Source organism: Lygodium microphyllum, unplaced genomic scaffold (genome assembly GCF_053477565.2).
Source record: "Lygodium microphyllum isolate KBCC unplaced genomic scaffold, Lygodium_microphyllum_v1.1.10 scaffold_92, whole genome shotgun sequence".
Lineage (NCBI taxonomy): Eukaryota > Viridiplantae > Streptophyta > Polypodiopsida > Schizaeales > Lygodiaceae > Lygodium > Lygodium microphyllum.
This window is the reverse complement of record NW_028229575.1, coordinates 271,560-414,946: the sequence shown is the minus strand read 5'-3', so window position 1 is coordinate 414,946 and position 143,387 is coordinate 271,560. Positions and strand designations below refer to the sequence as shown.

At 42.3% G+C, this 143,387-nt stretch overlaps 1 protein-coding gene across 5 annotated transcripts; it reads right to left on the bottom strand.

The window, feature by feature from the left end:
- Window positions 1-21,711: 21,711 nt before the first annotated feature.
- On the bottom strand, window positions 21,712-133,733 carry LOC148008670 (putative plastidic glucose transporter 1). 5 transcript variants are annotated; one of them, XM_087674098.1, is made up of 13 exons: window positions 133,452-133,731; window positions 132,116-132,272; window positions 104,906-105,106; window positions 104,558-104,657; window positions 94,575-94,687; window positions 93,129-93,222; window positions 92,814-92,970; window positions 65,785-65,931; window positions 65,640-65,713; window positions 63,185-63,273; window positions 22,392-22,506; window positions 21,851-22,074; window positions 21,712-21,730 (listed from the first exon to the last, which is right to left on the bottom strand). In XM_087674098.1, the coding sequence occupies exons 1-12, from the start codon at window positions 133,657-133,659 to the stop codon at window positions 21,880-21,882; spliced, it is 1,650 nt and encodes a 549-aa protein (XP_087530224.1). In that variant the 5' UTR covers window positions 133,660-133,731; the 3' UTR covers window positions 21,712-21,730; window positions 21,851-21,879. The 5 variants fall into 5 exon arrangements, with proteins under 5 accessions (XP_087530224.1, XP_087530223.1, XP_087530227.1 ...); XM_087674097.1 differs by lacking the exon at window positions 21,712-21,730 and having other exon boundaries at window positions 21,738-22,074; XM_087674099.1 differs by lacking the exon at window positions 21,712-21,730 and having other exon boundaries at window positions 21,881-22,112; window positions 133,452-133,733.
- Window positions 133,734-143,387: the final 9,654 nt, after the last annotated feature.

The window sequence follows — 143,387 nt, the reverse complement described above, 5'->3', positions numbered from 1 at the left end:
TCATGGAGTAATTCATTTCCGTATCTCTGAGTTTTCTACTAGCAAAGCTCATAGGATAATCGAGATTATGTTCACAACAAGTTGGCACAAAACAACTCCAACGGCAAACTTCGAGGCTCCAATGTGCACGTTGAATGTTATGTTCCAATCAGGGGCTCATAGAATTGGTGTGATCATGAGAGCCTTTTTCAGTTCCTCATAGGTGCGTTGGCATTCCTTGGTCCACTAGAATACGATCAACAATTTATAAAGGGGCCTAGCGATCAATGCATAGTTCAAAACCAATCGTTGATAGTACCTTGTGTGTCCTAGCAAGCACTGAACGCTCTTATAGTTCATGAGTAGTGGTAAATCGACAATGACTCTAACTTTGGAGAAGTCAGTGGCAATGCCGTCCTTAGACACTATGTGCCCTAGGATACATCCATGTTTCACCCAGAATTGGCACTTCAAGGGATTCAAGGAGAGGTTATACAACCTACACCGCTCAAAGACTACACGAAGTTTATCTAGGTGTTCCCTCCAATTGGAGTAAATGCATAGATCATCAACGAACACCTTCAATTATTGCTTAAGCATGTCCTAAAGATGGTACACATTAGGCATTGAAAGGTAGCTGTGCATTTGTCAACCTGAATGGCATGACTATATAGGCAAACACACCCCATTTCGTTGCAAACATTGTTTTATGCCTATCGTCAAGGTACACTTGCACCTGGTTATAACCTGAGAAGCCATCTAGGAAATTGTAGGCCTCTCTTCCCACTACTCTCTCAAGCATATGCTCAATGTAGAGTGGTGGATAGTTATCTCTGTCGCAACATTGACTTTTTAATAGTGTACGCATACTCGAATTTTTTTGTTCTTCAAAACAATCACTATAGGCGATATCCAGTTTGTATGCTCGATTTCGTAGATGAATCGAACCTTTAATAGCTTATCTATCTCCTCCTTGACGACGTGCGTGCTTTGGATTTATCGAGTATAGCCACAACTTAACGGGTGTTGCATTAGGAGTTATCAGGATGTTATGGGTTACAATCCTCAAATCGACTCATTTGAGTTGGACCAAGCAAATACATCTATGTACTCTTGCGAAAGAGCAACGCGATCAGCCTCCTCTTGCTCAGTCAGATCATTGACTATGAACACACGTCGAGGCTTTTCCCCTTCCCCTACCAAGTTGGCTTCCTTGACCTTAGTAGGCTCTTCTATAGGTTCATTTCCTTGTCCTTGCCTCTTAGCTCCTAACAAGATCACTATCCTATCACCCTTTTTGAACTTAGTGAAGCGTTTAGGTCCTAGAGCTTCCGTTGTTCTTTAGCTTCCAATCCCCTTGGTTGCTTCCCCTTATTCTCCTTCAACCACTTGTGCTTTAGGTGGACTGGGAGGTCCCCTTTGGTGCGTTTGGCCTTATGTGGTCGGGGCATTTCTGGGTTGCTCTCAAAGCTCACTTCCGACTCGGAGTCAAACTCACAACCTTCGCTAGAAGGAGTTTCCCTTGGCGGTTGTAACTTTGAGGCCAATTCTATTCTAAGGAGTGGTGCGGCATTTGGTTGAACAAATCCAACTCTGTCACCCCTAGGTGGTCCAACTAACGGTCGCATTCTATTCTAAAGTCTCCTCTTTTGATCCTAAAAACATTGGCTTTCCATGACTTGGATTCTACTCGTATCTATTCATTCACTTGGCCATCCATGCCATACTCTATTGTGTTGGCTTCTTCCTCACTTTCCTCATTTGTAGAGTAGTAGTCTTCATACTCATCATCTGAATAGTTAGCTTTTGACTACTCATTGTCCCCTAGGCTTCTAGCCTCAACCCTCTTCTCATCCGTGATCAGTGACCAATTGTACATCAAGTTCAAGTTGTTCACCTTGGTCCATTACCACTTTGGCTCATCCATGAGATCCTTGAGAGGTTTGAGATTAGTAGCGAGTTTACCTGCTAGCCTTCTCATCAAGTATTCAAGGGTCCCCTGGAGTTCGAGTTTGTTAGACAGAATGTGGAAAGGGACAGGTGTTAATTGTCTGCTAGGGCTCTTAGCCATCATGCAAAGTGGTGCCGATGGCAAGGTCTTACCCTTCCGCACCTAAAATGGTGGGACTCCGTGGAACTACTCACCGGTTGCCTTGGTAGCCTGCTTATAATCCTCTTCATTATTTGAGAATGGTAGGTCGATGGTGGCTAGCACATATATCCAATCCCACTCCTCCTCAGGGCCATGGGATATACTTCATTAGTGGCTCGTAAGAATTCCTAACATGTGAGTCTCCTTTCAAGATAGCGGAGATGGCGTCTAGGTTGTTTGGCATGGTTTTCCAGGTATCCATCTCAACTCTTATAGTCTCCAATTTGTTGCCCAAGAACATGAGACCACTGCTCCAATCTTCTATCACTCGTGCGTTCCGCATCCAAGGTCGACCCAACAGGATGTCATAGTCCACTCCCTTCATGATTATGAAGTTCACTAAGAACTGGACTCCCCTATCTTCAAGGGCCAATCTTTTAGCACACCAAACGGTCTAACCTTCATTTCGTTAGCTAGCATGACATGAAACCTTGTGGTCTCCATAGGTGGGTTACTCTTAAGTTTGTAGGATTGTATGACTGAGCACACTAACTCCAACTCTCATATCTACAATTCCCTTCCACATAGCATCTCCTAACGCGTTTACAGGCAAGACTACATGCATCTTTGTGCCTTCCCAAAAGGCATTTATGTGCAAAGACTTAAATACTGACTTCAAGGTTAAGCTTGTTATATGTGTTACTGCATTGTGGTCAAGCAAGTTGATCACTCCAAGCTCGTCATGTCGTTCTACCCATTGCTTCAACCCTTGCCATAGCATCACGTTTTGCTTGAGAAGCTCTCCGAGAGGTAGGGTCATAAGGGCCGATATCAATGTTGTGAGCAAGTTGCCAACCGCCTGCTTTTCATTAGGCTCTACACTCTTTTGCCAATGATTATCTACAAAAAACATGTTACAAATGTTTGTTAATCAAGAAGTGAAATCATATATACACCTAAGTGGATATAATTTTGTCTACATGTGGCTTTATCTATGTAGTGCAATGTGGGGGTGCACATGCGTCTCTTGATCTTAATCGAGTCGACAAGACTGGTGTGCTCACACTAGAGATCTCATCGATCTCATCTTCAATAATGGGTTCCGCATCCTTTAGATGCAATTGGGCTTCTCTCACCCACTCCTTGACTTTATCAACCACTTCTAATTGGTGCCTTAGAACGGAATATTCCCCAACCTTGGTACTTTCCTTTTCTGTTGTCTTAGGAGCAAATGTCTCTACTTCTACGTCCATGGCTTGCTTCCCCTTTGGTAACGTGGTGACACCGTCTGTCTTAGCATAATCTTTGTCTTGGCCCTCTTTTTTCTTCTTCTACGACTTTTCTTCCCTATTGAAGCTATGTCAAGGTTGTTAGATCTTGGTAATGAAACATCAACATGCCTTGCCTATGCTCAGGTCATGACATTTAACAAAATTGGTGTGGCTTCACCATTAAGTGTTTCAACTCCAAACAATCCCAATGGTACGAACGACACAATAGTCAAACTAGTGAAAGGTTTCCGTCCAAGGCACTATGTAAAAGTGTGTGATCCCACACTCAAGGCCATTGAGATGAGATGTGTCCTAGGTGGTCGCAAGTCCAGTATGCGATGGGTTCTAGGTTTTATCCTCCTAGACCTCCACCTCTTCCCTTGCCCAACACCATCACCAGCATTGGTCTGAAATCCATTAAGATGGGATTGCCCTCTTCATCGTATGAGACGTGAGGGTTCACCTATACTTCATCCTTGTTTGGCTCCTCTACGTAATGTATTGGAGCATTGCTCGACATATGAGTCATGATTGGTCCAGGTGGTCTAGGTATCCTTGTGGGATTGATGTCCATCCTAAGGACAACTGGCTTTAAATCATTGGGCGCTGGGAAAGCTAGTGGAGCTCCCCTTCCGTAATGTAACAGTCTATTCCCTAGGTATTAAGGATGATTGTATAGCTGTGGGTATGGCAATTGCCTTGCTAATCGGCAACGTAATGCATCATGGCAAAACCTACTACAATTGACACAGGGTCTGGATTTGGGATCCATGCACTCAGCTAAAAGGTGATTCCCTTCACAATGCACGCATTGCACGTGAGATTGTGTGGGCCTTCTCATTATCTCTTCCAGCCTAACCAACTCTAGCTTCACGTCCGCCAACTCCTGGCCCTGGTCAACACTCTTTCCCTTGTCTTAGGTGCTCTGGCTAGATCTTTCACTAACAGTTATAGCTCTTTTTGAGGTTCTAGAGGTAGTGTTGGTTATGGGTCTTCAGCTCCTCTCCTTGAGTATGTCATTCACTTGTATGGCATCTTCAAAGACCCTAGCTAGCACATCCCTTTGCAAGGTTGAGTTGCTCACCAAGGCCTTGTAAAGCTCTTCGCTTCGGATTCTGCTTATGAACATAGTGGAGACTACTCGTCCGCTGGGTCACTCTGCGGTTGGGATTCTCTAAAGAGACTATGCATGTGAGTACCATAGTCTCAGATATCCTCCTCATCCTTTTGACTGACGTTCATTAATCTAATGATGAGGTTGTTAAGAGTATCCCACCTTAGAGAATCTCTTAATGAAGAGACTCTTGAGGTTATTAAAGTGATTGCATTCGGCATTGTCTAGGCTAGTGTACCATGTCCGTCCTTTGTCTCCTAGGCAAAGTCGAAAAGCTTATGCACGTTGAGCAAGGTCCGAGAGGCCGTTAGCCTCATATACTTGCTCGAACTTCTCCATAAAGCTATACGGGTCATTATCAGGATGATACTTGTTGAGTTGCTTGGCAACAACAGGCATCTTAGTTTGGCTTCTAGAATTCGAGGTGATTCCTAGTCCTACTAGCAATGAAGTTGTCAGGGCTGCTCCACTCTGCTCTGCAACCGTATTCTCTAAGAGATGTTTCATAAGAAGCTCACTCAACGTAAGATTAGCTTCTAGTGCTCTCTCCCTCTTAGTGTTTGCTCTTGTTCTATTTCAGTTGGCGAGTGCTAAGATGCATTGGACCTCGCGTAGTTCCATGTTTTGCCTTATCTTTTGAGCTTGTTGCTCTTGATTATAAGCAGCTATGCCTTGCAGTAATCTTCTTGCCAACTTCCGCTCTGCCTTGAGATCGGCTATGCTATCTTTGGCTGGTCTACCCTGATGCTCCATTTTAGTTTGCATGTTATATTAGGTTATCATTTGTTGGATATCGACTGGTAATTCTCCCAAGTGAGGCACATCATTTTCAAGGTTGGTGCTGGCCCCTAACATGTTGCCAGTTTCTTGGACAACTAGAGTGTCAATCAGATTAATCAAGTCAGGTAGAGCTACGTCTCTAATCGTGCCTGTCGCTGTTTCTCCCTAAGCGGTTTGACGATTCGTGTCTCTCAATATTCGGTGATTGGTCCCCTTGGCCACTATTTGATGCCTGGGGGTCTCCTCCTAATAGTGGGTTCGTTTAGCTTATCTTATCTTGCATGAATTTCTTGTTATTAAAAACAATTCTCAATATTAGGAGTACTCAAATGCTAGTGGTGTACTCCTCAAAATGTGATGTGTGAAATCAGGCTTTCAACTTTTTTGATGCGCATCAAATGTTTAATTGATGCAGTTGTGCGAATTCAACGGAAAAAATACAGTGCAACACACACTTGTCCTAATCCTTTCGTGCATTTAACAGACACTCTAGCTGGTTTGTTTTGGTCTCTACAATGTCCTAGATATGTGGCCTGAGAGGTACCAAGTTCAATCAATTAGTCCAGATCTCCATTGAGACCCATGGCGGAGGATCAACACCGCAATCATTTTATGGGCCGTTAGATTGCGATTTGTGAGTTTGGTGACCTTATGAGCCATTCCATGCATTTGGAGATCTATGGGAGTGTCATTTAGATTGGGCTTAGATTTTGCTTGCCTTGGGTGGGTCCAATATGCCAGAATTTGGCTTTTGTGCAGTTTGTTTGAGTGACAGTGTCCAAGTTGCAAACTCAAACGTCTGAGTCAGGTATCCCTCTGAGCTTGACTTGTCTGAGTTCGAGTGGTGTCCGAATCTATGTGAATGGTTGTCCGAGGCTGAATATCCAAGATCTAAGTCCGAGTCTCGAAATCAGACAGCTTTTTGGTTGTTCAAGTGAACTTATGACTTGGAATGTCCAAGTTGATCGAGGCCATCCAAGGCCGCAAATGATGTTCGAGTGCGACGACACGATTACAGAACAATGAAAAATCCCTTAAATACTCTTGATACCTGTCTTAACAATGTAACTAGCATCGTGATTAGGATCAACAAGCATTAATTGACACTCAGAGCATACTTATAGGGCTCAGGGATACAGAAATACGAATCGATGAACAATTTTTTTGCTTTTTCCCTATAGCTCTCTCTCTCTCTCTCTCTCTCAAGCTCTCTCTTAACTAAATGCACACAAACGAGCTCTCTCTGCCCTCTTGGCTTCTTAAACCCTTTCTCTCTTGCCTTGTTACTTCCCACTTCTCTCTCTTTGTTGTCCTGATGCCTTAAAGCTCTCTTTTCTTTGTTTTTTTCCATGTTTTGGGCCTGCTGTTACAACAGAAACCCTACTATGTGTTTCTTTGTTTTCCTTGTTTTTCCCTCGCTTAAACGCATCCAAATTGCAAGGAACTACTTACACTACTCCAACCCACTTACCTAAATCCAAAAAATAGAAAAAATTACTTGCAAAGGAGATCAAATACCTCTTCAACTCCCTTTCTTTCTACCTATCTCAAGGGAAATCCCTACTTCAATTCTCGATTCGGAGAGCATAAGCACTCAAAGCTTGAATCCGTTGGTCCCGACAATAGAACCAAAATGTGGGAGCTTCTCGCTCGACCGCCAAGATCCACGGACTGCTTATTGCTTCAATCATTTCAAGCCAAGTGCAATGGGTGGCCACCGCTCACATAGCTGTACACACTCTCATGCCTACAAGTGTAATGAGCTTACCTCCATGCTCGATCGAGTTGCCTCCTCCCTCAAGCAAGCTTGATTCTTAAGCTCCAAGCTCATGCTCCATTGGCATGCGTGAGACAAGAGAAAAGAAGAGAAGAAGAAAAAGAGAGGAGAAGATAGGGAGCTTCTCCACCATGGTCCCTCACCCTCACATACTTCTCCCTCTCTCAAGCACAAGCTCAACAAGAAGAAGAAGAGAGCTAGTTTTGACCACATACAAGAATGAGATTCTTCATTCACTTTTTACCTTTTATACAAAACCCTAATCCCCTTCGGACACCCATCCCTTTTTTACATACCCGACCATTTTAGCCTAGGTTCTCTTTTTCTATTCCCTCCCTATTTGCATTGTGCATTCACCCATGTCCGTCTACATTTACAAATTGCACATTAGGAAGCCTTGCACTCTTTTACAAAAATTTAGAATGCGCCTTTGCATTTAAAGTGCAACTTTCCTCCTTTGAGCTTGCCTCGAACTCTTGAGGCTGTCCTTGTGCTTTTTGCCATTTTCCCTCCTATTTCTTCAGTCAGACTGCATTTTTTCACTTTGCTCTACGTCTTTTTAATTTTCTTTTTGCTTTCTTGCACTGGGGTTAATATCCCACCCCCTCCACATGAAGCAAGCTATCTATTAATCCTATCCCACCCCCTTTCGCTCTACCTTTCAAGCCTTTTACTCTCTCTCTCTCTCTCTCTCTCTCTCCACATCCAAACTTCTAACTTTTAAGCTTGAAGCCCCAACCCTCCATTTGTATCATGACTCATGAGAAGCATGAGGCCTTCAGTTTGTACGGCATCCATGTGGAGAGGTACACAAAGAAGTCCAGCTCCCACCATTGGGTGTGCAAGTATTGCGGGAAGTACTACATAAGTGGTATGACTCAACTTCTCCCATATCTTTCCAAGACGGGTGGGGGGAAGGGATTGCTCGACGCAAGGAAATTCCTCAAAGCATCTTAGACAAGATTCTCAACAAGATGAGAGAGGGATTCACTAGAGAAGGAAGTGGTGCATCGACACCGACTCCTATGGCTACTCACTCATGAGAAAGCCTCGTATGTAGGGTTATCTTTGATCAATGCCTGTACTATTGGCAATGGTGAGTTCACATCCGTGTTTGGCTCTAGCAAAAGGCAAAGAGTGGAGGCTCATGCAAGCGATGGAGAGGCAATTCTCTCCCTCTCAAGCCCCGATCATGTACGTGGGTCGGTTGCCTTTCTTAGAGAAAGGCAACACTTTTGGATATTGAGATTGCACACGGTGATTGAGTGCAATCTTGCATTGAATGTCCTAAAGCAAGAGCAATGAAAAAAGATAAAAGTCATTGCCAATGTAGATCCATGCAAAGGATGGATTGATGTCATCTACAATGACACAAGGAAAAAGTGCCTTGCTCCATTCTTATCGACGAATGGAGTAACAAATGGGGCATCATCAACATACTCATTTGATATCCAATTAGCACCTACGTTTTGTGGACTATAGACACCGGCCATAGGGGAAGGAAAACAATGGGCACATTCATCTACTACCACATTTGGCAAGCTATCATTGAGATATATATTTGTCATTGTCTTCTTTAATTTGTTGCTTTCATAATTTTGCATTTTGTGTTATAATTTAATGGTCATGATTCATGAATCCTCAATCCTCTCTCTCTCTCTCTCTCTCTCTCTCTCTCTCTCTCTCTCTCTCTCATCGAAGAAGGCAATGCATTCAAGAAAAAGATCTACTGCTGTTTTGTGGACTTTCGCAAGGCCTTTGACACAGTGCCATGTGCTAGACTCATGAAAAGAATGCAAAACATTGATGTGCCTGTAGAGATACAGTGGAGTATCTATGTCTTGTATGAGACAGTGACGGGCAGAGTACGAACACCTGAGGGCATCTCAGATACAATCAATAGCACCATTGGGGTGAAACAAGGCTGTCCACTTTCACCAACACTATTTGGGTTGTACATAGATGAAATTTCAGAATATGTGGACAGAACTGGTGGAGCTGGAGCCAGCCTAGTTGGAGTGTTGATACCATTACTGCTTTATGCCGACGATATTGTACTTATATCTGACTCACCTGAGTGACTAAATAGACACTTGGATGCATTATCAGCTTTTTGCAGAGATAGAGATCTTAAGGTGAACCTTGGGAAAACTAAAGTTATGGTATTTAACACTTCAGCTGCTTGGGTGACAAGAGCTGAGCACCAGTTTACTTTTGATGGAGAGCCAGTGGAGATGGTTAGGCAGTATGTCTATTTGGGGGTCACATTGAAGGGACCACAATTCTCTTGGAGAGAGACATCAGAGGCTCGTTTGGCAAAAGCATATGCAACCTTAGGTGCATTAGAGAGGCAATGTGCTCACATACAATTTCATGAGCCCCACACCAAATTGTGGCTTTTTGACATCCTGGTTACACCCACACCTATATGGGGCAGCTATTTGGGGTCTAAGTCTCTTTCACACGAGGAGATAGCCTTTGGGAGACCAGGATGGACCAAAGAAGGAATACTATGATGGGTGGGAGCATATGGAAAGACCACTGGTCATGATGATCTCACGTATGATACGAGCGAAGAGCTCGACCCCACATGAGATTATCAGAGCTGAGTTGGGAGCATCACCCATGGTGGCTGAGGCCTTGGTCCAAGCAGTGACTTTCATACATAGACTATGGGAGCTCCCCCAAGATAGATACCCACGGCTAGCCCTGGCCTCTTCTAGACAACTAGTAGCAGATGGTGACAGACATTGTTGGTATGCTCAGATGAGTACATGGATGAGTCTACATGGGCTGCAAATTGACAAACTACCCCCCTTTGACTATAGCCTGGATTGCCCTATAATTGACCTAAGCCGATCAAAGCTAAACCATGTGATCAGAGTAGACATATTGAAGTTAGATACAGAGAAGACTTGGATCCAACCCCCCTCCCCCCATGGCAGGAGGATGGCACACTACCAGACCCACTTCCTTCAAGTATCTGAGGATGGTTTCATCACCCGACCCAATTACATGGACACACAGCTGCCTCATGGACTACGCACAGTTATTGGCCAGATCCACATCTCATCCCACCACCTGAGGATTGAGACAGGCAGATGGGAGGGTATATAGACAGAGGAACGCATATGCCCACTATGCGACAGAGAGCCAGAGACAGGAACACAACATTTGCCGATGCACTGTATATTATGATATACGAGGTAGATACCATTGTCTGTTTCGAGAGGGTTTTGGACCCCTGAGACGGATCATGCAGTTTGAGGATCAGAGATGCTTGGGATTCTTCCTCTTGGAGCTCCAAAGGCATAGAGCAACAATTCTACGGAGTAGGAGGCCCCCACAACTCAGCTCACATAGACAGAGAGCAGTCACTGACTTTTTCACTGATACACGACAGAGTATGGCAGATACTACTGCTACTGCCACACAGCCTACAGGAGTACATCATCATTGGACCTAATCTTCTGTATAGGTGTCCCTTTGGATAGAGCAGTGGCACTTAGCCGGTCTAGGCGCCCACATCCACCCGGACGAAGGCCTAGACATCCACACCACAGACAAATTAAAGCCATCATTGAGCGCCACAGGAGACAGATGCTGAGACGCCTCAGCCATGGACCCCTCAAATGTGGTGCAAGTTGTTACTGACAATGCATCCAATTGTTGGTGCATGGGCCGTTTGCTTGAGGTCGAGTTTCCTACCATTGTGTGAACTCCATGTACAAGTCATTGTTTGGACTTGCTCATGGAAGTCGAGTAAGTGAAGAGAGTGGTCCGCAAAGCTACATTAGTTGTCACCTTCATAGTAAAGGAGAAGACGCTTGCAATATATCATGAGCATAGCACACTTAAAGGTTGAAAAAGCCTTCTTTAGGTGAGTTTGCTTACATGTGGTCATGGTTGTAGCTAGAGCGCCTTCATGTGATGAGCATGGATAGTCTAGAGCCGATAAACACTTCAGCCATAAAATTTAAATCAATGTACATTAGGAGGTTAATGAGGAGGAGGATCTTTGTGAAGCTCTATAGAGAGCTTGTAGCAACAAACACTTGTGACACTCACAAGAAACGTGCTCATGGCCAAGGAGTTCGAGTAAGTGGTAGTAGGGGAGTGGTCTTTCACCACCCTTTGACATTGAGGAGGGGTGGTTCATGTGGCTTGTAGAAATGTGAGGTGCAGCTGTAGTAGCTCTCATCCTATGCCTCATGATGACATCCTCTCCTTTACCTACACAACCGTTGCCTAGGGAGCCATAATTTGATGACGATGGTAACCTCATCAATAAGGATGAGTGATGGTTTTGATGATGATGATGATGATGATAATAGTGATGCCTCATCATAGGCCCCTCTTTTTTTTGTATTATTGTATCCATTGTGACCCGTGTATGAACTAATTGTATCACTTGTTGTGCATGTGATTGCGAGGGCCTAGTGTATGCAAATTCTGGCTTTTAACCTCACGTATTCATCTTATTTTGTAATTGCATTGTTGTTTTCACTTTAAACATGTGTTCTATTATTTAAAGTCTTTTTAAAAATCAAGTTAATTTCTTTTTCATATGAATATCATATTGTACCTTATAGAATCTGAAGGTACCGTTTAGTACCGTATTTTATCGAACTATACGGTATCGCACCTTTCGTATTTGGCAACTATGATAGACATGTTGCTACTATCATCAAAGTATCAAAAGGCCATAGTTCTGCATGTAGCCCTTGGAGCTGTACATATGCAAGTTCTCTTAGAGTGTTGTGAATCCTTATGCCGACCTGAATCTTTCATGAAGAATAGTGGTCCTTCGACAGTCATATTTACATGTATTCTAGTCTCTACAAGTTTCTACCAAAGGTGAACTACTACTCTGATCTGGTTATCCATGCATGTGTAGCATTGAAAACAATGTAGATTCATTGAGAGCTCATTGTCCATGCAAATATGTTTCCAAAGCATCTAAATGCTGTTGTAAGTCCTTAGGAGAGTCTAAGATGAGCAGCACATCATTAACATAAACATGATGGGTGTCAACAATCCATGGAGGTTTGCACCAGCAATCTTCTCAATGTAAAGACTGAAAAAGGTAGGTAATTGTACTCCTACTTCACCCTAATAGTGCTAGTCATTTCATCTCCTTTTGATGCAAGCACTGATAGATGACGGAGAGACAGATTCATGAAAAAATGATGGAAGCACGAGTATCCTTCACCTCCCAACCACGCCTAGATAAGTGCTGGCCCTGTACCCGGATGCCTTTGCCAGCCGTCAACTTCCTGAAGTCCTACTATTCTTGGACTCCCTTACTCTCTAGGCTCCCCTTAACCCCGTTCGGGCGCCCAAGAGCCCGGACAGTCATTCTCGTGCATGTTCCCCTAGATTTACCTTAATGTGACATTAAATATCACTTTTAATGTCACATTCCATATTTATGACCTTAATGTAACATTAAATATCACTTTTAATGTCACATTTCCTTTCCCTTAAGAATCGGTTTCGTCCTCGAAAACGATACTTGGAAGGTCTAAGTGTAAATCGGGAAACCTTTTCTTTAAAGTACTTACTCGCTCCCATGTTGAGCTTTCTTCTGAACAATCTTTCCACTTAACCAAATATTCTTGATAAATAGTATTCCTGGTTCGTCTATTACGAACATTTAATATTTTTTCTGGTTCATGTGGATTAGATTGGTCATAGAATAACTCCTCAATATTATCATTTAAGATTAGATTATCCAAATCACCCAGCTTCTTCCTTAATTTGCTTACATGAAAAACTGGATGTATTTTACTACCAGCAGGTAGTTGGAGCTTGTAAGCCAATTCTCCCACCCTTTTAAGTATTATGAAAGGACCACAATACCTTGGTGAAAGCTTTGGACAGTGTCCCTTTTTCATAGTTTTAGTTTGTTCAGGCACCTTAAGATAGACTAATTCTCCTTCTTCAAAGGAGATGTCTCTTCGATGAGGATCTGCATATGCTCTCTAGCTCGATTTTGAGCTTTTTTAATATTTTCTTGAGCAAATTTTAACATACTATTCATATCCTCCAAAAAATCTTTAGCTGCCTGAACCTTTTCCTTATGCAGTCCTACTGCAAAAGGAGCTCTGGGCTGAAACCCATACATTAACATAAATGGACTATATCCAGTGAAAGAGTGCTTGGCACTGTTATATGCAAACTCTACTATCGGTAAATACTCTTCCCAATTAGTTTGCCTTTTACTTACATATGCCCTAAGCATATCTTCAAGAATTTGGTTAACCCTTTCAGTTTGTCCATCTGTTTGCGGGTGATCCGCCGTACTCATGCTAAGTTTAGTATCCAATTTCCTAAATACCGCATGCCAAAAATGGCTATCAAATTTTCTATCCCGATCAGAAACTATATTTGCCGGAAGGCCATACAATCGGTATATGTTCTCTACGAACAATCTAGCCAATTCTGGTGTTTTAACATCAGTTGAAGTTGAAATAAACCTAGCCATTTTGGTTAACCTATCCACAATCACCCACACAGAGTCGTGCCCCCTCTATGTTCTAGGTAGAGCAACAATAAAGTCCATGGAGATACTCTCCCATTTTCCCGAAGGAATTTCTAATGGATGGAGAAGTCCTCCCATTTTTAATTTTTCAGCTTTATTAACCTGACATTTATTACATTTGACCACATAGTCAAGGACGTCCTTATTCATTCCAGGCCAATAGAACTGCCTTTTAATAAGACTATAAGTCTTATTAACTCCTGGATGTCCCGCACTAGGGGTGTCATGACACTCAAAGAGTATCTGGCGCCTTATTTCTATATCTTTCGGGACACATACCCTACCCTTGTAGAGTAAATAACCATTATCAATGGTAAAATTCTTCCACTTGAATCCAGTTTGAGCAACCCCTGATGCTCCATTTCCTTGTTGAACATCCTCAGATATTCCTCCCTCAGTAGAAGCACTTTCAGTTGGATCCCCATTTTTTATTGCTTCCCATATGTTGGAATATGCCGGATCAACCTGGCATTTCTCTTTTAAAGATTCAAGCAAGTTGGAAGTGAACTGAGTAAAACTCAATTCATTAATGATGGGCATTCTGCTGAGTGCATCAGCTACTATATTATACTTTCCTTTTCTATATCTTATCTCATAGTCGAACTCTTGGAGGAGTTCGGCCCATCTGGCTTTACGCCCGTGTAAATCTGGTTGATCATTAAGCCACTTAATGCTTTCATGATCCGATAAAATCAAAAGTTTGACACCATACAAATAGTGCCTCCATTTCTTCATTGCATGTACTATTGCATACAGCTCCCTCTCATAAACAGAGTAGTTCTGTTTTGCACGATCTAATTTCTTGCTTTCAAAAGCAACTGGTCGACCTTCTTGTAATAAGACCGCGCCTATTGCCTTATCACTGGCATCAGCTTCAACCACAAATGGTTTATTGGGATCCACTATTAATAATACTGGAGCTGTAGCAATAGCTACCTTAAGTTTTTGAAAACTTTCATTTTGATCTGTTCCCCAATTAAAACTTTTCCCTTTCCCTTTAAGTTGGTCTGTCATTGGAACAGCTATTTTGGCATAATCTCGAATGAATCTACGATAAAATCCAGATAAACCTAGGAAGATCTGCAGCTCTTCCAGGTTCCTTGGAGGTGGCCATTCAATAATTGCCCTTACTTTTTCTGGATCCATGTTGATTCCCTCTTTCGAGATTATATGCCCTAGATATTTGACCTCTTGTGCAAAGAATTCACATTTAGTTTTCTTCGCATAAAGGGAATGTGTTCTTAACAGTTGGAATACTAATTGTAAGTGTTCCAAATGTTCTTCTCTTGATTTACTAAAGATCAAGATATCATCCAAAAAGACTACTACAAAATGTCCTAGATAGGGCCGTAAAACACTATTCATTAGCTTCATAAAGGTAGCTGGTGCATTAGTGAGGCCAAAAGGCATCACCAAAAAATCATAATGCCCATATCTAGTACGAAATGCCGACTTGCAAACATCTTGTACCTTAATTCTTATTTGGTGATAGCCTGATCTTAAATCTATCTTTGTGAAGAATTTTGCCCCTTGCAATTGATCAAAAATATCTTCCATTCTGGGCATAGGAAATTTATTCTTCACCGTTATTTTATTAAGTGCTCTATAGTCAACACAAAGTCGTATAGAACCATCTTTTTTCTTTACCAATAAAATTGGTGAAGCCCAAGGTAAATTACTGGGTTGAATAAACCCTTTATCCAGGTAATCCTTAATTTGTCTTTCAACTTCTTGATGCTGTGTTTCACTTAACCTATACGGTGGTTTTGAAATTGGGTGTGTATCCTTATTTATGTCAATTGGGTGATTTATATCACCCCTATCTGGTGAAAGGCCACTTGGTAAATCAGAAGGAAACACATCTTTAAAATCATCTAACAAATTGTTCAATTCATTATTAACATTCAACTCACAAACATAAGAAAATTGTTGCTTAATATTACAGAAAGTAAAAGTATTATGTACAGGAAGAGACCATAACATATATACCTCACAAACTTCCTTCTTTATCAGCTACTGAACTTCAGTAGAACACAGTAAAGGATTATCAGATACTTCACGTTCACCTTGAATGACAAAAATCTTACCATCCCTTTCAAATTCCAGTGTATTATGGTGATAGCTACGTTTTAAGAATGGTTCCAATCCCCATAGCCACTCCCTCCCTAGAGCAATATCAACTCTTTCCATGTTCATTATTTGGAAATCAAGCTTATATTTATATCCTTGAATCTCGATTTCCAAATTAGATACCATTGTATCCCATATTTTATTGTCTTGGCCTTGCATCATACGAACAACATATTGATGCTCATTGTTTTGTTGGGGAAGTTTCAATTTTTTGACAAGTGCATAATTTATAAAATTATGTGTGGCAGAGTCATCAATCATGACTCTAACCCTTTTTCCAGCTATTAATCAATGTACTCTAAGTAAATCATGTGGCCCAAAAGTAGGCTGCCACATAGAAGTTGACATACAACACTTATGTTGTACATCCATGTGCAAGACCTCTAAAGATTTATACTTTTCATGGCCCTTTAATTCTAAGGTCTGCACTACATGGATTTGTTTTTCTTTTCCCTTGCCCTTGTCCTTTCCTTTGTCTTCCCCCTTTTTCTTTTGAGGGCAATTCCAAGCAGCATGGTTAGGGGATAGGCAATTAAAACACAATTTTTCTTTTTTGGCCTTATCAAAGTCATCAGGACTTAACTTTGGCCTCATATATGGTTTCTTTTCAAAAGGTTGTTTTTTACCCTTGAAAAATTGCATTTTCCTTTTAAATTTGCCCACAAATTTTGAGGTTTCCAATTCCTTAGACTTGGGCTCCGTATCAGTGAGACTAGTGAGTGTACCTGGACGCGTACTATCTTCATAGATTAATGCAAATTTAATTGCCTCTTCCAGCGTCTTAGGTAAACTCCGTTTTACTTCCTTTTTACAGGCTTTATCCAATCCCCTAATGAATCCTCTTGTTTTTTGGAATTCATCAATTCCTTCTAGTTTGAGGATTATCTCACGATATTCCTCCAGATATGTCAGCAGGGGTCTTCCCTTTTGTCTGACATAATCCCAATCTTCCCAATTTCGTTCCATTTCATTTTCAGGAAGAAATTCTTTTAAAAAGACGGATTCAAATTGAGCCCAAGTTTCAGGTATTTTATTCGCCTCCTTTAAAGTTCGTCACCACTTATATGCTTTGGGCCTCAAAGTTAAACTAGCCTCCAGTGCTTGGAGATGTGGTGGGGTATTTTTTAATTTATGTAAATCTTTCCATTTTTGGAGGAAATTAAAGATTGTGTCTTTATTCCTATCTTTTTCCTCCCCGTAAAATTGAGGTGGTTTCATATCCTTTAAAACTGGATTATCCCTCAATTTATGGTAAGTTTGGGGTTCCTTAGGATCTCGCATAGTCACATCTAAATCTTTCGATGAAGATGGGACATCCGAGGTTTCTATCTTATTTTTATCTCTTTCCAACAATAAAGTTAATTGAGATTTTATTTCAGTAAAGTGTTTGGGTTAAAAATTCCATTTGAACCCCCTGAGTTTGCACACGAGCAGTAAGATCATCGAATTGCTCTCGCGTGGCAAAAAATTCTTCCCATTGTTCTTCTTGTATGTCTGGTTCATGGGGATCTACCATAGGTTGATCCCCGGAACTAGAACTTTCCATTACCCTTTCTTTCCCTTTTTCTGCCATTAATACACTGGAATTGAAAAGCAAAAATAAGAAATTTGCATACAAGATAAAGTACTTCCCTGATTTTTAATGGCAGGTTGTGGCTTCAGTTGTGTATGATATTTTCTGTCTATCTCACAACAGTTGTCTCACGCACAACAATCGTGACACATTTTGCCTCCGTTGAGCAACATCGGATCACGTTTTGCCTCACGACTGATGCAGCTGACGCCTCATCTTTTGTTGACCAGAAACGAAATCGTGTTGTCTCGCGCTGGTTCGTTATGTAGGCGTTGACCAGAAACGGAATCCCCTTTTCGCCTTTCGCCAGTCGACGGACCAGAAACGAGTCCCCGTTTCTTTTTCTTTTTCTGCCCGTAACGTAGGATGTCACATTAATGTGACGTGACGCTGCGCTTCTCTTTTATTTTCCTTCACGGCCCGTCCCGTCGCGTTTTCGCGGCGCCTGGTACTCACGCGATATGACGTGGCGCTTCTGGCTTTCGTTTTTCTTCACGACCCGTCGATTATTATCGACGTCTCTTATGACCAACGACTCCAGCAATTACTTTTCGTGAGGAGTCACGTCACGTCTGGTCCATCAAACTTTCGCCTGAACAGATTGCGGGCAAATTCGTCACTGCCCTTCCGTTGAAGACCTCCAGGAATCCTCACGGCTCTGATACCAATGATAGATGACGGAGAGACAGATTCATGAAAAAATGATGGAAGCACGAGTATCCTTCACCTCCCAACCACGCCTAGATAAGTGCTGGCCCTGTACCCGGATGCCTTTGCCAGCCGTCAACTTCCTGAAGTCCTACTATTCTTGGACTCCCTTACTCTCTAGGCTCCCCTTAACCCCGTTCGGGCGCCCAAGAGCCCGGACGGTCATTCTCGTGCATCTTCCCCTAGATTTACCTTAATGTGACATTAAATATCACTTTTAATGTCACATTCCATATTTATGACCTTAATGTAACATTAAATATCACTTTTAATGTCACATTAATGTCACACGCACCCTTCCTGTCACTGATTCCTAGATTGGATATATATGTCCTTGTATATCATTTGGCATCCTGATGTCCTTCTCATAAAGCTAACCTGTGGTACCATGTCAAAGGCTTTGCAGAAATCTACAAAATAAGAATAAATCCCCTTCCCATGTGCTCGTCCCTTAATGATCACTGTGAGTGTAAGTAGACGATTTAGCATGGTAAACCCTTTCCTGAAACCAGTCTGCCCTGTATCTCTTTGTCAGTTTCTGCCTGTGTTCAATGCCTCACTCATGCTCAATGACAGAACCATAAATTTTTGTCAAAAAATGGCGAGTCATATAGTCTGCTAATTGCTGGGAATCATGGGGTCTCCATCCTTGAAAACAGCTACAGGTATGTGATCAACCCAACTGCCTGGAAAACCCTTGCAAATAGTCCTATCAAATGTGTACCAAGACTAGATCAAACGTATCAGGGGTGTGCAGGAAATGCTCTGCCACTAAGCCATCATGATCTTGGGCTCTCGCTGTCTATGGTCCAATGGCATCTATGACCATTTTCTATATAAGGGTGCTATTGACTGGCCTGGGTATCACAGGGGTTGCACAAGGAGAAGATGCCTATAAGGGCTGTTGGAAAAAGGAATCCAACATAAAGGGGCTGAGGTATGTGTCTCATATGGCACATGGCAACAGCTCTTATCTATCAGTGGTGGTGAGGTCATGGGCACAATCCTGGTGGGCATAGACATCTCAGCTGACACAATGCTACAGATTTATCCAAGGTAACTGACTGGCCTGGGTATCACAGGGGATCTATCAGTGGTGGTGAGGTCATGGGCACAATCCTGGTGGGCATAGTCATCTCAGCTGACACAATGCTACAGATTTATCCAAGGTAACTGACTGGCCCACCAAACACCCACCCAGAAAACACACTTAAACACAAACAGAGTAAGCAAGCCATATTAATGTTTACACAAGGAGAAGATGCCTGTGAGGGCTGTTGCAAAAAGGAATCCAACATAAAAGGGCTGAGGTATCTTGGCAGGTGTCTCATATGGCACGTGACAATAGCTCTTATCTATCAGTGGTGATGAGGTCATGGGCACAATCCTGATGGGCATGGTCATCTCAGCTGACACAATACTATAGCTTTATCCAAGGTAACTCCTCTTGATGATGACTTGCTACATGCTGAGCCTAGCATGTGGGGAGGGGGAGGGGGAGGGGAGAGTGCTATGGGGCTTGGGAGTCTGACTGAATGACTGTAAAGAAGCCTATGAGGGCTCTCTGTTTAGGTGGGTCTAGCTGTGCTGCTCTTCTACTCATGAGTATCTTTGTGGCATTTGAGCTCAAACAAGAAGAGGCCCAAACATCTCTGGTTCTGAAGTTCTGTGACCCAATGTACATGTCGAACGCCTTCCGAGAAGAGGCAATGGAATCTTCTGCAGATCTCACAACACATGTGCAATAGCATATATAATGCTCCTTTCTGACTGAACCTGCTGAGAGCATAATGAATGTCCAGTCCTCTTGGGTTATCCCCTTGTATTTGTGGAAGTGTATCTATCCAAATGGCATTCTGGATATGGTGTGAGAGATGTGGCCATATAAGACAGGCATGTGATAAAAGCCTCTCAGAAAAGATGCACAACATCATTCTGGGAACAAGCCAACTTCATGCCTTAAGATTGAGTGTCCCATCCACGTCCTTTCTGCATCCAACTTCACAATGTCCATTCTGATCACCCTGTTCCATTGCAAATGCTGAGATCAAGACTGGGGCAATCAATGTCATAATCAAAGGGCGAGTGCATCATTTCTCACACCATGTAGGCCATTTTCACACCTGGGTGTACCAACATTGGGCATCATCCTCATATCTGCTAAACTGCTGAGATGATGCGGGTACAGAGAGACTTTCATGATGGTTGGCAGCCTATGGAGAGTGCTAGTCATGATGATATCATGAACAAATTGGAGCAAGCTGTTTGTCAGACGTGATATTCAAAGCAGAGATGGGTGCTGCCCTTGTAGTTAGTAAGGCTTTTTTCCATGCAATGACTTGTCTTCAGTGAACATGGGAGCTCCCCGAGCAGAGATATCCACGTTTTTGTCAAGCCCCTGGCTTCCTCGTATGGTAAGGGTCCATTGGAGCATCATATAGTAGTGTTGGTGTGAGCGATGTGTCAAAGAGTGACAATTTGGTCTGGAATTCCCGAAAAATGCGTGCACACACTCTCAGGTGCACCTACGCCTGCAAACCCCCTGTTAACTGAGCTTCAGTTGCTTCTTTGATAGTGAGCTGTGATCCTCTCGGAAGGCAACCCCATGTATACATAGGATCTATGTAGCTCCAATGGCCCCCCTTTGCATGTGAATTGATTCTCAGATCTAGTAACCCATACTTCTGTCATGTTGACGTCAACTATCTTAGTTTTCTGACGATTCACTGTGATTTCTAATCCATATAGAATGATTTTAAGGTATCTACGCGGTTCTGTAACCCCTCAGGAAAATTTGAAGTGAGCTCAATATTGTCCACATACAACAGAATGGGTATATAATCTCATCAAAGCTCACCCCTAGTCTGCCTAATCTGTCTGTGTAATCTGAAACATCCTAAATGTATATCCTAAGCATCCCAGCATGCAATTTGTCAACGACATCTAATACCATCCACAGGGTGAAAAAGCTACTATGATCTGGCAGAGTTGCTTGCGGGTGAGGTAGATGGTGATGCTTTGGTATACCATGTCTTTGTCTTGCATAATCATACTGTGCCTCAAGTTTTCTGCTAGACATACGGTTGTGCCTGCATTCGCATTTTGCATGGATCCCACATGAGGTGCATTCATACATGGTGGTCCACATGTAAATGGTGTATTCACTCATCAATATGGTTTGTGCAGTATTCTTTATTTCTTGAACATGAAAATAACCACTGTTTGGGAAATTTGGGATGTTTTTGGTGTTGCCACATAGGCTTGACATGATTGTAATGCTTTGGTAATTATAGAGTATACTTCTTGGTGTTGCCACATAGGCATGGCATGATTGTAATGGCTCGGTGATTACTGAAATAATATGAAAGCATACTTTCTGCCATAACAATATTACATTGTGGTAGAGACTATTAAACATCCCTTGAACTCTAATGATTATTGGGTCCAAATTTTTAAGAAAATCTGGAAAGTTCAAAATTTTCAGATAAGGCCTTCCATGGGCAGGCCAAAAACAGAATCTGAATACATAGAGCACACACTGAAACTTTTACAATGCAAGCCATAATTTTTCTTTTTCCCATGAAGAGAAAATTCCATTAATGGCACCTCAGCAATAATCATCATGAAAGAAAATATACACAAATTGAATACATGAAATGAAAAGAAGCATAGGGGTCAACAACCTGAGCCATGGTTTGTGGTCAAGTCCAATCACAAATGAATGCAAATTCTACAAATATAGCAAGCCAAGACACAAATGGCCTATTTCAAGGAACGAAAAAATATTTGAAACAAGTTAGATCAAAATGGCACAATTACAAAGGTTCTGTACGAATTTAAAACTTGTTCAATATTAAAGGAAGGTCGGAAAGGTAACTTGACCTTTCTTTAATATCATCTTTGCAACATGATCAATCCCTTGGACCCTCTGGCTGATTCAAAAGTACTTCTATTTCTTCAAGGGAACGACCCTTCGTCTCAATAATAAAGGTGTTACTGAATAAAATTGCCAAGAGAGAGACGACTCCAAAACTCTTGTACACAGTTGAAAGTCCTAGATGCTCGACAACATCCAGAAAAAAGAGACCAATTGCGAAATTGCAGACCTGTACATCCAAATACTAGTCAACGCTCTCTTGCTTTCCTGCAGGAAGATTACGTTCTAACAAAACCATTGTATTCACAACAGAACAGTGTCCTCTTCAACAAATTAGACCATAAGCATTTTTCTTTAGAAGGATTTGATCTACACTAAGTTAAGCGTGACCAGTTTACCACAAGACCATGAACTTCTTGGAAAAACTGAGACCCATTCAGAATGTACAATAGTGTCAGGCCAACGTTTTCCTTCTGCTATTAACTATTAACTTCAGCTATGCAACACTCCAAGCAAAAAAATAGAGAGGGAAATAGAGCCTTTTACCCAATGCATACAAAGGCTTACAGCCATTGTCTTTGCTCGTGCTTGTGTGCTAGTTAACTCTGGAATGATCAGTGCTGTAACTGGACCTGCACCTAGAGCAAATGTGTAAACATACCTGCAACACCAGTTTCCGTGAGGTTGCAACACAGGAATGTTCCCAAGTGTGAAACCAGAGATATGTAAAAAATAAATTGGGACACACTGGAGTGAAGATATTGTGTGTAAGACCTGACTTGTTGGGCAGTTTCAAAACTGAGCAAAACATTTCAATCACTTGTCTTTGTTTCAAAAACGTGCAGACTGACCTTGCCATACAGTAAGGTGAACGATCTCTAGTGAAAGAAAATAAGTTGTTTGTAGGAGAAATATTTCAACAAAAGTAACTCACTACATTGTCAACCAGAATTAGAAAGGAGTACAATTATCTTGACTAACAAATTCACAATCAATGAAAATGATAACAGGGATGAAAGAATTGGACTAATATTGCTGTCCAAATCATTAATGATAGCAATAGTCTACCAACTAGCAAGGGCCCAACATAAGAGGAGTTGGGATCATCTGCAGACATCTTCAGACTTTGCAATTGATAAACCAGACAAGCTATATTGCTTTCTTCAATGTGGGCTCTAGTAGAGGACTTCCCAGACGAGTGGACCATGCATACCATCATACCCATCCACAAGTCTGGAGACCCCCTAGATCCAGGTAACTACAGAACCATCATGGTGGGCCACACATTGGCCAAAATACATGGAGTGGTGATAGAGGCAGAGCCGAGTGCATATGCAGAGAGTTGAGAGTAGTAGGACAGGCTGGGGGTTCTCTACACTTGACCACATCTTCACCTTGAGGAGAATGATTGAGCAGGGAAAAATGAGAAAGAAGAGATTTTATTGCTGCTTTGTGGATTTCTGGAAAGCCTTTGATACAGTTCCATGAGATAGACTATTACAGAGGCTGTAGACATTGGGATCCCATCAGACATGATTTGGGGCATCTATGCACTATATGAGAGGGTGGTAGGTCGAGTGAGATGCTTAGGAGAACTTTCAGACATGGTCTGTATCACCATTGGAGTGAATTAGGGATGTCCCCTCTCCCCCACACTCTTCGGTCTCTACATAAATAGAAGATCACATCACATAAGGAGGCGGCGATGGGGTGGAGATAGCAGGTATACTTTCTCCATTATGCTTTTTGCAGATGATATTGTTCTAGTCTCTGAATCATAGTAGGGTCTACAGCAACATCACCACACCCTTCATGACTTTTGTACATAGTGTGGATTTATGGTTAATCTTGGGCAAACCAAGATCCCGATTTTCACACATCAGCTCTAGTGAGGAGGAGATTAGTCTTCACTCTAGGAGCCCAATAGGTGAGGTTGTGGACTTACATGTCTACTTAGGGATCACTTTCACTACATCTTCTGGGAGATTCACCATAGCACATGTAGCCACAGACGGACTCGCACGAGGATATGCAGCATCCGCCATGATGAAGAGATAGTACCATCATGCACACTTCCAAGAGCCTCACCATGGAGATGGCTATTTGACACAATGGTCACACCAACCATGATGTATGATGCACCTATTTGGATCTCTAGCTATGGACACAGATCGGGAGACCACAGATCTATGGACACATCTATGGACACAGATTGGGAGACCATAGATCATTATGCTTTCATGGATGATCTGCAGCAAACCATCATCACCACATGAGATAATTAGAGACGAGTTTGTTGCACCCCCCATGATGATGGAGGCCCTTTTTCAGACCATAAGATTCATACACAATGTATGTGACATGCATTCGGATAGACTACCTAAGAGGGCCTTCAAGGCCTCTAGGCGGCTAGCTCAAAAAGGACAAGAGACTTCATGCCCCAAATTCATTGATTTGCTTGTCCCTCCACTTGAATTTGACTAAAACTAGCTTCAACCTTGTTGAATCCAAGTCTTGGAGCTTCCAATTTCTGGCACAATTCTTGATACTGTTGCTAAACCCTAATTTTTGCTGCATATTAGGGTTTATGGCAAAGAAATCTGAAAATTTTCAGCCTCTGGTGATCTCAATGTTGTAATCTTTGGAGCAAGGCTGTAGAAAGGCTAAGAGATGAGAGAGAATGCTGAAGAGAGAGAAAATTCAAACTTTTTTCATGAAGAACTAAAGGAAATCTATCATTTACTGCTACTGCCATGTCTCAATAGTTTGTAGATGCAAATAACTAAAGAAAATCAGTCATTTGTTGCTGTTGCCCTGTCTCAACAACCTAAAAATGTTGTCACTTGCTGTTGATTGGTCTTCTCCTACCCTTGGCTGCCTCAGAAAGTCCTCTAATGACTGTAAATCAAACCATCAACATCTCCTCCCCCTCTCTTGCAGGCTGAATACACTAAAATGCCTCTCTCCAACCTCTAAAGACGTTTTTTAGTCTTGCATGGGTATTTTTGAAAAGTGGCAACCTTCCCAAATGGTTTTCCCAACATTATCCATAATTAAATATTAATTTTCAATCTTTAAATACTGAAAATTAATATGATAATTATTTTGGTGCCTAGAAAAATAGTCTGACTAGCCAATAATTAAATTGGCTAGCCAACTTGCATTCTTGAGTGTCTCTGCGCCATCTTTGACCATCAAATTGACATTAGCTACCATTAAACGCGACTTCTCTAGTGTCACCAACTGACACTTATGACCAAATGAATGACCTAGGCCAACAACTGGCACTAGATACCACCAAATACCTGTGTGGCATAACTTATAGTAACTTTTGCCTTTGACATCTCGTGATTTCCTCAGGTCCTGGGCTCGTAAATTTTCTCTAACCCTAGTTATACCTCACATGTGCAATATTTACTTAACCATGTGATTAAAAATTAATCCGCATGTTAAGTGAGGTTTCAAAAATACATGTCCTCATGATAGCACACCTGAAGACCTTCCATAACCCGTAGACCTGTGTAATCTGCAAACTTTTAAGCTGCACTCCAATCGGTGTGCAAACAGCCCTACTCCAACTAATGTAGTAGACTCCGAGTGCTCCATTACGTGTAGATAGGCAGGTAGGTAAGGGCCCTAAAAACAAGGTGACTAGCAAGGTGTGATCTTTGTCATGTGAGGGCAATGGCTGATCTCAATATGTCATTTATTGATGAAGCAGTCAAAGGAAGAAGAAATGGTGCCATGTATGGACTTGGATCTAGTAGGTAAGTGCAGCAAGCATACTGTAGATGATCATATGCAGGGTGTTGATGGTCCCAACATGTCATTTATTGATGAAGCGGTGTCGGCTATGGGTCCGGATTCAGAGGAAGAAGAAATAGTGCCATGTACAGACTTAGAGCTAGAAGATAAGAGTAATGATCATGATATAAATGATCATATGCAGGGTATTGATGGTTTGCCTTCTAATGCATCTTACATACTTAAAATGCATTCATATGCTCAAGTTGCCAGTTAGCTGAATGACTCTTAAGATTTGGATTGGGAGCATTTATTGAGCTTTGCAAACTTTGTGTTGGGAGAATTTGTGGAACACAAGCAACATAATCTTACGGGTTTTGATGAAGGGGATGTTTTGGATATGCATGTGGATACCAAGGTGTTACAGTCTTTTTCTACCTTTCACTAACGAGGTGTTATTTTGTTCTTTATTGCTAGCATCCCATGCTCTCTTGGATTCATCAATGGTTGCAGACTATTTTTCAAGAAGATTGCATCATAGTCGTTAGGTACAAAATGTACGATACCATACAGTACGATAAAATATGGTACTAAATGGTACTTTAAGATTTTTAATGGTACAGTACGATATTAGTACAAAAAGAAAAATCATCTTGGGTATTTCAAACTAAAGATGATAGAATAAATGTGTAAAGTCTAAATAGCAATGCTATTAGAGTATACAAGATGGTTACTTGAGGGTAACATGCCAACACCTTTATGGTATATGTCTCACATGCAATATGCACTACAACAAACAAGTTACAAGTACATAGATGGGACTAGATATATCACGAGGACGTGAAATTTTGAGATGCTTTAATCTTGTTCATAACAGTTGATTAAGTTATTAATCGAACATGCAAGGTTATTTAAGCACATACGATACACATGGCAAATATTCCATAGTAACAAGCTAAGGACCCCGAGGATACAGTGGGTGTCAGAGGCCAAAGTATTGAGCTAAAAATGCATTAGCTTGACTTAAAAAACCCCAAAACATGCTTAATTAATGAAGAAGACCTCTTGTTTTAAAAAGAAACGCAATTCTAGAGCGTTTTTTTTTTTTGCAAATAAAGTGTGACTAATTATATTACTTTAGAACAAACTTAAATACAAAGAAGTGTTCATGCTCAACAAACTAGCTAGAGCTAATGATGAGTTACTGATATATCAAGTGTACAAGCCTCTCAAGGTGGTCTAGGGGGAATGGGGGCAAGAAGCCATGGAGGGGGGGTGTATCACCATCTGGGACTGCCTGTCTGCATCATGAAGAACAGGCCCTAGCCGCCCCAAGTGCACATGAAGTGAGAACGGAGCTCCTGACGAGCTCAAGACTCGCCCTGCACCTGGTACCATCGACCACGGAGGGAATGGATGATGGAGATCCAGAGCTCTGCCAAAGTTGCATGTGCTGAAAGTCTCTCTCCGCCAAAAACCTCCTAACACCGCGCCTTCCAGATGTGCCATCCAGTAAGACTCCCTACGATCTCCCATACCTTACAGTAGTCTGCTGTGGGCTCCAGTACCTGGCGGAAGGGTAGAGCCTCCAAGCCGACCACTACGTATGACCCAACCTCAATGATGAAGATCGTGTCCTGCATCCCACTCTCATACAAAAGGTGACGGCCATGGCTAACTGCCTGCCAGTAAAAAAGCACCCCAAGAGATACATCCAAGGCTGGGTGCTATACGACGGAGAATGCGGCATGCTCCTCGCCACACGAGTTGCGCCACCTCACGATCAAAGGCAATGCTTGGAGTTTCCAGAGACTACTGCGGGCAGCGTTTACAATCTCCATCCTTTTGCATTTGGGCTAACCAGCTCCCCACCACTAGGCCTCCATGTGCCAACAGTCATAAGAAATACGATACCCTTCTCGGCCTCCACCTATCCCATAGACGGCGCCAGAAAATCCATCGGAAAGCATCCGTGATGCTGTGCTCCACCCAGTACCTGCTACGCGAGGGCGCCCAGTCCATGTCCTGCATCAGGACACGTCTGCCAATCCTGGCTGTGTATTCCAAGAACCTCAGTGGCTTCTTGGCGACCGCAGTGACCGGCCATAGCCACTCTCCAAGGTGCCACTCCAGCTCATTAAGTGGCCTGCTCTCCAATATCCAAAGGTGCCACTCCCGGAACTCCTCCTAGAACACATAAGGGTCCAGATGCTACGTCTTCCCCTGAAGGCCAACCACCCGAATCCTCCTCCATAGAAGACCAACTATCCCCTCATCCTGCTACCCTCTGTCAAGAACCAAATGCCCCTCCTGTACAGTGAAGAAGGTCCCCTGTGGAACACTGCCCACTCTACGTGCCACCAGTAGGGGGGTACCTACCTCACCAAGCTCTACCGGCTCTCGTAACAGGGGGTCAAGCCACTCTTGGGGTATCACAACGTCAATCCCCCTCCTCAACTCCGCTCCTCTCTAGCAACCTAATGCCTGCTGCAACCCCTACTGGTCCACCATCCTGTACACCTCCCGCCAAGTCTTGATGGTATGAGCCAGGCCAACCTCCAAACCAGCCCACTGGATATGGGGGCGCTCGCCAATCTGTACCCCCTCCTAATCTCTGATCTAGGGGTTCCATATCACCGATTGGTGGTCTATCTCCTCCTGGCACCCTGGGGGGCTCTAAATAAGGACCTTACGGGGCCCTGCCACACACGAAGTAGGTTGCAGAGGAAAGAGGATTTGGGGGACGTGATCTGAGCCGTCGTGAAGATCCATCTCAAGGACGGCCTCCAATTACCATCAAGCCTCGGTCTGCACTCCTGGAGGCCCTCCTGCAATAGAACCTTCCATGTCTGCCCTCCTGATGTGAGACCGTGGACTACTAGCTTACCTCGAAGGGCCAGACTCTAATATTCTAGGTCTATGATCCCAAGCCCTCCCTCTGACCGATGTCGGATGATGATCGCCCACGCCACCTTGGCCCTAGAGTCCCTAGATCCGTCTGACCCAGCCCAGAGTAAGTTCCGCACTAGGCGGCAAAGCTGAACTACACAGGACGATGAGAAACACCAACACAAGGCGATGTACCATCCCATGGCTAGAAGGACCTAGTTGACCACTAGTGCTCAGCCTACTAGGGAAAGGCGAGCAATACTCCAATAGGTTAGCTTCCTCTGAATAGAGTCGAGGACTGGAAGAAACTGCTGGGCGGAGTGATGTCGAGTCCCACCTGGAACCCTAGGTAACGGATGGTCTGCCCTCTGCACACCCATCTAAATCCCAAGCAAATGCTCCACTCTGTGCTAGAGTCCGGGTCTATAAGGAAACCGACCGACTTTCGCCAGTTGATTTTCGCTCTTGGTGTAGTGCAAAACACCTCGAGAGCTAGTCTCACTCTCTCCAGCATCAACTCATCGTTCTCTATGTAGAGTGCTGTGTCATCTGCATACTCTAAGTCTAACAGCTCCGTCTCTCCTCTCACTGGAAGTTGGAGACCGCGTAACCCACTCACACGTAACCTGAGGAAATGGGACATCGCCTTTGCAAAGAGTAGGAACAGATACGGGATTAGAGGGCACACCTGCCAAATAGATCTCTCTAGCTGAAACTCCTCCCCTCACCTGCTACCTATAAGAACCCTGCTGGTAGCCGATTTGTAAAGTGTGGAGACCCCACGGATCCATGCCTGGAGGAAGCCCAACCTCACCATGGTGCCCTCTAAAAAGTCCCAGTCCACCCTATCATAGGCTTTCTCGAAGTCCAAGAGTAGTACCGCCAGTCCCTGACCACTGTGCTAGGCCCACTCTGTCGCTTCAAAGAAGGTGAAGACATTGTCTAGGATGCTCCTATCCTAGACAAAGCTTGTCTATGTGTCATGAATAATGTCTGGAAGCACAGGGCGGAGATGCCTACCAATCATCTTTGCCAGTGCCTTGTAGGCCACTGACAACAAAGTAATCGGTCTCTACTGGGATAGCTCCAAACGATCAACCCCTCTGAGAAAGAGACTGATAAGACCTGCCGATAGACTCCCTGGCATCCGTCCTGAGCTGAAAATCTCCTAGAAGGCCAACAATAGGGGGTGTCCTTTACCACCTCCCAGTAGGTAGTGAAGAAGGCTTTTAGAAAGGCTGTCCTCGCCCGGACATTTCTGCCCGTCTTGTGTATGGAAAGCCTCCTCTAGTTCCTTCTCTGTAAAGGGGGCTAGGCTCTATGAGGAGGGATAGGATGTGATCCCAAACCTACTGTCTACATCGCTGTCCTTTGGCTAAGGCTGTCTCCTGCTGGAAAAGACATCTATAGTAGTCGGTGGCAATCTCCATCACCTCGTCTAGGCTAGAGCAAATGCTCCCATACTGATCCCGAAGACTCGTATCTACTCTGCTGAGGTGCAGGGCTAGTGCACCTCGAAAAACTCGCACATCGTCTCCCTCTTCCACGCCCAGAAGGTTGTTGAGGTGCGGAATGAGAACTCCGAGCGTCTGTCCTCTAGGCCGGCGATGGCTGCTCGACGCACACCTCCTGTGCGTGGAGGATGAGATCCCCTAGTGCCTCCTATAGTAATCTCTATGTTGCTGCTAGGTCCCGCCGGAGTGCTCTCTTCTCCTCCCCGCTCTATTGCCTAACCTTTAGGACTGCCTCCTGGCAAATACTACTCGACTCGACTAGGACCTCTGCAACTTTCTTTGTGATCTAGTCCCTCCTGCCCCACTCCCTAGTCCAAATCTGCTCAATTTGACTCTTTATCTCCTCCCTCCTGTAGGCCAAATCACAGATCCGACACGATCGTGTGTCTAGGAAAGTTGCTAGGGGGTCAAGTGTCAGGAGAACCGGGCAGTGATCGGACACAGTGGTGCCAGCCAACTACCCTGCCTGGCCTGCGCGAGAGCATCCCCACTCTCCCACATAGAACCTGTCCAGCCACTCCAACAGGACTCCTCCTAGCCACCTATATCCCCAAGAGAAATCCAACGACCTCTCCCTCCTGTGGAAAGTTGGGTCTCTCCAAGCATCGCGTGCTCCTACTGCTAGTAGGAAGACCTCCCATGCCTCCTGCTCCTCCCCAACCATGCCCTGGTAGTTTCTACCCCTGCCCTGCTGGTCCTCTAAGGCTTCCCAATTGTTGAAGTCTTCTCCAACAATCCAAGAGTCCACCTCTAGGAGTCCTACTGTGATCTCCACCCAGAACCTGTTGCATGCCCTAGCCTCAATAGGGGCATAAACATTGAGGACTCCAAGGCACGAGTCCCCAATTTCCAATCTGATCCAAAGCACTCTTCCTGCCACAATCGTCCCATGTTCCCATACACGGGCAATGAGGCTTGGGCCAATAGAGGTGCACACGCCTCCACTCCTGTCGTGGACACCAATGGCGTGCTCCCAGTAAGTGTGTGAGCTACCTGGGAGTATCTTCCCTACCCGCTGGGCCTGGGCAAGAGTGAGATTGTGCTCCTATAAAAGTAGGATGTCGATCCGTTTGGCAAGGTATTTATAATTTATTTAAAGTGAGTTAATATAATTAAGTGATAAAAATATTAATTATGAGTTTTTAAAAGATTTTTTTTCACTATTATCAATTAAGTTGAAATTATGGTATATATGGCTCATCAAAAATTATTAAATCAAATATGTAATTATTTTTAAACCTATTATATTCAGACCAATTCATTTTGCCAATACAACAAAGGGAAATGCGAGTCCTAGATTTGAGAGAGAACAAAAAATGATGATATAATTCTCCTTGGTGATTTCAAGATCCGATTAATTACTATAAATTAGGATAAATTCTAGATTTGTAATGAGGTCAAGCGACCAACCTTTGACAAGGGTTACAAGCCAGAATTATGTATAACTATGGGAGCTTTCGCTTGACTGCCAAGACCCATGGACCACTTATTGCGCAAGCATTTCGAGTCGAATGCTAATAGCTAACTCTCACATTGTCATGCACACCCTCTACTCTACGAGTGTAGTGAGCTTACCTCCATGCCCGATTGAGTACCCTTTCCTCTTGAACCTTTTGGTAGCTCCACGATCCGAGATGTGAGCTCAAACAATCTCAATCCTCCACCTTCAAGGGCCATGCTCCATAGCCATGTGAAATCAATTTCCTAGAACCATGTGCTCCACTATAGTGGAGACTGTTCACATTCCAGGATGCAAGATGTATACTCATGGAGAAACCTACAATTGACCGAACAAACATCTGTTCGGTGTGGAAGCTGCTAACGAAGAAGAAGAGCTATGGGGCATGAGGGTTTGCTTTGCTATAGGCCTAGACGGTGAACTCCATTCCCCCATGGTGGACCTCGGGCACGTGGACCATGGGGGCATAGAAATAGGGAATGCCCGTTCTGGGCCTTAGGAATGGATTAGCGCATTCCGGCATGTGTCTACCAGCGAAACGCCCTGGAACGTTCCTGTCTGTTCCCAGCCCCGTTCCTGCCCACATTCCGGGCTGTTCTAGTGGCCGTTTCCTGTTTGGAACGGTTGTTCCCTGGAATCAGACTGCACTATCCCCAAATTTGGGGCATTTCAGATCAGGGATTGCCCCAAATTTAGGGCTTTCTCAGCAAGGATTTGGGGCATTGGTCTTGAATGCAATATTCCCAATTTTAGGGCATTTTAGATCAAGCATGGCCCCAATTTTGGGGCTTTTTGAGCAAGGATTTGGGGCATGGAATTGGCTGCAATGTCTCCAAAAGGATTGCCCAAAATTTGGGGCTTTTTCAGCAAAGATGTGGGGCATTGGACTTGGCTGCAATGTCCCCAATTTTGGGGGTATTTCAGATCAAGCATTGCCTCAAATTTGGGGTTATGTCAGCAAGGATTTGGGGCATGGCATTGGCTGCAATGTCCCCAAATTTGGGGCATTTCCAATGTGTTGACTGAATATTTTATATATATATATACATATATATATATATATATATATATATATGCCATTCCCCCCCATTCCCATTCCCCAATCCTAAGCATTCCCCCCGTTCCAAGGGGTCCCGTTCCCCGTTCCTGGTAACTATGCATGGGGGTGATGGATGCACCTGGTGGTATCGCCACGGCATCTATCAACCAGGCTGAAAGGTGGGACTCTATACACTGATAGAACTGGGCCGCCTGTGCCAGAGGCCACTCGATCACATCTATTGGAGCTCTCCATTGTGGAGGGGCTCGAAAGATAATGCTTAAATGTGGGACCTCGACCCCAACCCACCAATTAATGTCCATCATGCATCTTGGCCACTGCTAGGAAAAAAGTGCCAGTCCTCCTCCTCCCATCTGCTGGGAGATGTGGTTGCCACCTGGCTCTTCACCTCCTCTATCTGTGTCATCGTCAAGCCTCCTGTATGAGCGGTCTGAAAGAAGAAAGTGTAGTGGTGCTAGTAGATGGATCTTGCCACTCCTCAACTTGCATACCACGAAGATTTCCACCTCTAGAGGTAGTGGGAACTCTCTGTGCTCCACAACTCTTAGGTAAGACCACGGCCCACTACGAAAGAACTCCTGTGGTAGCAACTGTGCCTGCCTCTGGAAAGTGGGTCGGGCAGCCTTGCCGGATGAGCTGGTAGCGGTATGGGGAGGGCTAGGCTACCGATGAGAGGAGGATGTCGACATGTGGGGCTCCTCACCTCCTGTGGTGGGGGGAAGGATGGGTGGGAGGGGGGTCCCTTGTATTGGGTGGGGATCAAGGGGGCTGGTCGGCGGGGGAGATGGTGGGGAGGGGGAGGATCAAGGGATGGTGGGGTGATTGGAGACACCAGGCAGGTGTTGGGGGGGGTGGCCCTAGACGAGGGGGCTATGGGCTAGGATCGGGGGGGAGCTGTGGGGAGGAGGGGGGGAGGGTGAGGGGAATGTGGTCCCTCGAGTGAGAAGGTCTATGACGCCTCCGTGGGAGGTGGATGTGTAGGCCTATGGTCCTGCCGAGTGGGTCGAGGAGAGGGGGGCCATGTGGTGTTCTGCCAAGGGGGTGATGCTCGCCCTCCTGCACCCTGCTGCCATGGCTGTGTCTGCGGGGCTGACTGCGGCTCCCCCTGCTATCTCTCTCTCTCACGTCTCTCGACCCATGTAAATACATTTATGTCCACCTGTGGGCCTGCCAACGAAGCCGCCTTGGCTCCGAAGCGCGTGCAATCTGCTGCCTGATGCCCAAAGTCATGGCAACGCAAGCACTGCCTTGGCTACCCAGTCACAATAACCTGCTGCTTGAAGGAGTGTCCTCTTGCCTCAATCTCTAGAAACTGTGGTATATTCTTTCTCTTTCACTCCCACCCGTACCTTTGGGACACCTGCAGCTATCACTGCGTCCGTGAAAGAAGCAGAAGGGATAGTACCAAAGAGTCGTTCAAAGTCTTCCACTAACTGGCGATACTCTATCACCATTCCGGGGAAGAGTAGAGTGACCGGGTGTCTAAGGAAATTGTTGTGGAGCGCGAATGCCTCCACTGTGAAGCCATTGTACTAGGGGACCATGTAGATGACCCCCTTCGTGGAAGCATAGGGTGAACTAGCTAGTAGCTTACGGGCCGCGTCTATTGAGGTGAGTCGTACCATGAAGATCCCTCGACCCATGAGAACCGCCTCTACGATCTGCAATGTGCCGATGCGCAAAGTGAAATGAAGCCAGTCCCGAAACTGGGCCCTGGATGGAAAATGTCCTACTACTTGACCAAAGATCGCTATTTCTTTTAGCTCCAGCTCTGTGGCACAAACGGCTAAGAGCTATTCCTCAGAGAAAATGACGCGCAAGGTGTTTGACTGGGGTGCACTCACAAAATGCACCGACGTCTGACCAGAGGTTTCCATTGCGCGTCCCCATTGAGAACCTACCAAACACTTTGTTGTGATGCCGGAGAGGGGAGTATTGCTGCAGATGGAGGGAGCAACAGGGGAGGGATGCTGTTTTGGGTGGTGGAGGGGTGCTGGACTCCACGTATTGCTGGCTCCCTACGGGGACACGTGGGTGGCCTACCGGGCGGGGCTGCCAGGCGAGGGAGGCTAGGACAGCATTGAGGGGGAGCTCGGCAAGGGGGGGGGGGGGGGGGGGGGGGGAAGGGGCAGCGCATCTGGAGAAGTTGGGGCGTAGCGCGACGTCGGCCAAGCTGGAGGAGGAGGGCGCGACGTCAAGCATGCTGGAGGAGGGGGGCGAGAAGATAGGCAGGCGGGGGGGAGGCTATGGCGGCCATAAGGGGGGGCGTGATAGCATGTTGGGCAGGGGGAGGGTAGACGCGAATGGCGAGCAAAAGCGTTGGGGGAGGGCCGCAATGGCAGGTAGGTTGGGGGGGAGGGGAGGCAACGCGACGGCGTGATAGGAGGGGGGGAGAGGAGGTGCGATGGCGGGCAGCAGCGTATTGATAGGAAGCTTCTGGAGATAAAACATGTGCGATCCTAGAGAGTTAATAAGTCCCACATGAAAAATCCTAACTTGGGTGCCTCAAACTTTCTATAAATATGCATGCAGCCCACCACTCTTCATCAATCTCGTTTTTGCAGGTTTTAGGAGCCATAACTTCGCTGCCCGCACCCCATTCGCAAAGTACATTGCGGTCAGAGCTTCCACCAGCCACCTACCCATCTGGCGCCCGATCCCAACCTTCTTCGTGAGTTTGTTGCTGTTGCCAGGTCCTAGGAGCTATTGCCTATAGTTGGGTGTTGTCACCTACAATTGCATGCTGTCACCACCTATTGGCAACTATCACCATCATCTTCTCTCTCCTTTGAATGCTGCGTTTTGGTTTTCTCATAGTTGCACTCGTACATAGTACGAACTGGTTCGTACTATTTCGTACCGTACCGTACGAATTCATACCAAAAAACAAGCTCTTTTTTTTTTGTTTTTGTTTGTGTGTGGTTGTTGTTGTTGGTGGTGGTTTGGGTTGTTGACTGTTGTTGTTTTGGTGGTGGTGGTGATTTTGTAGCCTTGATCGATCAACCAAGAAAGGGGGTGGAAGCTTGATTAGACTCCTCATACATGTTTTGTTATGATTTATCCTAGAGCCAAAGGCCATACATAAGGTATTCAAGCAATTCCAAATGTTTCTAATTGATGTCCCATCATTTTTCACAATATGTTAGTGTCATCAATAAATAAATTCAGCACCATTTGAGAATCATCAAGTAGCTTAATCCTATTGATTTTACCTTTGTTCACAGCTCATTTTGCACCACCCAATCCAAAACATTAGTACACATTGCTAATAAAACTAGGCCAGAGGATAGCTTGGCCTAATGTACCTTCTGAGAGTGCACGAATTAGTGAATGTACCATCGGTAGCTACTTTAGCCTTAGCAATGCCAAACAAAACCATAACAAAATTCATAAATCTTTTACCAAAACCTTTGGTGGTTTGTTTGGTAACTGTTGGTCTCACAGGTCATTTTGGCCTCTTGTAGACGTTAATAAAGCATCTCATGTCATTTCATCTCTCTCTATCTCTCTCTCTCTCTCTCTCTCTCTCTCTCTCTCAAGCATACATGCCTCTTATTTGTATGATCATTCATGTATGATGTATCCACTCCAATGTATGTATTTGTAAGTTGTAGCGCATGTTGCGCATGCAACATATGCCATAGAGGTTTTGGCATGTTACCCTCAAGTATTCATCTTATATACTCCAATAGCATTGCTATTTAGACTTTAAACATCTGTTCTATCATCTATAGTTCAAAATAATGAAGTTAATTTTTTCTTTCGTACTAATATCGTACCGTACCTTATAAAATCTTAAGGTACCATTGAGTACCGTATTTTATCGTACCGTACTGTACCGTACTTTTCGTACCTGACAACTATGGGTTTTCTGGCTGCTACCTTGAGATTCTCTCACCACTATCTGTTGCGTTTACACCTAGCAAGCTATTGTGCATATTTTCTCTCTCCTCAAGTACCTACGTTTCTCATCTTTCTCTCTTCTACAGTACTGTCTGCATCAGATTCAGCCTACCTTGGCAGCACTTGCTAGTGTTTAATACTCAAAGATTGCCTTTTGCTACAATTCAAGATCCGTTCGGAGTACAATACACTCTACAACACATAACATCTGCCTTGATTCCAGAGATACGAGAGTTCGAGATTTAGTATTCACTGCATATTGTGTTTGCTGCATGTGCATTGTATATTCATTATTCATTTACTTCATTATTCATTGTGTTCACTGTCTTTGAGTTATCCTAATCCTAAAACTAACTGTGTTCTGAGTTTATTAGTCTGTGCTTTATCGTACGATTGGTTTTATGCTTTTTGCGTTTAGAGCATTTCTTCACATGGTATTAGAGCTAGATACTCTTTGAGAAACCTTGGCCTTTGATTGATAAAGTTTAATTGTGAAAGCAAGAACAGAAGGGTCAAATGACTTCGAACACATTCACAACACCGCTTTAATCTCCATAGCCAAACATGGATAGAAACGATCAGGAGTGGACCTCCCAACTTGCTATTGCCCGATTTGACATGGGTAGAGAACCATTGAAGCACCATGGAGTCCATGACTATATCAAATTTCTCCCACTAAGTGTAATCTCATCCTTATGCGTAGGGCTCAACAAGAGGTTGAAGGTAAACCTTAGTTTTCTTCTTTAGATTTAGTGCAAAGAACTAATGATCTTGCAGGACCTTCAAAATCTCCACTATGGACTAGACATCTGCAAGTGGAACCTGGCTCGGATTACACATCACTTCCACAATACCACTTTTCTCCAAAGCTAGGTATAAACCTTACTATTTCAAATTCTATGCAACTGATTTTGTATTTTCTATTGGATTAGGAGATGCTCATCAAGAAGGGACTCTTCAGAACAAGATTTGGTTTGTGAGTAATGAGGAAGACAGGTGTTTCTTCGTGAACTCAAAACTAGGTAAGAAGCTAAAAGAAGAACTTGTAAGTATTCTTACCCTTCCTTTTCCTTCAAATGATTTTATTTCTCATGGTCAATATGGAGTAGGTGCTATTGAGCTAAAAATGCATTAGCTTTACTTAAACAATCCCAAAACTTGCTTAATTAATGAAGAAACCTAGTTTATTTAAAAGAAACGCCATCCTAGAGAGTTTCTGTGTCCCATAAGCACAAACCCACTTGGGAGGGCCGAAACTTTCTATAAATACGTATGCTGCCCTTCATTCAATTCACAATCTCGTTTTTGCAAATTTCAAGTGTTTCAGCTTGTTGCCCACACCCCGTTCGCGGAGGACATCTCAGCCAAAACTGTCCATTGCTGTCTACATCAGTTGGAGCCTGATTTCCAGCCCTCTTCACGCAGTTTGGAGCTGATTCCAACCAGGCGATTGCTGTTCCTACACAGACCTGCTGCCGTACAGCCTGCCACATCATCAGAGCCCTGCGTTTGCTTCCTACAGGCTGTCGCCCAGCTGTCGTGCCTGTCGACTGGCAATTTTCTCTCTCCTACAGGCTGTCCTGCCTACGTATTTAGTCTTTCTCTCTCTTGCAGACTGTCCTACCTGCGTTTTTAGTTTTTCTCTCTCCTGCAACCTGCATTTTTTCGTCTTTCTCTCTCCTCACTGCCGTCTGCATCACATCCAACTTCTCAATGCTGCGTTTGCTGATGTTCAACATCCGGAGGCTACCTTGCTGTGATTCGCGATCCGTTCAGAGTACGACACACTCTCCAGCTCATTACCCCTACCCTGATCCTTGAGATATAGGAGTTCGGAGTTCGATGTTTAGTATTCATTCACTCCATAGTGTGTTTGCTGCATGAGCATTGTATATTCAGCAATTATATCACTTCAATTATTTTCTGTGTTCATTGTCTCTGAGTTACCCTAACCCTAACGGTGTTTTTTTATCAGTCTGTGCTTTGTCGTACGATTGTTATTTGCGTTTTTGTGTCAGAGTTTTCTTTACATGGTATCAGAGCCTAGTACTCTCTAAGAAACCTAGGCCTTTGATCTGAAAGCTCTCCGCAAGAAGCAAGAACAACAATAGGTTCAAATGACTTCGAACACATCAACACCAATTCAATCTCTAGAACAACCTATATTGAGAACCGAGCGAGAGTGGACAGAACAACTTGCTCTACAAAGTTCCGACATGGTGGAAGACACTTCTGACAACACGGAAGAAAGGCTATACGAGCTTTCCACTAAAGAATATCATGTGATCATGGACTATAGACGAAAGAAGATTGAGGAGCTCAATCAAAGGATTGCCCTTCAGGAGAAGCTACTCAATGAAGGTACGCATGAATTTCTCTCTTCACATGTTGCCATAAATCTGATGATATTGTAGGACCGTCGAGACCTCCCTCAAGGATGGACCCCCTTGTTGGAGAAAGAGATCCGGAGTATGTTCCGTTCCTTCATCCTCTTCCGTCCACTCCGATGCAAGGTACTTTAGATATGTCTTTTGTTCCTGCGTCTTTTACCTCTTCTGATTTGCAATATACTTGTAGAAATCATGAGGAAGATAGAGTACAATCCGTTGACTACGGAAAAAGTTCTCTTGAGAACCAATTCTTGTATGCTAACACACGTCGTGAGGATTATAAGAAAAAGTCAAGTACCTCTTCTTCTAACCTTCTTTTTAGAATCAGAATGAATTTGGTGTTCTTATTTCTACAGTGCATAGTGCATCATCATCATCATTTCATTTTCAATCATTAAATGGTAAAAATGAACAAAATGCATTTGCATCTTTCACAGCACAAATTCAAAGCCCACCCATTCCACCACATTCTTACACTGCTTCCCCACTTCCCTTTACACCATTTGCATTCCCCTATCAAACACCTCATGTTGCACATCACACCGCACCAGGGGTTTATGGAAACATAGACACCGCCTTTAGGACCTCATCCTTTTCCTCAGTCGGGTGGTGTTCTACCTTCTTCTCACACACTTTCAGGATCATTGCAGCCTGGGTATCCTCCCCAGTCTCTCCCAAGGTCCCAAATGTGGATCAGTTGGTATCACAAATTGCCTCTATAGCATTACTTACTGGACCTCCTGGTCATTCTGTTATGCCCCAGCCAAGCTTTGGATAGGGCTTTCATGTCCCAGTGCCTCCACCTCCATCGGCACCTTATGGAAACATTCATGTTCCAATGCCTCCGCATCAATTGGCACTCACTGGACACTCCCAACCTATTTCTGCCTACCCACCTTTTTCTTCCTATTAGACACACCCACCACCATCTTACCCTCCACCTCTATCTTATCCCACTTTCCCGACACCTTATGGTTCCACCTCATCTTTTGCCAAGCATGCTTTCAATGATAAGACTCGTTTTAACGGGTCAAACTTTACTACTTGGTCGAACTTGATGAGACATGTCCTCCACTCCCAGAACCTATGGGATCTTGTGCAGGGGTTGGAACCCCAACCCGATCCCACACTTGTTCCATACGAGGTTGTCCGCTCATGGAAGGCTAGGAATGCCTCCGCTATTGTCGAGCTAATGCAACGCTTATTGCATGAGTTTCATTCTCAGCTTCAACATTTTGACTAAGCGTCAAAGCGATGGGCACACTTGACTAACCACTATGCCACTCGGGATAGAATCCGTCGTATAATCTTGACCATGAGTCACTAAACGGGATAACTTGACTTTCAGTCAAGTTGGCTGAGTATCGGCGACTTCTTGCCGAATTCTCCACTACAAGGTCTCCGAAGTCCTCTAGCAATCAAGTCACATTGTTTCTGAACAAACTCCCCAAGAGATACTTCAACTTTTTGGAAGGTATAGTTTCAAAGCCTACCATGCCTACTTTCTATGAATTTGAGTGTCAGCTATTGCATTATGCACGGTTGTTTGATCAATTTCATGTGAACTCTTCCTCAAAGGGCGCTCTTGTTGCTCATTCTCAAAAGGGGCAACAAGGGAAGGGCAAACAAAATCAAACCTCCACTCAAAATCAATCTTGGAAATCCCAAGGAAACTCCCAGTCACAACTCAAATAAGGGTGGCAAAATGTACCTAAAAAGAATAAGTATTGTCAACATTGTCAAAAGACTGGTCATTTAGACGATGAGTGTTGATCAAAGGCCAAAGGCACAACACCCAAATCTAAGTCTCAGACCTCCGCCCCTCAGTCGGGCAACCCCCAACAAGGGAGGCAAGGTGATGGCAAGGGACAATTTAAAGATCAGACTCATACTGCCACCGCTCAGACATCTCAGTCGACAACATTCTCAACTCCAGAGGGATTGTCTGACTGGTCTGCAGAGGCCCACATCATCTCCATAAAGACATCAAATGCGAGTCTCGTCCACATCTGTGAGTTGCCTCCCGATGAGGTTACCACAGAGACCCACTCGTCACAGCCAAGCACTTCAGCTTCTATTTGGAATGTGGACAATGGAGCTACACATCATATGATTCTTATAGAGGACATTTTCCGTACCTGAGCCCTTGCAACCGGCGGATCTGCGTAGGAAACAACTCCTTGGTCAAAATTCAAGCTCAAGGTAGCGTCAGTTTGGCCTTCGGCAAGGGCCCACATCTGACTTCGCTAGATGATGTATACCATGTCCCCCAGCTTGGGGTGAACTTGTTATCTATTCAACAACTTTGTTGGTTGGGGCGAGCAGTTTTCTTTACAACGACAATAGTCGAGATCCTTGACTCTCAAACTCGTTTAGTTATTGCTCGCGGTGAGGCACAAACTAATGGCCTTTACCACATGACACACTTTCTGACCGAGCCGACAGCCGAGGGCTCCATGTTCCATAGCTTCTAGGCATTAGCCACATCTCGGGAGCCTACGAACAATGAGCATCTTTGGCACTTTCGCTTAGGGCATCTTGGTTATGACTCTCTTTATTATGAGTTATCCTGCTATCAACTGGTTGAGGGCCTTCCCCACCTAAAACTAGCTTGCAATGTCTGTAAAGCTTGTCAACTCGGAAAGCAATACCATATCCCATTCCCTCAGGAGTCCATACATCGTGCTGAGGAGCCTCTTATATCGATTCATGTTGATCTTTGTGGGCCGACATCCACTACTGCCAACTTGAATGGCGTGCTGTACTTTTTTTTAAGTGGATGATCATTCTAAATACATGTGGGTATACTTCCTCAAGCATAAGTCTGATGCTTTTACCTATTTTTCTGCTTGGGTGCTACTGGTTCATAACCAAACTGGTCATCGTGTTGGTTGCATGAGGAGTGATAGCGGTGGTGAGTTTATCTCCCACAAGTTTTCCGAGTTTCTACTGAAGCATGGCATCTCTCGCCAACTCACCTCTACTAACTACCCCTCTCAGAATGTAGTCATAGAGCGTAGGAAGTGGACAGTCATGGAAATGGCACGCTCTATGTTGTTCGCAGCAAAGCTTCCTGAGCACCTTTGGGTTGAGGCTGTTAATACTTCAGTATACATCCTCAACCGATGCCCAACTGCGGCTCTTCCTCAGAAGACCCCGTATGAGGCATTCTTTGGCTCTCGGTCTATCATTTCCCACTTCAGTGTCTTTGGGTGTCGTGCCTACACACACGCGCACGCGCACACACACACACACAAACACACACACACACCCCTCCCCCTCCTGATGATAAGATAGGAAAGCTCACTCCCCAAGCTGATCTCCTTACTTTTGTCCGATATTCCTCTGAAGCGAAAGCCGATCGTTTGTTCGATCCTCGGAAAAACAAGGTGATCGTTAGAAGGGACGTCGTTTTTTACAAGAGGGATATTGTGCAATCCTTTGCACATGATGCTGATCCTATTCCTCCTTGCACATCATTGGAGATCGTGCCTACTGAGTCTAGTCTACTTCCCGCTCCTAACATTCCTGCAAATTCTTCATCTCCCAGGTCCCCCCCCCCCCGCGAGACCCGTTACCTCGCAGTTACCAGACCATGCGGGATTCGCGGATCCTACCACCGGATTCTACTCGGAAGGAACCTAGAAGATCTGCCCGGTTTGCTCCTCAGGCTTCATTTGCGTCACTGTTTACAACCAATTATATAGCGCATTCTGAGCCGGATACATGGCAGGAGGCTCTTTAGCACCCTCAATGGCAAGAGGCTTTGGAGAAGGAGCTAGAGAGTATTGACCTTGAGACTTGGAAATTGGTGGATCGTCCAAGCCACAAGAAAGTCATCAAGACAAAATGGATTTTCAAGACCAAGCTAAAAGCTGATGGGACTTTAGATAAGTACAAGGCTCGCCTTGTTATGCAAGGGTTTCGACAGAAGTATGGCATTGATTATGAAGAGATCTTTGCTCCTACTACGCGGTTGACGTCTTTCCAGTTGCTTCTCGTGCTAGCCGCTCATCACGGTTGGCCGATATATCAGATGGATGTCAAGAGTGCCTTCCTGAATGGTTATTTGGAGGAAGTCTATGTGGAGCAGCCACTGGGCTTTTCCTCACAGAACCCGAGGGACAAGGTATTCTGCTTGCAAGAAGCTCTTTATAGGTTAAAGCAAGCACCGCAATCTTGGTTCCATAGGATGGATGAGTTCTTACGGACTCATGGATACCATTCTATCCCTTATGACTCGAACTTATATGTTCCATCTACTGCAGAGGGGGTCAACTATATCCTGCTATACGTTGATGACTTACTCGTCACATGCTCAAATTCTACTACCCTAGCAGACACCAAGGCAAAGCTTAGTGCTACTTTTGAGATGACAGACCTTAGTTTGTTGTCTTATTTTTTGGGGATGGAGGTAGTTCGTTCTGGAGGATGCATTTTTGTGTCGCAGCAAAAGTAAGCACTTCAGCTAGTGAAACAGAACACTTCGGATCAAACATGGCCAGTGGCCACACCTCTTGATCCTGTTGTCCACTTGTCGAAGGATACCCTAGGACAGCCCTTCAATGCACATACCTATCACTTTGTTGTAGAAAAAATTCTTTGGTTAATTCATACTAGGCCCGATTTAGCTTACTCAATCAACATACTCAGTCAGTATTTCACAACACCTAAAATATCACATTGGATTGCATGTCTTCGTGTGTTGCATTATTTACGGCATACTTATTCTTATGGCCTGACATATGGTTTTGGTTTACGTTTGTAGAGATACACTGATTCTGATTGGGCAGGAGATCGTGACACCCGACGTTCTCATAGCGGCTACCTCTTTACCTTAGGCATGGATCCCATTTCTTGGTCAAGCCGTAAGCAAGAGACGCTGGCGGCTTCCACGGCCGAGGTTGAGTACCGAGCTCTCTTCGATGGCACCACCGAGGCCATCTACCTGAGGAGTTTACTGGCGGCACTTCATTTCCCATGCGACTCTCCCACCGTTGTCCATTGCAACAACCAAAGTGCCATTGCCCTTACAAGCAATCCGATCATTACACCACAGACGTAGCATGTGGGAGTCCACTTCCATTTTTCCATAGAGCAAGTTGAGCAAGGTACCATCCGCCTAGAGTTTGTGCCTACATCCGACAATTTTGCAAATATTTTGACCAAAGCAGTCAACCACCTGGTTCTTCAGTACATGTTACCCAAGATCGGTTTGGGTACAAGCTCCCCTACTTCTTTAGCTTGACAGGAAGAGGGTGCTTCCCTCTTGCTTTCCCTTCCAGTTTGAGAGAGGGCGACTTCTACTCTTGCTAGTGACAGTGATGATACTTACAATTTTTTTAGATATTCATTCATTTATTGTATTATGGACATTTGTAACTTCATCCACACTGTCAGGATGATCTGATTGTAAAAGGGCACTTAGACAAGTTAGCAATTCCCTTGCGAGGGCACTATCCAAGTGCCACCGTTGCATTGCATCTTGCGTGAGCATGACATCTTGCATCACCCTTTGCATTACTCCATGCATTGGCATTCTATTCATGTGAACATGCATCTGTGCGCATTTATCCCTTTTCGATCTTTTGGAGTGGTTGACTCTGGATCAACTATTTCGTAGCATTCCCCATGGCAGTCTCCAAGGCAGTTTTTCCTTAGCTTGCTTGCCTGCTTTACTTGTCTTACTTGCTTCACATATTAACTATACCCTCAGCCTTTTTTCTTCTTCACTGACACCCAGTAATGGTAGGGATAGTGTGCTTCTTTTGTGAAGGTCTTGGGTTTGACCATCCTTTATCATTCTCCCGTTTGGGGCATGGATACTCAATAGGACGAAAACTGATTTGAACCTCCACTAAATACTAACCTATCAAATTCCAAAACAAACAAAAAAAAACCCCAAAAGACGAAAAACAGTCCATAGCTGATTCCATCCGCCTTTGCAGGGCTTGGTAGGCCACTGGGCAGCCGACGTGCACCCTTTGTTCGATGCCCTGTCCTCTCTGGGGTGATCACTTGGGTTCCCTTGGTGAGATTACCATCGCCTCTATAGTCTTAGTAGGCCACTGGGCAGCCGACACACACCCTTTGTCCAATGCTTTGGCTGCTTTGGGGTGGGATGCCTTGGACTAAAATATCTTTCTCGTGGCACCGCTATTGGGCCTGAGAGGGGGTGTTGAGCTAAAAATGCATTAGCTTTACTTAAACAGCCCCAAAACTTGCTTAATTAATGAAAAAACCTAGTTTATTTAAAAGAAACGCGATCCTAGAGAGTTTCTGTGTCTCATAAGCACAAACCCACTTGGGAGGGCCCAAACTTTCTATAAATACGTATTGTGCCCTCCATTCAATCCACAATCTCGTTTTTGCACATTTTAGGTGTTTCAACTTGCTACCCACACCCCGTTCGCGGAGGACATCTCAGCCAAAGCTGTGCATTGCTATCTACATCAGTTGGCGCCTGATTTCCAACCCTCTTCACGCAATTTGGAGCTGATCCCAGCCAGGCAATTGCTGTTCATGCACAAACCTGCTGTCGTGCAGCCTGCCACATCATCACAGCCCTGCGTTTGCTTCCTACACGCTGTCACCCAGCTTTCCTGCCTGTCAACTGGCAGTTTTTTCTCTCCTACAGGCTGTCCTGCCTGCGTTTTTAGTCTTTCTCTCTCCTACAAGTTGTCCTGCTTGCGTTTCTAGTTTTTCTCTCTTGCAGCCTGCGTTTTTAGTCTTTCTCTCTCCTGCAACCTGCATTTTTTAGTATTTCTCTCTCCTCACTGCCGTCTGCATTAGATCCAACTTCTCACTGCTACATTTGCTGGTGTTTGACATTCGGAGGCTGCCTTGTTGCGATTTGGGATCCGTTCAAAGTATGACACACTCGTCAGCTCATTACCCCTGCCCTGATCCTTGAGATACAGGAGTTCAAGGTTCAGGATTCATTCACTGCATAGTGTGTTTGCTGCATGAGCATTGTATATTCAGCAGTTATATCACTTCAGTTATTTTCTGTGTTCATTGTCTCTGAGTTACCCTAACCCTAACTGTGTTCTTTTATCAGTCTATGCTTTGTCGTATGATTGTTATTTGTGTTTCTGTGTCAAAGTATTTCTTTACAGGTGCATCTTCATCTAGTGCATTTAATGAACAAAAGGAACCTACAATATTTCCCACAACAACATTTATCATATCCATTTTGGCTTCCACCCATCCCTCCCTCGTGTTCCACTACACGTTTCTTTCAGCCTCCATTAAGTGCACTATGTTTCCACAACACACCACACCGAGGGGTCCATTAGGCACAACCTTTAGGAATCCTTTCTCTCATTCGGGTGATGTCCCTTTGATGGGAGTTCATTCTCCCACACACACTTTCGAGTTTTCCCCCTCCAAGGCATTCTTCAAGTGTAGATCATTTGGTATCACAGTTTGCCTCTATGGCATTACCCAATGGACCATCTGATCATTTTGTAGTGCCCCATCCAACATTTGGACAAGGCTATCGTGTCCTAGTGCCTCCACCTATACATGTGGTATCATATAGACCTATGTCCATTTCAGTACCTCCGCAATAATCGGCATTCATTGGACATTAGCAGTCTATTTCATCATATCAATTTGGATCATGAGCTCCAAATTTCAAAATCATAGACAAGGATGACTTGAAAGTCAAGTTGACTGAGTATCACCGAGTTCTCAACCACTGGGGCTCCTAAGTCCCCGGACAACCAGCTTACCCTGTTTCTTAACAAGCTACCAAGAAAATATTTCCATTTTGTCTAGCAGGTGATTTCACAGTCTCAAATGCCCACATTTTATGAGTTTGAGTGTCAGCTATTGCATTACATATGGTTGTTTGATCAAATTCATAACACGTCCTCTATAGAGGGAACTCTTGTTGCATCTTCTCAGAGGGGGCAACAAGACAATGATACCCAAAACTCAAATCAAAATCAAAATCAAAATAGGGCTAAGTAAATCCTAAGGAAACAATCAATCCACACTTAAACTGGGATGGCATAATGTACCTAAAAAGAATAGGCATTGTCAACATTGTCAAAAGGTTGGCCAATATTAAGAGGAGTGTCACTCTACGGCAAGAGACACATAGCCCAAATCCAAGAATCAAATCCCCGCACCCCACTTGGGTAACCCCTAACAAGGAAAGCAAGGTGGTGGTAACCCTAAGCAGGGGCTGTGGAGTGGCTAGAGCCACACCGCCACCGATCCGTCATCACAGTGCGGTGAAGTAATCAACTCCAAAGGGTTTGTCTGATTGGTCTGCACAGGTCCACATCATTTCCTTAGAGACATCGGATGCGAGTCTCGTTCACATTGTGAGTTGGCTCCTGATGAGATGCCTACAAAGGCCCACTCATCACAGCCAATCACGTTGGTACCTATTTGGCTTGTGGACAATGGAGCTGCCTATCACATGACCCCTAGAGTGGACATTTTTATTTCCCGAGTCCCTACAACAGCTAGGAGTGTTCACGTAGGAAATAACTCCTCCGTCAGAATTCACACCCAGGGTCACATCAGTTTTCCCATTGACCAAGGTCCAAATCTCACTTCACAAGATGAAATCTATCATGTCCCCCAACTTGGGGTGAGCTTGTTGTCCGCTCAGCAACTTTGCCGATTGGGGCTAGTAGTTTCCTTCACAACGACCATAGTCGAGGTCCTAGACTCTCCAAATGTTTTATTGATTGCTCGCGGCAAGGCATAGCCTAATGGCCTTTATCACATGACCCACTTTCTTACTGAGAATGATTCGAAGTTCCATCGCTTCCAGGATTTGGCCACCATACGAGGACGTATGGACTTTGAGTGTCTTTGGCATTTTCGCTTAGGACATCTTGGCTGCGACTCTCTTTATGAGCTGTCATGTCAAGGGATGGTTGAGGGTCTTCCATGCCTCAAACTATCTCGAGAGGGTCTGTAAAGCATGTTAACTAGATAAGCAGCATCGTACATCCTTTCCTCAACAATCTATTACTCATGTTGCAAAACCCCTTAGACTCATTCATGTAGGTCTTTGTGGTCTCATATCCATTGCCACCTTAAATGCCACATTGTACTTCTTTTTGACAGTGAATGATTTCTCTAGATACATGTGGGTGTACTTCCTCAAGCACAAGTTTGATGCTTTCACTTATTTTAGTGCTTGAGTGCTGCTGGTCCACAACCAGATTGGTCATTGTGTGAGTACTATGAGGAGTGATTCTAGTGGTGAGTTTACCTCCCACGAGTTTTCTAAGTTTCCATAGGAGCATAGCATTGCACGCTAGCTCACCTCTACCAACTCCCCTACACACAATGGAGTCATAAAGCATAGGAACCAGACTATCCTCAATATGGCATGCTCTATGATGTTCACAATAGAGCTCCATGTGCGCCTTTGGATCAAGGCTGTTAACACTTTAATGTACATCCTCAACCGATGCTCGACTACGACGGTCCCTAAAAGGACTCCATATGAGGCATTCTTTGGCTCTCGGCTTGTTATTTCACACTTCAGAGTTTTCGGTAGTCATGCTTACCTGATGACATGATAGGAAAACTCACCCCTTAAGCAAATCTCTTGATTTTTATGGGCTATTCTTTTGAAGCGAAAGACTATCGTTTGTTTAATCCTCGAACGAACAAGGTCGTCTTTGATGAGAGGGACATCGTGCAATCCTTTGCACTAGACTCTTCATCCTCCCCTTCGCTCACATCATTGAAGATCATGCCTACTCAGTTGGATCTACTGCCCACTCCTAACCTTCATGCAGATACTTAAGCTCCCTGGCCTCCTCTGCAAGACCCATTACCTCGTTGGTACCAATAGACCATGCCGGATTCAAGGATCCTTCTAGAGGATCTCACTCCGAAGAGCCCTAGAAGATCTGCTCTGCTCACCCCTCATCCTTTAACTTAGTCCCAAAGATCCACTTTGTCTCAATGACCTTATTGTGACTAGGATGATCCACCAAGGTCTAAGTCTCATTCCGGTCAATACTGCCTAGTTCCTGTTCCATAGCCTCACACCATAGAGGGTCCTAAAGATCCTCCTACCAACTGTCAGCTTAGAATGTGTAATGTATTGACTATAAAGAAACATTCACATCTATTGCTCAACTAACATTACTTTGTCTGTTGGTTGTGCTCGCCACTCACCACAGTTGACCAATCTATCAGATGAACATCAAAAGTGCTTTTCTGAATGGTTATTTGGAGAAGAAAGTCCATGTGGATCAGCCTCCCATCTTTTCTTCCGCTGACCGAATTAACAAGGTATTTCGCTTGTAGAAAGCTCTTTATGGGCTAAAGTAAGGGCTGAGGTCTTGGTACCACAGGATGGACAAGTTCTTATGGAATCACGCATACCATTCTATCCCCTAAGATCCAAATCTATACGTGTATACCACCAGCGCGGGGGTTAGCTATATCTTGCCATATGTTGATGATATACTACTCACTGGCTCAGATTCTTGGCTCTAGCAAACATTAAGGCATAGCTTTGCACTACCTTTGAGATAATAGATTTAGGATTGTTGTCTTATTTCTTGGGGATGGAAATTCTTAGATCCGAGAGAAATATCTTTCTATCCCAGTAGAAGTAGGCCATATAGCTGGTGGAACAATATTGCACTGATCAGACAGGCCAATAGCCAAAAGTACGCCATATAGCTAGTGGAACAATATTGCATTGATCAGACATGGACAATAGCCATGCCTCTAGATCCCATTGTCCATCTGCACAAGGATATCTCAAATTTGCCTTTTGATGATCATACTTATCGTTCAACTATATAAAAATTACTTTAGTTAATTCATACTAAGCTAGATCTTGCATTCGCAATTCGTTTGCTTAGTCAGTATTTTAATGCACCTAGAATGTCTCATTAGACTGCGTGTCTTCGTGTATTAAGATATTTAAGGTTTCTATAATTTTGGACTAACTTATGGTCATGGTTTATGTTTACAAGGATACTCTGATTCCAACTAGGCGGGAGATCTTAACACTAGATATTCTCATGGAGGCTCTACACCTTGGACACGGCACCCATCTCCTAGGCCAGCCGTAAGTAAGAGACGGTGGTGGCTTCCACAGCCAAGACAGAGTATCGGGCTCTCTTTGATGGCACTATGGAGACCATCTATTTGAGGAACTTGCTAGCTGCACTTCAGTTCCCTTGCAAGTCACCTACAGTTGTCTATTGCGACAACTAGACTGTCATTACCCGCGGGCAATCCTTTCATCTCCCCTTAGACACAACACGTAACGGTTCACTACCATTTCATCAAAGAGCAGGTTGAGCTAGGCACCATTCTCCTAGAGTTTGCCCGTCAGGTGACAATTTTACAGACATTTTAACCAAGTCGGATAGTCAACTGGCCCGTTCTACAGTATCTTCTACTACGGATCAGCTTGGGTACACCTCTATTTCTTCAAATTGATGGAGAGAGGGTGCTTCCCTCTTATTTCTTCTTCCAATTTGAGAAGGCACGGTTTCTTTCTCTTGATAGTGACAATGACAATGTTTATAGCTTTTTACTTTTAGACATTCTTTTATTATGTATTATCTATTATGGACATTTATAACTTCATCCACACTATCAGGATGACATGATTACAAAAGGGTGCTTGGACAAATGAACAATTTCCCTGAGAGGATTGTCCAAGTGGCACCGTTGCATCACATTCTACATGAGTATGAATATTTGCATTCCCCTTAGCATTACCCTATGCATTGGCATTATATTCATGTAAATATACATCTATGTGTATTTATCCCTTTTCGGTTATCCTTGGAGTGGTCGACTCTTGATCCACCATATTTGTGGCATTGCATATGGTAGTCTCTGAAGGCACTCTTTCTCTATGCTTACATGCTAGCTTTGCTTGTCTTGCTTGCTTCCTCATCTTACCTTTCTCTCTATATACTCTCCATATGATTGGCGCATATACACACACAGAGGAATCCCTAGACAATTATCCTAGTAGTGTGTGGGATTGTTTTTTGTATGAAGATATTAGAGCTATCCATCGTTACTTTCCCGTACTTCGGGGTACAATGACTCAATAGGACGAAAACTTATTTGAAACCATTACTTAATGCTAAATCTTTTAAACAGATCACACCAACTACCCTCCACAAAAAAAAATTAAAAATAAAAAATAAAAATAAAAAAGTCCATTGTTGATTCCATCCACCTTTGCAAGACTTGATAGACCCCTAGGCAACCGATGAGCATCCTTGGTCCGATGCCCCGGCCTCGCTAGGGTCAACACTTGGGCTCCCTTGGTAAGATAACCATCGCCTCTATAGTCTTGGTAGGTCATTGGGCAGCCGACGTGCACCCTTTGGCTGATGCTGTGACTGCTTTGGGGTGGGACGCCTTGGAATAAAAGAAAATATATATCAAGGGCTTATTTCTCATAGCTCAGCTTTGGGCCTGAGAGGGGGTGTGCAGAGTGCGATCAACTGCCAAGACCCACGGACCACTTATTGTTCAAGTGTTCCAAGCCGAGCACTAATGGCTACCTCTCACACAGCTGACGCGCCATCCACCTCTCTCGTGTAGTGAGCTTACCTCCACGCCCAATCGAGTTGCCTCCTCTCCCAAGCACTCGGTAGCTCCACGATCCAAGTGCAAGCTTCAAGAAAGCTCCAGCCTCAAGCTCCATGCTCCAATCTCCATCGCCGCGAGCAAGAGAAAAGAAGAGAAAAGAAGAGAAGAAAAGAGGAGAAGATGGAGAGCTTCTCCACCACAGTTTCTCACCCTCACACACTCACTCCCTCACACTCTCCCACTCCCTCTCTCAAGCACAAGCTCAAGCAAGCAAGAACAAGAAGAAGAAGAAGAGGAGAGCTACTTTTAGCCACACACAAGAATGAGCTTCTCATTTACTTTTCAACTTTATATACAAAACCCTAAATCCCTTTTGGGCGGTCATCCCCTTATCCCCTTTTTTACATGGGCGGCCGTAGCCTAGGCCATTTTTCCCATTGTCCTCCTATCTTCCTAGCTTCCTTCCTACCTTCCTTCTACCTTTACAAATTGCACGGGTGAGAGCTCGACACTCTTAAAATAAATCATGGTGCGCCTTGTGCTCTTTTACAAAAGTGTTGACACACACTTTTTCTTGTACACCTTTCTCCTTGATTTAGGACTGTTTTGTTGGGTATTTCACTCATGCCTCACTTATGCCTACGCTCACATCGGAGTGTCGGTGATCAGTAGAACACTGGGGCACTTTTTACTCTCGGTAGGAGAGGTTTTTTCCCCCAGACTTATGGTATTATTTCGTATGTGCTTATGACACACACTTACGGGCACTTACCGTGTTCGGGTGTGAATACCCCCCTACAACCCTAACGTTTAAGGGTTGTACCTTGTACTTTCAGCTAACACTCTTTCAGTCTATTGCATTGGGTGTCATGCTTCACTCTCTACTGTCTACTGTTTTCTGTGCTGAGCTTCGATCCTACCTCCACTCGCACATTTGGTATCAGAGCAGCATTGGCTCTGTTTAGCTCAGCTCCGTTCAGCATTTGGGACTCTCTGCTCAGGTCCAGCCTCAACCCTCAGGAGTACCCTGCTCTTCTGCCTGCATCGTCAGTACCCTGCTCGTCACGCGTGCCCTGCCAGTCTTCAATTACTTGCGTCTGTGGTCAGTCCAAACTGTCCCACCAGACAGCCCGTCAATCGTCAGGGCGTGCCGCCAGACAGCCCATCAGCCGTTAGTCATCAGGGCATGCCGCCAAACAGCCCGTCAGCCGTCAGTGTCAGACGCGTGCTGCCAAACAGCCTGTTTGTCGCCAGAACACTTCACCGTGTGCTGTTCGTCACGCCAACAGGCCGTGCACTGTTCGTCACGCTAGCAGGGCGCCTCTTTTCAGCGCCGTGTTTGACGCCTCATGTCTGCTGTGTGCTGTTGCGCCACGTCAACACCATCAGGTTTTTTTTTTTTAATTTCATTATCCTTTCATTCCAGATAAATTTCTGGAAGAGGGGATTCCTACGCAGCAGCAGGCACAGCATTCAGCAACGTGTCTGGGACACATTGAATGCAAATTTCTGGCCAAACTTATCAGGCATTTTGGGGCTTTTATGTTTCTTGAGGACATTGGCATATGAACTGCAGCTACAATCACAGAAAGACTGTTTTGAACACATTTGAGGCAAGAAATTTTGGGGATTTTGCTAGTACAGTGTTGCTGAACACTGATTGCACATTGGACTACGTGCATAACAGACAGTTTTGACAGAGTGCACCTATGTACACTAACTGCAGAAAGTTATTTCCTGCAATTTCTGAAAATTTTCAGATTTCCAGTGAAGTTCTGCTTCGACATTGCTCTTTTGCATTTTCGGTAATTGAAAAATCATGGAAAATCAGGGAGGATATGTTTTTACCTATGTATCCAAAGAGGACAGATTGGATGGAAATAACTATTCACTTCGGTCCTTCATGATGAAGAATGTACCTATGGCCAAAAATCTTTGGGATTATGTCAGTGGAGAAGATGCCCGACCTGGAGTTGTGGTTCCAACTACTCCTCCTCCAGGCGGATGTGCACCACGGGCACCTCAGCCTGCTCCACTTCAGCCACTTCCCCAAAGAAAAGCAGCTCAAAAAGCATGGGATACACGGGATGCACAGGCTTTGTCACTGATTGCATTGGCAGTTCAACTGTCAATCATCCCCCACATTCGTTCAACAGCTTCTTCACGAGAAGCTTGGCTAACCTTGGAGCAGATGTTTGCAGGCAAGAATGAGACTCACATCTCTTTCTTAAAGAAAGAGCTAGAGACATTGAAAATGGATGAAGGTGGTTCTATTCAGGATCACTTGAACAAAATTCAAGATTTGCGAGAGCAACTCATGAATGTTGATGAGTACTATTCGGATGCACAGATGATATCCACCACTTTGAACTCATTATCCCCTTCTTACTTGGCTTTTCATACTCCCTTAAACCTCACAATGAGGATTGCCGCGCAGCCAATCACTTTTCTTCAATTAGTCAGTTTGCTTGATGGGATGGGAAAAATTGTCGATGTTGAGGAGAAGTACACTTGAAGGCTTCTTGAGACATCATTTGTGCTTTTGACAACACGATGTAGCATAATTGAGCTCATTGATGCCTTAGCTTTGATGGGCTGGTAGCTACGTGTAGTGGGTGATGAGTACAATGTACTTTCCATGGTCTTTTATGCGTTGCTTACCAAGATCAATTGCAATGGTACTAAGGTGGGGTGCAAAAAAGGAATCGTGCAAATGGTCAAGGTGGCAGGTCTAACCATAGGCGAGACAAGCTCCCTAGGTATGTCCTACCCTTGATATGCCCTGAACAATTGTGGCGGATGTGTAAAGGACTAGGGGACTAGGGACAGACCAACGGACCAAGGTCACTGGGCGTACCTAATTTGACGACCCCTAGGTGTTGCATTGTGATTGTCAGTGCTTTTTTTTTTTGACATGAATACAACCATTGCAATATGTTGAGGCTATCAACCTTTCATTTGGATTGGGAAATGTCGAGATTCAAAGGCTGTGAAAATGAATAGTACAACGATGATTGTGTTACTAGCCTCGTTGCTTAGGAAACAGTTGTTGAGATGGGGAGATACACTTGAGATTTTGCAAAACCTCTTTGTAACGTGTGATGTCGGTACAATTAAGGTAACAACTACCGTGAGCCAAATGTAGAGTTTGACCCAGAGGGAGAGAGTAGTCAATGACTGATTTGGGCCATGCAATGTGGGCAGGCTGCAAGGGTGATTTTCGCTTTCGGTAGTGAGGTTTCCGTCATGGCTCTTTGTGGGGTTGGTGGTCTTGTGGTACCTTGGATATTGAACGCTTTCATATAGAGACCTGTGTCGTCCTATATCCACTTGACAACTCGCGAGGATACATGCAAGTCATACGTTTAAACTATAATGAACAAATGTAACGCAAAGAGACATCACTTATCTGAATCCCATGGTGTTGACTTAGATGCATATCACCTATCTTGATTATCTTTTTTGTTAAAGGCATGAAATATATTAAAAGTAGATATGGAAAGTTTGCACAATTGGAGAATCTGCCCCTTTTAACCATCTAACGACAAAAAGTCATGGCCAGATAGCACTTGGTAAGCATCTTATACAAAATAGGGACTATTCTATTTGTATGAGGTGGGGTGAGTTCGGGTGACCAGGCAACTGGGGCGTTGCTGGTAGGGGACTCCTATCAGGCCGGGCAAGGGAGATATCGGCTCGGACGCAAATGGTGTAGTCCCTAGCCGCTGCCGTATCAAGAATACTCTCAAACAGTTCAGCAAATTCCTTCTTGTTTTTAGCTTCCTTCTCCTCTTTCGAGCATCTGGTGCCCGAGTGTCTGGGGAGGGCCTGCACGTCAATGGTCACTACCCCCCGAGCGTTCCCTTGAGCCTTCCTCTTCCGCGCTTGGGAAGTGTTCAGCCTGCATCTTGGAAGATATCGCTTTGGGCCTCGTCTTAGCGCATACCTATTTAGGGCGGGCAGGTAGCGTTTTGGTGGCAAAGCTTGTGCCGTGTGCTACCTTCTACGGAGGAGAGCTTCTTTGCAGGCTAGATGCATGGGATACTCCATCTCGGGATACTGTGGAGGAACCTACAAAATTTGAACCAAGGGTTAGACCTTGAGACAGGGCAGAGCTATTCGCATGAAAGGAATTAAACAGTGGATTATCAAGCGCCTATGACGAGAAGGGGTGAGATGAGGCATGTAGTGTTTGCTGCAGAGGGACGGGCCCCATGATGATGTTCGTTCTGCCTCAAATATGGGGCGGATTCCAGCCGGTAGCAAATCTTTGCTCATGCCAAGTTGCACAGACTGGTTGTGATGGAATGGGGCATGGCTCGTCCCCAGAAGAATAGATCGAAAAGGAGGAAATCCTATAGAAGGGTACGATGCCCCGTCTACACCCTCAGAGGTGTTGGCCAAGGCTTCCAATGGTGGCAATGAGAGTTGCATGCCCTCCACCTAGAGGCAGAAACGGTCACGACTTCTAGACACGTGGTGAGGGGAGGACCTGAGGAGCTCAGCTTGTCAAACCCAAACTTTTCCACCTGCGCTTGACTATCATTGCTTATGTGTGTTGGTATTATTTATACATAGTCACAAAATTCATTGTTTATTTATGTACAATTTATGTATCCATGTCACTTTGTGAGGATAAAAACAAATTGTAAAACTCAGGATTATATTGGAATGTGGCACACGCATGCAATACTCGTAGCAGCTTACTCAATAACAATGGATATTTTGCAACATCGACTAGCATGGTACCTTGTCTGAGTCTATTCGCAACATGTAGGTCCTCCTCAGTGAGAATCTTATCAACCATAGAGCTTTCTTGGCTAGTTCCCGCTAAGTCCATACCCTGAATGGCTGTCAGTACTCTAAAGGAAGTTGGCACCACATAGGTTGGGTCTCTTTGAGACCGCCATTTAGCCAATCACTCCTTTGGGACTGTGTCATAATCCGGGCTCCAAGTTCGGCCATTGTAGCACGGTTTTCAAACCAACATTTTTCAAAATGACTTAGACCTTCTGATTGTCACTTTAGTTACTCTATCTCTAAGAGATTTGGTTGGCAAAGCACATTGTTGAATGTTGCAGTTAAGAGTAAGTCATCAGCTTCCTCGTCAGAGATGAGTTGCATGCATTTATATAGAAGCTTGTTATAGTGCTCATCAAGATATTCTTGCTCTTTCTAGGATAGAGGATATGGCAAGTATTCCTCAAGCTGCTCCTTGGGGAATGTGCCCATCTCTACAAGGACGTAGACACGTGTGAATATTTTGAGTTTAGCATCCAACTCAGCCAAGCACTCTGTGACACTTCTATGTTCTATGAAGACTTGCTTGGTTACTATCTCATACAAGGCTCTGGGGGTTTCCCTAGGCTTTAGCGTAGTTGGAGGCTTAGGCCTAGATAAGCAAGATTGGTCAATGCTAGGATTGCTTATGTCCTTGGGGTTTTTATGTTTCTCCTGAGGCTTTATTGCTATTGCGTCATGGTTCTCCCTGAATGTGACTGGTATAGTTTTGTCACCCTGTTGTGACAGTGTTGTATCCACTCTTGATTGGTCAATGCGAATTCTGTTGTCGGTGGATTGAGTATTGCAAGCAACCGTTGATGGTAATTGTTGCTTTGACTTATCAAAACACATGGATGCGTCTGAGGTTTCACCACTATTAGGAGAGATGGCAATGGATTCATTGGTGGATGGACTTGATGTTTTATTCCTCAGCTCTTTAGTGCTCTTGGTCTCGATCCTCTTGGCATCTACCGCCACTTGCAACTGCCGTTGTTTTCATTGTTTTCTCCTCTTTTTCTTGGGAAATTGAGGTATATCCTTTAAATACTTAGAACCCTGAACTAGGTCAACCGTTGATGTGCTTCGTTGGGCCTCGGCATTCTCTTTTTCTAGTGTGTCCTCATGGGACATAGCCGCAGCCTGCTGGACAACCTCGTTAGGTTGCGAGGCTAAAGCTACCTCTCTTTTTGGAGAGTCTAGCTCGTCCACTAATTCTCCTGCTTTTAGCCCCTCATCCAATTGCATTGGCAATTACTCTTGGTCGAGGAAGTACCTTGTCCTTTCCCTTTTCATTTACTTGCTTCAAGCCTTTCCTTGTTTGTCTCACATTGAGTAATATAATGTGAGGGTATCAAGCGCAATTCTCTAGCCATGGCCTTTGGGATGTCCTCTATGACATCCTCAACAACAACTACATAGCGGGAGCAAACATGTTGTTGCTCATCCCAAGTCAAGGGTTCGGCTATGAGCTCTGTGTGCTCTGGTGTTGGCCTTCCAATGTCCCCATGGACGTACACACGTGTGATGGCTGTTAGCTTGTGATCAAGCTTCATCAGGCACTTCATCTCTAATTCATTGGCCAAATGAGCCATCTCCTTGGCCAAATCTTCAAGAGATTTCTCCTCAAGCCTAGGCTTTAGGTGCTTCGACAGTGCTGGAGGTATCAAGGATGTTGGTTGTGACACCTCTTCCACAAGTGAATTACTAAGGACACATTCTGCAAGAGGCATTGTCACGGCCAAAGGTTGTGACTACTCCAATTCCTGATTGGAAGGAGCAACGGCTAGTTCGGTGGACTAACTACTATTGGTAGACTGCGGTGTTAAGTCCTCAAGCAGATCAGAAGTGATCGTGTCTTTTGTTGCCCTTTGAGCATTCACTTATGTAAATCGAGCATCAGTTGAGCTAGTCATAGTGGATTGCACAGGCATATCCTTAGGCTGAGAGCTAAGGGCGGTGTCATGTCCCATCTCTTGGACATTTGAAAGCTTAGATGGAGATAGAGATCGGGATTGAGCAACTGCACTTGGCGACTATTATTGTGCTTCTTGTGTCCGTTTAGGAAAAGAGGATATAGGAGATTTGGGACTCCTAGGTGGACTTGGCACTAGCTGGAAGATTTGCTCATGGTTGTTAGATGATTCTACCATTTGCTTTGTTGAGCAATCAACCTTACCATGAGCAATGTTGCGCCTATGATGCTCATTATCCTCTTGGGAAATCAAAGGCTCCTTGGGCACTAGTGGCTTTTGTGTACCCTCAACGATTACATCTGATATCTGCTTGTTAAGCACACTAGGCTGAGGATCTACCTTTTGAATGGTCCTGTTTGGTTTCTTGATTTCAATCGTGAGGGGCTCAGTCACTCCAACGTTATTGACCCGAGACTTGGATTTCCATTTAGATTTTCTCCTTTGCTTCTTTGCTTTTGATACAATCTGGCCTTCAGCTAATAGAGGTGGTTTAGCAGGGGGCTTTGGTACCCAAATCCATTGTTTACCTGCATAATACCCTTGAGCACATAACAACACTTTGGATATCCATCGTTGCGTTGTGTTGGCTCTCCACCATCAATACCTTCGTCTATAAGGCTTGGACTTCTTTTGCGGTCTTCTATGATATTTATAAGTCCAAAGCCTATCCTTGGCATTGTGTCCTGACCTTCTTGTTTCAAGCATGGCCTCAGTCACTAGTTCTCTCTGTTCAACATGTGCTTGTATCAACTCTTTCAACAAGTCCTTGCTCTTGTTACTAGGCTTGCCTGGTATGTCAGAACATTCCTTGTCTTTCCCTCGAGGTTTAATGAGGTCACCCTTACTAAAGGTTGTGATTATCCTCACACCTAGTAGTGTCAAGTGTATCCTCTGCTCTACATAATGAACCTCACACTTCGTCGCCCTTTCGAAGGGTCGTTCTAAGAGGGTTTCCTTTCCACAATTTGCACTATTTGGAGAAACATGGAATATGATAGGCAAGCTTTCAGTTCCAATAGTTACAAGGATTTTGCACTTTCCTATAAGTGCTTGTGGTTGTCCCCCATAAGGACTAAGAGTTGCATTAGTCGGTGTGAGCTCTAGTTGGCCTAGTAGAGTCCATGCTTCATAGGTTAAGATATTAAAATCAGCTCCTTCATCAATGAGAGCATCGACACTATACACTCTTTTTGCAGTGAGTTTGACCCTAAGATAAGCAAGAGGTACTATGTCTTCATCTTCTGGGTCTTGGCTTGTAAATTCAAGCCTTCTGATACATGCCTTGGAGTCCCCAACTGCACAACCAGATGTGGATTCACTACCAATGTCTTGGGTTATCTGTGCAGTGTCGTTCAGGTGCATCTATCGTCAGGACTGTCATGTCTAGTCATCCTCGCAGTTGTAGCTTAATGTTGTTGCATTCTGTTTTGACTAGATACAATCCGAATGCAACCTATACATGTTTTTGTGGTATGGCCTTTTTGCCCTTGTTGGCTAGATCGGCCCATTGAGGTTTTAGGGTTTCTGTTCCGGTGTGGGCTTTTGGTTGCTGTTTTGCAAGTAAGAATCTATGCTTGTACAAAGCTCTTAATACACTAGGATCTAATTTGGAGGACCCGTCCCGGCACACGTTTTCTCTCCAATCTACTTGGGGAAGGTGCGGAGGGGGCAGAGCTCCCTCTGCGGAGGTTTGGGGAGGGCAGTTCCCCCCCGGCCCGTAGGGCCATTATGTTAAATACCATGCATGATCTAAAGGACTGCTCGTAGTCAAGTTTTGAACTACTTGCTCTAGATTTCAGCCCAGTCATAGATCTATGATGTGCTTTTGGCTCTATATGGTCTCTGGGTCTGTATTTTTTTGTTCTACTTTGTTGGTCGGGTTCCCAGAATCGAACTTCTGGGTGGTCCAACTTTCAGAGTTGGACGGTCTGACTGGACTAGGTCTGATTCCGAAGAGTGGTCCGATTGGTAGTTGGGTCCGAGTCCTATGGTTGATCCGACTATAGAGTGATCCGATTGTTGTGCACGTCCGACTGGACTAATGGGGTGTCCTACCGGATGGCGGGCAATGGTCCGATTGGGGACGGTTGTCCAATTGGACGGTTGGGTATCCTCGATTCTGGAATGTCCGATTCTCGATAGTCCGACTTCGAGTGTTCGATTCGGAAATGGTCCAATTTTAAAAATCGGAGCGGGTATGTCCGATTGGACAAGGCTACTGGTCTGATTCTGTAGTTTGAGTGTTGCAATTGGATGGGTCAAGCGTTCAATCGGACGAGTTGTGTGTTTGATTATGGGTTGTCCGATTTTCAAAATCAGATAGGGTGTCCGATCGGCCCAGGTAGATTTGTCCGAGTGGTTCGACTGTGAGAGTCGAACAGGTCGCTCGGTCCGATTCTAGGAATCGGACATTGTGAGGGGCGTCCGATACCGCTAGCCGAAACGCGTGTTGATCACTTATTTGCCCAAAAAAAATCCAAGACATGTCGCTAGTGGCTACCACAACTTCCACGAATCAAAGAGGGGTGTGGGCCAAGGGCATTCCATACCTGAATCTCATTGGAAGTCCCGATTGATCTGATGTAGGCCTGGACCTACGAGCTCTCTCTCTCTCGCTCTCTCTCAAGCTCTCCTTAACCTTTCAAATGCAAAATAAGGTCTTCCTTGCCACTCCTGGCCTCTTATTACCCTGCCCAAGTCTGCATTTACCTTAGTCTTACTCCTCTCACCAGCATTTAACCCAAATTTTCGTTTTTTTGTCCTTCTTTTCCCTGTTTCAGCCTGTTATATAGCAGCAGAAACCCTGCTGTGTGCTCACACTATTTTGCTCCTATCCTACCTAAATGTAAATAAAAATCATAAAGAGAACATCTACACTACTCCAACCTGCTTTTCTAAATCTGAAAAACCAAAAACCTGCTTGCTAAGGAGATCGAATACCTCTTCAAACTCCCTCGCTTCCTACCTATCTACCTCAAATACCAGTTCGGGGAAACCCTTGCTTCAATGCTCGATTCGAAGTGCGCAAGCGCTCAAGACTTGAATCCGTTGGTCCTAACAACGAAACCAAAATGTAGAGGCGATCAACCGCCAAGACCCACTGACCACTTATTGTTCACGTGTTCCAAGCCGAGCACTAATGGCTACCTCTCACATAGCCGATGCGCCATCTATCTCTACGAGTGTAGTGAGCTTACCTCCACGCCCGATCGAGTTGCCTCCTCTTCCGAGCACTCCGGTAACTCCACGATCCAAGTGCAAGCTTCAAGCAAGCTCCATCCTCAAGCTCCATGCTCCAAGCTCCATCGCCGCGAGAAAGACAATAGAGGAAAATAGAAGAGAAGAAGAGAGGAGAAGATGGAGAGTTTCTCCACCACGGTCCCTCACCCTCACACACTCACTCCCTCATACTCACACTCCCTCTCTCAAGCACAAGCTCAAGCAAGCAAGAACAAGCAGAAGAAGAAGAGGAGAGCTACTTTTGGCCACACACAAAAAATAGCTTCTCATTCACTTTTCAACTTTATATACAAATCCTAAATCCCTTTTCGGCGGTCATCCCCTAATCCCCTTTTTTACGTGGCCGGTCGTAGCCAAGACTCTTTTTTCCATTGTCCTCCTATCTTCCTAGCTTCCTTCCAACCGCCCTTCTACCTTTACAAATTGCACACGTGAGAGCCCAACACTCTTAAAATAAATCATGGTGCGCCTTGCGCTCTTTTACAAAAGTATTGACGTGCGCTTTTTCTTGTGCACCTTTCTCCTTGATTTAGGACTATTTTGCACTTCTTGTGTTTCCAAATTCTTCATTGGCACGCCTTCACCTTCCATTTCACTTTCACCTTAGCCTTGTCTTCTGCTTTAGATTTTCTGGATTTTCCACCTTGTTCGTTTGAGGGTTAACATGGTGTTGAGCTAAAAATGCATTAGCCTGACTTAAATAACCCCAAAACATACTTCATTAATGAAGGAAACCTCTTACTTTAAAAAGAAGCACGATCCTAGAGAGTTACTGTGCCCCACATGCAAAACCCTAATTTAAGTGCTCCAAACTTTCTATAAATATGCATGCAGCCCACCACTCTCCATCAATCTCCGCCAACATGCAACTAAGTCTAAACAAGTTGTTTTCTTGGCCATCTTCCAATCTCTAATCAAGAAAGAAAGGGGTCCTTACAAGCTATTTAAGGCTGGGGAATTGATATATTTCAAAAGCTCCTTCAATGTCCATCTAAGGATCCACTACTTTCACCCATTATCAAAAAGGGTGCTTTGGATTGCTTTTTTAAATCGATGGCCTTCTGGTCATTTCAAGCTAATGCTAAATTTTCACACAACAATATCTCTGCCTACCATCTCTACTACTAAAAGTTCAAGTAAGAGTTGAGAGGATGCTTCAAAGAGTAGATGACATTAAGTCATCCACAAATACTGTAGTCTGCTATCATAAAAGGCTAGAACCTATCAAGCCATCCAAAATATTACCACATCATGAAACTAGGAATCATCTAATGTTAGCTAACTTAAATCAAAGCATTTATCGCAACAAACTACTTCTGGAGTTTTTGATTTACAAATAAACTACTACAGAGTTGCTGTGGCGAGAACCAACTTACATTCATCTTGGGTGATACTAAGAGAGATGATCATAAACAGGGATGCAAGACAAATACTTGCACTTGTGTGAAGGGTTGCACTGCTCATGTCCTCCTGATTATTGATCCTAAAAGCCCTTATGCTTAGACATACTAAATCCACTATCAAGGCCAGAAAAAAAAAAAAAAAAAAAAGAGAGAGATTTAACCAGGTGCCTCAATACTTTGTAATAATATAATTATCATTGGTTTGTACATCCTCTAGGAGAGTATTGTAATCTGGCCACGTCATCCTCTAGAAGACTTTAAATTCAGGAGGCTTCATCATTCTGATAAATGCAACAATCTTATTTCATGCAAGGAACAAATTTATGAATGCCAGTTCTGATCTTTTAAGAATCAATGCTACTGTTAGTCGGTTCATAAATTTATATGTCAAAGAAACTGAAAATATCAGCTTGTAACTTACAACAAGGTCCCTGCAATAGCAAGTATATGAGACATTGATTCATCTACTTTTCCATCCAGTGAAAATACCAAGATTGCCATCGAGATTGCCTACAATAATACAAACAACAACATTCTTACATTAAAAAAGCCACTGAAGAAGTGACAGATGTTCAATATATTTGATAATTTTACTTCCAAGCACTTCGATCTGTTGAGAAAAGCCATATTTTACAGACTAACGTCATAGCTATCACCCTACGTGCATATAAGGTCAGATATTTGTGTCATATTAGTATTTATTATGGTGCAAATAGAGCTGAAATATTGTTTAATAGCATTGCATGGGTTTTGCAGGCACCTTATTAACATGTATCCTGCTTTAAGATTCATCTTGCAAATCATGTCAAGGTGCAATGTCTTAATGTGATTGAGAATTTGGAAGTAACAGTGTATGGGGTAAGAGCCAATCTGCAAAACTAAATGCCTGTTGGGATGGGTGCTTTCCATCTTATATTAGAAGGATGGCTTATGCTAGTGGGAGTTAAACAGAGAGCCCACATTTCAATTGAATTGTTCTAGGAGAAAAGAGCTCATTGGCGGAAATTAAGGAGTTTCTTGAACCTAAAAAGCACTTGAGTCCTATAACCTGCCTACATTGTGCTTCCAAATATGCCATGTAAAGATACTACAGACTAGAACTTATTGGTAATCAAGGACTACATTGACGTTATACAACTTTCGTAGCTCATGCATGTAACGTCCCTATTGCCACAGCCCATAATAAGCAGCTCTGCACCTAATCCTAGTTTGTTAGTTTTAAAGTTGGGGAGAAACAAGATCTGTCTATTAGTTATTATGCTATCAATGAAAGGGCCAAAGGGTATAGAGCCAAAACACTAGACTACATAGGGTGCTAATAATTATTGGACCATATGAAGAGATTTAAGGGAGTACTCACCAGGATTTGAAAGGGATGGCTGCCAACAGTCAAGACCCAAGGCCTGGACATGATCTCTCAGTAAGATTACCACTTGTTCAGTAGAGTGTTGCCGGTTTTATTATGTGCTAACTGCTTGTGTGGTCTACCAAGTGTTACTGTAGCTGACATGTTTCCCACTTGGTTGCTTTGGAAACACCAATACCTTATAATGGGTTTTGACATATGCCTGTAAAGTTAGCCTAGTAAAGAGTACAAAGATTGAGTGAGGTGACATGAGCCCCCACAGCTCCCACGGCTGATACTATCCCAGATCAAACATCTAGGACAGCGCTTCACTTATAAGATGGTGGGCCACCTTGCAGCAGATTGCCCCAGGATGCAGCAAAGGAGGACTACTAGGCCTCGCCAAGACTCCTTTAACCCATGCCTTGTAGGAGCGGCAGAGGAGATGAGCTGCTAGACAGAGAAGATGACAAAGACACAGACAAGGAGAGAGAGAGAGGGGCAGGAGCAACAGTCTAAGGGATGAATCACAACGGAGAGTTGTTAGGCACCCCAGGCCTGTTGCATATAGGGACCTGACTGTGCCACCCCAGGTGACACATGAAACTGCCTGAACCCCTTTCTCCGATGCTACAAGTGACAGAGGAGCAGCCCATTCAGTCACCTGTGATGCCACCACCCCCAGCTCCTATAGTTGAGGCCTCCACTGAGTAGCTTGTATCTTAGGTCCCTGATACTCAGCAGGAGGGAGAGATTTCACCAGTGCCAAGAGAGGTGATACCATCTACTCATGAGAGGGAGGGAGGGAGCAAGGAAGAGTTTCACACATATTCAGATGCTTCCTTAGACTCCATTGAGTTTCCCTCTCTTCATGAGGCTGCAGAGATTGCAGCAATGAGACACAACAGAGTATACACCCAGGCAGCAGAAGAGACAGGCATGGGCCATGGAGCCATACTGGTATGAGAGACTAAGATGGTCTCCTTGAGGATCCTATCATGGAAGCTCCAAGGCTTTGGTGGAAGACTGTTCCGCCAAGGTCATGGTCAAGGGTATTGATGACTTGGATGAGGTACATCTTAAGACTGCTTAATTCCCACTTGTTAAATTGACTTTGGACCTGTGCACACCAAACCATAGGTCTATGATGGAGGGTCCTCTGTGGGAGGGATTCAACTGGCCTCTAGGGAAGAAAAGATATGATATGGGAAAGGGGCTTGAACTATGAACATGGTACATATCATGTCATCTGAAAAACCAAACACAATCACAGTACTTACCTTCAAACAATAAAGATCAACTGCAAAAACAACCATCTACAAGCTACTGCAAAAACAACCATCTAAAAGCTACTTGAAGAGGTAATCTTTATCAACAAAGATGTAAAGAAGAAGAGGTGAAACCTTTCTTTTCCATTTCAGAAAAAGGCAGGACGGCAAAAGGATCCTTCTAATAAAGAGAAGCAAGCATGAAAGGAAGCATAAAACTACCTGTTCCAAATTTATTGCATATTTGATCATGTATAGCTTACCATGCCTAGATAACTCCCCATGAGACACTTTCGACGCCCTTGCTTGTCCATCAAATATAATGCACTCAGCGCCCCTAAAAAATAAGCCATGTAGTTTTCAGAACACATGAAAAGAAACATCTTGAAGCACTGGTAAACCACTTACCAAGAGAATTTGCAACTGCCACAGTTGCACTTGCAGCCATGCTGTTTGTGATACCAGCATCTCGGAAAGTCAGGGAAGAAAAATACAGTACACCATTAATGCCTGCAAACTGCTGCAGTGCAAAAAGTGCACTACCTATAGCAGGAGCTGCATTAAACAGAGCATACAGAGCATAAGGGACTGTTGATAAAAGAATCCTGAAATTTCAGGGGAGAAAGTACAATATGCTGTTAATCTATACATACTGCTGTACTGCACTACTTCATAGCAGAAACAGCACTATACACAGCACAAACTATGTCTATGCGCATGCGATAAGATTGAGTGGACACTCCACTGTTTCATAAAATAAATAAAAATTTCATTAGCCTTGTACTCAACATGTCCTTTGTGCATAGATAGGGGATGCTATTTGCCATGATTTACTGTATTACTGTGACCTTTGATATAAAACATTGTGCTTTGTAACTTGGTGATAATTTTTATGAGGAACTGGTAGTTTTAATAGAATTTATCTACTTGGAACAAAAGGGAGATAAACTGAAGTGCATCATACAATACAACTCTGCAACCATGTCATGTTGAACCTAATATTTGTCTAAGAATTTCCTTGAGTGATAGGCGTCTAATTTCACCAAGAGAGGCACTTTTAAAATGTCCTTTGTTATGACGCAGAGTCTACTTTCGCAATGCAAATGCATTTTCAAGTTGTCATGACTTACAATGTCAAAATTCACATCTAGCAAAGGTAGATGACTGCTCAAGGAAATTGGTGCTGTAGCAGATATAATGTGACAAAAAGATTGCAAAAATGACTAGAAAGTTAGGTGAATGATAAGCATTATTTATTAGATTTTTAATTTGTTTGTCTGAGCAAAAGATCCTTGATCAAGATTGGCAAGTATTTACCCAAGTTCCAGATCAAAAACATATGGAGAAAATTCCATAATCTCTGGAAAAAAAACCAGGTCCTATGTGCTTCTATACCCAAAAAAAAGGCTTGTCTGTCTACAAGCAAAAACACCTACAGCAACTAGAGTTACCCTAACATATAAATCCATTTTTATTCTTTGTGTACCGTGCAACACACTTGTACACTCTTACACAATTCTCTAAGATCTCTGCTCTATCTCTGCTCACTCTGAGCTTGCATTCTGGTCAGGACACAAGGGCAACAAACGCAGAAAATTGTAGCACTGAGTACTACAAAGGCTGAATATATTTCAGCCACAGAAGCTTCTAAGGAAGCTATTTGGTTTGGCCGTTTGGTCAAGGATTTTGGTCTTTCTTCTCGTACTCCAATGCTTGGCTATGAATCATAAGTATCAAGACAAAACAATCATGATGTGAGAGTGCCAATCAATACAATAGAAGAAGGTAGGAAACCATCATAAATCGCACACCAAGGGCCATCAAAGAGGACAAGAAAGCCTAAAGTAGCAATGGCTAAGATGGAAAGAAGGTTCTTCTTAATGCCTGGGATATAGAGGACATTCTATAACTTCATGGAAGTGACAGAAATCGTATTAAATTGCAAGTACCAATGCTTTCAATTGCATAAGAGGCATTGTTTGCACACATGATTATGCCCCCCCTTAGGTATATGAGAAATGGGTGAGAATAATTCTCAACAAGAAGTGATGTACTTAGAAGCACCACTATCAAAATAACTAAGTAGAAGCCACATCAATGATAAGAGAACAAGCATCATGAATAGAAGGGTTATACTAGCATTCAATGAAGAAAATATATTCCTTGTGCTTGGTGAGGTTGGTGGTTTCATTGGTTACAACAAGATTGGATTCCTTCTTTTTCTTCTGTGATGCAATGCGCTCAAGTGATGTTGTGCCCCGTAATGGTAATCGCACCTCTTTGTTTTGTTGGATGTACCTTTGGAAGGGTTGGAAGATAATGCACCAAGATGGGAAGATATCTTGGAGGAATGATTTGATGAAGAAGATGAATGACTGGCATGGATATTTGCTAGTTTTTGACTATTGTGCTTGTACTTCACTTAATGTTGACCTTTTCCACAATGATTTGTAGAAAAGGATTATTCGGATGCCATGGTAGCATTGTAGTTGAGACAGCTTTGTTCCCCCTACAAGAAAAGAGACACAAGCTAGTCAAAACTATATGTAACTTGGTTACCCATAGTTACCAACCACAAGGTGGTAGCAAAACCTTGATATGACTTCAGAAGACCATTAAGAGTGATAGAAACAAGCTGATTATCTAGGACCTCTTCATCAATATTTAATACTTGTTTAATAAAATATTTGATACTAGTGAGATAGGCATCCATATTACCTCCTCTTTCCATGCATACGTCTTTCAAATGCTTACATAGGTAAGAACACGCGCTTCATTGCACACTAGGTAAGCTTATAACATGCATCCTTGGTTGTCTTGCATGATTGCATGTGTGGAATGATGGCTGTCTTCACGGAGAAAGCAATTAGGGTATGTGCTTGGGCGTCACAAACATCCCATCGAATTTGGTCTCGAGTGGGAGGCATTGAGGAAGAGAAAGATGATTCAGTATCGTGAGAGCCATCTCACAATCTGAGATAGAAATTATGGTTTGACAACCAGCTCAAGAAGAGTGCTCAAAATTTAGGGCCTAATGCTTGAAAGTCAGCAGCTAAAATTGTTAGAATTTGACAATTCTATGGGAAGTGCCCAATGTTTTAGTTAGTTGGTTTGTAAGGTGGACACAACTACATTAATAAGTTGTCACTACTTCTAGAGTAAGTTCTAGAGTTAGCTAGCTTGAGTTAAGTTAGTGTTTTAGTGTACCTTAGGCCTAAGGTTGTACTTTCACTATCATTTTTCAATTCAGCAAGTATAATCTATCGTTTTCAACTCACGTTGTCTACTCTCTCTCTCTTTTTTTCCTTAAAAGGTAATTGTATTAATTATGAAAAAAAGGTACAAGTTTACATGATTACAAGATACACAATGGCTCATGGCAAAGACGCAGATGAAATTGCCATATGCCAGGGAAGTAAGTCCTCCCGAGGGAGTAAGTCAGGGCGTTGAATTAGATCTAACTGCCAATGTAGGAGACCTCTAAACCTCGCAATATATCCCGGAACATTAGAGGCCGAATCAAAAAGAAAGGCATTCCGAGTGGTCCAATTGTGCCAAGAGCCCCAGTATCTAAGAAAGTGAAACAAGATCTTCATATGCGACTGTGCCTACTCTCTCTCTCTGTGACATTAATGTGACATTTAAAGTAATACTTAATGTTACATTAATGTCATAAGTGTGGAATGTAACATTAAAAGGGATATTTAATGTTACATTAAGGTAAATTTAGGGGAACATGCACGAGAATGACCGTCCGGGCTCTTGGGCGCCCGAACGGGGTCAAGGGGAGCCTAGAGAGTAAGGGAGTCCAGAAATAGTAGGACTCCAGCAAGTTGACGGCTGGCAAAGAGATAAGCTTGAAGGCCAGCACTTATCTAGGCGTGGTTGGGAGGGGAAGAAGACTCGTGCTTCCATCAGTTTTCAGAAAATCTGTGCCCGTAATCTAACATTGGTATCAGAGCCTATGTTTCTGATCAAACAAGAATCTGTCAGGCCATCAGTCAAGAAGCGGGCCATCAGTCAGAAGTGCCTGTCCCGTCGCGTGTCGTCTACCCTGTCCCGTTGCGTGCCGTCATTTCTACCCTGTCCCGTCGCGTGAAAATTGACGAAGCCGTGAAGAAAACGGAGAAGATTCGTCACATTGGAAGGGCAGCGCCACGTCACGTAAGTGACATTTAGTATTGGTCTAATGTTACGGGACCCGTGGCAGAAAACGTAACGGGCAGAATTAAAAAAAAACGTAAGGATTATGGTCACGAAGACCAACCAGACCAGCGCGAAGACCAACCAGACCAGGCGAGCAGCCATCAGCATCCGCGAGGACCAGGAGTGGAGTCGCCAGCATTCGCGAGGACGAACCAGCTCAGATGTGAAGCTGCCAGCAACCGCGAGAAATAGATCAAAGGGGAGCCGCCAGTATCAGATTGCTGAGTCGGATTGGACTGCGACTGCTGTGAGACAGGCAGAAAACTTCATACATAACTGAAGCCACAGTCTGCCATAAAAATCAGGGAAGTATTTTATCTTGTATGAAAATTTCTTATTTTTGCTTTCCAATTCCAGTGTATTAATGGCAGAAAAAGGGAAAAAAAGGGTAATGGAAAGTCCTAGTTCTGGGGATCAAACTATGGCAGATCCCCATGAACCAGACATACAAGAAGAACAATGGGAAGAATTTTTTGCCACGAGAGAGCAATTTGATGATCTTTCTGCTCGTGTGCAAACTCAGGGTGTTCAAATGGAGTTTTTAACTCAAACACTAACTGAAATAAAATCTCAGTTAACTTTATTGTTGGAAAAAGACAAAAATAAGACAGAAATCTCGGATGTCCCATCTTCATCGAAAGATTTAGATGTAACTATGCGAGATCCTAAGGAACCCCAAACCTACCATAAATTGAGGGATAATCCGGTTTTAAAGGATATGAAACCACCTCAATTTTACGGGGAGGAAAAAGATAGGAATAAAGATACAATCTTTAATTTCCTCCAAAAATGGGAAGATTTACATAAATTAAAAAATACACCACCACATCTCCAAGCACTGGAGGCCAGTTTAACTTTGGGCCCCAAAGCATATAAGTGGTGGCGAACTTTAAAGGAGGCGAATAAAATACCTGAAACTTGGGCTCAATTTGAATCCGTATTTTTAAAAGAATTTCTTCCTGAAAATGAAATGGAAAGAAATTGGGAAGATTGGGATTATGTCAGACAAAAGGGACGACCCCTACTGACATATTTGGAGGAATATCGTGAGATAATCCTCAAACTAGAAGGAATTGATGAATTCCAAAAAACAAGAGGATTCATGAGGAATATCGTGAGATAATCCTCAAACTAGAAGGAATTGATGAATTCCAAAAAACAAGAGGATTCATTAGGGGACTGGACAAAGCCTGTAAAAAGGAAGTAAAACGGAGTTTACCTAAGACGCTTGAAAAGGCAATTAAATTTGCATTAATTTATGAAGATAGTATGCGTCCAGGTACACTCACCAGTCTCACTGATATGGAGCCCAAGTCTAAGGAATTAGAAACCTCAAAATTTGTGGGCAAATTTAAAAGAAAAATGCCATTTTTCAAAGGTAAAAAACAACATTTTGAAAAGAAACCATATATGAGGCCAAAGCTAAGTCCTGATGACTTTGATAAGGCCAAAAAACAAAAATTGTGTTTTAATTGCCTATCCCCTAACCATGCTGCTTGGAATTGCCCTCAAAAGAAAAAGGGGGAAGACAAAGAAAAGGACAAGGGCAAGGGAAAAGAAAAACAAATCCATGTAGTGCAGACCTTAGAATTAAAGGGCCATGAAAAGTATAAATCTTTAGAGGTCTTGCACATGGATGTACAACATAAGTGTTGTATGTCAACTTCTTTGTGGCAGCTGGAAAACGGGTTAAAGTCATGATTGATGACTCTGCCACACATAATTTTATAAATTATACACTTGTCAAAAAATTGAAACTTCCCCAACAAAACAGTGAGCATCAATACGTTGTGCGTATGATGCAAGGCCAAGACAATAAAATATGGGATACAATGGTATCCAATTTGGAAATCGAGATTCAAGGATATAAAGATAAGCTTGATTTCCAAATAATGAATATGGAAAGAGCTGATATTGCTCTAGGGAGGGAGTGGCTATGGGGATTGGAACCATCCTTAAAACGTAGCTATCACCATAATACACTGGAATTTGAAAGGGATGGTAAGACTTTTGTCATTCAAGGTGAACATGAAGTATCTGATAATCCTTTATTGTGTTCTACTGAAGTTCAGAAGCTGATAAAGAAGGAAGTTTGTGAGGTATATATGCTATGGTCTTTTCCTGTACAAAATACTTTTACTTCCTGTAATATAAAGCAACAATTTTCTTATGTTTGCGAATTGAATGTAAATAATGAATTGAACAGTTTGTTAGATGATTTTAAAGATGTGTTTCCTTCTGATTTACCTAGTGGCCTTCCACCAGATAGGGGTGAAATAAATCACCCAATTGATATAAATAAGGATATACACCCAATTTCAAAACCACCATATAGGTTAAGTGAAACACAGCATCAAGAAGTTGAGAGACAAATTAAGGATTACCTGGATAAAGGGTTTATTCAACCCAGTAATTCACCTTGGGCTTCACCAATTTTATTGGTAAAGAAAAAAGATGGTTCTATGCGACTTTGTGTTGACTATAGAGCACTTAATAAAATAACGATGAAGAATAAATTTCCTATGCCCAGAATGGAAGATCTTTTTGATCAATTGCAAGGGGCAAAATTCTTCACAAAGATAGACTTAAGATCAGGTTATCACCAAATAAGAATTAAGGCATAAGATATTTCCAAAACGGCATTTCGTACTAGATACGGGCATTATGATTTTCTGGTGATGCCTTTTGGTCTCACTAATGCACCAGCTACTTTTATGAAGCTGATGAATAGTGTTTTACGGCCCTATCTAGGACATTTTGTGGTAGTCTTTTTGGATGATATCTTGATCTTTAGTAAATCAAGAGAAGAACATTTGGAACACTTATTATTAGTATTCCAACTGTTAAGAACACATTCCCTTTATGCGAAGAAAACTAAATGTGAATTCTTTGCACAAGAGGTCAAATATTTAGGGCATATAATCTCGAAAGAGGGAATCAACATGGATCCAGAAAAAGTAAGGGCAATTATTGAATGGCCACCTCCACGGAACCTGGAAGAGCTGCAGATCTTCCTAGGTTTATCTGGATTTTATCGTAGATTCATTCGAGATTATGCCAAAATAGCTGTTCCAATGACAGACCAACTTAAAGGGAAAGGGAAAAGTTTTAATTGGGGAACAGACCAAAATGAAAGTTTTCAAAAACTTAAGGTAGCTATTGCCACAGCTCCAGTATTATTAATAGTGGATCCCAATAAACCATTTGTGGTTGAAGCTGATGCCAGTGACAAGGCAATAGGCGCGGTCTTATTACAAGAAGGTCGACCAGTTGCTTTTGAAAGCAAGAAATTAAATCGTGCAAAAAAGAATTATTCTGTTTATGAGAGGGAGCTGTATGCAATAGTACATGCAATGAAGAAATGGAGGCATTATTTGTATGGTGCCAAACTTTTGATCTTATCGGATCATGAAAGCATTAAGTGGCTTAATGATCGACCAGATTTACATGGGCGTAAAGCCAGATGGGCCGAACTCCTCCAAGAGTTCGACTATGAAATAAGATATAGAAAAGGAAAGTATAATACAGTAGCTGATGCACTCAGCAGAATGCCCATCATTAATGAATTGAGTTTTACTCAGTTCACTTCCAGTTTGCTTGAATCTTTAAAAGGGAAATGCCAGGTTGATCCGGCATATTCCAACATATGGGAAGCAATAAAAAATGGGGATCCAAATGAAAGTGCTTCTACTGAGGAAGGAATATCTGAAGATGTTCGACTAGGAAATGGAGCATCAGGGGTTGCTCAAACTGGATTCAAGTGGAAGAATTTTACCATTGATAATGGTTATTTACTCTACAAGGGTAGGGTATGTGTCCCGAAAGATATAGAAATAAGGTGCCAGATACTCTTTGAGTGTCATGATACCCCTAGTGCGGGACATCCAGGAGTTAATAAGACTTATAGCCTTATTAAAAGGCAGTTCTATTGGCCTGGAATAAATAAGGACGTCCTTGACTATGTGGTCAAATGTAATAAATGCCAGGTTAATAAAGCTGAAAAATTAAAAATGGGAGGACTTCTCCATCCATTAGAAATTCCTTCGGGAAAATGGGAGAGTATCTCCATGGATTTTATTGTTGCTTTACCTAGAACACAGAGGGGGCACGACTCTGTGTGGGTAATTATGGATAGGTTAACCAAAATGGCTAGGTTTATTCCAACTTCAACTGATGTTAAAACACCAGAATTGGCTAGATTGTTCGTAGAGAACATATACCGATTGTATGGCCTTCCGGCAAATATAGTTTCTGATCGGGATAGAAAATTTGATAGCCATTTTTGGCGTGCGGTATTTAGGAAATTGGATACTAAACTTAGCATGAGTACGGCGGATCATCCGCAAACAGATGGGCAAACTGAAAGGGTTAACCAAATTCTTGAAGATATGCTTAGGGCATATGTAAGCAAAAGGCAAACTAATTGGGAAGAGTATTTACCAATAGCAGAGTTTGCATATAACAGTGCCAAACACTCTTCCACTGGATATAGTCCATTTATGTTGATGTATGGGTTTCAGCCCAGAGCTCCTTTTGCAGTAGGACTGCATAAGGAAAAGGTTCAGGCAGCTAAAGACTTTTTGGAGGATATGAATAATATGTTAAAATTTGCTCAAGAAAATATTAAAAAGGCTCAAAGTCGAGCTAGAGCATATGCCGATCCTCACCGAAGAGACATCTCCTTTGAAGAAGGAGAATTGGTCTATCTTAAGGTGCCTGAACAAACTAAAACTATGAAAAAGGGACATTGTCCAAAGCTTTCACCAAGGTATTGTGGTCCTTTCATAATACTTAAAAGGGTGGGAGAATTGGCTTACAAGCTCCAACTACCTATTGGTAGTAAAATACATCCAGTTTTTCATGTAAGCAAACTAAGGAAAAAGCTGGGTGATTTGGATAATCTAATCTTAAATGATGATATTGAGGAGTTATTCTATGACCAATCTAATCCACATGAACCAGAAAAAATATTAAATGTTCGTAATAGACGAACGAGGAATACTATTTATCAAGAATGTTTGGTTAAGTGGAAAGATTCTTCAGAAGAAAGCTCAACATGGGAGCGAGTAAGTACTTTAAAGAAAAGGTTTCCCGATTTACAGTTAGACCTTCCAAATATCGTTTTCAAGGACGAAACCGATTCTTAAGGGGAAGGAAATGTGACATTAATGTGACATTTAAAGTAATACTTAATGTTACATTAATGTCATAAGTGTGGAATGTAACATTAAAAGGGATATTTAATGTTACATTAAGGTAAATTTAGGGGAACATGCACGAGAATGACCATCCGGGCTCTTGGGCGCCCGAACGGGGTCAAGGGGAGCCTAGAGAGTAAGGGAGTCCAGAAATAGTAGGACTCCAGCAAGTTGACGGCTGGCAAAGAGATAAGCTTGAAGGCCAGCACTTATCTAGGCGTGGTTGGGAGGTGAAGAAGACTCGTGCTTCCATCAGTTTTCAGAAAATCTATGCCCGTAATCTAACACTCTCTCTCTCTCTCTCTCTCTCTCTCTCTCTCTCTCCACATCCATTCGACATGTGGGTTCTGTCTCTCCACCACTCAGTCGGTGCCACCCATGGAAAGTCCACTAAACAAACAAAGGAAGAGAAGCTACTATTTTGGAGAGAGGAGTTGTTGTTTAGAAGAGAAGTTGCTATTTTGGAAGAGGTGCTACTATTGTTTTCCATCTGTGTGTAGTCCTCTATGCAATCTTACATACAGTCATGGACACACAGCCTCTCTCAACACGGCTCATCATATTCTCAGCCCTGCTTGCCTTACTTGCCATTTCCTCAACCTTCCCTGCCATTTTTTGCAAATATGGAAAAAAAAACACAAAAACCCTAATTTTCTAATTTGGGGTTTTTTTTTAATTTTTGCAATTTCTCATCCGTCTTTCTCGTCTCATTTTCAATTTCAAAGAAATTTTTAAATTTTCACACACCATGCCAAGAAATTTGGGGATTTTCGAACTGACTTTTCGAATTTCTTAAAATTTCTTCAAGAAATGTTGGGGCTTTTGCCCGATTCGAGCTCTTGTGAGTGAAGCTCCACTGAAATCGCCAACATTGTGCAATTTCTTTAACATTGGTGTGAAAATTTGGGACTTTTCTAATTTTCCGATCTAACACATATCCTGAGGTGAAATCCAATGGTTGGTTGCTGTTTGTATGCATTCCAAGCCAACATTACACTAAATTCTAAGGTTGTAAGTATAAAATCTATTTTATTTCTCAAAATTTTATCAAGAAAACTTGGGGCTTTTGTGATTCCTGCATACTACACACATCCCAAGGTGCCCTAGAGTTGCTGGTTGTTGTCAACATGCATCTTGAGACAAAATTTTCAAACTGAGAGTATAAATCTCTGAAATTTTCAGAATTTCTTCACCCAGATTTGGGACTTTTGCATGGCATGCATCCCGAAGCAATGGACAAGTGCGGAAATAGCATTACTTCATCGTTTATGTGACATTGGACAGAGAAATTGCTGTAAATCTCTAAACTGCAGTGAAAATTTGAGGATTTTCACCATTAAGTCGCTACATTTAATGTTGGGCACACATACCAAGGCATGCGCAATTGTACAGCACAGAATTGTTGTAAATTGCAATTTGGGTGTTGTTTATATAGTTTGGGAACATTTTTCAAGAAGAGAGGCAATTTTGACAATTTTGCACTTGCTTTAGTATCCCATTTTGGGACTTTGGTACTCCCTCAAGTATATTTCACACTTCAATTTTGAAAGTGTTCGGCTACTCAATTTGTGCACAAATTACAGCAATGTCAAATCACAAAACCCGAGATCAAAGCAACATTTTGAGAGAGAGAGAGAGAGAGGAAGCAAAAGATGAAGGAAGAATACTGCATTGACTGAAGAAGAATGCTGATACAATGATGATGGACTAATCAGCCCCTACACGCAACCTAAAGTGTCAGTGAGAGCACTAGACTAGGCTGATGACGATGGCAACACCAAGCAAAGAGAGTCTGAGTGTGCACCTACAAAGGGAAGACTGAAGACTAAAGAGTGTGTGCTTGCCAAGTGGGGGGGGCTAGCTATAAATAGTCATAAATACCCAAATCTGGCCGACCTACATCAAGAAAGGCCATAAATGCTGCCCTGCCCAACCAGTAATAAGTGCTGGTCACTGAAGAAAAAAATGCCAGAAAAAAAGGGGTGACCCCGGAAAAATTCCAGATGACAGTGACAATGTCCGGCAGGTGTAGCTAGATTGTGGAAAGCAGTAATTGGCCTAGGAATGCACACAAAAAGCCGACAAATAAAGAAGATATACCTAAACTGCTAGAGCTCCTATGTCTCCGTCAAACTTTAACAGGAGCTCACAACCAAGAGATGACAGACTAACATAACTAACATAGGCAAGCTAACGCCCTCTCTCAAACCTTGGGAGTGTTTGAAGACCCAACAACCTCATGTGATGAAGCATAGAAGCCTTGGGCAAAGGCTTCATGTAGAAATTTACTACATTGTCCTCCGTGGGACAATAGACCACCGCTAGCTCCAAATCCACGATCCACTCTTGAATGTAGTGATACTGAACCTTGATGTGCTTCATGCGAGCATGAAACACAAGGTTCTTTGCCAAAGCTAGAGCACTCTAGTTATCCACATGCAACTCTGTAGGTCCAAGCTGAGGAAAGCCAATCTCCGCCAACATGCGACAAAGCCAAATTGCCTCCATAGCTATAGAATATAAGGTACAAATACTCTGCCTCTGTAGAAGAAAGGGAAACAGTAGGCCGTTTCTTGCTGTTCCACGAGGTAATGCCTGATCCAAGGTAAAAGGCATAACCAATAGTGGACTGTAGTCTGTCGTGAATCCATATCACCTGCCCAATCAGAATCACTCCAAGTACAGAGAGTAGCCCCCTCTCCATACATGATCCCCTAGGATCAAGTCCCTTGTAAAATAATGATGAACAAGCAAGGCCGCTCAGCCAAATGAGGTAGCCAACAAGACACCTATAACGGATGGCATTTATAAGGGGAGCTCCAACTGCCAAAAGCTTGACTTTAGGTCCATGGGGCAAGAAATAGAACCGACAATCAGCCATACCAAACTTCGAGAAAAGCTCGGAAATGTACTTGTGCTATGAAATAAAAATGCCTTGTACCATCTGATAGATCTCCAATCTAAGGAAGAAATGTAGGATCCCAAGATCCATCATGTCAAACTCCTATCGCAAAATCTCCGGAGTATGATCAACCTCCGAAGTATAGCTCCATGTAATAATAAAATCGTCCACATATAAGATGAGCAAAACACACCTCTCACCCTCAACCTGGTAGTATAGGTTAGGCTCATGATCTGAGCAATGGAAGCCACTCTATAGGAATAATCAATCAATCCTTTGGTACCAAGTACGAGGAGCTTGCTTCTAGCCATAAGAGGACCTTTCGCAATCTATAGATATGTCCTTCTTCCCCTACACAAGAAAACCTAGAGGCTATGAAACATAAATCTTCTCCTCAAGGACACCATTCAAGAAGGTAAACTTTATGTCCATCTGATAAATAGGCCAATAGTGGTGGGTTGCAAGAGCCAAAATAAGCCGAATAGTAGACATCCTAGCTGTAGGTGCAAAAGTCTTAAAATAGTCTAAACCTACCCATTGAGCAAAACCCTTGGCAACAAGCCTAGCTTTGTGCTTGTCCAAGGAACCATTGGCAAGGCACTTGGTCTTATAGACCCAATTCACACCTATGACCTTCCGCTTTGGGGGACGTGGAACCAATTCCCAAGTCTAACTACACTCAATAGAATCGAGCTTCTTCTACATGGCCTGATACTAAATATCCTGTGCAAGAGCCTCCTTACTTGTAGTAGGCTCATTGACATGAAGAATCTATGACATAAGAGCATAGTTCACACAAAGTGAACTATTCTGCTAGGCTTGTAAGAGAGTTGATCTGCATGGACCTATAGGAGAATCAGGAAAGTGAGAAACACTTGATCCTGCATGAGTAGTCGGTACCAATGAGGGACTCAAGTCGGCTCATCTTGTTGCAAGGGAGACTGCGCAATGCGTAGCCTCTGGCACCTGTAATGCACCTATCTAGGGTAGAAATTTCCCCTAACCAAGGAAAGGCAAATCCTCCTCATCTAAAGAAGGCTCCCCCTCTGACGGCTAAGCAGCCCTAGAGGACTCTAGAGGGGAGTCTAAAGGGGCAGAAGTATGCGACAAAGTAGTAGTCACATCCATCGAAGGTGGTAGGGAAGCCGGAGTAGTGGACGGAGGGAAAGGAGCCCAAGATGATGAAGGGGTGCTAAGAGGCAACTTAGAAGGAAGGAGAGGAACTAAGGGTGGGGAAGGGTCAATCAATGTGACGAAGAATCACTTGAAATAGATATGACACGCATGGGTGAGCCTTTGGCTCTTGTTAATTCGGATGTATGTAGTCCCATGCCCTGCAAGTTGTTAGGTGGCATGAAGTATTTTGTTACTTTCATTGATGACTATACGCATAAGGTCTCGGCATATCCTATTAAGTAAAAATTAAAAGTCTTGGCTACATTTCAGTGTTGGCTTACTTTGGTTGAAAACCAGTCTAGGTATAGACTGAAATGCCTAAGGTCAAACAATAAGGGTGAATATGTCTCTAAATCGCTTGAGAATTTTTGTGATGATAGGGGTATTAGGTATCAGTTGACTATCCCGTATACCCACCCTAGAATGGTATGGCTGAGCACATGAATAGAACGATTTAGGAGCGAGTCCGCAATATACTTAGTCGGATAGGCTTACCACAACATTTTTGGGCTGAGGTAGTTACTACTGTCATACACTTGATAAATCGGTCCCCATGTACTGGTCTTGACCATAAGGTTTGTTGCAAAGGAGATATGGTCTGGAAAACCTCCCTCGTATGCTCATTTGCCTAGCATTGGCTGTGAGGCTTTTTGCCATGTACCCAAGGACAAGTGCAATAAGCTGGATTCTAAGTCTAGGAAATGCATCTTTCTTGGTTAAGGGGATGCAAGTGAAATGGGCTATCACCTATGGGATCCACAAGCTTGGAAGGTCATCCGCGACCATGATATTGTTTTCCATGAGAAGAAAATACATAAGCGGCCTAAGTATGACATTGAGGTACACAGGGTGATATTTCAAGAGGAGCCTCCTGCTACTATACAGTCAGCTAGACAGGCTATCACAGTAATTGATGCCCCAATGGCCTAGGTCCTTGATGCTTCACAAGATGTACAGGCCCCACAACCAGCTTTGAGATGGTCTACTAGAGATAGACGACAGCTTGTGTAGTTTAAGCCCTCTATGGATTATGTTATAGTAACATATGTTGGTGAGCCTCTTACTTGCCATGCGCAAAAGTGATGTCACTCTTAGGAGAGAGCTCTCTATGCAATCAGAATATGACTCACTGCAAAAAATCATACGTGGGATTTGGTTCCTTTGCCTAGTTGCAAGCGTGCTTTGCCATGCAAGTGGGTGTACAAGTTCAAAAGTATCCTTGGACGCCCCAAGTTGGGATACAAGACCAGATTAGTTACTAAGGGCTTCAAGCAGGAACATGGTGTGGACTTTGATGAAGTCTTTTCTCCTATTGTGAAGATGACTACCCTACGCTTGGTACTAGCTTTGATTGCTCAGCTTGACTTGGATCTTTATCAGATGGATGTCAAGATAGGTTTTCTTTGTGAGGACTGTTGAGCTAAAACATGCATTACTTGCTGATTAGCCTCTTAAACAGCCCTAAAACACACTAAAAAATGCTCTTTTAGAGTAAAAACCCTAAAACGGGGAGCGGTTCAAGAGAGTTTAGTGGAAACCCTAATTTTTGGGGCACCCTTCCACATCTATAAATAGACAGGCTGCCCCATTCAGCCTTAATTCCGTCTGTGCACGTTTCTCACTCCACGTGCAGCTTTTAGCCATCAACCTCCTTCCACGTGGCTGTCCAACCCTCAAGACTGCTGCCACTCCATCCATGTTTGCTCCTGTTGTTGGCGCCTTCATCCATGCTGACGTCAGCTGGTGACATCATCATCTACTGCGATTTAATTATCCAATCATCGCCACCCACATTAGACACTATTTCAGCTTGCTGTTTATAGCAGACTGTGCGCAGTTTCTAGCCTCCGATCGGTGGTACACTTCTGCGTTTACCAGTTTCCAGCCTCCAGACTGCTGAGTTTTGGTGACCGGCCCCTGCTGCCATTCACTATTCAGCACTCCTACACTCCGACTGGTGGTCACAAACTTGGGATCCATCTCTGGTGGACGTCACACTCTGACATTGCTCTGCCCTTGAGCACACTGTACACTCTTACATTCATTTACAGCATTCATTCTCTTCAGAGTTGTGATCTCTCTCCTCTCCCTTCTTCTGTTTGTGTTTGAGTTTCTATGTTTGAGTTTTGAGTTTTGGGTTTTGCGTTTAGGGTTTGAGTTTTACCCTCTGTGTCTGTGTCTATGTCTGTCTCTTCATGTTTTTGTCCTGGTCGTACACTCTGTGTGTCCTCAGTGCAAACCCTAGCAGTTTTCTTCACACCGACTTACATGATGAGATTTACATGGAGTAGCCTAAGGGCTTTGCAAACCCTAGCAGGTAACACCTAGTGTGCAAATTGCAAAAGAGTCTTTATGGCTTTAAGCAAGCACCTAGGGAATGGTATCACAAGTTTGATACCTTTATGCATTCACAAGGATATTCCCGTAGTGGTATGGATCCAAGTTTATATACAAGGAAGGTTCGTGATGGCAGCCCTATGATTTTGATCCTCTATGTGGATGATATGTTGATTGCTGGGAATGCTCATACTAAGTTGGATGCCTTGAAAGGTTAGCTCAAAAAGAGCTTTGAGATGAAGGACATGGGACATGCCTCACATTCTTGGGATACGCATTACGCGCAATTGCTCTACTGGAGTCCTCTTCTTGTCACAAGAATACATCCAAAAGGTCCTTGAGCAATTTTATTTGCACGATATTAAGCCTATTGGCTGTCTTTACCTTCTCATATAAAGGTTAGTCACGCCGATTGCCTGCATTTTGATGAGTAGGAAGCCGAGATGGCCAAAATCCCTTATACATCAGCACTGGACAGTTTGATGTATGTCACTATGGCCACTCATCCTGACATAGCATTTGCAGTGGGAGTTGTGGCACACTATATGGCTACACCTGACAGATGGCATTGGGATGTTGTCAAGGCTATCATGAGGCACCTGAAGAGCATAGGAACTATGTGCATATGTTATGGTAGCCAAGATACAGGAGTCATGGGATATACTAATTCTAATTATGTAGAATATACAAGCAATAGGAAGTCCATCTTTGGCTATGTTTTCACTTTTGCTGGAGGTGTTGCTTCTTGGATGTCCAAGGTGTAGAAATGCACGGCCCTATCTACTATAGAGGCAAAGTATGTTGCGGGCACTGAGGCTTGCAACAAGGAGGCTCTCTATTTAGGCCGTCTTGTGGCAGACCTTAGCATTATTAATGTGGTCCCTACACTGCATTTGGATTCTATGAGTGCTATTCAATTGGCTAAGAATCTAGTCTTCCATGCCCACTGTGGATGCATTCCGCCTTTAAGTATATTTGTACTTTGTCACTTTTGTCTTGTTTTCTCCTCACTAGGGGCACATTCACCTTTAAGTGGGAGGTTTTTGGGGGTAAAGACGCCTGTGCCTAGCCGCCCATGTATTAGTTACAATGATAGTACCCGCATAACCACACACATGTACACTGCAAGTGGTGAGAACCCATCACTATCACTCCATTTTTTCTTCTTTCAGTAACATTTGCATAAAGGGAAGGACAGTCACACATTGTGACTATTGGAGTTCCCACATCTCTCTCTCTCTCTCTCTCTCTCTCTCTCTCTCTCTCTCTCTCTCTCATTTCAGCAACATTTGCATAAAGGGAATGACAGTCACACATTGTGACCAAGGAGGAGGAGCTGGAGCCAGCCCGGCAAGGGTGCTAATACCAATATTACTGTATGCAGATGATATTGTTCTCATTTCAGATTTGGGGAAGACATATTGGAGCATGTGAGGGAATATGTCTATTTGGGAGTCACCTTCTCTGGCCCACGTTTTTCGTTGAGAGGGGCATCAGAGACACGTCTAGCACATGGATACACAACACTAGGGGCACTCGAGAGTCAATGTGCTCACATACAGTTCTAGGAGCCCTGCACCAAACTCTGGTTATTTGACACCCTAGTCACACCTACATTACTATATGGAGCAGATTTATGGTGTTGCAGCTTGTACCACAGGCGTCTTAGCCCACTCATTGATCAGATTGGAGTAGAGAAGGATTATTATGATGATTGGGATAGCATGGAAAGGCCATGGATCATGATGATAGCACACATGATTAGGAGTAAGCCCTCCAACCCACATCCCATTGTCGGAGCAAAGCTAGGGGCAACACCTATAGTTACGGAGGCACTCTTCAGGGCAGTGACCTTTTTGTCAGATGGGAGAGGATCGAGGTGCAGCTGAAGTGCAGTAGACAGTGTGAGAGTGAGAGACAGAGTTGAGCACGACACCCAATGCAATAGTACTGAATAGAGTGTTAGATGAAAGTACAAATGATAACCCTTATACCTTAGGGTTATAAGGGGCTGTTCACACCCGAACGCAGTAAGTGCCCGTAAGTGTGCACCACAAGCACATACAAAATAGTACACATAATCTGGGGGAAAAAACCTCTCCTACCGAGAGTAAAAAGTGCCCCAGTGTCCTAGTGATCACCCGCACACTCCCATATGAGCGTAGGCGTAAGTAAGGCGTGTGAGATACCCAACAAACCCCCCTGGAGTGAAGAGTGATCAAATGTACAAGGATCATCCGCCACCAAAGGGCGTCAAATTCAAAGCATCGCGAAATGCTTCAAATTTGTCTCGTGGAAGAGCTTTGGTGAAGATGTCTGCCACATTGCTGGTGGTAGGACAGTAGACAAGGCTGATATCACCTGCATGTAGCCTCTCTCTTACAAAGTGGTAGTGAATCTCTATGTGTTTCGTGCGAGCATGAAACACAGGGTTCCGTGCCACTGCAATGGCACTCTGACTGTCAGTATATAAAGGAGTAGGCTCCGTAACAGATACATCCAAATCAGCAAGTAAGCGTCTAAGCCATACGCACTCAACTGCAGTAGTGAAGGCTGCCTTGTACTCAGCTTCACATGACGACGTGGCAACAGTGGATTGTTTCTTGCTAAGCCAAGAAATGCATGACGAGCCAAGAAAGAAACAATTGCCACTAGTGGAGTGACGAGTATCAAAATCACCAGCCCAATCAGAGTCACTGTAAGCATGTAACTGCAGTGGTCCCCCCTTGGCATAAAGCAATCCAAGAGCTCTAGTACCCTGCAAGTAACGAAACACACGCTTCACAGCTTGCCAATGCGACATACGAGGCTGATGCATGTACCTGCTCAAAACTGAAACGGCAAACTGTATGTCTGGCCGAGTGTGGCATAGATAGATGAGACATCCCACTGCTGGAGCATAAGTATGGATATCAAACAAATCACTGTCATCATGTAATGACAGTTTGAGCCCAGGTTCCATGGGTGTACAAACTGGCTTGCAATCCTGTAAGCCAAACTTCTCAAGAAGTTGCCCAATGTACCTTGACTGACATAATCCAATGCCTCTAGCATCATGTACAAACTGGATGCCCAAGTAATAGTGCAAAATACCCAAGTCAGACATGTCAAAAGTTTGCTGTAAATTATTTTTGAATGCTGAAATCTGATCAGCACGTGTTCCAGTGAGCAAAAGGTCGTCTACATATAGACACAAAATCAGCATGGATCCCCCCTCTTTATGTACATAAAGGGTAGACTCAGATGGGCTGTTTACAAACCCCTGACTAAGCAAGAAGGCATCTATCTTTGCGTACCAAGCTCGTGGAGCTTGTTTCAAACCATATAGAGCTTTTTTCAGCTTGCATACTAAATTTTCTGAGCCTTCAACTGCAAAACCAATGGGCTGCTGTACATACACTTCTTCCTGAAGTTCCCCATGTAAGAATGCAGTCTTTATATCCAGCTGATGCACTTTCCAACCAAAATGTGCAGCCAAGGCAATCATAGACCGAATGGTCGTCATACGGGAGGTAGGAGCAAAGGTCTCCTCATAGTCAATGCCCTTTTTCTGTGCGTAGCCTTTAGCTACCAGCCGTGCCTTGTACTTATCTATGGATCCATCTGCATTCCTTTTCAATTTGTAGACCCATTTCGTACCAATGGCACGCTTGCCAACTGGCAAAGACACCAAATCCCAAGTATGATTCTTATGAATAGAATCCAATTCAGCTTGCATGGCTGCCATCCAATGCACACTATGTCGTGCATCCTCAAAACATTCAGGCTCCTCATTATCATGAGTACATGCTGCCATAACAAACTCCATGGAATGTGCTGAATCATGCAGTCGAGTTTGCCTTCGAGTACGACCAGCCAAGGGTGTTTCCAAATGACTATCTCTCATAGTCTGCGTGTACCATCTAGGCACCTGTCTTGCTTCCTGACTGTGTACAAGTTCCTGCTGAATTTCAGTTTCAGCAATGTGCTGATTTACTGCATGTTCCATAGGAGCAGCTGGCTGAACATTAGGTTCATTTGCTGAAGTACCAGCTGAATCACCAAATGTGATGGGCAGCAGCCCTTCAAAGACATCACGGGCAGCCTGATATGTATCAAAACCAGCCAAGGATAATTCTGATTTTTCATCAAATACAACATCCCTGCTGACAAAAACCTTCTTGGTCACGGGATCATAGAGTCTGTAGCCTTTGCTTTCGCTGCTATATCCCATAAAGATGCATTTTACAGCCTTGTTGTCCAACTTCTTTCGAAGTACCTGTGGAATATGGGCATATGCAAGACACCCAAAAGTACGGAAGTGGCCAACAGAAGGTTTGCGGCTGTGCCAAGCCTCAAAAGGTGTGACGGTTTTCAAGGCCTTGGTAGGGCATCTGTTCAAAATGTGGCAAGCGCACATGACGGCTTCCATCCAAAAACTATGAGGCAAACTCTTTGCCTTCAGCATACATCTGGCCATCTCCATGAGTGACCGATTTTTCCTCTCTGCTACCCCATTCTGCTGTGGAGTATATGCAGTAGTGTACTGATGGATAATGCCCTTCTGCTGCAAATAAGAATTCAGCATAGAGGACATGTATTCCCCCCCTCGGTCCGAACGGAGAGTCTTAATCTTGCAACCAGACTGAGTTTCCACAAGTGCACTGAAAGCCAAAAATGCATCATACACTTCTGACTTCTTTTTCAAGCAGTAGACCCAGCAAAAACGTGTAAAGTCATCAATAAATGTTACAAAATAGTAACAACCACCCAATGACTGTGTCTGCATGGGCCCACAAACATCCGAATGCACAAGCTGCAATCTGGCTGTTGCTCTAAAAGCAACATCACGGGGAAAAGAGAAACGATGCATTTTCCCCAAAATGCAACCCTCGCATAAATGCTCAGGAGGTCTCTCCAAGAGAGGTAATCCATCCAACATCTGAGTACGCTGTAATAGCATCAAGCTGCCATAGTTTACATGCCCCAAACGAGCATGCCATAACTCTGCCTCTAACATAGCAGGAGTAAGAGTGGATGTCAAATATGCAGACTGATCTACCGAAAGAGCATCCAACTCATATAACCCATGACACAGAGAACCTGTCAACACCAATGTCATGTGTTCCTTGTCACGGACCATGCAACGGTCATCATCAAAGGTGACCTGCAAACCACAACGTGCCATAGAAGAAATGGAAAGCAGATTCTTCTTAATGCCAGGCACATACAAAGCATCCTGTAGGCGGAGAATAGAGCCATCAATGGCTGTAAGCTGAATCTCCCCAATACCACGAACAGGGTATGATGCATTATTAGCACACTGAACAGACTTCCCAACGGGAGGTGCACCAAGAGAAGCAAACAAATCTCTACGAGATGTGATATGCCGTGAAGCACCACTGTCAAAGAACCAAGTGTCAGCATCTTCTGTAGAGCTAAATGCTCTATCAGCCCAAGAGACATCATAACTGCAAGTGTAAAAACAATAGTCCCTGTCTGCAACAAAGGACGCGGACTCACTAGCAGTGGAAGGAGCTGCAGAAACAGACATCCCTGACTCCTTCTTCTCTTTGGCGATGCGCTTCCTGCACTCAGTGATGTAGTGGCCAGGCTTCTTGCAGTAATGGCATTTTCCTTTCTTGGCTTGCGTGCCCCCCTGTTTCTGACTTGTCTGTGAAGTGTTACTACTACCAGAACTCTGCGAAGCATTTTTCCCTTGGCTGTTTTTACCCTTCTGCCTTGACATAAAAGCCTGCTCAGAGGCTATACCATCCACACCACTGTTCCGTCTAGTTTGTTCCTCCTCTAGAAGCAAACTGACAAGCTGAATGAAAGTGATGGGCTCTTTCGAAATCCTCATAGTGAGGTTCAAGGCAGTATGAAAAGCCAAGTAAGAGGGAGGCAGTGAATTCAATGTCGTAGAAATCAGCTGCGCATCTGAGTAGTACTCATCCACATTCATGAGTTGCTCCCGCAAGTCCTGAATTTTGTTGAGATGATCCTGCATAGAATCACCCTCATTCATCTTTAGAGTCTCTAGCTCTTTCTTCAAGAAAGAGATGCGAGTCTCATTCTTTCCTGCAAACATCTGCTCCAATATCAACCAAGCTTCTTGTGAAGAAGCTGCTGAACGAATATGAGGAATGATAGAACGCTGAACTGCCAATGCAATCAGCGACATAGCCTGTGCATCCCGTGTATCCCAAGTTTTCTGAGCTGCAGTTCTTGGGGGAAGTGGCTGAGCGGGGTGAGGTGGAGGGGGCTGAGGTTGCCCTCTTGCACGTCCTCCTGGAGGAGGAGTAGCGGGAGCCACAACTCCCGGTCGTGCTTCCTCTCCACTGACATAATCCCACAAATTTTTGGCCACTAATACATTCTTCATCATGAAAGACCAAAGGGAATAATTGTTCCCATCCAATCGGTCTTCCTTGGACACATAGGTGAATACATCTCCTCCCTGATTTGCCATTATTTCCCAAAAGGTAATAGAGCAATGTCAATGCAGTACGGGCTGGAAATCTGCAAATTTCCAGAAATTGCAGCAAACACAAGTCTGCAATTAATGTGCAAAGGGTACTCTGTCAAAAAAACTGTCACTGATGCACGCTTCCCAAGGTGCAATTAGTGCTCAGCAGCACTAAAACATCAAAAGCCCCAAAATTTTCTGCCCAAAATTTCTGTCACAAATGTCTGTTACAAAAGCCCCAAAATGTGCATTCAATGTGTCACAGACTGACACAGCACGTTTCCCAATGCTGAAAACTGAACCTGCTGTTCAGCACGTTTCCCAATGCTGAAAACTGAACCTGCTGTTCAGCACGTTTCCCAATGCTGAACCTGAACCTGTTGCACGAACTCCTGTGTAAAAGAAAAGTGCAGAATGTTACCTCTGCGTGTTGACGACGGGCACAATTCCCGAGGTAATGACTGCTGGGTACAGTCGGACTGACGCACAGGTACAGGCGTGCAGGTCCAGTGACACGCGCAGGCAGGACTGGGCGCGCGCTGGGCAGAGGAGGCAGCACCCAGGACTGGGTGGTGGAGACAGGTGGCGCGCTGGCAGCTGGAGCTGACGGCACAGGCTAGCTCAGCGCAGGGAGGCTGCGCAGGCAGACTGACAGGCGAAGGGGCACTCTGGGCAGACACAGGGCAGAGGACTCGCTGGGCAGAGGTGGCAGCACGCAGGTACAGGTGGCGCGCTGGTTGTTGGAGCTGCACGCTGGGCAGAGGAGTCGTCTGGTGCTGCGCGCTGACGGACTGACAGGCGCAGGCAGGACTGGGCAGGAACAGGCGGCTGGGGCAGAACTGGCGGGGGCTGCAGACTGCAGACTGAAGACTGCTCTGAGCTGAGCTCTGATACCAAATGTCAGATGGGAGAGGATCGAGGTGCAGCTGAAGTGCAGTAGACAGTGTGAGAGTGAGAGACAGAGTTGAGCACGACACCCAATGCAATAGTACTGAATAGAGTGTTAGATGAAAGTACAAATGATAACCCTTATACCTTAGGGTTATAAGGGGCTGTTCACACCCGAACGCAGTAAGTGCCCGTAAGTGTGCACCACAAGCACATACAAAATAGTACACATAATCTGGGGGAAAAAACCTCTCCTACCGAGAGTAAAAAGTGCCCCAGTGTCCTAGTGATCACCCGCACACTCCCATATGAGCGTAGGCGTAAGTAAGGCGTGTGAGATACCCAACACTTTTGACATAGACTATGGGAACTTCCACGCCATAGATACTCTAGATTGGCACTAACCTCATCTAGACAACTAGCAGCAGGAGGCGAGAAGAACTGTTGGTTTTCACATATGGCTATTTGGATGAGCCTACATGGTTTGGATATTGACCGTCTTCCACCTTTGAATTATAGCATTGACTGCCCTACACTTTCTCTCAGCCGATCAGAGCTGAACCAAGTGATCAGAGTTGATATCTTGAGGATTGAGACAACAAGGACATGGATCCATCCACCACTCCCTCTAGGATCAAGGATGGAGTTCTACAAGAGTCATTTCTTGTGTCTCTCTAATGATGGTTTCACTATTCGGCCAGCATATATGGACACCCATCTCTCCCATAGTGTACGGGTTGCTATCGGACAGATTCGCACCTCCTCACATAGGCTTCAGATGGAGACAGGCAGATGAACAAATACCCTAGTAGAGGATAGAACTTGCCAGCTTTATGGTCGCGAGCCTGAGATAGAGGAGCACTACTTATGCAGATGCACAATATACTATGACATACGAGGACGGTACCACTGCCTCTTCCGTGATGGATTTGGACCTCTTCGTCACGTCATGGAGTATGAGGACCAGAGATGCCTAGGTCTTTTCCTCCTAGAGCTTGAGAGGCACCAAACTGCACTACTGCAAGACAGGAGGCCAGCTCATCCAGAAGGACACACAGAGAGCAGTGACAGACTTTTTCTACAGAGCCGACCCTACTGACACTATCAGCCTAGCAGAGACAGAGCCACTCCGCCAGACACCTTACAGGCCACGCCGTGGAGTTACATTGGACAGGGCCATTTCCCTTCGTCGAGCACGACGACCCTGTCTACCAGGACCACGTCCGAGGAGGCCACACCACAGTTGGATTAGAGCCATTATCACAAGACACCGAAGACTCACCACCAAGCATATCGGTGAAGCAGCTAGGGACCACATCATAGCTGAGATCATGTGCAGATCTTGAGATCAGCTACAGCCCATAGTCTCCACCACACTTTTGTACATGGCTCTATCAGATCTGGTTCTCCTTTCCTTTCCTTTTCTTTTCTATCGATGAAACAACACTACACATAGTTCAACCCTAGTATAGTCCCATCGTATAGTTATTTTCAATATATTTTCACTATTGTTTCATAGGCCACCCACTTATTTATAATGTTATCTTTACCTTACTGATAAGATGACATTAGACATGGATGTACTCTGGATTTTGTCTCATAGGCCAAATTGGACTTATGTAGACATTAATCTCTCTCTCTCTCTCTCTCTCTCTCTCTCTCTCTCTCTCTCTCTCTCCCTCCCCTTCCACCATAGCTCTTGCTTCCGCTCCATGCTTCCACTTCAAGGCTCACTCTCTTCATTTCGAAAGTTCTTGAACTTGCCACCCTTTGGTGATTGATCTTTTTGTACTCCTACCACATTGGCATTGCAAGGGGGTATTAGAATTTGTCAATTCTATGGGCAATGCCCAATGTGTTAGTTAGTTGATTTGTAGTGTGAACACAACTATATCAATAAATCGTGTCACCACTTCTAGAGTTAGTTCTAGAGTTAAACGAACTCTAGTTGAGTTAGAAATAGGTCTAACTTACTTAAGACCTATTGTACTTTCATTCTATAATTCTAGCACTTGCATCTTTGAGTATAGGACTGTTGCCCATTCCTGCTCATTGTCTTGTGTTTACACTCTCTTTCTTCCTCGATTTCCAACAGTTATAAGCATCTACAAAGTATAGAAGGAGAACTACAACCCTTTGGCCACTATGTTCCGCCCACTCTATAGCCTTGAAAAATGTGAAAACAGTGTCCAAAATACTCCAATCCTAGACAAGCCTATCTATGTCATGAATGATGTCTAGAAGGATGGTTCAAAGCATGCTTCCAATCATCTTTGCAAGTGCCTTATCAGCCACTAACAATAAGGTGATTGGACACCACTGACTAAGCTCTAGGTGATCCTCTATTGACCCACTAATATTAGGGTTTGCGCTTAGTCATAATTATCATGCATCAACCCCTAATTTAATCTCCTTGAAACAGCCTCAAGAAGCAACTAATGCAAAATTACTAGAAATAAATGGCTTATCTTTTTAAGTAGGGAAAATGCATCCACAAATAAATAGGAGTCTTCTGTTTGTGCATCCTTAATCCCCTAATCCTAGCTAGCTACTCTCTAGCACTCTCATCTTCCATGGCCAAACTCTACCTCAAAGAGAAATCAAAAAGAGAGGGTTGGTATAAGCTTGAGCACATGGCCAAGCTATGAGTGAAAGAGATTTCAAACAGAGAGGGATGATATTAGCTTGAGCACATAACCAAGCTCTGCCTCAAAGAGATCTCAAGAGAGTTTAATCTATCTTGTCCATAAGCCAAGCTCTCCTACCTCAAATAGATCTCAAAGAGAGGTTGTTATAAGCTTGAGCACATGGACAACCTCCACCTCAAAGTAATCTCAAACAAAGTGTCAATATAAGCTTGAGCAAATGGCCAATTCTCCATGTTGTCATACATTTTGCATTTCTGTGTTTGCTATACTATGTCTTACTTGGTATCACAATAGAGGTGTTCTAAGAGCTAAAGATCGTCACTCTTCATGAAGAATGAAGTTTGGCTTGCCAAAGCAAAAGCACACCTTCTAAAATGTCTTCCACATTTTCACCAAAGCACCCTTAGAGCCTGTGACATCGGCTCCAAGGGATTGGTACTCTCAGTTTACTCTCAAGAACGAAAAGACTGATCTTCCTCCAGCAGAGATTCGACTTGGAGTTAGCCCCTATGCTAGTAATCCCACATCACCTTCGCAGACCAATCCACTGACCGAGTCTATGACCTGGAGGATGTTGCACATTGGCCAGAGATCTATGCCAATGTGGATCATGAACTCCCAACTGAAAGAGGACACATCAATCTGGGAAACATGAGATATCCAATATCAACCATTCCACCAAATATAGTGCAAGATATGTATGATACAACTTTTGCAAGTTCTTCCTTTCATTGCTTCTCCTCAAATGCAGGTAATGGGTGTAAGTTATCATGAAGACCCAAGTCCATACAAGTATCAGATAAAGCATCCGGAACATTCTCTACTTGTGGCACATCACATCTATCATCCTCTATAGGCATATCCTCGAGATCATGAATTGTCTTAGAGACTGCAACTGTAGCCTGCAAATCATGTGCATCAAGCAAGTCGACAATCTCCCTGTGAATCCCTGCATCAAGTAAAACATGAGCTTCATAAGCCTCTCCATATGCACTAAGAAAATCTGCATATGCAATGGCTGACTCCTCCATCACAAGCTTTTCAAAGGCATCCATGGTATGACTAGTCAATACATCAATAGCTTCTATTAAATCCAATGGTACATGAGCCTCATAGGCTCCCTCATAAGCACTCAGAAAAGCTAAATATACCTTTGTGTCACATGCTTATTCTGATGAATTAGCTTGCAGTGCTTCATCTTCATTTAATAAAAATCGCTCTTCACAACTTCAATCCCACCATCCCACGCATTACCAAATCCCTTCTGCTTTCACTACATTCACAAACTCATCCATTCCACAATTCACCACACTGGAATTAGGCACATATCCTATAGGTCACATTCCTATCCCTCAACTGGGTGATGTGGGTGCAATGGTGGTGGGAGTTCCACCCCTAAACCAAGCACCAATGGGGACCTACACACCAGGATATCCCACCCATGCATCTGTTCTCCTAACTTGGGACAAACAGACAAGTAGACTCCAAGTAACAATATCACTGTGTAAATGATGTACTAACTTTCTTAAATATCAGGCATACCATAATTATTCTATCTGGTGCCTTTTTACGTTACATCTGTCTTTTGAATGGAAAGGCTTGAAGGAAAAGTACGTTACACAATAGGTGTGCACCTTTATAATATCGTTTTGAAAGAAGCTCAGGCCATGATATCTCCATATTAGGATTTGCAGAGTCTGAAGACCTCCTAAGTTCTTCTATTGCATTGTCTACTTGAGATTCTCCCCATAGCCTTGAGATTATCTGTGCTGCTTCATCCCACCTGCCAGTCTATAAGTAAATAAGCTGTGTAAAAACTTTCAAATATGCTCTGATTCTTAGAAAACATTGCTATTGCTATTTGCTATTTTAATCGTTCAAATTTCCTCCCAGATCTAAAAAGCACAAACATGCCTCTCCCCCTTTGAAAAATCATAGAAACTACCAACCTTACTGAGCCATCGAGGACTCTCCACTGCAAACTGCATGCCAACTATGATAAGCACTGCCGGTATGATTGCTAACCAAAAGAGTGTTCTCCACCTGTATTTCAACAACTGATACGATCTGACTCATTTTTTTCCTACAAATCAGGTTCCCTCAAAAGTCAACTGCACATTAAAATCCATTACCACAAAACTTTACGCATGCAGGAGTTAATCGTATTATGTCCAATTGTGACAAGCACTGCTGTCATGATTGCTGACCAAAAGAGCATTCTTCAACTATCATACAACATACGGTACAAACTAACTTATTTTTTCCTACAAATGGGGTTAAATCAAATTTTCAACTACACTTCAAAATCCATAGTCATATGACATCACACATCCAGGATTAGTAAAACTTAATTCAAGCTTGAAATAATCCTATTGCATTTTATCAAATGAATACAGAGAGGGGGATGTTTTTTCACCTTTTATGAATAGAATTTTGCTAGAGGACAAGAACATTGTTCATCAGGGAATTGGTAGAAAGTTTCATAGCAAGCACTACTTTATTACAGAACAGGACAACAGAAACATATATTTCCATCCTCAAAAAATCATGAAGCAGCATAGAAATTGTGGAAACTCATTGCAAAAGGACTATGACAAGAACAAACCATACTCATATGCTTGTAGATGGTAGCCTCTCACATGACTTCATATATTTTAGTGAACACCTCAAAAAAAGCTCATCCCGCCTTTCTCCCCCTAAAAAGTAAAATTCCACACATGTACTGGTTTTATGCTATTTGGAAACCTTAACATGTAGAAAAACGTCATGGCAAGAAGTCTCTGGGCTGCACGGCAGTTTCATACCATCAAGAAAGAAGGCCAGAACAGCAAGAATAATAGGAAAACATGCAAACTAAAGTCAGTACACAATAAAACCCTCTTCTTGTTTGCAATGCTAGGATCAGTATAATTTAAAACCATGAGAATACAGAAGCTGAAAAATCTAGTTAATGCCTGTTTAGAATGGCAAATACTGACTTTCAGCCTTTTAAGTAAGCAAGTGTAGGTAGCTTTCATCCCAGCCTGAATATAAGTTAATAAGTAAAAAGAAGTCGTCGGTAGACAGCTAGAGGAGCTGGAAATTCTTGTTAATATCTGTCTAGAATAGCAAATACTGATTTCTAGGCTAAGCAAGTGTAGATAACTTTCATCCCAGCTGGAACACTTGTTAGCAAATAAAAAGAGTGGCTGGTAGACAGCTGGAGGAGCTGATAGTAAAGTTGCTAGGACAAATGCATGTACAGAGACCAGTTGGATAGTGAAGATCTTGTGTTCACTAAAAACAATTGAAGCATTTGTTTGAGACAGCAACAACATCTGTTATGTTTTTTAATGTTTATTTAAGAGATTAAGCACAAAACCATAAATGTGGAACTTACTCAAAAGAGGACTTACCAATGTGGATCAGTCTCTGATGGGATTCCTAGCAGTAAAACTGCTACCATGCCTAAGCATGTACCAAGCTGACATATACTTCCAAGTGCACCTCGAAATTTGGTTGGAGCGATCTGTGAAAGCCATTATGATTCTCTAAGTCAAATTGTGATGGCAAAATGTGAACATTCCAATAAAAATGGCTTCATAGAAAAAACTTAATGGCAGTGGTAAAAATGGAGCAAAGATGTTATGAATGTATTGAGGCCTTCCTCTATTGAACCACTTCTAAACAAGGACAAAATATGAGCTACATCTCAAAGTTGCAACTTTATTTGGAGGCACCAAGATGCATTCTTTGTCTAGAATACAAGATCGGCAAATACATCAGTAGCTATATGTATGTCCATATGTTGGTATTAAAGGACATCAACTACATATTCAGTAATGAAGAAAATGAGAGTGGAGTAAAGGGACTTGACCATGACATCTCGCCATTGAACATTCCCTCTGATTGGCTGTCACTATTTCTGGTTCGTTACACATTTTCAACCATGGCCATTCATGCTCCACCATCTTCACCACAAATTTTTGCTGCTCCCTTAGTCAATGGCATTTAATAGATTCGGAGTTACTTTTGGGGTGTATGACTAAGCCTGTTTGCACTGATTAGAGGTGCTAGAGCAAGTCGTTTGGACAGGCCATGTGAAATTTGTGTATATTGGAGTAGGGTGATCCCCTCACCTGGGGCTCTTGTCAAGAAAAGTAATCCTTATTTCTCCTTTTACAAGGTATTCAGATTTTTGGGAATATGGCAAGTAACACTGGCTATAATCTCTCTTCCTCGACCAAGGCATAGATGGGGTTTTTGTATGCAATGATACACAACCATGTGCTTGAGCCTTGCATCTTGTACAGCATCTTCAGCCATACTTGCCTTGTCCTCCAATACAAAACTGGAATTGCTGTCCCAAAAGTGACGGCCTAGCAGTTAACACTTGGCCCATAATCATGAGGTTGTGGGTTCAAGGTTTGCCGGGTGCATGATGCATCACTTAGTTTGACACCTTACATTCACATGGTCGTCCAAACCATTGCCCACTAGAACACTTTGTTGGTTCTCCTCCTTTGTAGGGGTCCCAGTGCAATCAAGCTCCACTGTTGGCTTCCCAGCTATTCTGTTTGTGCATAGGAAAAACACCAATGTGGCTCTTGCCCACTCTCTCAACTAGTATTTGGAGGAGAGTCCTAGTTGATCAAGCTCCATTCTTCATTCAGCTTCCTAGCTATCCTATCTACACATAGGGAAAAATGCCAGCATGGCTCTTGCCTAGCCTGCTGCTCATTTACCTTTGAAGAAAATGGATTTTCTTTGAAGTTGTCTCATAGGGTTCTACCTAATGGTATTGAATTGGCAGCTCAGTCAATTCCTCTAATGGTATGTTTAAGATATTCAAATACCAAGTAGATAATTTCTCACTTCTCGTGGTGGTGCCTTAAAAGCCTTCATTTTAACTGGAGGAAATGCTGGAACTCTCGCTATGTAGCTCATTAAGATAATTCTTTTCCATGAGCCCCTTCTTACCTGCTATCCTTCTCAAATTTTTCTTTAAAGCAACCTATCTATGACTCTACATTTGAAATTACTTTAAAAGAGGAATTGTTTTTGTACCATTGTTGTTTGCATTGAATTTCATGGGTGCTTTACCCCATATATTGGGGACCTCTCATTGTAATATAATCTGTTGGTTCCACAAAAGAATGAGGACATGAAAATCTATGTGATTTGTGCACGCATGTTTGTGCATTTGTAACAATCTTGGGAAGTTGACCTATAAATTGGGGAGCTCCTAATGTAATTATATACAACCTCGTACTATTTTTAGGCCAACTATGTGTTGATGCCCTTTGATCCATGATCTAGGCTTCCTAGGCATTTAAACTGTCATTAAATGTAGTTGTTGCCCCTAGAATCCTAGGCACTAAGTGACACTAGGGTTAGGGTTTCCTACGACGGTTAAGCCGTTTAGGGTTTCATTTTAATATAAAAAGACACTTTGTGCATCATTAGCACATAAGTGTGGCATTTTCATCGTGATCACCTTGAGGGTCATACTCTCTCTCATTCATTAATACATTGCTTCTCATTTGCAATCGAGTGTTATTGTGCATTGATTGTATCTTTCATGCTCGCTCATTCTTTATTAAATTAATTGCACAATTACTCCACACTTGGGCCAACAGTGGTATCAGAGCAACTTACCTCCATTGCCCATCGCTTGCAACCTCAGCCAGCTGCAAACCAAAGCCATTGCCATTGCACCAAACTTTCATCGCCCCAACCAAGTGGTCCTAACAATCGCACATCAACATGCCACCACTGTCACCTCCACTTGGTCTTTTCAGCAGATGAACACCATCAATATCAAGATTCAACAACCCTCTGCCGCAGCTGTAGCTTGTGCACCTTTATCACCTACAACAATTGCGAGTAGTCAGTCAAGTGCTTTATTGGCTATCCTACAAGTTTGTAGCCACTGTTGTTGCCGCCTGCACCCAACAGCTCCTCAAAAGTCGCCTTGTGCACCTCTACCTTGTGCCCATAAGCCTATCATCTTGTCTCAGTTTGCAAGGACAACAACCTACCACCTTCCACATCGCTGGCCCTTGGACCTACTTGCAATGTCACCTCCCTACTTTCACATATAACGTGCCTGTACACAAGCGGCAGTGATCGACAACCTGCCTGCCTCAGTCCCAAGTTGTCGCCACCTGCAGGTGGCTTACTTGGACCTACCAAGTACTTGACATCTACTTCACATCACCCGTGCCACCTCAACCAATTGACACACTAGGCTTCTACCTTTTGCATTACGTCAAATCATGAATTTCCATCTTTCTCTTTTCAACTAACAAATTCAATTTCCACATTTCATTCAAAATAATGTGTATTATCTTTTCTCTTATACCATCAAGTCCCTATTCCCATTTGAGCCCCTTCACAAGCACAAATTTAGGGCTTTTCTCAATTTGCATTCAATTTGTGCCCAATATGAAAATTTGGGGCTTTCCATCAATTTTCTCAAATTCATCATTGAATTGAATAAATTTATCCCTGATCGTCATCAATTTGGGGATTTTTGTCACACATCTTCAATTTCACTTCAATTTTATCGCCAATTTTGCAGCTTTTCCAAAATTTGACATCTTCATCGAATTGAGCCCCGATTCATCAATAAGCACAATGTTTTGCATCATCCAAGTAAAAATTTCACAAAAAATTTCAAATTTCTCTTCAATTTCCTAATAAAATTTGCAGCTTTTTTTTTATTCGAGCTCAGTTTCACCCAAATTTCTTTGGAAATTTGGGGCTTTTCTGAAATGCATCAAAATCAAGGCTTCATGTGGCTTCAAATGCACCATTCAACATCAATTGGGTAATGATTTCATCCAATTTCTTCAATTTCTCTTCAATGTTTCGGTAGAATTTGGGGATTTTGCCCAAACTCACCTCTGAGAAACATGAAATTCGGGACTTTTGCCTCAACTATCTTTGGCCTCTCAACATGCTTAAAAATCATATTATTCCACTATTGCTCGTGTTTTTTCCAACATCTCTTCTATCGACGGTCTATCATTATTTGGGTATTTATTTTATCTTTCTCCACTTGGAAATTGTTATTTTGTTGCTGATTTCCACTCATGGCTAGCAATAATAATGATTTATTGGGCATGCTTGGTGCCGACGACAAGCTTGATGGCACCAATTATCCTACGTGGGCATATATGATGTGGCACGTTCTTGTAGCAAAGAATCTATGGCATATTGTAAATGGCACTGAGCAAAGGTTGGCTTCTCCAACATCGGCACACATGAGCTTTGAAAGGAAAAAAGATCCATAGAGGCTCAATTAGAGCCCTTAAAGGAGACATGGGTAAAATATGGATGCACAATATTACGCGATGGATGGTCGGATATGCACCGAAGAAATGTCTACAATATTTCGATGTCTTCATGCAAAGGCGCCATGTTCATTAAGCCCATCAATGCCTCTATCTCAAGTCTTACCATCACAAGACTTTTTATCTGGAAGCACATATGACAGGTCATCATGGATGTAACAATCCAAAATATAGTGCAAGTAGTGATAAATATTGGAAGCAATTGTGTGTCTATAGGACGTATGCTTGAGGAGGAGTTTCCTAACATAGTATGGACTCCATGTGCATCCCATTGCCTTGACTTGCTTATTGAAGATTGTGGGAACATATCTTGGGTGGATGACATTTTCAAGACAGCAACAAGTATGGTAAGATTTGTGAAGAAGAGGCCATCTGTCACAAGCATATTTCAATCCAATAGCACACTTGAGCTATTGAAGCCCTCTACCACTAGATTTGCTTATATATTTATTGTATTAGAGAAGTTGATACGGGTCCGTCCAAATTTGATGCGGACCATTGCATGCCAAGAATGGCTCATATGGAGTAAGAGAGTCTCTCCAAAGGCTCTTGCTTTTAGGTGTAATATTTTAAATTAAAGTTGGTGGGTTGAGGCAAAGGCATTTGTGAAAAGTTCCACTCCTATTTACACTATATTGCGCATCACTGATATGGAGAGGAGTACTTACGGCCTTCTATATGAGTATATGGATAAAATTGGCGAGGCCTTGCTTCGCAACAGCTTTTTGCCCCAAGACAAGTAAGTTATTGTTTAACTTTTACGCATGTAACTATTTAGTGTTAACAACTCATTGATGATTGATCATTATACTAACTTCTAAGTTTTTAACTTATTTTATATATGATCCATCATCCTTCACTCTCAAGGATTGATGAGATTCATGCAGTGTGAAATACGCGATGGGATTGGTTCCATAAACCAATCCATGCTATCGCACATATCTTGCATCTCCTTTAGCGTAGCGAGGAGCAGTACACTAGCGAGGAGTTAGAGGAGGGCTTCATGGAGTACATGAGGCACATCACAAGGGATGATATAGATATGATGAGGAGAGTAGAGAATCATAGTAACTAAGAAACATGTTTCAATTTAAAACTTATAAAACGTTTCTTAAAGTACGAAACATTTCTGAGAGTAAAAAATATAGGTTTTTTTTGTGAGTTGGAACCCAAAACATGGTTTTTTTGACAAAAACTATTGGACAATGTCAAACATGATGATGATGATATGTAATGACTTATGAGAGCTTAAGATTTTGAATGAGAGACTGATTTTCTTGTGATTTTGTTTAGCTATTGGACATTGTCAATCTAGTATCTATTCTTGACTTGAAAGTTGATTATTATACGACTTTAGTCTCATTTATGAGTTATTTATAATGTATTATGATTCATTTTCGATTTTGACATTTTGTCAATTTGTTTTGAAATGAGAATCATGATGTTGCAACTTGACTCAGTCCATATTGTAGATAGGCCATTTACATGTTTATTTCAATTTTCTTTATATGATATATATGAATCATAATGTTTAAGTTCTAATCCATAGTATGGCTTGTCCAAAGGCTAACTTTGACAAGTGACAAGTCAATAACGGATCATAGATATATAGCATATTATTCTTAATCGACTATATAATCACTAAAGCTCAATTGATCATTCTTTGTTTAAGAGAGAGTTCCATAGAAATTTAGAATCTCTTTCCCTAGTCAAAACTATTAAAAATCCCTATATAAAAATACCCGCGTTTCTTATTTTACCCCCTCTTAAAAGAAACTTATGAGAAATGTTTCTGAGGTCTCGTTTCTGACTTCTATGTAGAGGATGATTTGCTAGCATTCTGCAATTATTCTCTTCATTTTGGCCGACACACAGCTAGGCTTTGAGAGACACAACTTCAACCTATCTCTTAGTAGGAGAAATACGACAATTGTGCTCCTACTTTGGTGTGTGACTGGTGATTTTTATATTTTGAATCTTGATAATATAATGCATTATGTAACCTAGGTAACAAGTTCTATAATCTATTGCTCACTAAAATGTTGATTTTGTGGCTTGCTGCCAATTACTTAACCTCAATCTCTTAAATTTAAATAGAAATGCATTGTCATTTGTGTTCTCTCGCAAGATTATAGTTCAAGGCCTGCTGAGAGGAACTGAAGCACATGGACCCTTTTCCATACCAAAAAGAAAAACAAGCTCACAACTACCCAGCTGGAGCATTTAGTGTTTTGCCATTGCAATCTCTAGCTTCTTGAGAGAACTGCTCTATTCCCTAGGCCTTTACAAGTAAATTGGTAATTATTAGTATTATGTATAATTAACATTTTATCCTTGACACTTGACATTGCTTGGAAGTTTGATTGTAAATTGTAATATGTATAAAATCTTCTCTTATATCTTTGTCTCGTTCACCTTTACACGTGAATGTTAACAAGATTGATGCAAAGAAGGTGTATAACATCCCAGAGATATCATAGGAGGAGCAAGATATCTACTTCATGCTCTAAAAGGCTAGAGCCACTAGAGCGAGGGCTACACATGGTCGTGCATCACTAGCAAAGTTAGAGCCTGAGGCTGAGACTAAGGCTAAGGCTGCTTCATCAACTTCTCGATCAGGGCCCTCAAAGTCGGACGAGAAGATGGTGCACGAATCCTCAAAGTCTAGATGAGTCGTGACTCATGATACACAGGAGTCAATTTAGCATTGCAAACTGCAGTTTCCATATGTTCATTGATGTTGATACTTATTACCCACTAGTTACTAGAGTCTAGAGACTAGTACACAGTGCTCAGTGCTCACTGGACTTTGGAGTTTTGACAGATTATTCACATGACATAGTTACATGTATCATTGTATCTTGATTTCACTTATTATGCATCTTGTTCCACTGTTCTTGATGTCAGTCTCCACTATACCTGCTCTTCAAATCATAGATGATTCATGAAACCTAAATTATAATTTATTTTGTTGCCTTAAGTTTTGAAAACTGAGTCTTAATTGTATTAAGCTATCTTAAGTTTCAGCCATTGAGTCTCAACTCCTGAATCTTCACTAGTAAGTCGTGACATGTGTAATGAATCATGATTTCAATCATATGACATAAAGACCCAAAGTTTTCTATAAAATTTTGATATATGTTGTAGGTATGATATATTTATATACCCACATAATATTGTATTTATTTTAGTGTACAATCCGAAATGTCATTTCCCTGTTTTTAAAATTTGGCAGAAACTTTAGTTTTTCTTGTTTCCGAAACTCCCCTGTACTATGTTACGCACCATCGCTCTTATGATGGCATGGACTAGCTCCAAGTCTGCTCTCTCAAATATGAGGACTTTTGATCCCCCCATTGGCTGCTAGACAATCTTCAAGACAGCAACTTCTTCCTTTAGCAGCCCGCACACGAGACTCTACTCACAAGAAACACTGTAATCTTCTTGCATGTGCATTGGTGGCTACAGCATGCAATGAAGAACCCTTATGCTATAAATATGCTTTTTCATATGATCGTTGGGTGGAAGCAATGAAGGCAAAGATTGATTCCATCCATTAGAATGACACTTGGAAGCTATGTGATTTACCTCATGGCAAGTATGCAATAGGTATCAAATGGGTAGTAAACATGTAATCCTTTCTTCAAGCCTTTCACAATTCGAGAAGCTTTTGCTAATTGAACTTTAGGTTTGTGTAGACTTAGGAACTTGGAATAGTACCCTTCCAAGGTTAGCCTTTCACAGCTTCCTTGATCTAGTCCCAAGTTCAGGAAGCTTCTGTCGCCCCTTTATCTCCTCAGAAAAACTATTTCTACCAAAGCGTAGCTTCACTAGTGAGATGAAGGCATGCAATCATGGATTGATTTGCAGTAGTAGTTTTGGCAGCTAAAAAATGATCGTCCAATGTCAGATGGTTCTATTGACAAGTACAAAGCTCCACTCATTGCTAAGGGCTATGGCCAGTGGCAAGGAATCGACTTTGAGGAGATCTATACCCCTACCTCTCGCATCACTACCATGAGAAGTATCATTGCCTTTGCCACCCACTTTCATTGGGAGGTGCTTCCAGCTAGACATCAAACCACAAAGTTTGTCATCTCAAGAGGGCTTTGTATGGTTTAAAGCAAGATCCACGGGCTTGGTATGCCCACATACATTCTCATCTATTGCATCTTGGATTTTAGAATAGCCCTACTAAGGCTACTCTTTACATATGACATCAAGATTCTGATTTTATTCTTCTATTACTTTATATTGATGACATGTTTATCATGGGGATCAATATTGGTCAAATTGCAGCATTGAAGACCGATTTACTGCAGACATTTGCCATGACAATTCTTGGTCTACTTCACTATTACTTGGGTATCTAATTTGCCACCATTATGAAGGTCATCATCACAACACAATCCAAATATATAGGACAGCATTTTCAGCACTTTCAGTTTGAGGACTACAAGCCCATGTCTACTCCCTTAAAGCCTTGTTTCAAATTCACTTCTGATGATGATAGTGGATCCTTTGACACTAGTTTATATCAAAAAGCTATTAGATGCTTGATTTATCTACATCACACGAGACCCGATCTTCAATTTTCTCTCTCCCAATTAAGCAAGTTTATACACAGCCCTTCAATATTTCATTGATAGGCAATGAAGGATATCTTAAAGGCAACCAAGATCTTGGCCTTTTCTACAAGGCCGATTCTTCACTCTCTTTGCATGGATATTCTAATAGTGATTGGGCTAGATGTTCAAATTCTCATGTCTCTCATAGTGGCACTTGCTTCTTCTTGGATACATCTCTTGTTTCTTGGTTCAGCAAGAAACAAACTACAGTCGCTACTTCCAGTTGTAAGGCCAAGTACAAAGTAGCGTTCACAACCACAGTGGAGTGTGTTTGACTTCGCAAGTTACTTGTAGATCTTTATGTGCACCAGACAGCTTCAACACTTAACTACACTGGCAACTAGAGTGCTTTGGCCAATTACGTGGACCCTAGACCCCATTGTTCCATGCCCACACAAGGCATATAGAAGTTCATTACCATTATATTTGCGAGATAAAGAGTTTTCTTACATACCACTCGAAGACAACTTGGTAGATCTTTTCACAAAGGCTCTTCCTTGGCCAAGGTTCTAGGCTTTTCGGAAAGCCTTAAACTTGATTCCATTTGTTCCATGATACTCTCTTAGGTTGCTATATCCACTTGGATGAACTCGTGCAACCATGGCCTTATATTTTCTTTTATTTTCCAGGATTTTGTCATTGTTTCTAGACCACTCTCTATCCAATTCATGGAGGAGCATTTGTAGGCCATCTCATGGGCTACACATTGATGCCCTTTAATCCACGATCCATGCTCCCTAGGCATTTAAACTATCAATAATGCAATTGTTCCCCTAGTGTGACACTAGGGTTATGGTGTCCGATGACAATTAAGCCATTTAGGGTTTCATTTTATTATAAAAATACATTTTGTGCATCATTAGTACATAAGTGTGGCATTTTCATTGTGATCGCCTTGGGCATTGTACAATGTACTCTCTCTCATTCATTAATACATCACGTCTCATTTATGGCAGAGTGTTGTTGTGCATCGATTAATTCTTTCATTCCCGTTCATTCTTTATTAAATTAATCATGCAATTACTCCACACCTGGGCCAACATTAATCTGGTTCTTAGACAGAAGGCTCCCAAAGATTGCATCCATGTCTTTACATACAATTGTTTTAGCAACCATCGCAGCCACCCACACGTTGTTCTTATCCAAGAACAAACAAATCATTTCAGTATATTGACCAAACATTTCTCATTAATTGTAATGGTTCAAACTATGGGATCAATGGTGCATCACTGCATTAAGGACAACTAGTATTAGCAAAAATGGTCACCAATGTGGCATGCTCTACTAAAGTTTAAAGCAAAGCAAGGGAAATTCAAAACACAGCTCCTTGGCCTTAGTTTGATGCCTTAGGTAGAATTTTAGCATAAAACCTGCAAGATGTTTAAACATGCCATGCAACAGCTCAAGTTTTACCTCAGATATATAAACAGGTACTAGGCCAGTATTGACCCCAATGCCTATGCCCACCAAAAAACGGCCCACAATCATTGGATAAATGGATTCGGCACTGGCACTGCATCCAAATCAAATTATTTTCTCAACCACTTTCAGTTCCTGCTTCTGACTTCTAATTCTTGTGAGATTTTCAAGTTTGAAAGATAAATATGTATTGGTTAGAATGTGCTAGCTTTATACCCTAACATTCCAAGAGGACACAAAATCTGTTTCTTTCATCATTTTGGAATTTTAATTAAAGAAAACACAGCACTCAGTGAAGATGCTTTAAAAAGGGCATTGAAGACTAAACCAGGAACTCCATACCTTAAAGCAGCTCCCATTATAAGAGGCAGCATATCAACTTGGAATGTCCTCCTACGCCCAATCTTGTCTGCAAGCACACCGCCACTTATGCTGCCAAGAAATGCACCGAGTAGAAACGTACTTACTACAAAGCCCTCCATGATGGTGTCGCCTTCAAAATGTAAATCATGAGCTATAGATGTCAAAGGACCATTCATAATCCTGTATCATAACATGGAGAAAACCAATATCACATTCGTAAACATTTCTGGGTTATATGCAATCTTAGCTCACTCACAAAACAGAACTTGCAGCAACTTTTAATACTGAAAGACAATTCCAAGTGTGGTACTGTTTGACCCACACTAAATTGGTTACTCACATTAGTAATCACAAAAGTGAAGAGAATCTTCAAAACTGCACAGTAAAGGCAGCATTGTTAAGAATTACCCTGTAGCCAAAAGTCTTTCTTTATAACATGAATAATAAAACAGCTGATCAGAACAACTAGAATAACTGCTGACCATTATTAAGAAATCATTTCATCTTAAGAACAGTCTTGAGAATGTTGTAGTTCACTTGCTTGTGCTTGAACTTACACTAAGAGATCTTGTAGGTGTACAGGATGCTATATGTATACAAGAAAGAAGAATGACTTTTAGATACTAGGTTCCTAAACAAGTTTCCATAACACATATTCTTCTTATATGAAGAGTTTCAAACATAGTAAGTCCAAAAAATAAAGTTCTATTCAAACCACCTTACTGATTGGATCTGGTTCAATACCACAGTGAGTTACAACCTAAACCTTTTGATGGAGGCAGCCTGGATATGTTATCAGTCATGTTATTCCCTGTCTTTCTCCCATCTCTCCCCATGTCCATTCTCTTGGTTGCAAGCATCAGCTTGAGTCAGATGAGGCATTTGGTGCTCTAACACCGATCGTATCGATCAGATCTTTCACCTAGGCATGCCCCTTTCGGGCAGCCTCTTAGGTACCTTCCCTAGATTTTCCACCAAGCATGTATGCTACCCTTTTTCTTTTTGTGGCCGATCTGCCCTGCTTTGTCCCTTCGGACAGCCACATGGCCTTTTCCTTGCTAGTTAGATGGTCCATGAGTAGGTGGCAGCATGTTTGAGCCTCCATTAGGCTAAGCAACACCTTTCTGAGACGTCCAACTTGTTTTGCATTAAATGGACCATCCTTGGTTGCAGGTCAGCTATATTGGCTGCTGGTTGGCCAGTTTTAGACTGCACCATCTCTTCTATACCCTACTTGTTATGCCCTTGGACATCGTGGATGGGGCCCCATAGCATTGGCCACTAGGGATCACTGAGTGTGAATATTGTTAGGTTAGGATTCAGCAGCATGCGTGCACACGCGCACTTGCAGTGAACAAGAGAACAGCAAGTGAGGAGAGTTGTTGGAAGGTCACATCCACATGAGAATGATAATGGAAGTACAATCCCTAAGGCACTAAAGTACCACACCCATTGGCGGGTGTTCACACCTGTCTTCTACCATCAACCGCCTACTTCTCAGCCATCCATCACAGATTTGGACTGTTTCTAGCCATCTCTACACTGCTGCTCAACTAGGCAGCTGCTGTCATCATCAAAATTCTGCATTTACTGCTGCATGCTTCCCAAGAACTTGCGTTTCAGCCAGATCTACTGCCGCCTGCAGCTAGCAACAGCCTGGACAGCTGCATTTTACTCATACCGCTGCCACTCAGCTTGTTTTGGACCTCCAGGAGCTGCATTTGCTGCATACTGCTGCCACCCTTCATCCTGTCCATGAACGCATTTTTAAAAAATGGAACAGGGAACGGAATGGAATAAGAATTACCATTCCTTGTCTACATGAGAGGGAACTGAAACAAGGGAACAGAATAGGAACAGTTGGGAAACCAACATGAATGGAAAAACGGCCATTCCCTGTCACTATGTCATGAGCTGCCATGCCATCATTTTCCTGCTGTGTTTGCAATTTACAGCCTGTTTTAGGCCCATGACACTAATTCAGCATGCTACCGCTATGTTTGCTGCTACCAAACACATTCGGAGGCTGCCCTAGTGCATTTCGGGATCCATCAAAGTACAACAGTCTCTCCAGCTCATACTCTCTCTGCCCCAGTCCTAAAGGTACAGGAGTTCGGGGGTGAGTATTCTTCACTGCCATTGTATTCTATTCAGTATTCATTCATTATCTTTCATTGTGTTCATTGTCTCTATTTTACTCTAACCCTAACTATGTTTCTTTATCAGTCTGTGCATTTGCCGAACGATCGTGTTGTGTTTTTTGTGGTAGAGCATTTCTTTACAATGTGTGCAAGATGGATCCTAGTGGGGTGGAACATCGGTATCAAAGCCTCTTCTTGCTCTCCAACATAGGTCATGATGACATGCACAAAAATAAAGCTCATGGGACTGTGATGATCCAACCTGATATGGCCTCTCCACTCCTTGATAGGCTGGTATATCATGTGTGGAAATGGTTTGATGGTTGTTAGTTAAGTTTGCTCTCCGCTACCATCAAGTGTTTCGAGGGTGTCCTTCAGAGTTTTCGCCTAAGGACATGGTAGTACCCTCCATTGGGCACAATGGTGAGAGTTCTTTTTCAAATAATCTTTGGAATTTATTACGCAAGTTACAAAGAATAAGGAAGAGAGAATGGCAGTCCTTCATGTCAAGCTAGACAAGATGCATTACACACTAAATCTTTATTAGCTCATTAAAACAGCCTCAAAACTAAATTTTACCAAAGTTTATGTGTTACATAAGCAAACACCTGAACTTTGGAAGGATCCACATCTATAAATAGGAGGCTACCTTGCCACTCAATTCATCCCTTGTTTTGCAGGTTACCCAAGTCCTTCCCAGCCTCCATCCATCAAGCACCTCATTCAGCCTGCTGTCATGGTCATCTCCACCTATATTGCCCTTCAGCCTGGCAACTCCTCTCAGCCATCATCATCTACAGCATGCCATTTTTGTGTTTTCAGCACTTCTCTTTGTTAGTCTCTACTCTAATTGGTGTTACTCAACTCGGGATCCATCTCCAATGGACGATACACAATGACACCTCCCTCAGTCCCCCTCCCAGAAGAGCCATATGTTGTTGGATAACTCTACTTCTCAGCATCTTGTAGACTCTTTTATTCATTTACAACATTCATTTATTCACTTGAGTGTTCTCTTTCTTCTCTGCTTGTATTTTTGCATTTTGCGTTTGTGTTTAAGTTCTGTATGTTTCACTCATAGCCCTGCACTCAATGTTTTCTTTTGCAAACCCTAGCATATCTCCACATGGTATCAAAGTTGGTGCTCTTCTAAAGAGTTACCTGAGGCTATAGTAGATTGCTTGATTTGATCTTGATTACATTGTACACCACGTGTTGATTCACAATAGCTCAGTGAAACCAACCTTCCTTCTCAAAGAGGTTGGTAATGACCTAATTAATCAACAATTATAGCAAGTAATTAATCTAATAAAAATGAAATACACAATTTACCACTTAATCTTGGACAATGGATAGCCGGTTGGCCCCAAAATTGGTGCCCCTTGTGGTATTTCTTTAACTTATATTGAAATCTGGATGGAATACATTGAGATTCCTTGAATCTCCTTCGCTCTCCAATTGCCTCTTGCTATCAAGAATGACCAACAAGCCTTCAAACCAATGTTCCCCTTGGTTTCCTTGAGGATTGGCCTTCAATTGTGCTGCTTGGTAACAAATTTAGTCTCAAATGTCTGCTGGCTCAATGGCCACTTGAATCTCCTAAAATTAGCCCAATGTCAATTATTTAAAATCAATTATTTGGGCCTTATTTCTGAGTGCACTTCCCAAGGTGGCTGTTAAACCCTAATTTCTGCTGTAAATTAGGATTTACAGCAGAGATTAGTCAATATCTCCACCTCCAATGGCTGATTTTGCTAGAAATGCTAAGCAAGAATGGGAATACTCTAAAGGATGACAGAAATGCTAAGGAGAGAGAAAATTCTGATTTTTACCACAAGAAACTGGAGAAAATCAGCTGTTGCCCTGTTTAGACAGCCATGGAAATTGTCGCAGACTACCAACACCTCCCAAAACTGTTGTCGCCTTGCAACAATAGAGCCTTGGAAGTTGGACTGCAATCACCTTGTCTAGAGGCCTCCCCTATGGCTACAAATGGTCTCCAACAACAAGTGACCTAATCACATAGCCTTCTCCAACTAACACATTGCAAAATGATCCTCTGTGTGTGTGTGTGTGTGTGCGCGCGCGCGCGCACGCTAGCCTCCAAAAATGTGATGTAATAACTATTATGGCCTAGAAAAATACTGACTGGCCAACAATTGAATTGCCTAGGCCAATTTATCACCCAAGTGATCCTGAGCACTCGTTAACCCAAAACTGGCATTAATTAATTAATTAACGCCAATTCTCTAGTGTCACCACTAATATTTATGGCTAATTAATTGTTCTACGCCAAATTTTGACACCAAGTATCACTATAGGGGAGGTACCATACTCGAGGCTTGGCTCTCCTTGTGGCGACTCGGCACGGGGCTGTTGCGCATCACACTTGGGCATGGTTAAGTGGCTCGGGGCTTCCCCCGGGAAAATATAGGAGGGAAGGTGAGTGACTTGAGTGAAAAAGTGAGGGGGGGGATTAGTTTCTTCTTGGGTTGAGAGGTGAGGGGGTTATAGGAAGGGCCCGGGGTTTTCCCCCTTGGCTCTTGCGTGAGCACCAAAAACTTTCGTGCTACCTTCAAAAAGGCTCCCTGCACGTTTGGGGGAGTTAGAAAAGCTTGTCTTTTGGCCCGAACTTGAGTTGAGAGCTTGACCCATCATAACACGGTGTGTATAGGGGAGGTACCATACTCGAGGCTTGGCTCTCCTTGGTGGCGACTCGGCACGGGGCTGTTGCGCGTCATGCTTGGGCATGGTTAAGTGGCTCGGGGCTTCCCCCAGGAAAATATAGGAGGGAAGGTGAGTGACTTGAGTGAAAAAGTGAGGGGGGGGATTAGTTTCTTCTTGGGTTGAGAGGTGAGGGGGTTATAGGAAGGGCCCGGGGTTTTCCCCCTTGGCTCTTGCGTGAGCACCAAAAACTTTCGTGCTACCTTCAAAAAGGCTCCCTGCACGTTTGGGGGAGTTAGAAAAGCTTGTCTTTTGGCCCGAACTTGAGTTGAGAGCTTGACCCATCATAACAACCACCTAGTACCTATCCAGTATAACTTGTTACAACTCTTACCTTTGGCATTGACTAGAGGTCCTAGGTCCCACATTGTGAAATAACTGACCTCCACATGTGTATGTCACATTTGCACATTTGATTAACTTTCAATTAGATGCTAAGAAAAGCATAAAAATTTCACGTCCTCATGATACTCAGACTATTCCGTCTTCAAATCCTCTAATGTTTTCTTAGGCTACTCTTACAATGGAGGCTCTGTTGAGACACTATGATTTGAACTTGGAGAACAACACTCCATCTATTAGCCTTTCTTTTAGAGATCATTAACCGAGGCCTAACTCTTTTCCATCTCACATTCTTTCACAAGGTGCATCTTAGTTGGAGCACTTTGTTGACAAGACTAATCAACTCACTTGAGGAAAGACTATCTGCTTGGGACAACCAAAAGTCCAAGATCTTCACAATCAAGCCTAGTGCGCAGGTTCATATAATCAATTTTTGTGGGAATCTGATTACATCTATACTGCACCTTCAGTTATGCAGTGACCAACTATAAGTCACCATGGAGACCCAAATTGGTACCAATATGGAGTAGAAAGAAACTCTATGATCAAAGATGTTCCACAAAGTAATCCTTTATATTCTATTTCATTTGTGTTTGAGTTTGGTGCTTCACATTCACCTTCACATTTCCCTCCATTCCCTCCTCCCACTTTCACTTCACATTTAGATTCCTCTACATTCAATCTAGACCTCTATTTTAGACATACCATAGGTTATCATATCTTAGCTCACATTGTCTTTGATATACATTTTGATTTTAGGCCATCCCTAGACACTCAAAGTGTACCACTTTGCACCTTAGTGCTTTGTTGCCAAGAATGCCATATGTGCACTATGCATCTCTTCCAAGATCATCCTGGCATTACATGCCTGAAAGAATAGACTTTGTACATTTTGCTAGAAACCCCGGCCATGAGATGACAATTGTCACTCAAAGGCCAAGGGTATTAGACCCACACCCCAAATCACTCCATCCACAACTAATGATATTCTACCCATACCAAAGTTGAATCCAATACCCATCCCCAAACCAATCTCAACCCCTTTCGATAGTGGTAGCACCACTTCATGGCAATTGAGAGGGGGTCTTCCCCAAGGAGATAGCATAGTTCCTCCACCCCCTGGTGCCTATGTTCACCATGCTTGCCATTGGTGAGGTGGATCTTGGATCTCCCCCTCAGTCTCAATGCCATATGGCATCTCTAACTAGTTTAATCATTACCTCTTGTTACATAAATAAGGTAAATTACGGAAAACAAGCACGAGGGATGACTGTCCGGGGGCCTTGGTCACCCGAACGGGATTTAGGGGAGCCTAGAATTAAAGAGAGTCCAAGAATAGTAGGACTCACCAAGAATTAACGGCTAGCAATCGGATCACGATGGGAGTTGCCAGCAATTAACTAGGCAAGGCTGGGAGGTGAAACGTATCTCGTGCCTCTGTCTTGAATCGAACTGTGTGGTATTCCTTTTGGCCTCATCATATTAGTTATCAGACTGAACCGCCCATCACGACTCCAACACTGGTATCAGAGCAGGCGTTGGATCCTCCTTCTTCAAAGCCGTCGGGTCATTCTGTCTTCAGAGCCGCCGGGTCCCGCTTCCGTTTACGCGTGAAGTTTTTTTTTCCTCGGCGCCCATATGACACGTCATATGAAATTTGACGTGAAGTTCTTTCACGACACGTCACTCGTCATCCGGCGTGAAGACGCTGCCCCACACGCTTAACGCCCGTATTCTAGACATCATTTACTTCGTGAGGCGCAACCAAATAAAAAACGGCTCTACTGTCTGGCGTCTTTGTGACCAGTCCCAACTGCACGTTACTCTCTACCGTCTGGTGTCTCTGTCACCAGCTCCAACTGCACTTGTATGACAAGTACAGGTTGGACAGAGAACAAATTCAGGGAAGGCATATTGATGGTTCACGTGGCCATTAAGAAGGGGACTAAATACTAGCTGTTTCTACCAATAAGCTTCATTTCCAGCGTGACCAGCTCAATTCGGAAAAGATAAATTATCCCTCACTCTTCGGGGTTGTTATTAAAACCAGCAACAGTTGCCCTGTCACTATAACCAGGGAAGTACTTTACTTTGTACGCAAATTTCTTATATTTGCTTTCCAATTCCAGTGTATTAATGAAAGAAAAAGGGAAAGAGGGAGTAATTGAGGGTTCTAGTTCTGGGGACCACCCTATGGTAGATCCCCATGAAACGGAGATACAAGAAGAACAGTGGGAAGAATTTTTTGCCACACGAGAACAATTTGATGATCTAACTGCTCGTGTACAAGCACAGGGGATTCAAATGGAATTTTAAACTCAAACACTCACCGAAATAAAATCTCAATTAACTTTATTACTAGAAAGAGATAAAAATAAGATAGAAACCTCGGATATCCCATCTTCATCGAAAGATTTGGATGTGACTATGCGAGATCCTAAGGAGCTCCACCACAAGTTGAGGGATAATCCAGTTTTAAAAGATATGAAACCCCCTCAGTTTCACGGGGAGGGAAAAGATAGAAATAAAGACACTATCTTTAATTTTCTCCCAAAATGGAAAGATTTGCACAAACTTAAAAATACTCCACCACATCTCCAAGCGCTGGAGGCCAGTTTAACTTTGGGGCCAAAGGCGTATAAATGGTGGCGAACTTTAAAGGAGGCAAATAAAATACCTAAAACTTGGGCTCAATTTGAATCGGTCTTTTTGAAATAATTCCTTTCTGAAAATGAAGTGGAAAGAAATTGGGAAGATTGGGATTATGTCAGACAAAAGAGAAAACCCCTGCTGACATATCTGGAGGAATATCGTGAGATAATCCTCAAATTGGAAGGAATAGATGAATTTCAAAAGACAAGATGATTCATTAGGGGACTAGATAAGGCCTGTAAAAAGGAAGTAAAAAGGAGTTCACCTAAGACGCTTGAAGAGGCAATTAAATTTGTATTAATCAATGAAGATAGTACGCCTCCACGTACACTCACTAGTCTCACTGATACAGAGCCCAAGACTAAGGAATTGGAAACCTCAAAATTTGTAGGCAAATTTAAAAGAAAAATGCCATTTTTAAAGGGCAAGAAACAACCTTTTGAAAAGAAACAATATGTAAGGCCAAAGTTAAGTCCAGGTGACTTTGATAAGGCCCAAAAAAGAAAAGCTGTGTTTCAATTATCTATCCCCTAGCCATGCTGCCTGGAATTGCCCTCAAAGGAAAAAGGGGGAAGATAAAGGAAAAGATAAGGACAAGAGCAAGGGAAAAGAAAAACAAATCCATGTAGTGCAAACTCTAGAATTAAAGGGGCATGAAAGGTATAAATCTTTAGAGGTTTTGCACAAGGATGTACAACACAGGTGTTGTATGTCAACTTCTATGTCGCAGCCTACCTTTGGGCCACATGATTTAGTTAGAGTGCATGGATTGATAGCTGGAAAGAGGGTTAGAGTCATGATTGATGACTCCGCTACCCACAATTTCATAAATTATGCACTTGTCAAAAAATTGAAACTTCCCCAACAAAAGAGTAGGCATCAATATGTTGTTCCTATGATGCAAGGTCAAGATAATAAAATATGGGATACAATGGTATCCAATTTGGAAATTGAGATCCAAGGATATAAAGATAAACTTGATTTCCAAATTATGAATATGGAAAGAGCCGATATTGCTTTAGGGAGGAGTGGCTATGGGGATTGGAATCATCCTTAAAACGTAGTTATCATCATAATACGCTGGAATTTGAAAGGAATTGTAAGAATTTTGTGATTCAAGGTGAACATGAAGTATCTGATAATCCTTTGTTGTGTTCCACTGAGGTTCAGAAGCTGATAAAGAAGGAAGCTTGTGAGGTATATATGTTATGGTCTCTTCCTATACAAAGCACTTTTACTTTCTATAATATAAAGCAACAATTTTCTTATGTTTGTGAGTTGAATGTAAATAATGAATTAAGTGGTTTGTTAGATGAATTTAAAGATGTGTTTCCTTCTGATTTACTAAGTGGCCTTCCACCAGATAGGGGTGATATAAATCACCCAATTGACACAAATAAGGATACACATCCTATTTCTAAGCCACCTTATAAGTTAAGTGAAACACAGCACCAAGAAGTTGAAAGACAAATTAAGGATTACCTTGATAAAGGGTTTATACAACCCAGTAATTCACCTTGGGCTTCGCCAATTTTATTAGTAAAGAAAAAAAATGGTTCTATGCGACTTTGTGTTGATTATAGAGCACTTAATAAAATAATGGTGAAGAATAAATTTCCTATGCCCAGAATGGAAGATCTTTTTTATCAATTACAAGGGGCAAAATTCTTCACAAAGATAGATTTAAGATCAGGCTATCACCAAGTAAGAATTAAGGCACAAGATGTTCCTAAGACAGCATTTCTTACTAGATACGAGCATTATGATTTTTTGGTGATGCCTTTTGGCCTCACTAATGCACCAACTACCTTTATGAAGCTGATGAATAGTGTGTTATGGCCTATCTAGGACATTTTGTAGTAGTCTTCTTGGATGATATCTTGATCTTTAGTAAATCAAGAGAAGAACATTTGGAACACTTACAATTGGTATTTCAACTGTTAAGAACACATTCCCTTTATGCGAAGAAAACTAAATGTGAATTCTTCGCACAAGAGGTCAAATATTTGGGGCATATTATCTCGAAAGAGGAAATCAAGATGGATCCAGAAAAAGTAAGGGCAATTATTAAATGGCCATCTCCAAGGAACCTGGAAAAGCTGCAGATCTTCCTAGGTTTATCTGGATTTTATCGTAGATTCATTCGAGATAATGCCAAAATAGTTGTTTCAATGACAGGCCAACTTAAAGGGAAAGAAAAGAGCTTTAATTGGGGAACAGACCAAAATGAAAGTTTTCAAAAACTTAAGGTAGCTATTGCTACAGCTCCAGTACTATTAATTGTGGATCCCAATAAACCATTTGTGGTTGAAGCCGATGCCGTCCTATTACAAGAAGGTCGACCAATTGCTTTTGAAAGCAAGAAATTAGACCGTGCAAAACAAAATTATTCTGTTTATGAGAGGGAGCTGTATGCAATAGTACATGCAATGAAGAAATGGAGGCACTATCTGTACGGTGCCAAACTTTTGATATTGTCGGATCATGAAAGCATTAAGTGGCTTAATGACCAACCGGATCTACAAGGGCGTAAAGCCAGATGGGCCGAACTCCTCCAAGAGTTCGACTATGAAATAAGATATAGAAAAGGAAAGTATAATATAGTGGCTGATGCACTCAGCAGAATGCCCATCATAAATGAATTAAGTTTTACTCAGTTCACTTCCGATTTGCTTGAATCTTTAAAAGGGAAATGCCAGGTTGATCCGGCATATTCCAACATATGGGAAGCAATAGAAAATGGGGATCCAAATAGAAGAGCCACCACTGAGGAAGGAATATCTGAGGATGTTCAACAAGAAAATGGAGCATCAGGGGTTGCTCAAACCGGATTCAAGTGGAAGAATTTTACCATTGATAATGGTTATTTACTCTACAAGGGTAGGGTATGTGTCCCGAAAGATAAAGAAATAAGGCGCCAGATACTCTTTGAGTGTCATGATATCCCTAGCGCGGGACATCCAGGAGTTAATAAGACTTATAGTCTTATTAAAAGGCAGTTCTATTGGCCTGGAATGAATAAGGATGTCCTTGACTATGTGGTCAAATGTAATAAATGCCAGGTTAATAAAGCTGAAAGATTGAAAATGGGAGGACTTCTCCATCCATTAGAGATTCCTTCGAGAAAATGGGAGAGTATCTCCATGGATTTTATTGTTGCATTATCCAGAACACGGAGGGGGCACGACTCTGTGTGGGTAATTGTGGATAGGTTAACCAAAATGGCTAGGTTCATTCCAACTTCAACTGATGTTAAAACACCAGAATTGGCTAGATTGTTCGTAGAGAACATATACCGATTGTATGGCCTTCCAGCAAATATAGTTTCTAATCGGGATAGAAAATTTGATAGTCAATTTTGGCATACGGTATTTAGGAAGTTGGATACTAAACTTAGCATGAGTATGGCGGACCACCCGCAAACTGATGGGCAAACTAAAAGTAGAGATATAGTTTCTGATCGGGATAGAAAATTTGATAGTCAATTTTGGCATGCGGTATTTAGGAAGTTGGATACTAAACTTAGCATGAGTACGGCGGACCACCCGCAAACTGATGGGCAAACTGAAAGGGTTAACCAAATCCTTGAAGATGTGCTCAGGGCATATGTAAGTAAAAGGCAAACTAATTGGGAAGAGTATCTATCGATAGCAGAGTTTGCATATAATAGTGCCAAGCACTCTTCCACTAGGTATAGTCCATTTATGTTAATGTCTGGGTTTCAGCCCAGAGCTCCTCATGCAGTAGGACTACATAAGGAAAAGGTTCAAGCAGCCAAGGATTTTTTGGAGGATATGAACAGTATGTTAAAATGTGCTCAAGAAAATATTAAGAAAGCTCAAAATCGAGCTAGAGCTTATGCGGATCCTCACCGAAGAGACATCTCCTTTGAAGAAGGAGAATTGGTCTATCTTAAACTGCCTGAACAAACTAAAACCATGAAAACAGGACAATGTCCAAAACTTTCACCCAGATATTGTGTTCATTTCACAATACTTAAAAAAGTAGGAGAACAGGCTTACAAGCTCCAACTACCTTCTGGTAGTAAAATACATCCAGTTTTTCGTGTAAGTAAGTTAAGGAAGAAGCTGGGTGATTTGGATAATCTAATCCTAAATGATAACATTGAGGAGTTATTAGATGACCAATCGAATCCACATGAACCAGAAAGAATATTAAATGTTCGTAACAGACGAACAAGGAATACTATTTATCAAGAATGTTTGGTCAAAAAGAAAGATTGTTCAGAAGAAAGCTCAACATGGGAGCGAGTAAGTACCTTAAGCAAAAGGTTTCCCAATTTACAGTTAGACCTTCCAAGTATCATTTTCGAGGACGAAACCAATTCTTAAGGGGAAGGAAATGTTACATAAATAAGGTAAATTACGGGAAACAAGCACGAGGAATGACCGTCCGGGGGCCTTGGGCACCCAAACGGGGTTTAGGGGAGCCTAGAATTAAAGAGAGTCCAAGAATAGTAGGACTCACCAAGAATTGACGGCTGGCAATCGGATCATGATGGGAGTTGCCAGCAATTAACTAGGCAAGGCTGGGAGGTGAAACGTATCTCGTGCCTCTGTCTTGAATCGAACTGTGTGGTATTCGTTTTGGCCTCATCATATTAGTTATCGGACTGAATCGCCCATCACGACTCCAACACCTCTCATTAGGCTAGCCGCTTAGAAGTCCTAGGTCATCCTTAGGAACCTTAGGCTTGTGAGACTCATTTACTTTAGGCTTAGCCATAATTTTTCACAGCATCCAAAGCACCTCAATATGAGACATCTAATATATAAGTTTCTTTCTTGATTCTTTCATGTTGGATTTTGTATTTCAATTTAGGACTAACATTACAAGTATTTACTAGTCCTAACTGGGCTGAAGGTTCGGGCTTCCCTATGCTACTTAGTCAATATAAGAGCTCTCTACCGAGATCTAGTACTAGCATGTTCCATATACTAGATGAATAATTCTCCTTTGGCTCTTCTAGCAAGGAGTGTCAAATCTACCTTCATTATTTGCCTACATCATTTTGGTTCTTGACACCACACACAGTCCGATATTAGATCCTCCTCTATCTTCGGCATCACCATCCAATGGTTGAGAACGGGTTTCTACCCTTTCATTGGTAATTACACATTTCATATGTCTTCGACATCCAACTCCCTTCCTAGTTGTACCTATCCTTTGCATTGCATGATCATCATCATCTTTATAAAAGGGTGCTTGAGCAAGTGAATCTTTATAAAAGGATGCTTGAGCAAGTGAATAATTTTCCCATGGGGGACACTGTCCAAGTGGCACCTTGCTACTTGTGCATTCTCATCATGTAGCATTCATCTATGCATCTCATTTAGCAAAGCATCCTTGGGCAGATCCTAAGTTGTTTCCACTAGTGGTTCTACTATCACCCCACCTCCATACCTCTTCATCATTTCCTCTCAATGATAGCTTGGACCCATTGTTGGGATAGTGTTCTATTTTGTGATGCAGGATGTAACCATCCCTTAATTTTCCCCATGAGCACACTTATTCCCCAGAAAAAATAATAATAATAATAATAAAGTTCAAAGTGGCTCCATCACCCTTCAGCCTGGCAACTCCTATTGGCTGCATTTTGCCCCAGCATGCTAATGCCATCATCATCTACAGGTCATTTTTGTATTTTCAGCACTTTCCTTCATTAATCATTGCTCCAATCGACCGATGGTTACTACACTCGAGATGTATCTCCAGTGGACAACACAGATCAACACCTCCATCAACTTGCTCCCACAAGAGCCATCAGCTATTGGACAACTCTGCTTCAAAGCATCTTGTACACTCTTTCATTCATTTAATACATTCAGTTATTCACTTTAGAGTTCTAACTTCTCTTTCTTCTGTGTTTGTGTTTTTTGCATTTTGCACTTTTGCATTTGTATTTGCGTTCTCTATGTTTCAATTGTGGTCGTACACTTAGTGTTTTCTTTTGCAAACCCTAGCATACCTCCACACTTCATGCTCGGTGGTGGTGATTGGGTCGTTCTCTTTGTTGGCCAACATGTTTAGACTGGTGGCCAATATCTTTCCCATGGCAGTACACTCTAGTTGAGAGCCCATGGCCGATGATGTTGAGGCTGATATAAACTAAGGTGGTACCTTTTGGAAAGGAAGGTAATCTTTTATCCAATTAAAAGGGCGTGCCCTTTGGCTAGGTGGTCATGATTTTACCGTCCCAAACAAACTAAGCCTTGTTTTGACCTACTAGTCCCATAAATGTTATGCGTTGTTTTTAGGCCTCCTGAGACCCATCTACCATTACGTGCATGTAAACACACCATCCGAATGGCCACGCTAAGTTGGTTGGTCCCGTTTAGGACTAGATGCATGTTTTGTTTGGGAGATGGCCATTTTAGATTGCCTACGCTCATTAAACACTCATTTAGGCCTAGTATACCTCAATGATTGCCTATGTCCTATTTTGGGGTAGGCATGCCCTTTTAGGGTAGATCAATGCCCTTTTGCATGTGGCAACCATGTCCCATTTTTTATGTTTATGGACTACCCACAAGGGTTGGAAAAACCTTATTCACAGACTTTAGCAAAATGGCAATGGCATCTTCATCATGGATGGGTGCTTGAACGGAGGCAAGCTATGCCATAAGCCCCTTCATATGTGAAATAAACTTGCTTAAATCTTCTCCCCGTTTGTATTCCAAGTTGAAAAACTCAATCTTGAGAAATATCTTGGAGTTTTTCCCTGTAGCAACGTAGAGCCTTTCAAGCTCATCCCACTTTTCCTTAGTAGTGGAGAGTTGGTCAATATGATGAATTAAACTGAGAGTGAAACTCAAGCAACAAGCCCTACATAAGCTCGGCAATAGCAGAGACCTTATGAGCCTTCCATGAGCGGATGATCTCGTATGGAACAAGGGCAGGGGATCAGGTTGGGGTTCCAACCCCTACACTAAATCCCATAAGTTCTGAGAGTCTTAAGGCATGCCTCATCAAAGTTGACCAAGTGATGTAGTTTGACCTATTGAAACAAGTCTTGTCATTAAATGCATGCTTGGCAGATGAGATACTAAAACCATGAGGTGTCTGTAAAGATGGATAGATGGGATGAGATGGAGGTGGTGGTGGTGGTGGTGGTGGTGGTGGTGGAGGAGGAGGAGGATAAGGAAGAGGGGGTAAAGATAGATAGGCAAAAAGCCCTCAATGCTCAAGCATGGACTAGGCCATCTTCAACATGGTCCAATTTTGTCACTCTACTACAACATACTGTGATTGTATGTCGATGTGGGCAAAATTTGTACGAACACCATATTGCATATAAAACCCATCAAGTATGTGAGAGGTGAGCTCTCCACCAAGATCGGCTCAAACTCCTCAAACCTTGAATGTAGATTGATTTCTACAAATGTCTTCTACTCACAAAATTGAGAATAAGTCTCTAGTTTGAGCTCCAAGAAATAGGGCCAAACATACCTTGAAAATCATCATCTAGAAGCATAAGATATTCGGTCTTGTCCAAGGATGGCGTGCACATGGGGCCCCACAAGTTTGTGTGGACAAGCTTCAAAGGTATAGGAGCCATACGAATAGACACCTTGCGCTCGATATTGTTTTTCCCTCAAACAACTAAGGCAAATAGATGGGATTTTAAAAGGGAAGTCTGGCAAAACCATGCCCTTCCTGTTGGCCTATCAAATTGAGTCAAAGTTGAGGTATCTGTAGTGGGCATGCCATAAAAGCCTTAACTACAAAAAAAAAAAAGGGCAGATAGGATAGTGAGCTTGTAAAGCCCACCTCCAAAGAACTAGACCACAGAACATATGTAGAAGTATCCTCCACCATGACCACCTCTTGCCTAAACACCATGCAAATACCTAACTCCATGAGACCATGAATAAAGAGAAGATCGAAGCCCCAGCTCTGCCACATAAAGGACTTTAGCTATTGAATCCTATCTATCAAGAAATAGAGGAATGGTATCCATGCCTCACCAAGCACAGATAAATGGTCATCAATGCTAATGAAGCCTATTCTATAATGCAAATCTTGGATCTAACTATGTTGATATATCATGTGACTATGTTCTATTGTCCACTAGCCAAGTCTTCCTTGAAAAAGAAGCAAGGGCAATGTCATCCACCTTAGAAAGATGTAAAAAAAACGACCTTCATTGGCCTAGCCAATGTAGCCTTGAAATCCTTTGCTCCATCCTTGCCCCAAGTCGAAGATGGGAAAATTTCTTCCAGTATTTTTCCTCCAAATGTGTCGTCTTTCCAAGATGCAGACACTTGGGATAACTCTTAGACTTTTTGTCCTTCTCCTTCTCTGGCTGCTCCTTTTTTTCTTGCCCTTCTATTTTTGACCACTACTTGAAGATGTGCTTACTACAAAAGCACAATTAGTTGTCCTTGTACCAGTGGGTCATGTCTCCTTGTGCAAGCCTCCTACTTCAATATCATAGGCATAAGCTCGTCCCACATAATGGTATACCAAACCCTAGGGGTGAGACTACCACAGCAAACATCATACTTTGGTGACAAAAGATGTGATTAAAGGTCACAGTCATGTCCTCCGAAGAAATCTTCTTCCCTATGGATACAACCTTGAGGGTTATGCAACGTACAAGAACGGAGTCATGATAGCTGATGATGTCACAAGGACGTGAAAATTTGATGCTTTGCTTATGTTTAATTGACATTTGATTAAAGGATTAATCAAATGTGCAATTAAAAGATGCACATGTGAGGTGCAAGCTACTTTTTTTTACAGTTGAAGGCCCAAGGACCCTGTGAAAAAGATGGGTGTCAAAGGCAAAAGTTGTAACAAGTTACACTTGTTAGATTCTAGGTGAATTTTGGTGTCAGTTTGCCCCTAGGACCATTAATTGGCCATTAAGTGTCAATGGTGACACTAGGGACTAGGCATTAATTAATGGATTAATGCTTGTCCAAGGGTCAATTAATACATGGGACCACTTTGGGTTGCAAATAGCCTAGCCAATTAATTTTTGGATGGGCAAAGGTCAATTTTTTGGGCATGGATTAAGAACTAAATTAATTTTCAGAATTAATGAAAATTAATTAAATGGTTGGAAATTGCTGAAAATGGATTAAGAAAGCTACCACTTGGCAAAACTTTCCCATGCAAGTGGGGGAAAGGCTAAATAGGGCTGAAGGGAGAGGGAAATCTCGTTTTTTCATTTTGGAGCTGTTGGAAAGAGGTATTGGACTGTTGCTGCCAGCTTTTGGGGCCAATTCCCAGCCATTGGAAACCATTTTGGTGATGGAGATTGCATAATCTTGACCTTGGGAAGCTGACAATTGCTGCTGATGCACTTTCTCCTGAAGATCACAATCTCTGATGCTTCTATTGTTATTGGTGCATCCGTTGGGGGCTGGTACAATAGGGCAGCAACTGATTTTGATCAGTTCTTCGTGACAAATCTCAAAATTTTCTCTCTCTACAGCAATCTCTCATCTCCTTCAGCCTATGCTCACGCATTCTCAGCAATTCTTAGCCATTTGGAGGAGATTTCGTCCATTTTTGGTAGGCTGATCTATAATTTCTGCAGTAGACCCTAATTTACAACAGAAATTAGGGTTTAGCAGTCACCTTGGGATCTGTGCCGGAGATTGAAGGCTCAAGGGACTAAAATCAACAGCTGATAATTCAAGATTATCAAGGGATTTCAAGAGCCAGCCCATCCCGAATTGATTTGGGGCAGCATTTAGCCAGCCAAGGGTCAAATTGGAGAAGAAGTCCTAGGTGAATCAAGGGGCAAATGACCCAACAGGCTTGCTGGTCATTTATGTCAGCAAGAGCAATTGGTTAGCAGGAGGAGATTGAAGAATCTCGAGTTGTACTCCTTCCAATTGAATGAAAGCTAAAGAAATACCGCAAGGGGCACCAATTTTGGGGCCAACAGGGTGTCTAAAGAATATTATGGTAAAGTGTGTATTTCATTTTATGTGCATTTATTTATTGCTGTAATTAACTCTTAAATCAGGTTATCACCACCCATTCCAAGAAGGAAGGCTGGTTTCGGATGAAGAGAAATGACTGGCTTGGAAGTTGAGTCTATCCCAAAGGGCTGCCTAATCAAGAGTGGATCCAATCTAGGGGGTTCCAATGTGGGGTGGGAAACAGGTAGGGTGACAAAATCCCATACATTGAAGGTGTCTCGGATGCATTTCACGTTGCATGACCACAAGGCATAGTTCGTGCCATTTAGTTTCTCCTTCTCAAAAAGATACAGCAAAGCAGGCACTTGCACAAATGCTACCACAATGGCAAGACAAGGACCCTCAATCCCATAAAGGATAGGAGGGATAGAACCTCAAAGAGATGGTGGGAAGAAGAAGGATGCTGGTCATAGTTTGCACCATAGTCCACATCACAATGTTGTCAAACTTCACGATAATCCTCTCAATCTACATAATCAAGTTGGCCTTTGCATCAATCCTCTTGATCTCAGCAGTCACGTTGATCTTCATTACCTCAGCAATCGTAACACTAGTGTTCACAATCACAGACGTCACTTCAGCAGCCCTCATGGTCTCCATCAAACTAACATTCCACCTATTCCTGCCAATCATACCAATCTGCCACTGATATCCTTCAAAAACTTGCTCCCACCCACCCTCCCAAAAAAACAAAAAAAAAAACTCAAAGCAAAAGCTGCATGTTTTCGATGTCAAGGGGCTCCAAGAGGTTGAGAATCTGCTACAAGGGCTGAGAAAAGCTCCAGTTCCACTCCTTTGCAGCGATGGTACCATGTGAGAGTGAGCAATGGAAGTAGATCAAAAACCCAAAGAGAGAAGAGAAGAGAGAGACAGAGTGAACACATAGAAAGAACGAACAAAACTGATCTGATGTGAAAATGAATACAAGGCTGTTGTAATATCTCCGCACAATAAAAGTTAGTTGGTTGGTTCGAAAGTTAGCTAGTCAGTTAATAAATTAGTAATATTACTAACTAAAGACTAACTAAGATAAAAACTAACTAGCATTAATTATTAATAATTTTTATTTAATTTAAAATATTTTATTTTAAAAAATCAAGAGTCGTAAATTCAATATTTTTCTCGGATTGGCAAGGACAGTAGCCACCCTTCACGTAAATTACAACGTGAACGAGACTTATGAGTTATATTCATCACTAGGTTAATGTGTATAGTTTGGATGGTCCAAAAATATTAGATTTTGAGCAAAACTAGTATATTTTAAATACTTTAGATATTATCCTTAAAAAAATAAAGATATGGAGATTTTTAGAACTAGATGTCATTTAAAAGAAAAGACAAGTGATATTTTAGTTAGTTTGGAGATTTTATAAAAAGAAAAAAATAAAGAGAGGATTTGCAAAATTGCGCACTCCGCGATCGCAGTACATAGGCAGTGAACAACACTTTGAACAAAGAAAAGAAGAAGGAGTGAACTAAGAGCTTTCTAACCAAACGTCTTAGGGTTTTACCCCCCTTTCGGAGCTAATGGAACCATCAGATTTATGATCTGAGCATCAGATCACTGATCTTTCCAAGATCCCCCTCCACAAAGAGCTCCACTTCTCAACCACAAGCTCTCTTCTCTAATTCAATATAAATATAAGGCATGGGAGAGGCATAAGGAAGCATAAGGAGACCTTGAAAGGCTGCAAGAGAGAGGGAGAGAGAGAGTATACCCCTCCAAGAGATTGTGAGTGAGAGCTTGAGAAAGAGAGAGAGAGAGAGAGAGAGAGAGAAGAGTCACCCCGAGAGGCTGCAAGGAAGAGAATTAGCTCAATTCCCTCTATCTCGATCCTCGACTTAACCATATTCTCTTACGCTCTCCCATCTTGAATCTATTCTACCTTCTTAATCTCTTGAGTCTACCTGCGGACGATAGCCTCCAAGCGAAGAATGTCGCATGCGGATGACAATCCTGCAACCAGCAACAAGGCTTCAAGCAAAGGCATCACTGTCAATCCAACTGCGGTTCCGGTCGTAAGTAATGTATTTTCAAATTGATAGATGCTTGCTTTGATTCTCGTATGAGATACGTTAGGCCCCATACTACGATGCACGAGTATAGGTCACGGGAAACGATAAATTTCATCTCACCTACTCGAAAGAGGGGGTTTGTGAAGTACATATATCAAGGGAAGATAATTGCACCTAGTTACATATGACTTATTTGCTAGTAGAGCAATTACAAGGAAGAATTAGTCAAGCGTTATGAATGCCATAGTCATCAAAAGAACGACATTAAAAGATTGTGCATACAAGTGCTAGATTAAAGTATAGTCAAAGGTTACAAATAGCATAATTACTAAAAGAATATGACATTGATAATCATGAATAGAAAGTACTAGTTTAAAGTTTAGATACTTCAAAAGTACTTAGCCTAAGAGCCCAAATATTAAGAAAAACTAGATTCTAGCTCAATGCATGGCCTATTGGAGTTTAATTACTTGAGATCATCACGCACTTATCTTATCAAGTATTTACACGATATGCCTATAACATGTTTGATATATGAGGATAATTTTCTAGTTGCCTCATGACTTGACTAAGAGCTAGTACAAGAAATTAATCATAAGGGTTAAAACTAAGATGTCTTGAGTTCCGTTCGATAACGATGACTTTTTCCAATCCAAATCCAGGGTTGGGTTATCAATCAAGGTAAGTGACCTATAGAACTTACATCATGAATAGTGTTTGAACCCTTAACATATGCCCTAGCCGAAGGAAGGAAGTGTTAAGAAACATTTTTGCATAGTATTGCTCTTAGATCCCAAGGGGGAGAGCAAATATGCAATGGGTAATATTATATCATCTACTCTTGCATTGTTTTGAAAAGAATGCAATTGGTTTTGTTGGTTGATCGAACAATATCCTACATGCTTTTACATTCAACTGGTTGTTAGTTGTTATTTGGATGATTATTCCCAATGCTTGTGATTTATGGTAAATGCATGGCAAGGATCTGTAATGACAAGTCGCCATGGAAATAAAGGAATGTTTTCTTGGAAAATGATATTAGGACTGAATGCCTTGTTTGTGCTTGATTCTTAAAGGATTTAATTAAGGAATGATATATTGCACGGGTGGATCACCTCCATGATCGCACCACGTATTAACCCGAGAGGGCACTGCTCGATTCATGGACCGAAGGTCAAGTGGTGAAAAGGCCAACCACGGGAATGATGTTTCACTCCTAGACAGCTTGCGGGTCAGTTAGAGCTTTGGACACCCCTTGCTAGGTCTAGAATGGAGTTGAAGACCTCCGTGGCTCCCAACGTCTAGGCATGTTGGGAGATCCTATTCTAGATAAAGGATTGAGTTTGTGGTGCCATGTGAATTGGACCAATTACTTCTGCAGGGCAGAAGGGATACTTCTGTTGGACAGAAGTGATACATAATTTCTCCTGTATGGGCGGGAGACAAAGATTAACTTGAAGATAAGTTAAGGAACTTGTTTGAACTTGTTTGTCAATAGATTGCTTTGCTCAGTTTTTGTGTCTGTGCTATAAGTTATGTGAACGAACTCTGTTCCCTAAAAGACTTAATTGATGAAGTTGACTTTAAGTGTCACACATAAATGTGGTAGGACCTAATTAGAAACTAAAGCTATGAAGGAAAGCGGGTGGGCGGAACCCCCAACGGGTCCGTCCTATGGCAGGGTGGTCCCAGAAAGATGGGAGGCTTCTCACAAGGTTTACCATCTTCGACCTTAGAAATTGTTAGGATAGAACCTCGATTCCTGCCATTTTAGGGGACCGGAATGGGACTATGCTCTATGGGTAGAGAGGTTGAGCAGCGCATCCCTCTCGTTTCCCATTCTCTTTGAACAAAGTGCGGCATGGGTCTGCTTCGGATTGGGTATCTCTGCGTAAAGTAGAATGTCCCAAAACCCGACGCTAGAATGCTATCAGGAGACCTTGACAACTAGGAACCCGAATTTCAGGTCGATCCTAGTGGGTTCGGTCGTGAACATTCCGTTGCGAGGCGGATTCGGAAAACCCTAGGCGACAAAACTCGAAACATTCCCTGGGAGTGCCGAGCAGCGACGCTTAGATTCATTTCTCGATAGACCGCTAAAAGAGTGCCTGGAAAGCCGATGAGCGGACACCTTACAGTTGGTATCAAAGCAAAACTTTGTAATGATACGTGATTGATTAATGTATAGTTTGTAGACATATCCTAAACAAAATAATCTAAGCAGTATGGCTTGATTGTTAGGCACCTTCTGCACCCACGAATGTTGACATGCAAGAGAAGAAATTCCTTCTCAAGCAAATTAAGGTACCCGAGTTTGTTGGAGAAGGGATAGACATCGCAGCAGAGGCAGAGATATGGATTGAGTCGATGGATGACTATTTCTTTGCTTCGAGAATTGCCTCTACCAATCAAGCAATGATAGCCAAACTTGAGTTAGTTAGCCAGGCTCGATTATGGTGGAAGCAATGGTGCAAAGATGAAGGTGTTTCTAAAGCCGCTGTTACTTGGGTTCAGCTGAAAGATGCTGTACGCAGACGATACCTTCCGCCAACCTACCAGACTTTGAAGATGAATGAATTCTTCAAGCTAAAGCAACTAGAATTAACTTTGGAAGCTTACTACTCAAAGTTTGTAACCCTACTAGAATACGCACCACCTATGGATATTGCGCAACAAGTATCCAAGTTTTGCCATGGCCTAAACACTCCTCTGAACCACCGTCTTGAAGCAATGCGTCCAACGGACTTGCAAGACGCATAACTCCGAGCAAATCCAATCGTCCAAGAATTTAAATCGGAAAATTGTAGTAAAGATGACTCTTGAGATCTGGGTAAGAGATGCCATACATGTGGAGAGATAGGACACATCCGTAGGAGATGTCCCTACCGTCAATGTTTCCATTGCAATGAACTAGGACATGTCCAAGCAGACTGCCCTGACTTAAATACGGAGCCTCCAAGAAAACGAAGCTACACAAGTGCAGTCTTCGGATATATAGAGGAATCAGATGAAGACGAAGACTTAGAACCTACTACACCACTTCAGGATTATTAGAAATCCTAGAAATTTTATCGACATGAAATACAACTTGTATCGGAATAAACTTTACTCTTATAACTACAGTTAACTTGAGTATTATGAGTTACATCTATTTTGAGCCTAGAACTTGCAAATGATTAGAGATACTCTGGCAAGGAATGATAGTTATAATGTGCAATGAATTTCTCTTAAGTCATTTCTTCTCAACTAATATAGATTAGGTCTTACCAGAATGTCGAAGCTTGGAAGTATTCTTTAGTATTACAAGCAAAGCCAATTGTCCATGGAGCTCAATCCCGAACTAAGGGTAGGACAATTTGGAAATGTAGTTTCCAAGATAAATGACCACTCCAATCTGCTAAAAGAATCCTAGAACACTTTGTTCTAAAGAAGAAAATCCTGCCGAGGAGAACCAAGAACCTTGTGACCGCAAGTGATAAATCTCCGCACTGTTTCTATTGCAGGGAATTAGGTCATTTCAAAAGGGAATATCCAAAGCACCCTAAACATCGATGCTCCGAGTGCCACAACATTGAACATAACTATATCAATTGTCCCAACAGAACTCGAAGAGAACTTGAGCTTACAGGAAAAGAAGTTGTAGGAAGCATAAGGAGACCCTGAAAGGCTGCAAGAGAGAGGGAGAGAGAGAGTATACCCCTCCAAGAGATTGTGAGTGAGAGCTTGAGAGAGAGAGAGAGAGAGAGAGAGGAGGAGTCACCCCGAGAGGCTGCAAGGAAGAGAATTAGCTTAATTCCCTCTATCTCGATCCTTGACTTAACCATCTTCTCTTACGCTCTCCCATCTTGAATCTATTTTACCTTCTTAATCTCTTGAGTCTACGTGCGGGGACGATGGCCTCCAAGCGAATAATGTCGCGTGCGGATAACAATCCTGTAACTAGCAACAAGGCTTCGGGCAAAGGCATCACTATCAATCCAACTGCGGTTCCGATCGTAAGTAATGTATTTTCAAATTGATAGATGCTTGCTTTGATTCTCGTATGAGATACGTTAGGCCCCATACTACGATGCACGAGTATAGGTCATGAGAAAGGATAAATTTCATCTCACCTACTCAAAAGAGGGAGTTTGTGAAGTGCATATATCAAGGGAAGATAATTGCACCTAGTTACATATGACTTATTTGCTAGTGGAGCAATTACAAGAAAGAATTAGTCAAGCGTTATGAATGCCATAATTGTCAAAAGAACGACATTAAAAGATTGTGCATACAAGTGCTAGATTAAAGTATAGTCAAGGGTTACAAATAGCATAATTACTAAAAGAATATGACATTGAGAATCATGAATAGAAAGTACTAGTTTAAAGTTTAGATACTTCAAAAGTACTTAGCCTAAGAGCCCAAATATTAAGAAAAACTAGATTCTAGCTTAATGCACGGCCTATTGGAGTCTAATTACTTGAGATCATCTCGCACTTATCTTATCAAGTATTTACACGATATGCCTATAACATGTTTGATATATGAGGATAATTTTCTAATTGCCTCATGACTTGACTAAGAGCTAGTACAAGAAATTAATCATAAGGGTTAAAACTAAGATGTCTTGAGTTCCGTCCGATAACGATGACTTTTTCCAATCCAAATCCAGGGTTGGGTTATCAATCAAGGTAAGTGATGACCTATAGAACTTACATCATGAATAGTGTTTGAACCCTTAACATATGCCCTAGCCGAAGGAAGGAAGTGTTAAGAAACATTTTTGCATAGTATTGCTCTTAGATCCCAAGGGGGAGAGCAAGCATGCAATGGGTAATATTATATCATCTACTCTTGCATTGTTTTGGAAAGAATGCAATTGGTTTTATTGGTTGTTCGAACAATATCCTACATGCTTTTACATTCAACTAGTTGTTAGTTGTTGTTTGGATGATTATTCCAAGGACTTGTGATTTATGGTAAATACATGGCAAGGGTCTGTGATGACAAGTCGCCATGTGAATAAAGGAATGTTTTCTTGAAAAATGATATTAGGGCTGAATGCCTTGTTTGTGCTTGATTCTTAAAGGATTTAATTAAGGAAGGATATATTGCACCGGTGGATCACCTCCATGATCGCACCGCGTATTAACCCGAGAGGACACTGCTCGATTCATGGGCCGAAGGTCGAGTGGTGAAAAGGCCAACCATGGGAATGATGTTTCGCTCCTAGACAGCTTGTGGATCAGTTGGAGCTCTGGACACCCCTTGCTAGGTCTAAAATGGAGTTGAAGACCTCCGTGGCCCCCAACGTCTGGGCATGTTGGAAGATCCTATTCTAGATAAAGGATTGAGTTTGTGGTGCCATGTGAATTGGACCAATTACTTCTGCACGGAAGAAGAGATACTTCTGTTGGACAGAAGTGATACATAATTTCTCCTGTATGGGCGGGAGACAAAGATTAACTTGAAGATAAGTTAAGGAACTTGTTTGAACTTGTTTGTCAATAGATTGCTTTGCTCTGTTTTTGTGTCTGTGCTATAAGTTATGTGAACAAACTCTGTTCCCTAAAAGACTTAATTAATGAAGCTGACTTTAAGTGTCACACATAAATGTGGTAGGACCTAATTAGAAAACTAAAGCTATTAAGGGAAGCGGGTGGACAGAACCCCCGACGGGTCCGTCCTACGACAGGGTGGTCCCAGAAAGCTGGGAGGCTTCTCACAAGGTTTACCATCTTCAACCTTAGAAATTGTTAGGATAGAACCTCGATTCATGCCGTTTTAGGGAACCGGAATGGGACTATGCCCTATGGGCAGAGAGGTTGAGCAACGCATCCCTCTCGTTTTCCATTCTCTTTGAACCAAGTGCGACATGGGTCTGCTTCGAATTGGGTATCTCTGCGTAAAGTAAAATGTCCAAAAACCGACGCTAGAATGCTATCAGGAGACCTTGACAACTAGGAACCCGAATTTCAGGTCGATCCTAGTGGGTTCAGTCGTGAATATTCCGTTGCGAGGTGGATTCGGGAAACCCTAGGCGACAAAACTCGGAACATTCCCTGGGAATGCCGAGCAGCGACGCTTAGATTCATTTCTCGATAGACCGCTAAAAGAGTGCCTGGAAAGCCGATGGGCAGGCACCTTACAGCTGCTACAGTGAGCCCCCCTACACACTGCTGGACTACATTAGTGAGGGTGGCAGAACGTACACGATGAGATGGAGGATATGAGAGAATGCAAGCGATGAAATGGAGGATAGAGGCGATCAAAACCATGATGATGGAGGGCAAAAGCAGCAGCAGCATATAAATCGGTAATTTCCCTAAATCTGGCAGACCTGCTGCCAAAATGGCCAACCTGGAGATCAGTCCGACCAGATGCCTAAAATGATTAAATATATAGTCTGCTTGGCTGCTACATGACATGCTGGAAAAGCACCTTCAAAGTGTACAGAAATGACCACAAACAGTCCTGCCAATGAATGCTAAAGCTGGACGTGACAAATGCACACATGAAGACAATGTGTCAGCTCCTCCATCTCCATCAAACTCTGACAAAGCTCACAACCAGGAGATGACAGCATGAAATATACAGAATGTGAATGAAGATGACAAATTAGGATGGCTTCATCAGATGTTTTAGGCCTTCCCAAACAACAAAACTGGATTTTAATGTCAAGTGTAAGGCACCTCAAAGATCTTTAGTGAAACACAAAAGATACCTACATCAAACATGCAACATATGCCTTGTAGCATGTTGGGATCTTGCCATACAATAGCATTGTTAATGTAATAGTACTGAGGCTACCTCTAACTAGACATCTGCTCACTTGACGTCAACCCCATTCTACCCTGGCACACACAAGCCTAAGCAAAGAGAGCCCAGAAAACCTTTTAAATCAAACTTTTAAGGTGAATTGACAAATGCATCTCCAACAGCTACCAAGTAGGAGAGATACTGATCCTACAAACTGTAGGCACAAATAAGAAACTTTAGCCTGAATCAACTGGGCTTGGGTGGTCAAGGGCTTCTGGAAGGCTAACTGACTGAGTCTAGCATTGTAACTGCTGACAAATTTATCAATCCTGTTGCCTGACGCCAAATACTCAAACTTGGTATAGAGTGCCTAAAATGGCGAATGCATGTTTCACACTTTTAATACCCATAATCCTATGATGTACTACTGTGCACACAGTATGGCACCCCCAAGTCAGCTATGGAAGGTTAAGAACGAGGGCAACAGAGGAGGTTGGATTCACATATAAACCATATACTCAATTAAAGCAATCAAAAAGGCCCACATTAAGGTGGTTCGTGACGACAGATTTAATAACACTGCACCTTGCATTGTAAATAGAATATGAACTAACCCAATGTGGTAGCCAAACATGAAATTTGCCATGGCAGCTGTCACAGCATGAGGAAATGCTGGCAGCCACCCCCAGTCAAGCCCTGACGCTACATCTTGTAGTAACTTGATGTCACCGTCACCTCCTTGTTTACTGATTTTGTCGTCTAAAAGTATCTCTACAATTAAAACCTTAAGTTAGTTAGTTAAGGAAACATACCCACTCCCATACAACTAAAAGGACCAAATGTCCAATCATACTTTTGATCTTCTCAAACACCATTCATGATATTCGACATGTGCCATAAACGACAAGCAAAATTAATGCTGCTTTCGTAAATTTGCAAAGACCCAACTCCAGCACACAGGGATGATCAACGGCCTGGGGCTGGAAATCATATTAGACAGAGCCCTATGGCCTGTATTTATTCAAGAGACTGCAAACATCATCTTAGACACAAATTATAATATAAACCAAATCCTTCCATGTGTGTATTACCTTCTTAATAAAATTCAAGTGAATGTGCTCAAGTGGTTAGTCAACACAAGCAATTGCAGTGACTAATACTAATGCTAGCTAGCTGATCAAAGCCCAGATTAAGTGAGCAGTTTGAAAGGGAGTATCACAAATTGAAGGTGTGCTTATGCACAAATCGAAGCTGCCTGATTCAAGCACGCTTGACTTATAGGATTGAAAAAGATGATTCGTGTACAAATGAAAGCTGCCAAGTTTCAAGAAACGAGTGATGGTGTCCGATTGAGGTGATAACCTGTTTTCTTGAGTTGGATGTTTTATATGTTGAGGCTTGGAAAGCAGAAAAATGTATTTAGGACCCTACTATGATGATCCCAAACGGGGAAGAAAATGAAGAAACGAAGAATTGTAATCCATGTTGTCTTCTTTGAGCTCCTAAAAATGGGAGTAATTCTAGGACCTCAACCTCCTTTTCCCAGTAAATTATCAAGAGATAGAGAGCGCTAAACTTGGCCGTACTTTCAAGCTTGGTGGAGGTACCAGCAGCAATGAAGCATTACAGCACACAGATTCATCCAAGACAGGGGGATCAATGGACCTACAAGGTTGTAAGTGTGGTCGGCTTATGGAACAAAAGGTCTCAGAAAGCCGTGATTCAATGTGAGGATCTCTCAGGAGGTGGAATTCGAATTCAAAGGGACGTCAGCTTATTGCAGTTGTGGTCGGCTTATGGACCTAAAGATCTCACAAAGACGCAGTTCAATCAAAGGATCTCACAAAGACGGAATTCGATGAGATTTCAACTAAAATCCAAAGTGACATCAGTTTCTTGTACAGGAGACCTCTTTGACAAGGAAATTTTGGGGGAAGGGAAGCAGCGGACCGGTCTGTGCAGCAGTTGTTGTGGAAGAATCCTCGGTTGCTGAAGCCTTCAACAGCCGATCCTTTCTCATGGAAGCGGGGGAGGAGCGAACGGCGATCCGTCTCCGAAACGCCATGGCTCGCCATGAGGCGGCGGACTGCGGGGCTTCAGCGTGTCTGTAAGGAGAGGAAGGAGGGGCCTTTGCGAGGATGGCCGCGCTCAGAATCATGTCTCAGGCTTGCCGAAGGAGGAGCAAAGAAGACGCAAACCAATGGAGGGAATCATGCAGTGATCCTTCCCTCCTCTCATGAATAATGAATGAACTGGACCAGATCGCTATACGCCTGACACGTGTGATCCCCCCATCGTACCATTACCATAAACCTTTAAAAAGTTTTTTATATTATTCTCTGTCTGGATAATCTTGTAAACGACTGGGCACCTGAGCAGTGAGCACTCTTTATGAAAATCATTTTTGGCAGCTACTGTTGTTCACAAAGAAAACCAAGGTTTAATGTAAAATAATTGAAAAATTTAAACATTGAACCCTTAAAATATTTTAGTTATAAAAATGGTAAATGAATGTAATTTGATTCAAAACCCCTTACAAAATTTTGAGTTAGAGGTTTTCATGTCAACTACCAAAAATGTTTTTCGTAAACATCGGTACGTACATGATACAAAAACCTTTTGCTCAAACTTTGGGAAGGATTTTTACGAGTGCAGGGAACACAAGAGTATTAAGCTCAATCACATGTATCTGCCACATGTATAACCAAAACTTTTGTCAAGGTCAAGTTTTATTTCTTCTTCTTTGTATTTTTAAGGTTTTTTCAAAAAAAAGAAACTCATTTTACACTAAACCATGGTTCTTTTATGAACACTATGCATGACTCGTAACATTCACCAAAAATCAAGGTTTCATATTAAATGAATTGTTGAATTTGTAAAAAGATCCTAAAATTTTTGAAGAATAGGTAATTTAATTTCAAAAGGTCGTCTTGAATGGTCAATATTTACATTAACAAATTTTCGAGTGAGAGTGGAGATTTGAGATATCTTAGCTCTCATTAACATTCTCCTTTTCTGCCATGTGAACCCCCTATCAACATGCATGTTGCGCTTCTCCTCCTATTGAAGAGTTGCTACAATATGCAATCATTTGAAGAGAAGTCTCCCCTCTGCACTCCCCTTCAAAGGGAGAGCCATGCAAATGGTTTTCGCCTCTACCCCCTCCCCTCCAATGGGAATGAAGATATGGCTCGGCCCTAAAGCACTTTGTTGGCTAGCTCCATCCCTCCTGCAATCATGGATCTCTACATGCTTCTTTTGGCTCCATTTTAGGCAACCCAATTTACTAACCTCAACACAATATTGCTATAGGCCCAAGAGATCCTCATTAGTGATAGCACTGTGTTGTAGCAAGATATGGACCATCAATCAAGTATGGCAGGGCTTATCAATATAACCTAACAAGGCATCTCCCCTCTTGGAGTGCATTCTCAGCTCCATTCCCAAGTGGATGGTCCAAGATGTGAGTCTATTCTTGTTGGGGTATCTCATGCAACTCTCTCAAACCCCTATCAGTAATTCTAGAAGTACAAGGCGAGGTGGAGGAGGCAAGGGAGGTCCAACCAATACCCATCATACCTAGTCCCCTTGAATCGTATTGACAATAATAAAGATGCATGCAAGATGCCAACTAAGGCCACCATCATTGTCCCTCGTAAAGATATTAACTCTTGGAATGTTTCTCATCATGCAAGAGCATTAATAAGGCTCCACTATGAAGCCATTTCCTTACAAAATATATTAAGCCATGGATTAAAAATAACTGGGAATCTTAGACTACAAATATAACCAAGAAAAATCAATGTAAACGATTTACAAGATTAAGTTTTCCTTAGAGTGAATGGGCATATGTAGAAGGTCTGGGGAAAGAAACCTTCTAGTGAGGAAAAAAAGGTACCTCAATAGTCCTAAGTGTATTCACACATATCACTACCAAAACATGGTAATAAATCCCCCCTAAGAGTGTTACAAGGAACAAGAGTTGGCACTTGTGTATAGGGAAGTGACATGCCTAGTAGACTATAATCAATCCACAAAGGAGAGTAAGCCCAAAACTTTGTGAAAAGCATTGAACTTCTCATAAGGTAAAGCCATTGTGAAAAGATCGACAAAATAGACCAAGCTAATCTCTCGTGCAAAGAGTGTCTCCCTGACATAATGATAACACACCTCAATGCGCTTTAGTGCGAGCTTGGAATATTGGGTTCCATACAACCACCAATGTGATTTGATTGTCGATGAAGATGGAAAGGAGTCTCGGTCATTGATTATGGTCTTTGGTAGTCCATGTAACTTGAATACTTTTCTTTTATAAAGACTTGAGTGATATCAAATGACTTATAGTTTGTTTTGATTGGCATCAAGTGTGCAACTTTTATCAACTTGTCAACCACTATTGTGACAGAATCATAATCCACTAGTAGCAGTAGGTAATCTAACAATAGAGCCCATACTTAGCGACTCCCATTTCATTTGTGGAATGTCTAAGGGTTATAACCCTCCCAGCATCTTCATTCTTTTGGTCTTGACTCTTTGACAAGTCAAGCAATGGTTGTAGCTCTAGATATTTAGCTCCCCAAGTAAATATGTAGGTGCAATCCTAAATTTTAGTAGTTAGGTGACTAGCCAAATTCATGGCTATATAAAATAATGTTGAAATCAAATTTGAAAATTTGATCTAGTAAACTTATGTTATTCAAAAATATGAACATTTCATATTTTTATACTTCCAAAGGTTGGTGATTGGATTGAGAGATATCAACCCTACAAGTCTTCTTCCTATAAGGGTGGCAATCGGAAATTTCTCCTTGATTGAAGGAGACTTTACCACTATTCATGCCCATGTGTTGGTACTACCAAAAAGTATATTCATAGGCTAATGTTATGACCTTACACACATGCTTTATATATTCCATTACCATTGTAATGTCATCCTTGATCTTTGATATCCTAAAAACATTGTTCACACCTTGGTGAAGAAATTGTGTGAGCTTGTATACTTTAACCCATATAAGGTAGTGGTAGATGAAGGTGTGGAATAATGAGAAACTACCAATAAGGTAGATTTGGAGTACCAAAAAGTACATGCATAGATTTTTCTGAACTTTCAAACATGCTTTTATATTATATCACCATCATAATACCATCCTTGACCTTTGCTATCCCAAAAGCATTGTTCACACCTTGGTGAAGAAATGGTGCAAGCTTGTACACTTTAACCCACACAAGGTAGTGATAGACAAAGGTGTGGAATAATGAAAAACTATTTACAAGGTAGATTTGAATTGAGGTGTGGTATGATTCTCAAATCCAAAATAAATACTAAGACCTAATGCATCATCTCTCTAAATGCTAAGTGTGATGCTTGCAGTTTAGCTCTTCACAATCTCCACTCCAAGTCTATTTCTTTTTCTATACTACCTTTGTTCTCTCTCCATGTCTTGTATACAATAGTTGTAGCTCTTTATAGGAGTGAGATTATCTTGATCACATGATTGTTGAGGATACATGGATTTCTTAGGTGATGAAAATTCTCTTTCTTTGCACTCTAGGTTAGATGTGGCTTCTTCATTCATATAGGTAGATGGCCATAGTCTTGTCACTATGTAATCTTTACAAGTGGCTCTATGAGGCAGCATATAAATCAAATATACATGAGCCTTTTGGTGTAATCTTTAGCATAATTATAGTCCATAATAGGATGAACATTTTGCATATTGAAACTTGGCAAGTTGATGTGTGGATTAAGAAAATTGTGATGTTCAAAATAGTCACTCAAAAATATAGCTCTTGAAATTTCTTCATAATTATCTCCATAACTATAGAGGCACTTTGCATTTTTCACTCATATGCATAACACAATGTCTTACATATGATTGTGGGGTTAGATACATGATATTTGACTTTTCCCATGACCCCATGGCATCACAAACATACAATTTCTCACATAGGTAGAGATGATTGTTGAGATGACAAGCTCAACACATGCGGACATTGATGATGGACCGCCTGGTTAGATGGGTCCACACGTTTACACTTAGCACGTCAGTGGTCATTATGACTCTCACATGGCCACTGACTCATTACTTATTATATTCAGGTCGTTACACCTATTTACAGCTGGCATAGTTATAGCGCCAATCGACTAGTGTAGTCGGTTATGCATTGTTTGACTTAGTAGGCCACTTTCCTTTTATGTTGTATCTTATCTATACTTTGTGTACATTGAAAAGAGTGTGGAAGAAGAAGAAGAAATCGGCAAGAAAACGTTTTGGCCTCCATCTCTCTTCTTGTCTCTTGAGTGAGCTTCTCCTTGTGCATTTTGTGTGTGTTCGACGCAGCATCTTGAGCAACCCCCTCCACCACGCGATTCTTGACAATGATGTGAGATTGCACATTTCAACAATAAGCAATTAGATCAGCCTAATGTGTTACAATGGCCTTATTATCCGAATCCCCTCGAGTAGAGGATTGCATCTTAGTTACCATAGTGGTAAGAATCTTGTTTATCTATTTAGCCAATCTATTCACTTGAGGATAGGTGCAAACTACTAAATGAATGCTCAAATAGGTTGACAAGAGGTGTTCAATCACTTCATTCAGGAAGTATTTCCCTCACTCACCAATCTTATAGGGTTATCAAATCTCAAGATCACTTCCTCCCATAGGAACTTCACACAAAAATATTAATATTGTTCTTAGTGATGGCTCTAGCTTTAACCAATTTCATAAGATAATCTATGGAAATAACAATATACCATAGCTATAGAATATTGAGTAAATTGACTAACATGTCCAATGAAGTAGATACTCTACATCTCAAAAGGTTTTTGAGATATGATGGATGCTCATTCCATCTTATCTCTTCTTATAGAGTCTTTTATGCAGCACTAACACTCATCATAATGCTTGATAAATAAGCTGCATCTTTGAATAGGATTTGCCACAATAGTTGGGATCGAAGAACTTTGTGCACAATTATCTTAGCATTAAAATGTCCTCCCTTCTATTCCATCATTTGGTTTCTAAAGTACACCATCAACTTTATGCTCACAAATAAATCCATTGAGGATCTAATTTACATAGGTATTCATGTCTTACTTGCTAAGGTCTAAGAGATTAATTCCTATTGCAAGTAAGATATGGTCTAGACAATTATAGTAGGTCTAAGAGATTGACATTAATTCCTACTGCAAGCTCTCCACAAGTTACTCTTGATACATGGTCTATCATGTAATTGTATTCCCTTTTCAATACACTATTGAAAGGTCAAAATCAAGCAAAAATAAAACTCAAGTATCAATTCTTCATTTTGTGCATGGCTTGTTACAAGGCATAAGAAGAGTCGATGATTAATACAGAAGGTAAATGAGGTGGCTATAAAATAATGTGTAAATTTTTTAAGCATCAATAAATGCATAGAAGGTGATGGCCCAATCTAGGGCTCATAGTATTGGTATGCAAATTAGAGCCTTCTTTAGCTCTTCATGTGCTTTCTAGCATGCCTACTCATGCATTTCTCACATCACTCACTCCATATATGTGAGAGTGATGCAGATATTGTGGTTATTACTATATATATGGATGCTTTGATCGTTGTGGGTGACAGTGAGATAGAGAACAACCATGTGGAGGGTCTCCTCAAGATTGAATTTGAGATGAAAGATTTGAAAAAGTTGTGTTTTTTTCTTGGTATAGAGATAATCAAGACTCTAGAGGGTATATGGTCATCTCACAGAGATAATATGTGTTGGATATATTGAAGAATTATAGTATGGCTAATTGCAAGCTTATTTCTATACCTTTGAATATTAATGCTAAGCTTAGTGCACATGAGGGTGACTCGATTGAGGATATCAGTATATATCAAAAGATTATTAGCAGCCTTATGTACTTCCTCTTGCAACTCCCCCTACAAGAAGGCATTTCTCACATCCATTTGATGCATGATCCAACCCTTTGATGCAGTCACTTTTATGACACCTCTTAGAGTGGCCATTTTAGTCATTATAGTAAAAGTCTCCTCATAATCAATACCATGAGTCTGCGCATATCCTTTGACAACTAGTACCACCTTATATCACTCAAATAGATCCATCTACTTGACCTTGTAAATCCATTTGCAACTAATAGCTTTCTTACATTCAAGTAAAGGTACCAACTCCCATGTGCCATTATCCTTAAGTGCAACCATTTCTTCACCCCTAACACGATCCCAATACCCATTATCCACTGCATCCTCAAAACAAGTGGGTTCCACATTTTGCATAACCTTAGCCATGTATGCATAGTGATGAGCTACAGAGCTATTATATGTCAATCGTTGAATTTGCTTTCTTACTCTACTCGACCTGTGTGGACCTATGACTAGGAGACGTTTGTGGTTCAGTCAATGTCTCTGATTCCTAACCTATTTTTTGTATAGCCACACCCTCGTGCTCATCAACCCCAACTATAGTCTGCACACTACTATACCAACTACTCATTTCATAAAAAACAAAATCCCTACTAACTATCAACTCACTTGTAATAGGGTTATAACATCAATATCCCTTTTTCTTTAAGAGAATATCCCATAAATACACATTTTTCTACTTTTGGATCCAATTTATTGTGTAACTCATCAGTAACATGTACATATGCAATACATCCAAATATTTTTTAGATGGGATTTGGCTTTCTATCTATAAACTTCTATTTGGGTGTCATACCATGTACATAAGCAAAGTGGATATCTTGTTCATAATGTATACATTAGCAGCAATTGGTTTAGTCCACTAGTAATAGGATAAGTTTCTTTCTGACATCAATATATAGGCCACCTTTGCAAATATGCCTGCTTTTTTGCTCAATAAATCCATTTTCTTGTGGAGTATATCTACATGTATACTATCTATCGATACCATTTTGTTGCAAGAAATAAAAAAACTGATTGGAGAGATATTCTCCCCCTCCATTCAACCTTAGGTATTTAATATGCAATACTATCTCCTTCTCAACCAAAGCCTTAAAGCTTTTGAAGTGAGTGAACACCTCACTTTTCTCCACATAAAGTAAACACGTACTTTGCAAGTATAATCGTCAATGAAGGAAATATAATACTTGCAACCACTCAAAGTTGTAGTATTTATAAGACCCCATACATCAAAATGTATCAATTCAAGTGGCTTCTTGCCTACATACTTTTCATGTGGATCACCCCCATCAATCCTAAACTTGGGCAAGCCATCCACATGCTATTTTGATTGCATATCTTTTAGTCACTACACATTCACATGACCAATCCTCTTATGCCAAATTTCAATATTAGCCACAACACCTAAACCTTGTGCAAACATGGCAGCATCCATTTGAGATAGACTTACATCAAGAGTAAATGATCTACTAACACGCTTTTCTTTCGCAATCACCTTATAGTCATTTTTAAGATCTTCTATATAACAACTGCCATCAGATGTGCACCAAACATCCAATCCTTGTGCTACCATCTAACCAACAAAAACCAAGTGTTTTGTAATTTTTGGTATATGCAACATGTTAGCCAATGACTTAGTTTTATCATCCTACATACTCAAAGGAACATTTTTAGCATGAGTAATGGGGTGACGTGTATTACCCCCTGTCTCCACATAGCTAGGAGACTCTAGACTATACATCTCTCTAAACCACTCTTTGTAAGAAGTTATGTGGTTAGAGACACATGAGTCTACATACCATACATCATTCTTTGATGGACCATTAGTAGTCATAGTATTCATAAAGTGCTACATAGCAAATGATTATTTACTTTTGTGATCATTGTTTTTGCTACTAGATGTATAATTATCTTGCTGCTTTTTTTCATTTCTAATTTTAACCTTCTTTTTAAATGATTTTTTAAAATACCACAATGCTAGTACTCCCTACCATCACCACAATCATGTTGCCTATTAGAATCTATAACTTGGCCTCTTTGACCCCCCTTTCTTGGGATTGTCCTCCTCTATTTTGTTGTGCATTATAACTTTGACCACAACCACCACCTTAGCCTCTACTATGACATCTACCTCTGCTAATAGAGTAAAACACCTATTTAGATTTGTTTCTTCTTTGAGAGGAAGGGAAAATCTAAGGCAAGGTTCTTATCCTCAAGTATTAGTATAGAAATCAAGTTTGCAAATTTAGGAGCATCATCCCTTGTATTCATAGATGACCTAAAGCTCTTGTAGTCATCTCCAAGTCCATCTAAGTATGCACACACAATAACAACATCATCAAATACCACACTAATAGATCCAAGAGCTTCCACAATACTCTTAAGCTTCAATGCATAATCATTAATGGACATGTTCTCTCTTTTTACTTGGTTTATCTGTGACTTATTGAGTTGCATCTTTCTAGCTTATGTTTACTTCGATTAGCCTTGCTAGATCCTTCCATGTAATAGCACGAGTATCAGATTCCTGAAAATAGCCCATCATGCTATCTATAATATTAATAGATAGCCAATACATAAATTTGCATTGTGCTTACTCCCAATCTTTCCTAGCCTTTACCTATTTTGCAGTAGCATTTCGTGTAGGAACTTTAGGTGCTATTGACATGCCTCCTTTAATGTAATTCCAAAAATCTTTGCCCTTCAAGAAATTTGTTATCCTAAACTTCCATGCAAGATAATTGTTCTTATCAAGCTCCTTGTGTTGATAATATGGTTGAAGTTGTTAGACATTTTGACAAAATAGACAATATTGTAGAAAATTACAATTTGCAAGCAAGCTAATACCAGGTGCACCATAACTAAATACGAAATATCTTTTGGTTGCATAATGATAATTGCAATTTGTAATTTGTATGTAAATGCCTTCTGTGTCTACAACCCAACAAACACTTGAAACCTTACAGATTCAAAATCTATGCCCTATGTACCTATAAAAACAGTCAACACATCTAAAATTGCAATATACCCAAAAACTATTGTCGGGACTACATGTAGGTCCAAAATGGAGACTAGACTGATCTCAGATGTCAAAAATCACAAAAGGATAGTCCTAAATGATTAATTTGTAGTATAAATGCTATTCTTCATGAATACCAAGTTTCATTATAGTTGGAGACTACAGCCCTGCCAACCTAAGGAGCCTCTTATAGTTAAATCAAGCAAGATGAAAGAGCTTCTTACCCATTTCTTGCTTGCTTACTTTTATGCTCCAATAGCTTTACCTCAGCCTTCAATTAAGCTCTGCATAGCCGTGGGATGACTTTGACACCATGAAAATAGACAAGAGAGGAGAGAGATAGAATCAAGAGCATACACACTAAGGTAATGGAGACTTGAGCACATAGAGAGATAGGGATGAAATCATCGTCATCATTTTCTTCTTCTTCTTCTTCCACACATAAGAAATAAGTTTATAATATGATAAAATACTAATATGAAAGTATCACAACATATATACACGTGGTCACTAAGTGTGAACCCACTAAGAAATTAAGAGGTGGTACAATGAATATGCCATAACTAAGGATTGACTACGTGAGCATAGTCCATTTGTAGAATCACTGTTGTATCCTCATGCCAGTCACCTAACGTGCCAATGAATAATATCCTACCACATCACCAAGGTGCATAGTGGGTGCCATCTCATGTACGGCTTGGCATCTCAATAGTTGCTAAGTAAAAGAAAGGAATAAGAAGAAGAAAAAAAAAGTAGAGAAGAAGAAGAAGAGATAGGTAGAAGAAGCAAAAAGGGAAGAGGAAAGTAAGGGTAGAGAAGAGCATAACAAGAGAATAAGATCAAGCAAAGTAGATTGTCTTGGTAAAGAAAATGAATCTTGAGAGTGTAGTGACAATGTGGTAGAGAGTGAGAAGATGTTGAGGAAGAGATAGGCAATGAGTTGAGGTTAGGT

Bases quoted from the DNA above. Each gene is read 5' to 3' on its own strand.
- LOC148008670 (XM_087674098.1), bottom strand. From the start codon at position 133,659: ATGATTCTGAGCGCGGCCATCCTCGCAAAGGCCCCTCCTTCCTCTCCT. The intron at 92,971-93,128 runs GTTGGTAGTTTC...ATTTACTTATAG, and splicing joins GTCCTCGATGGCTCAGTAAG to ACTGGCAGGTGGGATGAAGC. The intron at 63,274-65,639 runs GTAAGCTATACA...GTATTATTGTAG, and splicing joins TGGGGAGTTATCTAGGCATG to GCAATCTCGATGGCAATCTT.